We start from the raw sequence: 144179 nt of genomic DNA, 5'->3' as shown, positions 1-144179 counted from the left end.
GAACGAGGCATCCAGCACGTCGCTCTCCCATTTCCTGGGTCTACTGACCCCCCCCCCCTCCACTAGGGCTCTTGTGATTCTCACAAAGGAGGGGGCTGCGGTCATAACACAATCAACACTGGTGCACCTCAGGGTGTGTGCTTAGCCCACTGCTCTGCTCTCTCTATACCCATGACTGTGTGGCTAGCCATAGCTCAAATATCATCTATAAGTTTGCTGTTGATACAACCATTGTTGGTATAATCTCAGATGGAGATAAGAGGGAGTACAGGAGCGAGATATGACAACTAGTGGAATGGTGTCACAGCAACAACTTTGCACTCAACGTCAGTAAGATCCGGGTATTCCCTAACTGGAAACCTTGGATGAATTATGAGGTCCAGTCCCTTTTGAAGGCTAGAGCTGCAGCTTTTAGGTCCGGAGATACCAGTCGCTACATGGAATCCAGGCGTGAACTCCGGAAAGCCATTAAGGGCGCCAAGAGGCAATATCGAGCCAAGTTGGAAGCCCAGGCTAACCAGATGGATGCCAGTAGACTATGGCAGGGTCTAAATGAGATCACTGGGCACAAAGAAAAGACTGGGAATATCAATAACTGTAGCGCTTCTCTTCCTGACGAACTTAACGTATTCTACGCAAGATTCGAACAGAAGAGGAGCGTCCTGCCCCTACTGGATGAACCGGACCTGGTGGCATGGAGATTCATCATCACCGAGGAAGACGTTAGAAGAGCCTTCCTGAAGATAAATCCAAGGAAGGCGACGGGCCCAGATGGCGTCCCGGGACGAGTTCTCCAGGCCTGTGCAAGCGAGCTAGCTGGAGTGTTTGCTGACATCTTCAACTGCTCCCTGCTTCAGTCTAAGATCCCCTCGTGTTTTAAGAAGGCAATGATAATCCCAGTGCCGAAGAAAAGCAAAGTGGCATGCCTGAATGAATATCGACCTGTGGCTCTGACAGCAATTGCTATGAAGTGCTTCGCGTGATTGGTTATGGCACACCTCAACCATAACCTACCAGTCAACCTCGACGCTTTGCAATTCGCCTACCGGAGCAGACGCCATCTCTCTGGCACTACATTCCTCCTTAGAACACCTGGAGAATAAAGACGCATATGTAAGGCTCTTTTCATTGACTACAGCTCTGCTTTTAATACCAACATTCCAAATAAACTGATTCCTAAGCTTCGGAACCTGGGTCTTAGCACTCAGATCTGCAGCTGGATCTTCAACTTCCTCACAGACAGGACCCAGGCTGTAAAAATAGGCGACAAGCTCTCCTCTACAATCACTCTGAGCACCGGTGCCCCACAAGGCTGTGTACTCAGCCCCCTGCTGTACTCACTGTACACCCATGAATGCGTAGCCAAGTTTCCATCAAACTCAATATATAAGTTTGCTGATGACACCACAATTGTTGGCCGTATCTTGGGTAATGATGAGTCTGAGTACAGAGAGGAAATTAAGAACCTGGTGGCATGGTGCGAAGACAATAACCTATCCCTCAACGTCAGCAAGACGAAGGAATTAGTTGTTGACTTCAGAAGGAGTAGCGGACTGCACGACCCCATCTACATTGGTGGTGCGCAGGTGGAACAGGTCAAAAGCTTTAAGTTCCTCGGGGTGAATATCACAAATGACCTGACTTGGTCTAACCAAGCAGAGTCCACTGCCAAGAAGGCCCACCAGCGCCTTTACTTCCTGAGAAAGCTGAAGAAATTTGGCCTGTCCCCTAAAACCCTCACTAATTTTTATAGGTTGTTATGACCCCAGCCCCCTTCTTTGTGAGAATCGCAAGAGAGAGAGAGAAGCCTTACGGTTTGGAATGTGGTCTGGCCTCTCAGCCAGACAAAAGCCATGGACATGGCCATTGTCTTGGGAGACACCTTTGTGGAATAAGGGACTGGACTACGTGAAAACCCTCAGGGCAACGTGGGCTGGGTGATGGGGGAAAGATTGCCTCACCCCCACCCTGATTGACATCTACAACCCTGCCAGTCCAGATAAAAGGTGGGCTGCCGAGGCACCAAGGAGACACACGAAGAAGAAACGATAGCGCTTCCCGTCGGAGCGGGAAGCCATTTTGAAGGAAGCCACGTGCGTTAGATTCCGGATCGGGAGTCTGTGGCTGAAACCAAAGGAAAACCGTTTTAACTAACAACAGGGATTTGCTTCGCAAAGACGACGGGCAAGTGTTCCTTCTTTCTTACCACTCTCTCTTTCCAACACGTGAAATGCCAGCGGTTCCCAAAACGGGAAAGCCTGCAGATTTTGAGTGACTCTTATATTCCATTGGACTCAGTATTATCCCTTAGACAACGATAGAGCTTATTTCTGATTGATTATTACTATACCTGTGCTTTAGATTGAGTTTTGATGACGTATATGATCTGAATGTTTTGTATTAACCATACGTTTGTGCCCCTTTATAAATAAAAAGCATTTGAAAATAGCATCATCAGACTTCAGTGGACCTCTCTATCTTTGCTGGTAAGTCACCCGGTTACTGGGAACGTAACAAGTGGGGGCTCGTCTGGGATTTGAAACCAAAGGGGAGGGTCAGTGAATCGGGCTGTAAGTCCAAACTTAAATCTGGTTACGCAGGTAGCCAGACAGGAAACCAGCAAAGATGGATGTGGATGAATTTATGAGAAACCCGACTGTAGAGGCACTAGGGGCGGCTACCAAATTAGACTTGGTAAATCTGGCAAAGGAGTTAGACCTCACAGAGGTGAGGTCATCAATGAAAAAGCAGGAAGTGCGAAGGGTCATAACTCAGTATTACATTGGGAAGAAGGTGTTTGCAGCTGAGGATTTGGAACATATCCCCGAAAAGAGATTAGCGAGTGGGACAGATCAGTTAGAGTTGGAGAAAGTAAGGTTGGAACATGAATTTAAAGTAAAGCAGCTAGAAGCAGCTGAGAAGGAAAAGGAACGAGCCGAGAAGGAAAAGGAACGAGCCAAGAAGGAAAAGGAACGAGCTGAGAAGGAAAAGGAACGGGCTGAGAAAGAAAAGGAAAAGGAAAGGGAGCAGGCGTTCAAACTAAAGGAATTAGAGGTGAAACAGGGTCATGAGCTCCAGTTAAAGCAGCTGGAAGCAGCTGAGAAAGAGAAACAAAGGAGCCATGAGTTGGAGCTGGACAGGCGAAGGCAAGAGCGAAGAGCTCAAGGGGTAGAGAGAGAGGAGGGGTTTGATGTTAGTCGGGCATTGAGGTTGGTCCCGCCGTTCGAGGAGACGGATGTTGGTAGTTATTTCTTGCTTTTTGAAAAGGTGGCAGTGAATCAGAAGTGGCCCAGAGAGCAGTGGGTGGCGTTGTTACAAAGTGTGTTACGAGGGAAAGCACAGAGGGCATATGCAGCGTTGCCCCCAGAAGGGGAAGGGAATTATGACCAAGTAAAGGAGGCCATTCTCCGAGGTTACGAGTTAGTACCTGAAGCGTATAGACAAAGGTTCCGAAATTTAAGGAAAGGGTGGAATCAAACGTATACCGAGCTAGCCCATGAGAAGGGTGTGCTCTTGGACCGTTGGTGCACCGCGGAAAAGGTGGCCGAGAATTATGGGCATCTCAGGGAGTTATTTTTGATTGAGGAATTTAAAGGTTGTGTTCCGGAAGAGATCCGGATGAATTTGAATGAGAGGACAAATCAGTCCATCTCAGAAATTGCTAGGTTCGCAGATGAATATGCCCTAACCCACAAGACAAAGTTTTCCTCGCCAAAAAGTTAACAGAGAGACCGTGGGAACAGTAGAGAAAGCCCGCCGGCTGAGGTGGAGATCCTGCTGGGAGCTAGTGGTAAAATTGAGGAGGAGAGGCAAGACGGCAGGAGAGGTCCTGGCTTGACCTGTTTTAATTGTGGAAAGGTGGGTCATATTGCATCTAAATGCTTTGCTCCAAGAAAGGAGCCAGAGAGAGGGAAAGCAGCGATCCCTATCGGGTGTGCAGTGGTAATCAGAAAATCGGCGAGAGGGTCCCAGGGGAGTAGAGAGCGCGAGGGGTCGGAGATTTATCTGTCACACGGAACCGTGTCTGTGAGGAAGGGGGACCCGCCAATTCCCGTACGGATTTGGAAAGACACGGGGCGGAGCTATCATTAATTAGCCGTAACGTATTACAATTCGGAACTCCGACGGGCGAGGTAACCCTGAGAGGAATAGGAAAATGGACAGAAAGGGTGTCTTTGCGTAGGGTTATTTTGGATTGTGAGCTGGTGTATGGATCAGTTGAAACGGGGGTGCCATCAGAATTCCCGAGAACTGACGTGGATGTCCTCCTTGGGAACAATTTAGCAGGAGGAAAAGTTTGGTCGGCCATGACTATGACCCGCCGACCGGTGTGTGTTGAGGCTCCGCCCATAGAGTCCCCGAGCTATTCCGCATGCGCGGACACTCGCAGCCTGTCGAGAGCGGCAGCTGAGAACGGGAGCAGTTTAAAATTGGCCAGTTTTGATTTGGCCCAGACGTCTTTACCGACCCCGTGCCACGAGGGTTTCGAGGGTGGTAAAACGAGGAATAGTAACGTAAAAGGGGGTAAGGGAGAGAAGGTAGATACTCCCTTAGCGAAGAAAAAGGTCCTAGAGGTAGGAAATAAAGATGAGAAACAGATAAAGCTGTTAAAAGGTCCAGGGTTGGACATGGATGATCTGTCTGGTTTGGCAGAACTGTTTGAAGAAGTTGAAAATTCTAAAGGTGTTCCCGATAATGAAATGAGGGCAGTCCTAGATGAAAAGGATGCCATTACCTTGAAGAAGTCTGCTGGGTTGGCAGATGGGGTTGTTTCAGCCCGCGGGGTTGAGTTTACTCCGGAGGGGAGTTGCCCAGAGAGTAACTGGGAGGTTCAGGGGAATTTAGAATTTGAAAAGGGTACGGGTATTGAAAGCCTGGAAGAGGCCAATGCCCCGTTTGAGTGTGTCCAAGATGGGGATGCACGTGGTCCTGAACCTAGTAACGGAGCTCAGAAAAAGTCTGAGGTATTTGACTCAGCTGGATGAGACGGTCGTCCTTTTGGAGCAGATAGACTTGGTTCGGGAAAAAAAGGGTTAACCTTGGGAAGTGTGAGTTCCCAGATGGTTGTGCTGAAGGGGGTGTTCAGAGTTAATGTGGAGTTTACGAATGGGGAGATAACTGTTGTTGTGGAGGAGAACGGTAAATCTGTAGTTTCCAAATCGAATGAAAAAAAGTTAAAGTCTAGATTGATGCCTGCACATCGATTACAGGTTGATTTGGAATGTAAGGGTGCCTCACAAGCTATTGTTATTCAAGAAAGCGCTGTGAGGAAGCCGAAATTTAAATGCGGCCGGAGAAAAAGGTTCGAACTGAAACACATCAGCCTGCATGGTCTTGACAAAAGGGTTAACTACCTGTGTAGCATTAAAGAATTGGGTGAAAATTCCCATGATGGACTAGGTTGGGGACACAGAGTTAAGAGAATAACCCTCGTGGAAAGGAAAGGCGGGAGAGTACTGTTACGTTCCCCAGTAACCGGGTGACTTATCAGCAAAGATAGATGGGTCCACCGAAGCCTGATGCTACTATTTTCAAACGTTTTTATTTATAAAGGGGCACAAATGCATGGTTAATACAAAACATTCAGATCATGTACGTCGTCACAACTCAATCTAAAGCACAGGTATAGTAATAATCAAACAGAAATAAGCTCTATCGTTGTCTAGGGGTCCTGCCAAACCAGACAGATCATCCATGTCCAACCCTGGACCCTTTAACAGCTTTATCTGTTTCTCATCTTTATTTCCTACCTCTAGGACCTTTTTCTTTGCTAAGGGCCTTCTCTCCCTTACCCCCTTTTATGTTACTATTCCTCGTTTTACCACCCTCGAAACCCTCGTGGCACGGGGTCGGTAAAGACGTCTGGGCCAAATCAAAACTGGCCAATTTTAAACTGCTCCCGTTCTCAGCTGCCGCTCTCGACAGGCTGCGAGTGTCCGCGCATGCGGGATAGCTCGGGGACTCTATGGGCGGGGCCTCAACACGCACCGGTCGGCGGGTCATAGTCAAGGCCGACCAAACTTTTCCTTCTGCTAAATCGTTCCCAAGGAGGACATCCACGTCAGTTCTCGGGAATTCTGATGGCACCCCCATTTCAACTGATCCATACACCAGCTCACAATCCAAAATGACCCTACGCAAAGACACCCTTTCTGTCCCTTTTCCTATTCCTCTCAGGGTTACCTCGCCCGTTGGAGGTCCGAATTGTAATACGTTACGGCTAATTAATGATAGCTCCGCCCCAGTGTCTCTCCAAATCCGTACGGGAATTGGCAGGTCCCCCTTCCTCACAGACACGGTTCCGTGTGACATATAAATCTCCGACCCCTCGCGCTCTCTGCTCCCCTGGGACCCTCTTGCCGATTTTCTGATTACCACTGCACACCCGATAGGGATCGCTGCTTTCCCTCTCTCTGGCTCCTTTCTCGGAGCAAAGCATTTAGATGCAATATGACCCACCTTTCCACAATTAAAACAGGTCAAGCCAGGACCTCTCCTGCCGTCTTGCCTCTCCTCCTCAATTTTACCACTAGCTCCCAGCGGGATCTCCGCCTCTGCTGGCGGACTTTCTCTACCGTTCCCACGGTCTCTCTGGTAACTTTTTAGCAAGGAAAACTTTGTCTTGTGGGTTAGGGCATATTCATCTGCGAACCTAGCAATTTCTGAGATGGACTGATTCGTCCTCTCATTCAAATACATCCGGATCTCTTCCGGAACACAACCTTTAAATTCCTCAATCAAAAATAACTCCCTGATACACCCATAATTCTCAGCCACCTTTTCCGCAGTGCACCAACGGTCCAAGAGCACACCCTTCTCATGGGCTAGCTTGGTATACGTTTGATTCCATCCTTTTCTTAACTTTCGGAACCTTTGTCTATATGCCTCAGGTACTAACTCGTAACCTCGGAGAATGGCCTCCTTTACTTGGTCATAATTCCCTTCCCCTTCTGGGGGCAACGCAGCATATGCCCGCTGTGCTTTCCCTCGTAACACACTTTGTAACAACGCCACTCACTGCTCTCTGGGCCACTTCTGATTCACTGCCACCTTTTCAAAAAGCAAGAAATAACTATCAACATCCGTCTCCTCGAAGGGGGGGACCAACCTCAATGCCCGACTAACATCAAACCCCTCCTCTCTCTCTTGCCCTTGAGCTCTTCGCTCTTGCTTTCGCCTGTCCAGCTCCAATTCATGGCTCCCTTGTTTCTCTTTCTCTTCTGCTTCTGCTTCTAGCTGCTTTAGCTGGAGCTCATGACCCCGTTTCATCTCTAATTCCTTTAGTTTGAACAACTGCTCCCTTTCCTTTTCCTTTGCAGCTCTTTCCTCAGCCTTTTCCTTTGCAGCTGCTTCTAGCTGCTTTACTTGAAGATCATGTTCCAACCTTACTTTCTCCAACTCTACCTGATCTGTCCCACTCGCTAATCTCTTTTCGGGGATATTTTCCAAATCCTCCGCTGCAAACACCTCCTTTTCAATGTAATACTGATTTATGACCCCTCGCACTTCCTGCTTTTTCATTGATGACCTCACCTCTGCGAGGCCTAACCCCTTTGCCAGATTTACCAAGTCTGATTTGGTAGCCGTCCCTAGCGCCTCTACAGTCGGATTTCTCATAAATTCACCCACATCCATCTTTGCTGGTTTCCTGTCTGGCTACCTGCGTAACCAGATTTAAGTTTGGACTTACAGCCCGATTCACTGACCCTCCCCTTTGGTTTCAAATCCGGGACAAGCAACCCACTTGTTACGTTCCCCAGTAACCGGGTGACTTATCAGCAAAGATAGATGGGTCCACTGAAGCCTGATACTACTATTTTCAAACGTTTTTATTTATAAAGGGGCACAAACGCATGGTTAATACAAAACATTCAGATCATGTACGTCGTCACAACTCAATCTAAAGCACAGGTATAGTAATAATCAATCAGAAATAAGCTCTATCGTTGTCTAGGGGTAATGTAGATATATATTGTTTACTGGATATTTAAAAGTCTTTTTGCGGTCACTGCAGTTCCACCAGCTGCCGTTGTCGTGGTGTCGCATTGGTGCACTTTTGTTAGAAAGAGAGAGAGAGAATGAAACATTTACCCGACAGGTTTTCCAACCTGTAGGAGGTAGTCAGAAGTCTCGTTGGGGAATGGACTCTCATCTGTGGCTTCCCCTGTAGCTAGGCCGTTCTTCCGTGGTGAGGTCGCCAATCCCATGCAAGGAAAAGACGCACACGAACCCCACCACCGGCTGTCGATATCAAAACGCTGTCGCAGGAATTCTCGCGTATCTTCTGGTGCGTCTGAAGGGGTCCTCCCCCCCAGATCCTCCTTTATACTTCCTCACGGGACCGCCGGTGTCAATCTCTCTCAACCAGCCCACTTTGCCCGAGGGCTTTACACGTGGTCTTCATGAGACAATAGTCAAAGAGTCGCTTTATTCTGCTTCCCAGGGGAACGTGGTCTTCAGCACGTCTCCCTCTCTCTCTTGGGTCATTTGACCCCCCCCCCCCTTGACTAGGGTTCTTGCGAATCTCACAAAGGAGGGGGCTGGGGTCATAACAGTACCTCGCCAAATTACTCAAGTTCCCCACGGGGGAACTCCACGGAAAAGAGGAGATGGTTAATAGAAAATGCCACTTTTAAACAGCAACGCCGGTTGTACGGGTTTGCGCCAAAGCCTGTGAATGATAAAGACAACCCCTTTGGAGACCTGCTGGCAAAATAACACGACCGAAACGATTAGTATTTGTATAAACTTTTGTAGATGCACCTAAGCTAAGATCACACCTCCTTAGTTTTGTTGCTGAAGAAAATAAATAAATAGGTGGTTATTGAGCTGAAGTTTAACGCTACAAGACTTTAGTACGGTACGTGATGTTAAGATATTAAAGAAAGGGGCACTGTAATTGTTACCTGTTTAGATACTGACTTGAATGTATAACAGTAGTACTCTGTGAAGAGAAAAGCTTGTGTACTATGTTAGATTCCAAAAATCCTGTACGACTCTGTACCAACTTGTTTTTAACCGCTGGTAAAAAAACTTTTAAGAGGGGAGGTGTTATGACCCCAGCCCCCTCCTTTGTGAGAATCGCAAGAGAGAGAGAGAAGCCTTACGGTTTGGAATGTGGTCTGGCCTCTCAGCCAGACAAAAGCCACGGACATGGCCATTGTCTTGGGAGACACCTTTGTGGAATAAGGGACTGGACTACGTGCAAACCCTCAGGGCAACGTGGGCTGGGTGATGGGGGAAAGATTGCCTCACCCCCACCCTGATTGACATCTACAACCCTGCCAGTCCAGATAAAAGGTGGGCTGCCAAGGCGGGGCCTCAGATGCACCAAGGAGACACTAGGAAGACACGATAGCGCTTCCCGTCGGAGCGGGAAGCCATTTTGAAGGAAGCCACGTGTGTTAGATTCCGGATCGGGAGTCTGTGGCTGAAACCAAAGGAAAACCGTTTTAACTAACAACAGGGATTTGCTTCGCAAAGACGACGGGCAAGTGTTCCTTCTTTCTCACCACTCTCTCTCTCCAACATGTGAAATGCCAGTGGTTCCCAAAACGGGAAAGCCTGCAGACTTTGAGTGACTCTTATATTCCATTGGACTCAGTATTATCCCCTAGACAACGATAGAGCTTATTTCTGATTGATTATTACTATACCTGTGCTTTAGATTGAGTTTTGACGACGTATATGATCTGAATGTTTTGTATTAACCATACGTTTGTGCCCCTTTATAAATAAAAAACGTTTGAAAATAGCACCATCAGACTTCAGCGGACCTCTCTATCTTTGCTGGTAAGTCACCCGGTTACTGGGAACGTAACAAGGTGCACCGTAGAAAGCATTCTTCTAGGGTGCATCACAACCTGGCATAGAAGTTGTCCTGTCCAAGACCGGAAGAATCTGCAGAAGATCATGAGCATAGCCCAGCACATCACACAAACCTATCTTCCATCCTTGGACTCACTTTACACCAGACGCTGTTGGCGCAGTGCTGCCAGGATAATCAAGGACACGACCCACCCAGCCAACACGCTTTTTGTCCCACTTCCCTCCGGGAGAAGGTTCAGGAGCATGAAGATTCGTACAGCCAGATTTGGGAACAGCTTCTTTCCAAATGTGATAAGATTGCTGAATGGATCCCGACCCAGATCTGGTCTGTACCTTCCAAATATCTGGACCTGACTTGCACTACCTTACTTTCCCTTTTCTATTTTCTAATCATGATTTATAATTTAAATTTTTATTATATTTATTTTGATTTGTACTTCAGGGGGCGTGAAGAGCAGAAACAAATATCACTGTGATGATTGTACGCTCTAGTATCAATTGTTTGGTGACAATAAAGTATAAAGTAAGAGGAAAGAGCTGATTGTGTACTTCAGGAAGGGCAAGACAAAGGAACACATACCAATCCTCATAGAGAGATAATAAGTGGAGAGAGTTCAAGTTCCTGGGTGTCAAGATCTCTGGGGACCTAACCTGGTCCCAACATATTGATGCAGTTATAAAGAAGGCAAGGCAGCGACTATACTTTATTAGGAGTTTGAAGAGATTTGGTATGTCAACAAATACACTCAAAAACTTCTATAGATGTACCGTGGAGAGCATTCTGACAGGCTGCATCACTGTCTGGTATGGACAGGCTACTGCACAGGACCGAGAGAAGCTGCAGAAGGTTGTAAATCTAGTCAGCTCCATCCTGGGTATTGGGCTACAAAGTACCCATGACGTCTTCAAGGAGCGGTGTCTCATAAAAGCGGCATCCATTATTAAGGACCTCCAGCATGCAGGGAATGCCCTTTTCTCACTGTTACCATCAGGTAGGAGGTACAGAAGCCTGAAGACACACACTCAGCGATTCAGGAACAGCTTCTTCCCCTCTGCCATCCAATTCCTAAATGGACATTGAACCCGTGAACACTACGTCACTTTTAAAATATATATTATTTCTGATTTTTGCATGATTTTTAATCTATTCAATATATGTATGCTGTAATTGATTTATTTATTATTGTTATTATTATTTTATTATTTTTTCTTCTTCTATATTATGTATTGCATTGAACTGCTGCTAAGTTAACAAATTTCATGACACATGCCTGTGATAATAAACCTGATCCTGATTCTGATTCTGAAAACAATAAGGTTGTTGCCATGGGGAACTTTAACTTCCCTAATACTGTATAAACTTGGACCTTCTTAGTGCAAGTGGTTTAGATGGGACAGAATTTGTCAGGAGGGTTTCTTAAATCAATATGTAGATAGTCATAGAAACATAGAAAACCTACAGCACAATTCAGACCCTTTGGCCCGCAGTGCTGTGCCCAACATGTACTTTCTTTAGAAATTACCTAGGGTTACCCATAGCCCTCTGTTCTTCTAAGCTCCATGTACCTATCCAAAAGTCTCTTAAAAGACCCTATTGTGTCCGCCTCCACCACCTTTGCTGGCAGCCCTTTCCACGCACTCACCACTCTCTGTGTAAAAAACTTACCCCTGACATCTCCTCTGTACCTACTTCCAAGCACCTTAAAACTATGCCCTCTCATGCTAGCCATTTCAGCCCTGGGGAAAAAGCCTCTGACTATCCACATGATCAATGCCTCTTATTATCTTGTACACCTCTATCAGGTCACCTCTCATCCACTGTCACTCCAAGGAGAAAAGGACGAGTTTACTCAACCTATCCTCATAAGGCATGTTCCTGATCCAGGCAACATCCTTGTAAATCTCTTCTGCACCCTTTCTATAGTTTCCACATCCTTCCTGTAGTGAGGTGACTAGAACTGAGCACAGTCCTCCTTAGGGACTGACCAGGGTCTTATCTGGCTGTAACATTACCGCTCTGCTCTTGAACTCAATCCCACGGCTGATGAAGGCCAATACACCATATGCCTTCTTATCCACACAGATAACCTGCACAGCACCTTTGAGTGTCCTATGGACTTGGACCCCAAGATCCCTCTGATCCTCTACACTGCCAGGAGTCTTACCATTAATACTATATTCTGCCATCATATTTGACCTACCAAAATGATCACAACTCTATCTCCTTTACCATAGCATTGGAGTGGGATAGGAACAGACAAGTTAGGAAAATGTTTAATTGGAATAAGAGGAAATATGAAGCTATCAGGCAAAAACTTGGAAGTATAAACTGGGAGCTGATGTTCTCAGGAAAATGGAAAGATATGTTCTCAGGAAAAAGGCAAGAACATACTTATCTGGGTTGAACTCCATCTGCCACTTCTCAGCCAAGTTTTGCATCCTATTGATATCTTGATGTAACCTCTGACAGCCCTCCACACTATCCACAACACCCCCAACCTTTGTGTCATCAGCAAATTTACTAACCCACCCCTCCACTTCCTCATCCAGGTCATTTATAAAAATCATGAAGAGAAGGGTCCCAGAACAGATCCCTGAAGTACACCACTCATCCCCAACTGCCATGCAGAATATGACCCGTCTACAACCATTCTTTGTTTTCTGTGGGTAAGCCGGTTCTGGATCCTCAAAGCAATGTCCCCTTGGATCCCATGCCTCCTTACTTTCTCAATAAGCCTTGTATGAGGTATCTTATCAAATGCTTTGCTGAAATTCATATACACTACATCTACTACTCTACCTTCATCAATGTGTTTAGTCACATCCTCAAAAAATTCAATCAGGCTCGTAAGGCACGACCTGCCTTTGACAAAACCATGCTGACTATTCCTAATCATATTAGGCTTCTCCAAATATTCATAAATCTTGCCTCTCAGGATCTTCTCCATCAACTTAGCAACCACTGAAGTAAGACTCACTGGTCTATAATTTCCTGGGCTATATCTACTCCCTCTCTTGAATAAGGAAGCAACATCTGCAACTCTCCAATCCTCTGGAACCTCTCCCATCCCCAGTGATGAAGCAAAGATCATTGCCAGAGGCTCCGCAATCTCCTCCCTCACCTCCCACAGTAGCATGGGTTATATCTTGCCAGTTTCCTGAGAACATCAGCTCCCAGTTTATACTTCCAAGTTCTTGCCTGATAGCTTCATATTTCCTCTTATTCCAATTAAACACTTTCCTAACTTGTCTGCTCCTATCCCGCTCCAATGCTATGGTAAAGGAGATAGAATTGTGATCACTACCTCCCAAATACTCTCCCACTGAGAGACCTGACACCTAACCAGATTCATTTCCCAATACAAGGTCAATTACAGCATCTCCTTTTGTAGGCTTATCTACATATCATGCCAGGAAACCTTCCTGAACACACCTAACAAACTCCACCCCACCTAAATCTCTTGCTCTGCGGAGATGCCAATCAATATTGGGGAAATTAAAATCTCCTATCATGACAACCCTTTTATTATTGCACCAACAAGAGGAGGGGTGTACTGGATCTGGTGTTGGGTAATGAGCAGGGCAAATTACGAGAGCATCAGGCAGGAACTACAGAGAGTCAATTAGGAATAGTTGTTGTTGGGCAAATCCATAACTGACATGTGGAGGGTGTTTAAAGACCAACTTCACAGATTACAGGACAGGTATATTTCAAGCAGAAGAAAGGGCAAGAATGACAAGGTAAGAAACCCTTGGATGTCAAGGGAGGTCATGAATTTAGTCAAGAAGAAAAGTATGTGAAGCTTAGGAAGCTAGAATCAAACAGAGCCCTTGAGGATTATAAAGAAGCCCAAAAAGAACTAGAAGGGAGTTGTAAAGAGCAAACACGAGGAAATCTGCAGATGAAGGGTCCTGACAAAGGGTCTCGGCCCGAAACGTCAACAGCGCTTCTCCTTATAGATGCTGCCTGGCCTGCTGTGTTCCACCATCATTTTGTGTTTGGAGGGAGTTTGTAAAGCCTGGTGGACCATTAAAAGTCCTTGGAAAGTAGGATTAAAGAAATTCCAAGGCATTCTATATATACCTGTACATCAGGAGAGGGTAGGGCCTCTCAAAGGTAAAGGGAGGAACATTTGGTTGGATGCGAAGGATGTGGAGGATAGGGTGATCAATGCTGAGTGTATGAATATACTAGGGCATTTTGAGGTAAAGCAGGGGATAGCATTAGGTCTCTTGAAGAGCATTAAGATGGATAAATCCCCAGGGCCTGATGGGATATACCCCAGCTTATTGAGAGAGGCAACTGAAGAGGTTGCTGGGGTCTTGACCAATGTCTTTGTGTCCTCTCCAGCCACAGGCAAGTTTCTGGAGGACAGTCAGGTAGCTAATGTTATTCCATTATTCAAAAAGGGAACCAGGGCTAATCCTAGAAACTATAGACCAGTAAGTCTCACATCAATATTAGGGAAGTTACTGGAGAGAATTCTTAGGGATAGGATTTATGAGCATTTAAAAATAGCATGGCTAATTAGAGAGCACAGCATGGCTTTGCAAGAACAGTCATGCCTTACAAACTTGATTGATGAAGATAGTGCTGTGGATGTTGCCTACATTTTAGTAACGTGTTTGACAAGTTCCCTCATCGGAAGCTCATCCAGAAGATTAAGGAGCATTGGATCCATGGTGAATTTGCTGTTTAGATTTGGGACTGGCTTGCCCATAGAAGACAGAAGGTGGTGATTGAGGGGACTTATTCTAGCTGGAGGTCTGTTATTACTGGTGTTCCCCAGGGATCTATGCTGGGACCTCTACTATTTGTGATGCATATAAATGACCTGGGTGAAAATATAGATGGATGGGTTAGTACATTTGCAGATGATATGAAGATTGGTGGTGTTCTGGATAGCACAGATGACTGGTAAAGAAAATACAGCAGGATGTAGATCAGTTGCAGATATGGGCGGAGAAATGGCAGATGGAGTTTAACCCCGACAAGGTATTGCACTTTGCTAAGTCAAATATAAAGAGACATTACACTGTTAAGAGCAAGACCCTTAACAGTATTGATGAGCAGAGGGATCTCAGGGTCCAAGTTCATTGCTCCCTGAAAGTGGCTACACGGGTTGATGGGGTGGTTAAGGCGGCAAATGGAACGCTTGCCATTATTACTTGTGACAGTGAGTTCAAAAGTCAGGATGTTACGTTGCAGCTTTATAAAACTCTGGTTAGGCTGCATCTGGAGCATTGCACACCGTTGTGGTCACACCATTATAGGAAGAATGTAAGGGCCTTGGAGAGGATGCTGAAAAGGTTTACCAAGACCCCACATGGATTAGAGCGCATGTGCTATAACAAAAGGATTGTTTTCTCTGGAGCAGCAGAGGCTGAGGGGAGATCTGATAGAGGTTTACATGGTTATGAGAAACATAGGCCGAGTTAATTAAATGCTCCTAATGGTGTGCATCTGAAATAGCTTCAAACAACCAAGTCCAGCTCCTGGCCTTCAATTGTGGCTTAGCTACTAAGACCGGCAGAACCATTTCTACTAACAGGAAGAACAAAGGCGCCTTAAAACCAGTCACTTCAGGCAGATGGGGTTCATCAGCCATGGCTGGCAGCTCATCTAGAAGAAAAGCTCTCAAACTTCCACTGCCAGGGAGTAGGCCCTGATGAAAAATCTGGAGCTGGAGTCCCTAAGGCGGTCCAATGTTGAGTTCAACGCTGACTGGCAAACCCTGCAATACCACTAGTGCTAAACTGTACCAATCTCTGCCGGTCCTTTGGATTCATCAGCTGCGTGGAGAGGAGAAACCTGCTGTGTGGGTAACAACTTGGTCTCCATATCATATTACCTGGGCTCTCGTACGGGCCTGCGAATCATGTAGACGACTAGGACGCAATATCCATGGACAACCCCGACCAACAGAGGGACTCACAGATAGAGTAGACAGTATCCTTTTCCCAAGATTAAAATGTCTGATACCAGCGGCCATGCATCTGAGGTGAATGGAGGCAATTTTAAAAGACGAGCATAGTTTTTTTTACAGAGAGCGGATGGTGTCTGGAATGCACTACCTGGGATGGTGGCAGAGGCAGATACATTAGGGACTTTTAAGGGGCACTTAGAGATGAATCTGAGGAAAATGGAAGGATATAGACCTGGTGTAGGCATGAGGGATTAGTTTAGTTGGCTATTTGATTACTGATTTGCCTGGTTCAGCACAAGATTGTGGGCTGAAGGGCCTGTTCCTGTACTGTATTATTCTATGTTCTCAGTGTGGGGGATGAAGATAAATGTGAGAATGTAATACAGGAACCAATGTCTCAGAATGTTCACTCAAGCCCCTCGCTGTTTCTGTAGCAAAAGTCAATTTACCAAAATGCTTTCTCTCTCGGAAGAAGCAGTAAAGCTAGTGCCAACACAGCTGTGATTCTTTGTGTGAACAGCCATTTTGTACAGCACTTTAGTCATTTACATTTCATTTTATTTTGGTTTGTAAGCCTGCATTTATGAAACATAAGGAATGAAAGGATTGGTATCAACGATAAATAGAATATATTTATTTAATTTTCTCTTCTGTAAATAACAAGCTGTTTTTGCAGCATTGGTAACTATCTATTTGATCCACCAATTCTTTACACGAACACCAGCAAGTTGAGTGATGTCCAGGCCAAGATAGGCCGAATGGTCTTCTGTGTTGTAATTTCCAGGCTGCTGTCAAAATTACGTCCAGTCATCCTCTCAGCTACCATTCACATACAGGTTATGCCCTTGCTGCCTGGTCAATCATCCTTTCTTATTTCCCCACACTCTAGCTCAAGCTCAAGACATACTGTCTTAACGACCTTAACTGAGATCATCTGCTTCAAACTTAAGTATGGAAATTAAACTACTATTTTTTGGGAGGGTCCAATTAAACAAGTGAGTGACTAGACTTAGTGAATTCAACAAGTTGACTCAGGAATTCCACATCACCTGGGGATTGAGAGTTGTAGGCATCGCACTTAATACAAACTAAAGTATTGAAATGCTGCTTCAGCAACTGAAATATCCAACTGTCAAAAGTTTGTCTTTCACGTTTCCATAATTGGTGACACGCCTTTTGTTAAGGCTTAACACTGCCATTTAAAATCACATATTTTACTCATTTTAAATTTGCAAGGATAGAAACTGAATTTTCAGGACTGAAAAAATATCAGACTTTGCTTGTAGTTTGCTATCTTGTTAAATGTAATTTTCATTCCACGTTTTAATAATATTAGGTATGCCATTTTACATGAAGTTCAGCTGATCAGGCTACTAACAAATTCCAATGAAGTTTCATTGATTTGATATGTCAGCTCAGCATCTCTCCACCCATGCTGACTGCCTTTCCAAATATGTCCAGTATTTTCTGTTTGTGTTATTTCCAAAGTTGTTTAAGGCTGGATTTACTGAGAGTTGTCATTTTTTTTCCTAAAATACTCATGTTTAGTTTTTTAAAATTCTAAATTTATTTTCTCATGCTATGATTGTGAACGTATTGTCATTTAAAATATCAGGAGTGGTCAAAGGCACTGTGAATTAGTGACAGTTTCTGGCTCAGTTGTTTCAATGTTGTTGCTTAGCCAATTAAAACAAATCCGTCTTAATATGAAAAAGAAACAGGGTTTCCTTACAAAATATTCATTTGAGCAGTATATTCACCCAGATTTTGTGTTTATTGATACTCAAAGTGTGGCTACAAGCAGGTAATCACTAATTCATTGCTCCTTTAAGCTGTTTCTAAGGTAACCATGAGGGGGCAGCACAAATACAGGTTGCCGTCACAATTCCACAGCTGAATCATATTAAATAAACAACAAAATTAACAATAAGTGTTTTATTGATATCAGCATATATTTCCTAATCTTCTGTTCCTTGCTTGCAGACAGTGACTAATACTGCAGTCTGGCTCTTTTCCCCGGTTACTTGTGAGCTGAGATATTGAGGCACAGAAAATCAACTGTTCCACTTTACTGGCAAGTAAGCCATCTTCCCCAGTTCTGCTTTCAAAAAGTTCTAAAACCAATTGTGTACGTGGTCATTTGGGATCCCAGATAGAATTTCTTCTGCCACTGGTATCCATTGTCACATTAAAAGGCCCTGCCATTCCAGAAGCTGCACTTTTCCCTCTAATAGGAATATTGGCGAGGACGGAATGCTCCATTGCTGGGAGTGGCAAGGTTCAGAGTTCTCTCATGGGAGTGGGGGAAGCAGTGTGAGCTGTTGAAGAACATTCGTGCAGGAGGTGTTTTCTCCTTGCAGGGAGCTACCTGAAAGGTGTGTAATGCCTTTATTGCGGCACCCTGAAATGTGGCTAAATGCCCTGCCATATGAATGTTGCTTTGACCAAACAATGATAAGTTGAGACATTTTTTATCTCAGTAATGCAGCAATGTGCCAATGTGTGACATATTGCAGCTGAACCAACCTAGAAAAGTCTTGAGGTGAGATTTCTGAGAGTGAAGCTGATGTCTTCTTCTGTGACTTTGAGAGCCGTGTGCTAACACACTTGAGTGAGCTCATGATGGGGAGTGTCAGAGGTCACTGAATGGGGACCATCTCATCCAGACAAGCTTTGATTGGGGGGGGGGGGGGGGGTCCTCCTGTGACACCTGTGTGATGAAGTTTTGTTCCCATTTCTTTATTATTGAACATGAAACCACTTCCCTATTTGTTCATCCAGCTGCTACAATTTCAGGGGAACCTGCTGAAACCATCTGGAGAATGTGGTGGGATCTGATTTCTGGTCAGTGTACCTATGGTTTGTTCTGAGAGAGTTGTGCAAACCTCTGCCTCTGAATACAGGTTCCAGGCACTTGCACTTAAAATCCAGGGCAATCCATTACTTAAGGAGGCACCGGGGCACACTTTTATATCTGACCTTTCAATAACACATTATCCTTAGATGACTTACTCTCTAATAACCACAAGTTCATTTGAGTTACCCAGTTATACTTTCTTTAAAATTAAAGTGTAACATAAATGGGGAATCATAAATCCATAAAAATCCTTTAAGTTTTGGGTAGGGTTAAGTTTTGTTTTCTCTAAATTAGAAGACCATTTTACTATCATGACAAAATTCCTCACTTAAACCACCAAGTCACAGGACAATCTTTGGTCCCTGGTACCTTGCAACAGCAGTTAAGCTGGTGTGAAGCCCCATCTATTTGATTGGGATCAGATCTTAATTAAAGGATTACTCTAGTCAGGCAATTTGCCAATTTTTCATTCATTTGCTGTATATTTATTAATTAATATTTAATGTTAATGTCATAGTTTCTAATATTTGAATCAATTTCAACTGCTTATAAAAGTTTCAGATTGTCAGACATTTGAAAAGAGTGCAACTTCTGTTGTCAAAGGCAATCAGGGTGGGCAGTGGTCACAGAATACAACACTCAGTGGCCTGGTAACCACTTGTGTCCTCTCCATTTGCAGTATAGCCATAGACCCAAGGCCTGTTGGTTGTCATGGTGTCACAAGGCTTGCAAAGAAGGTAGGTGCAGCACAGCCAGGCTCAATACTCCTACTAACAATTATACTTCTGTTCCCAGGTCTCAATACTGCATCCCACTACTCTCACAGCCCGCAATCGTGGTCCCATTTCAGCCATTTACATGCTGTTATCTTTCTAAAGCACCATTACCATCACTTTCAGGTTCCCAGAATGTTCCCCCAGTGTTTTTTTATATGAAGTGGCCCCCTTCCCATTATGCTCAAAACCTTGTCTACTTAAATTGACAGTTACACTATGTACCACTGAAACTTTCAAAAGACTGATAAACCACATAAAATCCTCCCAAAGATAACATTCTATCGATTTCACTCATACCTTCACACCACCCAAATAACACTCGACCACATTCATATAAATTTTAGACTTTAGAAATTTAACTTCCTGTTATATGAAACAGCTTCTAACCCAATTCAACTTCAGCAAGTTCTCCAAAGATTCCTTGGAAGAAAAATAATGGTAGAGATGTACAATAAATACGGAGCTTCTCAGCTGGATTATTTTGTTTTAAATATAATGTTTGAATCCAAATTCCTCTCCTTCTTCTACATTTAATCCTCAGAGTTATAGCTGTCATAGTTCATAAGGAAGTAGCAGTAAGTTTCTTCCCCCACTTCATCCACATTTAGGAATCATGTTGGATCTTTTGATGACAGTTCCACTTCTTTAACCCTCCAGGCCAGGATGAATCTAGAGGCTTCACGGGTCAAGCCGGTAACTAGTGAGAAACATCAATGTTTCTCTTCTCACAGATGCTGCTTGACATGACGAATTTTTTTTCGCATTTTCTGTTCTTATTTCCAATTTCTCACATCGGCAATTTCTTTGATTTTTCCAATAGAATAGAATACTATGACCATCAAAGTACAAACTAGTAAAGTGTGCAGATTGCTCCAATGAAATCTGATAATGTCACATTGACCTTATGTAACTGAACTCTAGTGTACATCGGGGACTTTGTGTCCAAGTACATGAAATTGAATAATTCCTTGAAGAACCTGATGAACCAAGGACAGTTGTTTTAGGACAGAAGGGAGGAACTGCAGGTACTCCTGATCCAGAGCACTTTGAAATGTTTTATTTATAGACTAAAGCATGCACAATCGACTTCTTACAAAAAAAAACCCTTTCATGTTTCAGGATGATTCACAGTATTGCCATTGGAGATCTATGGTCAGATTCAGAAACAGTTAAATGGCAGAGCACACACTTGCAAGTGACAATTCTCTGAGTGAGGAAATTTCCCCCCATGCTCCCCTTAAACTGTTCACCTTTCACCCTTAACCAATGACCTCTAGTTGTAGTCTCACACAATCTCAGTAGAAAAAGCCTACTTGCATTTACCCCATCTAAATCCCTCATAATTCTGTATACCTCTATCAAATCTCACCTTAACCTTCTACATTCCAAGGAACAAAGTCCTAACCTATTCAATCTTTCTTTATAACTCAGGTCCATATACTCAGCACCGTCCTTAAAAAATTTCTCTGTACTCTTACATCTTTCCTGTAGGTAGGTGACCAAAACTGCACACAATACTCCAAATTAGCCCTCACCAACATCTTATACAACTTCCGCATAACATCCCATCTCCTGCACTCAATACATTGATCTATGAAGGCCAATGTACCAAAAACTTCCTCTACGACCCTATCTGCCTGTGATGACACTTTCAACGAACATTAACTGTTTCTTCCCTTTTGTGGACGCTGCCTGACTTGCTGAGTTCCCAGCATCCTGTGCTGTAGAGTGAGTTTACCAAAGATGCTGTCCGAAGCTGGTTCTACCAACAAACCCCAAACACCATCAGTCCCTTTCTAGAATAAAAGTATGGGAGTTCTAGGTTCAAATAATGCAGTAGAAAATGCAATAACGTTATAGTGGCTCATTCCATCAGTTGCTGACTGGTCACATGGGACTCCAAGAGTTAATTGGATGTTGACATTCACAATCACGCCATGATCTCTTTTCGCTGCTGCCATCAGTAAGAAGGTACAGGAGCCTTAGGTCCCACGCTATCAGGTTCAGGAACAGTTATGACCCTTCAACATTCAGGCTCCTGAACCAGCTTGAATAAATTCACTCACCTCAACTCTAAACTGATTTCACAACTCATAGATTCACTGACAGTGACTCTGCAACTCGTGTTCTCAGTATTTTTCATCTATTGGTTATTTGCAGAGTTTGTCTTTTGCACATTGGTTATTTGTATGTAGTTTTTTCCCCATTGTATTTCTCTGTTCTACTGTGGATTCCTGCAAGAAAACGGATCTCAAGGTACTACATGATGACATACATTGGTGCTTCGGTAATAAATTTACTTTGAACTTTGAATGGATGTTGGGTTGAAGGCTCAGCCTTTAACTGCTGCACAAGGTATGAGTTGTTAAATCCTCAGTGCCAACTGAGGAATACATTAAAAAGACAGTACATCAGTGATTAACTGCATTTTGTTGCTATTTACAGCAGTTGTTAAGGAGTGTACATATGCTTCCATTTCCATAGCTATGGTGCCTTTTCCTGACAGTGATAAACCCCACAATACTGCAGATTAATATGACGAACAAGGCACGCAAGCCAAGCCATGTTGACGATCCCATGGCTACTAGAGAAGCAAATGCACCCCTTTAAGAGTTCAATAGCCCTATCAGATTCAGATTCAGATTCAGTTTATTGTTATTTAGAAACCACAAATGCAATGCAGTTAAAAAATGAGACAACATTCCCCCAGAATGATATCACAAAAGCATATGACAAAACAGGCTACACTAGAAAATCCACATAACATTTGGCAATCCCCAATCCAGAGTCCGGAGAGGCTGCTGCGTATTAATATCGCGCTACCGTCTAGCGCGTTCCCTGGAAAGGAGCTCCAAATCCACCAGACAAACAAGACCAAAAACTAAAGCTACAAGACCTGCACAAAACCACATAGTTACAACAGTGCAAACAATAGCATAATTGATAAAAAAAAAACAGACCATGGGCACAGTAAAAATAGTCCAAAGATGTTAAAGGACTATAAGTTCAAAAGAAATCACCACACAGTTTCCACAAGTCCCCAGGGCCCCGACAGACTTGCCATCCCACGCCGGTGGCAGAAGGGAATACCCCTGCTATGGACTTCCACGGCGCCGCCCAACTTGGCCTCGCAGATGCAGCACACAATGGAAGCTCCGTCGAAACCAGCCTCGCAGACGCAGCACACACCGAAAGCGACCTGACCGCAGCGGACTCCGAGTCCGTCAAACCTCCGAGCCAACGACCATCCCCTCTGGCACAGTTTCTCTGAGCACCATCCTCTGCTGAGCGTATTAAGACGGCCCCGCCAATGCAACTCCGAGGACGGGGGGCCTGTTCTTCCCAGCAGAGACCCGGACCTCACAGCAGCAGCAGCAACGAAGAAGGTCTTCCTGGAATTTCCCGATGTTCCTCCGTGCTCCCACATCCGTTTTCAATCGATTATGATTGCGCACAGCACCCCACTTCACAAATAACAGATAATCAGTTCCAGAGTGGCCGCTGCAAGCTGCGTCGTGCCACCATCTTGGATCAGTGAGCATTCTTAGGATGTCCTCATTATAACACACCTCTGCATGTAGTTGCACAGGGGCACAGTAGTTAATGCTGCTCGCTCATAGTTCCAACAACCTGGTTTCAATACTGACCTTCGATGCTGGCTGTGTGGAGTTTGTACTTGCACCTGGTGATCATACAGGTTTCCACTGGGTTTTCTGGTTTCTTCCTGTATTGCAAGGATATGATGGTTGTTAGGTTAATTGGCTATTCTAAATTGCCCCTGGTGAAGGTAGATGGTAGGAGAATCAGGCAAATTCATGGGCTTGTGGAGGTATTCATTACAAGGAAATAAGTAATGAGATGGTTTTCAAAAGCGCGAACTCAACGTGATTTTGAGTCCATGCTGGCTCTCGAGACAATGGGCTGAATGGACCCGAGTTATTTTCTTTAGATCTGTAAAGAGATATAACCTCACACCATTTTTTATCTAGGTTAGTACCCACAAGAATGAGCATACGATTGTAAGCTATAATTCTTTCTTGAAGAGGTTAATGAAAGTGAATGCCTGTAGGGTTGAAAGCAACATGGTACAAGTTGTACAAGTGCAGTTTAACATAATGCTATTACAGTGCCAGTGACCTGGGTTCAGGTCCACGCCACCTGTAAGGAGATTGTATGTTCTCCCAGAAACCTACTGGGTTTCCTCCAGGTGCTCCGGTTTCCTCCCACATTCCGAAGATGCATGGGTTAGTAGGTTAATTGGTCAATGGATGTAATTGGGTGTGTGGGCTCATTGGGCTGGAAGGGCCTGTTACCATGCTGTATTTCTAACTAACCTAACTAATTAACTGGTAAACTGCTTGTTAGTAAGACCATAAGACATAGGAGCAGAATTAGGCCATTCACCCCATCGAGTCCACTCCACCATTTCATCATGGCTGATCCCGGATCCCATTCAACCCCATACACCTGCCCTCTCATCATATCTCTTGATGCCCCGACCAATCAGGAATCTATCAACTTCTGCTTTAAATATACCCACGGACGTACCCTCCATCGCAGTCTGCAGCAGAGCCTTCCACAGAGTCACCATTCTTTGGCTAAAAAATATTCCTCCTTACTTCTGATCTAAAAGGCTGCCCCTCAATTTTGAGGCTATGCCCTTTTGCTCTGGAAATCCCCACCATGGGAAACATCATCTCCACATCCACCTTATCTAGTTCTTTCAACATTCAATAGGCTTCAATGAGATCCCCATACCTTCTTCTAAATTCCAGTGAGTACAGGCCCAAAGCTGCCAGATGCTCCTTATATGTTAACCCCTTCATTCCCGGAATCATCCTCGTGAACCTCCTCCACACACTCTCCAATGACATCACATCCTTTCTGAATAAGGGGCCCCAAAGCCGTTGACAATATTCCAAGTGCAGCCTAACTACTGTTTTATAAAGCCTCAGCATTATCTCCTTCACATCCCTTCTCCACTTTTATACGTGGGTTCCCTCATGCCTAAAACAATTATCTGTAGGGCTGCCTTCTTTTGCACATTGGTTATTTGACTGTCTTTGATTGTGTGTAGCTTTTTGTTGATTCTCTTGTATTTTTCTGCTCTACTGTGAATACCTGCGAGCAAATGAATCTCAAGGTACTATGTGGTGACTTAGACATACTTTGATTATAAATTTATTTTGAACTTTCTTCATTAGGGTGGAGTGAAGCAACATGATCCAGCTCTACTTTCTCCTTGATGAAGGACTTTCTTCATGCAGCTTTTCTCATTAAGGTAATCACAAGATCTGCACTGCCAATTTATTACAAAGGAGTCAATTTCCCTTGGAGGCTGCCCAACTGCTGGTTGTGCAGCTCCTGGTTCACGGTGATATAAAACCATTTCTGAGACTCCTCCCTGCACGTGAAGTTGAGGGGAGGGCACATCCTTGAAAACAGTCAGCAATAAGTGTGTAAAGCCAGGAAAAATTCGGTTTGCTCTTTAATTATGACACAGCTATAACAAATATCCATGTCTTCTGATAGAATAGACACACCGAAGCAGAACTGTACACAGGATATGAGCTGGAATGAGAAGTCTGCAATGAGCTCATGAATCACTCAGTCCACATGCTGTGGCAAGTTTGGCAGGCAGAGAATAGCTAGAATTTCAACCTAGAACTGGTACAGTGGTGTCTGGTGCAGGGCTGATGTCAATGTAGTGGTTACCTCAGCAACAGTACAGACTGAAGACGACTGGGTAAATGAGAGTGTGAAGAGTAATGCTGTAAGATGAGTTATTCAGTGCTGACCCTAAGGTGCCACACTGAACAATGAAAAACCACAGGGAAAAAGATCAATATAAATGTATGGTAAATTCCTATTCTGAGAAACAATGACCATATATATTGACTGTGAGAGTACCTCCTTCTCCACTGACCCACTTTAGGTAATAAATTGGGACTTTCCAGGGACTGGTTATACATTACATCACACAAGGAGATAATTATTCAAGATTCTAATTTGGAGAGTTGCCCCATTTGTTCCTACAACCTCTGAAGCACTGGAAATTTGAATTAGCTGATTTTACTCCTGCCAGCAACAGCAAATAGCTGACTATTAGCAGTATCTTATTCTCTACAGCACTGAATTTGGTTTGTTGCACTGGGATGAAAGTCAGAATAGGGAAATCAAACATGACAGAACGTTACCAGCTGCACCAAAACCACTGGTACAGAACAAACTCGTGAATTGTTCATTATCACACATGCAAAACAGGCAGGTAAAAACTGCATGCTGATGCTGCATTTTATAAATAACCTTGGAAATGTCATTGAGGAGTGAAATCAAACATCTTATATTTACACAAAGCATTGTGAAAATTTGCATATACTTCCAAGGACTCCTTCAAATGAAAATTTCATAACTAACATCAGTAGATGGTAGGAATTAACGAATACCAGAATTCCGGAGAGGGCCGGGGGGACATAACATGTTGAAAATTCACGGCTGCTCACTTCTGATGAGAGGAAAGGAGTTTATGGGTCAGATCTCATTAACATCTCGCTGGAGATTCTGCAGAGAACTGCCGGCTAACTCAGCATGGGCACCAGTATATTCAGTATTTCAGCCGTTACACACTGAAGATGTTTTGGTGATGTACCCACCTCCTCCTGTTTTGCCCCTGGTCTTAACACAGAGTCTAGGGTCCTGCATAACTTATGGCAGGACAGTTAACTTACTCCAGCTATAGCTGACAAGCCCTGTGCACTTCCATTCATATATGGGTCATACACACCTTTATTAAAAGACAAATGAAGGAAAGTAGTTTGTTTTCTAACCTTACTTTAATGTTTGGAATTGATTTACAACAGTTACATATGCTAAGTGTATAGTTATAATTAGGCTGCTTTGCCACACTATTTTATTGTTAAAATTATTAAGGTTTTTTAGAACAGTTCTAAATGTCTTGGAGCTTTATAGAAAAAGTGGTAAAATTATTGTGATACTTGAGCTGCAAGTGCATTGGGAGCCACAAAAGATAAATGAGAGCTTGGGCTCCTTCAGGGACTTGCTGTAAGGCAATGGCTGGTTCCAACCACTGTTTCAGATCAGTCAGGCCAACTAATTTTAATTTGTCAAGAGTTACCACATCAAGCATTACACTTTCAAAATGCTGGAGAACCTCAGCAGAGCAGGTATTTAGGGACATCTTGAGATCATGAATGTTGCTGTATAATTACATTTCAATTTGTTCTCATTTCTTTCAACAGAAGCAGTCTTACAGCAGGACTGTAGTTCTGTCAATAGAGTAGTGAGTATTTCAAAATATTTAATTTTGTACATTGAGTTGATGTAAATAATATATGCATTTCCAACATCATCTTAAATGCGCTGGATCACGTCTCTGAACAAGAGTCTTTCATGATTGTGACATCGGAACAGACATCAAGATGTTAGTGTACAAAGCTGTGGTGATCCCAATGCCCCTGTATGCACCAGAAACCTGGACAACATACCGACGACATCTGAAGGCACTTGAAAAGTTCCATCAACACTGTCTTCGAAACATCTTAAATATCAGCTGGGAAGATAGAAGAACCAACATCAGCGTGCTAAGTGAAGCAAAAACAACATGCATTGAAGGCTACGTCATCAAGAACCAACTAAGATGGAGAAATCATGTTGTTCGGATGAAAGACGAATGTCTGCCGAAACAAATCTTCTACTCCCAGCTTAAAGAAGGCAAACGTAAAAGATGCGGAGAACAGAAGAGATTCAAAGAGGTCTTAAAAGCCAACATGAAGAAATGTAACATAGACATCAACAATTGGGAAATCAATACCAAGGACAGAAAACTCTGGGAAATCATCATCCGAGAAGGAAAAGCAACTTTTGAAACCAACAGATGTGCAGAATTAGAAGAAAAGAGAAGAAAATGGAAAGAGAGGCAGCAACAACCAAAGCCCGATCTGCCATCTGGAACTACCTGTCCTGAATGCGGAAGAACATTCAAAGCCAAGATTGAACTCATAAGCCACTTGAGAGCCCATAAAAAGATCAACGGAACGAAGACCATCATCCTGGACCTTGAGGGTTAGTTACCACAATATGCATTATATCCTTCAATCTAATGTACAATATTGTGCAGCGTGATATTTTGAAAAGCAGAAGTATTTCCATTGCCAAGGTATAATTTTTTGTGCCTTTCTCCCTTTTAAATACATTGACCCATGACAAAAGTTTGTAAATTCAAATATGTTGAGACCTGCCCACAAGAGAAAGATTTCCTCTCCATTTCATAAAGATGAAACTGTTCCAATGCCTTTGTTAATACAAGAAATTTAAGAAACATGGGATGTGTAGTTCATGGCATCTAAACAGGGAGGGAAATAGATTTAATATAATTCAGTTTTTGAAATACTCAATACTCTATTGACAGAACTGCAATATTTTACACTAAATAGCAAAAATAAATAATTTTTAAAGAAACAATTTGCATTTCTTTATTCTTTGTGAAATATTTTGATGTGTTTTCTTCTCCATTTTGAAATTATTTGGTTCTCTTTCAATTAACACATCAACACAAAGTACTTATCTTGCTGCTAGGGATTGACTTCTGGAAAATGCAATTCAGTAGCCCTTGCGACAGGTTTTTTTGTATTTTCCACAGTTATGAAGAAGCATAAGATAGATGTAATAAAATTGAAGTTGCAGAACACAACATGTGGAAACCAAAGAGTATTTGCATCAAACATAATGCTTAAACCATCTTCAACCGATTTTGGGAATATTTGGATTTAAAGACAAGATTAAAAATTGTCAAACTATCCCAATAAGACTTTTTCTATGAAGGAAGACATTTTTCATTACTGTACTTCAGTTCCCTGGGCTGTGTAACTCTACAACTTTGTTCTTTGCAACAAAGTTTTATCTAAAACAACAGACTGCAAATATAACCCAAACCTAGAAGTGAAAATACAAGAAGAGAGGCTTATTTGCACAGAGGTATCAAAATGTCTGCAACAGACATTTGTGTGTTTGCATAACCTGTGTGAGATTATCCAGTGGATTTGAGGGATGGCCCATGTGAGTCACACAGAAGCAGGCCTTAGCTTATCAAAGTCTATTTCAGCAATAGTCAAATGCAGCCCAGTCTTGTCTTGTCCATTGTTAGAACAATGACAGGGCAATTTCATTTTATGTGCAGGTCTCTGTGAACTGTACGGGCTATTAGCGAACTGCAAAACGCACACCCTGATGGCCTGTTTATTGTCGCCAGAGATTTTAACCTGCAAACCTCAAGTCACTGCTCCCCAAATTCCATCAGTATGTGGACTTTGCAACGGGGGGGAGAACATGTTGGACCTTGTTTACACAAACATCCCCGATGCGTACCAGGCAGAGCCCCGCCTCCACCTCGGTTACTCAAACCACATCTCTGTTATGCTAATCCCAGTATACAGACCGCTCGTCAGGTGCTGCAGACCAGTTCTGAAGCAAGTGAAAACCTGGCCAGCAGGAGCCATCTCTGCTCTTCAAGACTGCTTTGATCACACTAACTGGCACGTATTCAGGGAGGCTGCAACTGATGGCAACTCCACCAACTTAGAGGAGTACACAGCATCAGTGACTAGCTACATCCTCAAGTGCATAGATGACGTCATTGTGTCCAAGACCGTCACTACACGCGCTAACCAGAAGCCATGGATGACCGCGGAGGGACCTGTGACTCTGCCTTCAGAGCAGGCAACAAGGCAGCCCTATCAACAGCAAGGGCCAAACTGTCCCGGGCCATCAGAGAGGCAAAGCATGCGCATGTCCAGCAAATCCACAGCCACTTCCAGGACAGCGGTGACACACGGCTCATATGGAAGGGCATTCAGGTCATCACCAACTACAGGACAACATCACTTGACTGTGCGGGTGATGCCTCCCTCCTAGATGCGCTGAACAACTTCTACACCCATTTTGAGGGGGAAAATGACATGGTGGCGAGGAAGTCCACCCCTCCTCCAGTGCTGTGTTTCACTGTGGCCAATGTGAGGAGAACCCTGTTCAGGGTCAACCCACGGAAGGCTGCTGGACCCGACGATATTCCTGGTAGAGTGCTCAGAGGACGTACAGACCAGCTAGCAAATGTTCTCAGTGACATCTTCAGCATCTCCCTGAGCAGTGCCATTGTTCCAACGTGCTTCAAGGCTGCCACCATCGTCCCTGTGCCGAAGAAGTCTTCAGTGCCCTGCCTAAATGACTACCATCCCGTTGTACTCACATTCATCATCATGAAGTGTTTCAAGAGGCTCGTCATGAGGCATATCAAGACCCTGCTGCCCCCTCACTGGACCCCCTGCAGTTTGCGTACCGTCCCAACCATTCAACAGACGACGCCATTGCCATCACCCTCCACCTGGACAAAAAAGACACATACGTTTGAATGCTGTTCATAGACTTCAGTTTAACATTCAACACAATCATCCCTCAGAAATGGATTGGAAAGCTGAGCCTACTGGGCCTGAACACTGGATACTAGACTTCATGACTGGGAGACCTCAGTCAGTCTGGATCAGGAGCAGCATCTCCAACACCATCACACTGAGCACAGGGACCCCCCAGGGCTGTGTGCTCAGTCCACTGCTGTTCACTCTGCTGACCCACAACTGTGCTGCAACACACAGCTCGAACCAAATCATCAAGTTTGCCGATGACACAACCGTGGTGGGTCTCATCAGCAAGAACGACGAGTCAGCATGCAGAGAGGAGGTGCAGTGGCTAACGGACTGGTGCAGAGCCAACAGCCTGTCTCTGAATGTGAACAAAACAAAAGAGATGGTTGTTGACTTCAAGAGGGCGTGGAGTGACCACTCTCCGCTGAACATTGACAGCTCCTCGGTAGAGATCGTCAAGAGCACCAAATTTCTTGGGGTTCACCTGGCGGAGAATCTCACCTGGTCCCTCAACACCAGCTCCATAGCAAAGAAAGCCCAGCAGCATCTCTACTTTCTGCGAAGGCTGAGGAAAGTCCATCTCCTACCCCCATCCTCATCACATTCTACAGGGGTTGTATTAAGAGCATCCTGAGCAGCTGCATCACTGCCTGGTTCGCAAATTGTACCATCCCGGATCGCAAGACCCTGCAGCGGATAGTGAAGTCAGCTGAGAAGATCATCGGGGTCTCTCTTCCCTCCATTACAGACACTTACACTACACACTGCATCCGCAAAGCAAACAGCATTATGAAGGACCCCATGCACCCCTCATACAAACTCTTCTCCCTCCTGCCGTCTGGGAAAAGGCACTGAAGCACTCAGGCTCTCACAACCAGACTATGTAACAGTTTCTTCCCCCAAGCTATCAGAATCCTCAATACCCAGAGTCTGGACTGACACCAACTTACTGCCCTCTACTGTGCCTATTGTCTTGTTTATTATTTATTGTAATGCCTGCATTGTTTGTGCACTTTATGCAGTCCTGCGTAGGTCTGTAGTCTAGTGTAGTTTTTTTTCTGTGTTGTTTTTACGTAGTGCAGAGTAGTTTTTGTACTGTTTCATGTAGTGCCATGGTCCCGAAAAACATTGTCTCGTTTTTACTGTGTACTGTACCAGCAGTTATGGTTGAAATGACAATAAAAAGTGACTTGCCGACTGATAAGCTTTATGTAAATAACACTATTTTTTCCTTTCTGTCATTCCCCTTTTTGCCAATGTCCTCATATTTCCCGCATTTTTGTTTATTTCCCATCATCAGAAAATACCTCAATTATGTATACAGCATTCCCACAAATACTAGCACGACTGTACGTCAAACTTTCTGCCCCAACATGTTGTGTTCGATATTGAGGGGTAGTGCAGAGGGAAACTCAGACACCAGCCTTGCAGGATATTCAACTGAACTTTATTAATAACACTGCTTGTACGATATGTGCACTCTTCCCATGTGGGAATGGCTAACTGAGTGTCATAGGAATAACCCTATTAACTACCACAGCATCTCCCCTTCTTGACCATAAAATTATCCATAGAATTGCATTGAAATTAGTCACTGAAATTAAGCATTTCAGTTCACCGTACCCATAGCACGTAACGTATGCTCCTTACATAAACATTTAAAAATTGCCAATATTATATCTATCTTTCTCTTTGTTTTTAATGCTCTCTCTCTGTTTTCCTCCTTTTTTTATGAACAATCTCATTTGTGAAATGTTTTCAACATTAGAAGTTTTTTAAAAACACTAAATCAGGAGGTCAGGGTAGATTACCTGAATACTCTGGCAAAGTGAGAGGATTATTCTGCCTCTTCAGTCACTTGCCCTAAGCTATTAGGATACTGACTATATCTCCATGGTGGGTCAGATAAATGATCCAATCTGGTACAGGTTCCTGGATGCGTTGGAGCAGATGGGGATTCTTGAACAGTTGAGTGGTTCTGGTCATAAGGATCAGGCCACTCTATTTCTTTCTCTACCTTACATGGATTTTGAAGGCACTAGAATGGGCACCTGTTCTCCCTGATTTTACCTTGTGATGTTCTGATCACAATTGATCGTGGTGCATGCTGCTGGTGGACAATTGTTCCTTTGGTGAATTGGTCTGAAACCCAAACAGCTTCACCACTCCTGAGCGGTGCGATAACAAAGATTTTGCTCCGTGCCTGAGATCATGCATGCTCTTCATTTTCTCATGCTGTGTTGTCTCAAATTTTCTCATTTTAAAGTGAGATTGAAGAAGGGAAGGAAGAACGGGCAGGCCTGTCCTCAGTCTCTGGCCCACTGACAGCTCTGATGGACTGTAGCCATTCGCAAGAGGTGTGGAATGATAAGTTAGCAGCGCTTTGTACAGGTCTTTTCCCTTCAGTAGGAGACTCTTAACAGTTCACATTGCTCCTTCCACTTCTCCATTTGCTGTGGGTACTGTGACCGCTTGTCTAGTGTTTGACCTCATAGTCCCTAGCAAAGGCTTTGAATTCTGAATTGTGGACCATTGTCTGACACAAGTGTCAGGTATTCCGTGCTGAGTGAATACAGCTCTCAGATGTTGTATAACTGCTGTTAAGGATGTAGAGGACAGCCTGGACACCTACATTCTGTGAGTAGTAATCCACAGTGAGGAGATATTTGTATCTTTTCAGCTCGAAGATGTCTGTGTCTGAAATTTGCATCTGGGAATGCTGTGGGACAGAGAGGTTGGGCATAATTTTTGTGCAGTTTGTTGCATGCCTCACAGTGCTTTACATCATCTCCCAGCTGCATGCTCAGACCAGGGCAGCACACTGATTGCCTTGCTTTTAGGCAACATTTTTCGATGCCTTGATGTCATTGGTGGATTTGACTAATGATTTTGGCATGCATGGAAACAGGGACAATGGGTCTGGAGCCCTTCAGCAGCATCAAGAGTGGTGAGTGTGTCTCTTTCAAGCCGATATGGTCTGAGTTCATGAGCTCCTTTTGGAACAGTTGGCCATCCATGCTCACAGCATGATGCATGATCTTGCTGTCGATTTGGTCCTTTTTAACTCAGCACATTTACTCCATGATGCAGGAAAGCTTTCATAATCCTGAGTTAAGCAGATGTTGGTCTCTTCCATGAGGGTGGAATCAACTTCCATCCACTGACTTTTGCATGGCATCCTCGACAGCGTGTCTAGTGGTGTGAAAGATTTGCCGGGGACAGGTTTGTTTTGCAACAGTATGACATAAGCCTCATTCTGGATCTTTGCAGACGTGGAGTTTCGAGCTGAGGAAGCTGCCAAGTGGTTTGTGGTCTGTTTCAATTAGGAATTTAGTGCTTATAAAGTAGCAGTTGAAGCATTCACAAGCCCACACGAGAGCCAACATCTCCTTTTTGAATTGGGTGTAATGCAGTTCAGTGGGAGCCAGTGCTGGTGATGCATATGCCACCAGTTTGCATACACCACTGCAGTGTTGCATGAGCACTCCCCCTAGGCCAAAGGAAGAGGTCTCCTTGGTTGATTTGTTCAGATCAATGAATGCTACTGTTGGCGAAGAGGTAAGTTCTGCTTTAAATAATGAGAATGACTTCTATGGTATATCCAGGTCCAAACATTTCTCTGAGACAGGACGTCTTGTAGTGTCTTGTTTTCTCTGTCAAATCTGGAATGAACTTTCCCAGTTGGTTTGTCACGCCAAGGAAACTGAGGATCTCTACTTTTGTAGGTTGTTCCCAGTTCTGAACACCTGGCACTTTGTCTGAATGTGGTTGCACTCCCTCTGAGGACAGTTGGTGGTTTGAGAAATTCAACTCCAACTTTGCAAATTTATATTTCTTTTTGTTCAAGGTGATTCCAGCCTGTTTCAGTTTCTCCCAGACAGCTTCCACTCTTTTGTCATGTTCCTCACTTTAGCATCTGAAGATGAATATATTGTCCATGTGGCAGACTACTCCTTCCAGTCCCTCCAAATTTGGCTCATCCTCATCCAAAAGAGTTCAGCGGCTGATGAGATGCCAAAAGGGAGTATCTTGAAGGTATAGTGTCCATATGGTGTGATAAAAGTTGTGAGCTTCTGGGGTTCAGGAGCTAAACAGATCTGCCAGAAGTTTGCATCTTGTTTGGTGAAGAACTTTGCTCCACCCAGCATATCCAACATGTGCTCAGCTGAGGGCAGAATAAACTTCTCCCACCTCACTGCATTATTCAGTTTTGTTAGATCAACACGGATCCTCACTGTGCCATCTGGGTTGGGATCAGGAACAACACCCACACACCAGTCAGTAGGTCAATTCACTCTAGTCAAGTGCCTCCAAACTCTCAATTTCAGCTTTGATTCTGTTCATCAATGGTAATGCCTCACTGTGGTCAGAGAGTAGGGTGTCACTCCTGGCCTCAATTGGATAAGGTACTCTTCATCGGTACTCTGAGGCCTGTGGACAACACTGAGTACTTCTCCTGCCACTGATCGTTGTTTAATGAATCCAGCCTTGCATTGAAGTTCAACTTCTCAATGGCATGTCATCCCAGTGGCGTTTCTCATTTTTATGGATGGAAGTAGTAAATATTCCTTTCACACTGAGCTTATGTTTCCCTGACCCCAGAGCACTTTCTTCATTGGGTTTAGCATATCGCCTGTTTTCTTCATCAGTTTTGTGAATAGACATTCAGGGATGGCTGTGACATCTGCCCCAGTGACCATTCTGAGTGTCATGGCCACATTTTGCAAATGAACTGTAGTGCACCAGCCTTGACTATTTGAATCTAGAGCCCCACAGAAACTGTCTCTTCATCAGAATCATGGTCTTCTTTGACTTCCTGAAGAACTGTTTTTGAGTGACACTGGCTTTTATAAAAAACAACTTTATTGCATCAGAGGCACTTCACTTCTTTTGCTGGACAAAACACTTTGACATGAAATACGGACTTGACGCTTCTCCTGCAGTTGGACATTTTACCGGCTCTTTGTTCTGCTTGTCTGTCGTGTTTGAACTGAGCTCTACTGTCTCCTCTTTCTGACTACACTTTGTTTGTACCCTTCTTTTTGCACAGTATCTAGCTTTACCTCAGCATCGTTTTCATGCCCGAGTTCTGCTTGTTGCTGGCGAACATTCTCACTCTGCCTGACCATATGTAATAATAGCTTTCTCTAGAGTGAGGCCCGCCTACATCTGAAGTCTCTCTGACAATTTGGTGTCTAGTAGCCTGACAACAATCCTGTCTCTAATGAGCTCGTCTCTCAGACTTCCATATGCACAGTCATCTGACAGGAAATACAATGCTATGATGAAGTCACTTACACTTTCATCTGGCTCCTGTTTCCTGGAGTTGAACTTTGCCCTCTCATATTTCACTTCCTGTGAAATGTTCTTTAAATTTGTCCTGCACTGTTTTGTACTCATTTTTCTAAGCATCTGTCAGGCCTAATCCACCCATGATGTCATCTGCGTTGTCCCCCATGCAGCATATCAGTGAGCTTACTCGATGCTCTTCTGAAGCCTGAGTGAGATTGTTTGCAACCCTAAACTCTCAAAACATCTGTGCCACCTCTTAAAGTTTCCTGGTTTAGAGAAATCAAATGTCTCAGGTGGCTTTATTAGGTACGTAGATATCAGTATTGCAGGCATTTGCTCCATTTCCATGTTTGCTTGTTTATTTATTATGTTATTTATTTGGACTACAAATGCCTTCTTTTCTCTCTTTGAGAGTTTGACTGACTTCTCTGCTGTGTCTGTGTCTCTGTGCTCTTTCCCCAGGCTAGTGGCACACAGATTATTATAATGTATCCACTTTTAGGAGCAGCCTGAGGCACTGCCTACCAACCCTGGCCAGTGCTCAGCTCAGCTTCATGGTGCATAGAATTAACAAAGTAAGTCTCTGGATACTTTTTCACAGATAAGTGCAAACAAAAATAGTCTTACTGTAAATTCTTTCTGATTGAGGATCTCCTTTGGTCTGTAGCATCAACGCATTGACGGTCAACCACTTCAGTCACCATGTTGTGTTTGATATAGAGGGAAAGTGCAGAGACACCCAGACACCAGCCTTGCAGGATATTCAACTGAACTTTATTGATAACTCTGCTCGTACATTATGTGAACTCCTCCCATGTGGGGATGGCTAACCGAGTGACAGGAATAATCCTATTAACTACCACAGCACAACAGGAAATCACATCCAACCAACCCACAACCAGCACACAATTTCATGTTCAAATGCTCCATAACTGAATGATATCTTCCCTTCCTTGTTCCCTGGTGCTATTACCTCGACCAATGCTCCATCCCTGATGCTGCTTCATTTCATAATATTTACCCCCATTGCCAAGGCTGCTGAATGCTATGATCCCAGCATTTCCAATCCCTGCTATGAACACTCCCCAACCCAATTCTAGGCTCAGTCCTCCCTAAATGACCTGTTTCTGAATTTCCTCACACAAGGCCTAACGTGCATCATGGGTTGTACTCTCTGTGTGTAATAGAACTTGGCTGCTAAGCAAATAGAAGAAAACTTCAGTGAGCCTCACATGAAGCACTACCTTCCTCCATCTTCCCCATCATGAAGGGACTTTCAGACCTTCAACTTCATAGCTTCCCTGCCATTGATATTTCATTCATCTTAGTTTTTGCATTAATGGCTAAGTTAATATTATGACTAAGGCACTTTTTAAGTCTGTAATGGTTTTTAAAAACTTATTTTACACATATACTGGTTCATTTTTTTTAACTCAGCCACTAATATTTCTCAATTAAATGACAGTCTGTAGTGAAGTGCATTATGAAACAAATACTACTTCAAAGTACTTCCATGATGAAATGTTGGCCTATTTTACAACTATGCAAACTAGAAACATGCGCACAGAACGGATGCCTTACAGTCATTTTTGATTGCATTTCTGGACCAGTGAAGAGGAGTCAGCCTTTAGACTTAACTAATTTGATTCCTCTGTTTAACAAAATAACTTGTGAAAGCCGCCCGGCACATGCAGTCTCCAAGCAAGGGAGTCACCACAAACAGAGCCCGGAACATCTGTAGGTAGAAAGACCAGCTTCTCACAGGATTCGCATGGCTCTGGAATGCAGGCAATGAGAGGGAAAAGAGTGCTCTCCATGGGACTGCTTTTGATTACGGGTTCGAGTTTGATTACTGGTTGTTATCCCTATTCAAATCAGGCTGACTCAGTCGTTCTGGTTTGCGTAAGCGTGGCTGTTACCGAAAATGGATGGCAAAGATGGAAGCAGCCATCATTGTGGCTATTTTGATAAGTGGTTTTTAAATGCCATAACATCAAATTTTGAAACTTAGCACTACATCATTCTGACAATCCTTATGCACTTGTTAATCATCACACTCATCAGAACACTTGGCTGTGGGAGAGGTGAATATTTGTAAAACAGTACGGGTTGATACTGGTGCACCTACTTTTGTGATGTATAAACAAACCTATAAAAATCACTGTAATTTGATTCCAACTCTGAGGAAATGCTATTGGATATTTCCTTACTAGAAACTTTTTGTTGCAAATGACCTCCAAATCCAGATGACATTCTAACGTGACTATGATACTTCTCTGTGTTTTGATACATCAGCTCTTCACATTGCAAGGATCGCTCAAACACTGTAAATAATCAAACCAGCAGACAATGAATAAGGTTACAGAATAACAAAATGGCTATAGCAAATGAGTGTTACTGCCAAAATCAAGGTTACCTCATGAAAGCGAAGCTGCAGCATCCTCTCACTAAATTGCACATATCGCAAGATTGCTTTCAACAACTTGATGCTTAATGTCACCAAAACCAAGGAGATGATCATCGATTTCATGCAATCTCAGCCTGAGCACACACCCCTCAGCATCAGCAGCTCCACAGTGGAGAGAGTGGAAAACATCAAGTTCCTTGGGGTGCAGATCTCAGACAATCTCACCTGGTCCAGGAACACCACTGGGATTGTGAAACGGGCCCAGCAGAGATTGCACTTTCTGAGGTAGCTTAAACAAGCATCACTCCCCACTAACATCTTAACTACATTCTACAGAGGCGTGGTTGAGAGTGTGCTGACCTTTTGCATCACAACCTGGTACTCCAGCTGCAGTGCTGCCGACAAAAAAGCCTTGCAGAGGGTGGTTAGGGGAGCAGAGAAGGTTATTGGGGTCTCCCTACCTTCTGTCCAAGACCTCTTTCAGAGTCGATGCCTCCAGAAGACACAGTACATCATTAAAGACCCCTCACACCCTCTCCATGAACTGTTTGTTCTTCTGCCATCAGGCAAATGTTACAGGAGCATCAAAACTAAAACCACAAGGCTACTAAACAGCTTCCTCCCACAGGCAGTCAGACTGCTAAATAGCTGCTCTACCTGACTCTGCTTTGGACACTTTTAACTTGCACTGGACACTTATAACTTGATTTTAACTGACATGTGGCTGTTGTGTTTATTATTTAGTGTTGCATTTGTTATGTTATGATTGCACTGTTCCTGGGAAACGCTGTCTCATTCTGCCCTGCAGAACTGATGTACGGTTAGAATGACAATAAAGTTTTTGAACTTTGAATCTTGAATCTTGAATTATCAAATGCATCTATCTCCAATCTTGTGTTGAAGCAGGCACATTGTCACTTATAGAATGCATTATGGATGTTGTTTAGAAAGGCCGTTGGGTAATTGTGAAAATTAAACAATTATAAAAGAAGATACTATTCTTGGAATAGAGCATTTGATTGAAAATAAAATCCACAAATGTGCAACATGTCAAGCAACCATAATGTAAAATCTGCAAGAATCAGAACAAGTTGTAGAATTACCCAGAGCCACGGAATATTACTGGTGTTAATTTGTGCAGCCTGACACTCTGGTGATATTGTAGTTGTAATTGTTACTGTCTATAATGTTTCACTGCAGTAGATATTCTCAGTGAAATCCATCACCACAAAGCTTTATGGCTTTGTTCTGTTAGATGTCCACAAAGCAGTGGGTCACTAAGTCAGAGATATGTACAACATGAAAATTGGCCCTTTGGCTCCCTGAGGCGATAATGACTATCAAGAACCTGTCTCTTCTTATTCTCCCCATACTGCCATCAACTCATTTCAGATTCTGTCATTCACTGCCGCAGTGCCCAATTAACTTACCCAACCGCATGACTTTGGGATGTCTGTGAAAACCTAAAATGCCTAAATGACATCAGCCGTCGGATAGTGTTCAAAATTCACCATCTGAAACCACCCTGGGCTGAAAAATGTCTGTCCTTGTTCACTAATAGAACAACTAGAGCTTTGTTTTGAGTAGTCAGAAACAAAGCTACTTAAAGGGCTGATCTCCGTAAACTTGCATTTGTGGCCAGACTGCTGCACAATACTCTCCCTGCTCACACTGAGCACTGACTGACCATGCAGCAAAATCACGTTCAAATATATTGTCATGGACATACACATCCAGGGTATAAATGCCACAAAAATCAGCTTCTTGCTGCAGCACAGTACATTACAATATACATGACAAATGTAAACCGGAAATCAGCACAAATTATACAAAACTTGCATGACAAAACAAACATAAGAACATTAGAGCAAGTTGAATGAAATGTAATCTGAAGTAGAATTACGGTTTCTTGTCAGTTCAAGAACCTAATGGCCATGGGGAAGAAGCTGTTATTGAAACCTGAGGAATGGGCCTTCAGGCTCCCGTACTTCCAACCTGAAGGCAACAATGGGAAGAGTGCACGGTCAGGATACGAGGTTGACCCCCAATGATAGGTCCTATCTTCCTGAGACATCGCCTCTTGAAGATGTTCTCAGTGTGTGGAAGAGCTACACCTGTAATGATATTGGCTAGTTCCACACTTTCTGTAGTCTATTGCACTCCTGTAATTTGAAGTTTCCATACCATTCTGCTATGCTTTCCACTGTATGTCTGAAGAAGTTTGAAGAAGTCTTCAATGACATGTCAAATCTCCTTAAACCTCTAAGAACGTTGAGATGCTGGTGCGCCTTCTTCATGGTTGCAATTATATTCTGGTCACAGGACAAGTCCTCCGAGATGTCGACACACAGGAGCTTGAAGCTGCTCATCCTTTCAATGAGGACTAATGCATGTTCCTGACTTCCTCTTCCTAAGTTCACAAACGGTTTCTTGGTTTTGATGATACTGAGTGTAAAGTTGTTATTGCAACACTACTTAACACTCACTGGATGCTGTTTTGTCTAACACACCATTCTCTATAAACTCTAGAGACAGTTGTGCATGAAAATCGCAGGAGATCAGCAGCTTCTGAGATACTCAAACCACCCTGTCTGACACCAACAATCATTCCATGGTCAAAGTCTCTTAGATCACATTTCTTCCCCCATTCTGATATTTGACCAACAGAACTGCAGGGCTATGTCTGCATTCTTTTATGCACTGAGCTACTGCCATGTGATTGGCTGATTAGATATTTACATTAACGAGTAAGTGAACCTAATAAAGTGGCCACTGTGTTGATATCTGTAACATGTCCTAACAACAGGAACTCTGCTGACAACATAATTGTTCCCTATTGCCAGACTCCAGCCTGGGTAACTCTGTAGCCTCACAGCACCCCAGACTGCTAAGACTCACTGTTCTCCCTGAATGACAGGGTGAAAGACTGTGGAGAAGCACCACACAAGGAACTGACTTCATGCTCTTGTGGCAGGTGACAGCAGAGTAAAAGCACATCACGTACAGACAATCATCTTGTGCTTTGTGCTGCTCCTCAAGCCTTCCAGCACGTCAGGCTGACTGACCATGGTGAAGTAAGCATGAGGAATGAGGGATGTAAAACATGAGAAGGATCTACAGTCCATTAAAGGGTTTCACATGCCAGCAGTGCAAACGGAATAACAACAGAATATCTGATTACAGATGAAACTTGCTGAAAGACTGAATCAAAATCTCATCTTGCGTGGTTCTTGTGCTTCTCCGTGTGGGCTGCACCCTGATACTGTTCCAGTGCCTGCCACCAGTCTCCTGGGACAGTCCTCTTGTGATACCCAGGGATGGTCAGCTCCATATCAGAGATTTGTACCAATGCATTTGACTGCAGTTCAGTGGAGTAGACTTGGATATTGCGTGAGAGCTAGCAGTTGCAAGAATTTTTGGAGGCCAAAAATCTCAACAACCACACTCCATTAATAGCGACTGACCTATGTAAGCATCAAGTATTGCCTAGATCACACAGCTGTCTTCAGAACCTCTAGAACCCTGCCAAGGCCAGCAATAGATCTTCAAAGGTGACTCTTCTGCTCTATGATGAAAACAACAAAGACCTTCACTGCCATCTCTGGGAATCCAGCTGATGCTGCTTCAGGGTAAACTGTTCCACAGTGACCTAGTGGACTTGGACCTGCATTCACAGATGCCTATACAATCCCCATTTCCTTATCTCCCTTTCCATTCATGATTTCATAATTCAGCTACAGGGACACCACTTAAAGCCTAGAAATTGTTCCATGCCTTTTCTGGCATCAAAACAGTTTGGATCACTGTAATGTCATTTAATAAATTCCCAATTGACTCATAGCTTCAATTGTGAGATGCACAGAATGGCATTGCTTAGTTTCCCTGCATAATGCTGTGCCAAAACTTATTAATTAACTTAACTTATTATTAATTTAGTGTGGCAGTCACTATTAGCTGTCAGTATTTAATCCCCACCATCATTGCAGTCTGCTCTTCCAGAGATATACCCCAATGCATGCAACACCTTCCACTGCACTGAAGTGTTGTTACCGAATGAATGACAGTGCAGATGTTGTAGGGGGTTCAGTTGTTCTCCACACCAGGGTAATTAGCAGAATATCAAGCTCCTCAGTATTAATTCGGTTCACAACTGACTCAGTTATTGTGAGATATCCAGCAAATCTCTGCAGATGTACCATGGGGAGCATTCTGACTGGTTGCATCACCATCTGGCACGGAGGGGCCCCCCCGTACAGAATCGGAAAAAGGCAGCAGAGGGCTGTAAACTCACCCAGCTCCATCATGCTTCCCAACCATTGAGAACATTATTAATAGGCGATGCCTTAAGAAGACAGCATCCATCATTAAGTCTCTGTCTAACCAGGACATGCCCTCTTCTCAGCGAGGCAATACATTCAGCATTTTAGGAGCAGTTTCTTCCCCTCTGTCAGCAGATTGCTGTATGAACCATGAACCCTACCTCACTTTTTGCACTGTTTATTCATTTTTTTAAAATTTCTTTTTGTAACTTATTATAATTTTATGGATTGCACTGTACTGCCACCACAACATAACAAATTCCATGGCACATGTCAGTGATAACAAACCTCGACATTTCCTACTTTGATAATAAATCTACTTTGATTCTGATTCTGACTGGCTTAGATTCGATCGTATACTGTTCTCTTTCATCAGTTACAGTCATAAATAGATCTAATAATATTAAAGAGAAAGAACAACTCACAGTTACTCTTCCATTGCTGAGGTATCTCAATCCTTGCAACCCGCAGAATGCTGGAGGAACTCAGCAGGCCAGGCAGCATCTATGCAAAAGAGTGAACAGTCAACGTTTCAGGCCGAAACCCTTCAGCAGGACTAGCATTTCGGCCAGAATTTTGTGTGTGTTGCTCAGATTTCCAGCATCTGCACATTTTCTCTTGTACCTCAATCTTTTTCTCCTTATTATCACTTCTAAGCTTAAAAGCATATGGATCTTATTGTCTCCAAAGATTCCCATTAATAAAAGAGATTCAGCCTGGCCGTTCATCTTTCACCTCACTATTGTGCTTTCCACACTTTTGACTTTAGTAAAACCATTACAAACATCCTCGATACCATTGTTGTGCCACTTCTAGAGAACAAAAGTCTGAAAGGAGCCATTTAGCCATTTACTAAAATAAATTACCTTACTCCAAATGCCAATCATTTCCCAATAGCCTTAATACATGTAATTTTCATTGTGATTCCTTTAATTATCCTGTTACAACATCTCCTTTGACAGTGCAAAGGGCACAATTCCTAAATGGCCCCCTGCTTCAGTCTTTCATCCTGACCCACAGTTTCGCATGGCATCTTCTCGTGCAACCTGTAGCGTTCATATCTTTTACTCCACTTTTTAGACACAACAGCCCATTTCAAATAAGTAAGCAATTCACTTGTACTTCCTTGTAGTCAGCTTTAATGCATCTGCTGCTCACAGGAAGTTCATCTCGACTTTGGAGAAACTAAACTCCATTCAATCTGCAAGGTGGATAGAATTACCACCATAATTGTAGTTTTCCATCTAACTCCCACCCTGACTTCACTGTCTGTGATCCCAATGAAGCTAGTTCAGTCTTCAGAAAGAATATTTCATCTTACGGCTGGGCAGGTTACGGCACTCTAGACCCAAAGCTGAATGCGACTATTTCAGGAAAGCAGTCTTCTTTGTATGTACCACAGCTAGCCAGTACTAACAAAAGGCCATCAATCTGGAGTATTAACTCAGTTTTTCTGCCTTCACAGGTGTTGCTTGACCTGGTATATATTTTCATTATTCTCTTTTATGTTAAGTTTCCAACAACTTCAGTGTTTTAATGTTACACAGTTCTGGCACTTTTTTGTGCATCTGTGCCCCCTTCCCCATCCCCCCCACACACCCTTCCTCTGTCCTTATTCATCCCATTCCATTCACAAATCCAGGCAGATCGGTTGTGATTACTAAATCTATACCACCCCTTCTTACTCCATCACCCCATTCAATCTCCACCCATGGACATTCCCTTTGTTCAGTTCACATCCTCACTCTTCTCTGCAATTTAAAACATGATTGATTTACACACAAACACGTGAATTAGGATTAGAAATAAGAAATTTAAGGAATTTCCCCTTCATTTAGTAAGATCACGGCAAACATTACTTCAAGCATAATTCTGCATTCCTGTAACCAAGGTAATATTTCATCTCACTGCTTACCAAGAACCTGTCCACTGCTGCCTTAATAATGTTCAAATATTCTGTTTCCAGCCATCTTTAAGAAAGAGTTCCAAAGACTTCTGATAAACTGAGAGATAAAAAATATTAACCCTTCCCTGTTTTAAATTACAGTAATTCTTAGTTCTAGATTTCTCACAAGAGGACCAAATAAACATCTTCTAAATTCTATGAAAACTAGTCTAGTGAGTCCGGCCTTTCCCCTTTTCCATAACTCCTTTCAACTTCACCCATAGGAACAAAACAAATGAGGTAATATTTTTCCTAGAATAGGTAGAAATATTGGATACAGATGAGTTGAGAAGATGAAAGGTGTTGGCCTTCAATGGCACCTGCTGTGCATGCAATGCTGAAAATTAACATATGGGCATAAAAGGCACAGGCATGCTGGCCTTTATTTCAACAGGACAAATTGGTCCAATTATATATGGCTCTGGTAAGACCACATCTTCTCCCTAACTGCTGAACGAATTGTGATAGAGGGTCTGTAATGAATGATTTTGGGATGGCAAATTTGTCTTATAATGAGACCTTAAGCAGACTGGGCATACTCTTCCTAGCATTTAGAATAAGAACATAAAGAGTTCAGAGCAGTAGTAGGCCAATTGGCCATCTGAGCCTGCTTCACCTCATTCATTACAAAAATGACTTATTTTCTACAGTAAAGAATTCCAAGGATTCACCCTCCTCTGCATTTTTACTAGATTATTTGTTCTCAAATATTTCATTGGTTTCATTGAAATATATAAAATTCTCAGGTAGCCTAATATGTTAGATGTGAGGATGATGTTTCTCCTGGCTATGGTATTTAGAACCAGAGGTCACGTTCTCATAATAAAATTCAGCCATTCAGGACGGATTTCAGGAAGAATTTTCCAGCGATTGGATAGCGAATCTTTGGAGGCTGCAGGATCAGAGTAATAACATTTGTTCTTACTTCTCATGTACTTGTTACAGTTTGTAGAAGAGATAAGGCATTGGCTCTTTGGGGAAGGAAGTGGCAGAATTATAATCTAGATTGCCACGAAATACTGATGGAATCAGTTTTACATACTTGTATATGATTTTACCTTCAAGTGAAGTCATTTATATAAAATGACAGTAGCTGCCTACAAGGCAACTTGCTTGAATCAAACACCACAAACACCACGAATCAAAAATCTGATACATGAGGAAAGGCTAGAGAAGAGTGCCCTTTTCAACTTTAAAAGGAGTTAACAGGGGAAAACCCTGACTTTTTGGAGCCAGTTTAAAAAACGGTAAATGAAAACAAAACTAACATGTAGCAATGGAAATAGACAAGTTCAAACTGGCAAAAGTCAGACCTAATATTAATTCCAGGAAATTGTCATTCAAACAATATGAGCAATGTTTGTATGGAGACTGAGGTAAAGAGGTTGAGTAGCAGCAAATACTTGGAGTTAGAGAGTGATTTTTTTTTCCAGTTAAGAACTACTTAATAGTAATCCTTGTACATATAACCTTAAGGACAATTTCAAAGAAGTCAGCCAAACGGATAAGCATAAATTTCAATAACATAATGTTTTGAAGGCATCCGCAATTCACTCAGTGAAATGCTCTTCCATACAAATTTATAGTGACACTTGGGCCGTGTTTTGCACACTTTATAGGGTCTTTATAACTGGTCCTCCCTTCTATTTTGCTACAGATTAGCATTTTATTTATAGGAGGGCAATACATACAGAATCAATTAACTGGCTGTGTGCAACTTAAAAAGATGTACATGTGCAAATTCAACAATTAGTTAATTCTTAGTCAGTAGCACCATAAACCCAACTCTAGTTCCAAAACATAATATTTTTCAAATTAACAGAATAGAATAGCAGTAATGGAGTAGAAATAACACCTCCTATTAGGGAACATATTTTGACAGGAGATGCATTTCTGAGCAAATATACAATTATGTACAAGTTTTTACAAACCCAAAAAAATGTTATTTTTTCTGTATGGCAATTTAGGGCCAGTAGCAGTGAATTTTCCCACAAAGGACTCACAGACAGCAATGAAATAGAGTCATAGAAAACTACAGCACAGAAACAGGCCCTTTGGCCCATCTAGTCTGCCTAGTCCCATCAACCCCTGCTGCCAGACTATAGCCATCCATACCTCTCCCTCATCTATGTACCTATCCAAGCTTCTCTTAAATGTTGAAATTGAAATCTCATACACCACTTGCACTGGCAGCTTTTTCACACACCCTCACCACCACCCTGTTAATAAATTTCCCCTAATTCCCCTTAAACCTTCCACCTTTCACTCTTAACCCATGACCTCTAATTGTACTCTCACCCAAACTCAAAGGAAAAAGCCTGCTTGTATCTACATGCCCTACACCCTCATAATTTTGTATACCTCGATCGCCTCTCAATCTTATATGTTCTAGGAAATAAAGTTCTAACCAATTCAATCTTTCCTTGTAACTCAGGTCCTCTAGTCCCAGGAAAATCTTTGTAAATTTTCTCTGTACTCTTACAATCTTATTAACATCTTTCTTGTAGGTAGGAGACCAAAACTGTGCACAATACTCCAAACCAACTGGAGGGGGTGTTTAAAGACAATTTCAGTCTCTCGTTGTTACAATTGGAAGTTACGAATCAGAATTAAAATCAGGTTTATTATCACCAGCATATATCGTGAAATTCATTATCTTTATAGCAGCAGCACAATACATGATAAATATAGAGAAAAGAATCTGATTTGCAGTAAGTATAATGTGTCTATTAAATAGTTAAAATAAGTAGTACAAAAAAATTTTTTTTTAAATAGTGAGGTTCATGGGATCAATGTCCATTTAGAAATTGGGTGGCAGAGGGGAAGAAGCTGTTCCTGAATTATTAACTGTGTGCCTTCAGGCTTCTGTACTTCTCTCCTGATGGTAACAATGAGAAGAGGGCATGTCCTGGGTGATGGGGGTCCTGAATGATGGACACTGCCTTCCTAAGGCACCACTCCTTGAAGATGTCTTGGATACCATGGAGGCTAATACCCATGATGGAGATGACTAATTTTATAAGTTTCTGCAACTTACTTCAACCTTGTGCAGTACACCACCTCCCCCATACCAGACTGTGATGCAGGCAGTCAGAATGCTCTCAACAGTACATTTGTAGAAGTTTTTGAGTGTTTCATTTGACAAACCAAATCTTCTCAAACTATGAATGAAATACAGCTGCTGTCCTGCCTTCTTTATAGCTGCATCAATATGCTGGGACCAGGTTAGGTCCTCATAGACATTGACTTCCAGGAATTTGAAATTGCTCACTCTCTCCACTTCTGATCCCTCTATGAGGATTGGTTTGTGTTCCCTTGTCTTACCCTCCCTGAAGTCCACAATCAGCTCTTTGGTCTTGTTGACGTTGAGTGCAAGGTTGTTGCTACAATACTAGTCTCAGTTCCCATCTGCTTCAAAGGGGCAACAACTATACCTGTGCGTAAGAAGAGCAGAGTGAGCTGCCTTAATGACCACCATCCAGGAGCAAATTTCTACAGATGTACTGTGGAGAGCATTTGGTATGGGGGTTGTGGGGGAGGGGAACCACTGTACAAGATCTAAGTAAACTGCAGAGAGTTGTAAAATTAGTCAGCTACAACATGGGCATTAGCTTCCATAGAATCCACAACATCTTCAAGGAATGATGTCTCAAAAATGTGGCATCCATCATCAAGGGCCCCCATCACCCAGGACATGCCCTCTTCTTGTTGTTACCATCAGGAAGGAGGTACAGAAGCCTAAAGGCACACACTCAATGATTCAGGAACAGCTTCCTTCCCTCTGCCTCCAATTTCTGAATGGACATTGAACCCATGAACACTACCTCACTACTTTATTTTGCACAACTTATTTAACTATTTACTATACAGTAAATTCATATTGTAATTCAGTTTTTATTTCTCCATTATGTATTGCATTGTACTACTGCTGCAAAGTTAACAAATTTCAGGACATATAGCAGTGATATTAAATCTGATTCCGAACTTAGGCCTCACTAACATCATCTGCAAATTCAATGTAACATCCCACTCCTATACTTAATACTTAAATCTATGAAGGCCTTCTTTACAACCCTATCTACCAATGACATCACCTTCAATGAATAATAGACCTGTATCTGATAATGTAATGAAGGTACTGTCTTATTACTGTTTTATTCCCTTTTAAGGCTAAAGGATTTTTGGTGCATTATTTTCCCTTTTAAGGCTAAAAGGTTGTAAGCTGTTCTGCTGAAATGGCAATTTTAATTTCTCACGTACGTGAAATATGGCAGACTGTATTGTTCCCTTTTTGTTTAAGATTGTTCCTGCTTTATAACTTGCTTTATAATTAACCTGTGGTGGAAACTGTCGGAGCAGGCTTTGCACCTAGATCCCCATACGAGGATGGACAAATCTGCTGTACTGATTGCCTAAGGGAAAGAAAGTAACTCAAGAGCTGCTGTAACTGTTACAAGTTCTGCAAAATATCTGTATAAAAGGGATGGTATCTGTATGTAAGGTAGAGATCCTAGACAGACAAACATACTTTATTGATCCTGAAGGAAATTGGGTAAGTCCATGTTCATGCAGACAGGAGAGAGGTCCAGTCGCCAAGAGGGGATCCTTGCCCACTGTAGATCTCGGATCTCTCGCCGGCTGAAGTCACAATAAAGAAGAAATGGTTTGAAATTATACGGTGTCTGACTTGACTTAATTCCCCATATCCCAGTTTCCTTTGTTCTACCACACTCCTCAGTACCCTACCACTCATTGAATGAGACCTACCATGATTGGTCTTTCCAAAGTACAACAATTCACACTTGCCTGCATTCAGTTCCATCTCGCAAACACGAGGAAATCTGCAGATGCTGGAAATTCAAACAACACACACAAAATGCCGGTGGAATGCAGCAGGCCAGGCAACATCTATAGGAAGAAGCACTGTTGACGTTTCGGGCCGAGACCCTTTGTCAGGACTGAGTTCCATCTGTTGATTTTCAGCCCATTTGTCCACCTGGTCCAGATCCCACTGTAAGCTGTGATAGTCTTCCTCGCTGGCCACTACACCCCTAATCTTGGTGGCATCCGCGAATTTGCTGATCCCTTTAATCACATTATCATCCAGATTGTTGATACAGGTGACAAACAACAACAGACCCAGCACTGATCCCTGCTGTACTCCACTAGAAACAGACCTCTAGTCAGAAAGGTAATCATATACTACCACTCTTTGGCTTCTCCCACAAAAACAATATCTAATCTAATTTACTACTCATCTTGAATGTCAAGCGGCTGAACATTCTTGACCATGTGGAACCTTGTCAAATGCCTTTCTCAAGTCCATGCAGATAACTTTCACTACCTTAGCTTCATCAACTTTCCTGGTAACCTTTAAGGATGGTTAGACATGATGCCATGCTGACTATCCCTAATCATCCCTGTCTATCCAAATATTCACATATCCGGTCCCTAGGAATACCTTCCAATAACTTTTCCACTGCTGATGTCAGGCTCATCGACCTATAATTTCCTGGTTTATTCTTAGAGCTTTTCTTAAACAGTGGAACAGAATTAGCTATCCCCCCTCCAATCATCTGGTACCTCACCTGTCACTAAGGATGATTTAAATATCTCTGCTAGAGCCCCTGTAGTATCTATACTTACCTCCCACAGGGACATATGAAACAGCTCGTCAGGCCCGGGGAATTTGTCCACCCTGATTTGCTCTGAGCTCATTTGTCTTTCCTACAATACTTCTTGCATTGAAATATACACGGCTCAGAACATTATAGTCCCAACATGCTCGACCTTTCGATTCCTGACTTTTTCTGAGGTCTTAATAACATCTGTCTCCACAACCACAATCTTGTTCGGGCACTCTGGTTCCCATCCCCTGCAACTCTAGTTTAAATATATGACAACACCGAATTTTGGTGTAATGCACAAAGGAATCAGAGGGATTCAGTGGGTCGGTGAAGGAAAACAAATAGTTGGTATTTCAGATTGAGACCCTTCATCAGGTCTGTAAAGAAAGAGGGGAGAGGCAGTATTAAAAGGTGAGGAGAAAGGGTGGAGGAGGAGCTTGTGGGTAATAGGTTGATCCAGGTGAGTGGAGAAGAGGGACAGGAGGAATGCCGTGAGGAGATGGGAGACAATAAGCAGAAGTGACAAAGGATTGAAGAAGATGGAATCTGATAGGACAATGGAAAAAGGAGAAAGAGGTGGGGATTATGCCAGTGACAGCATAGATTCTATACTATATAACATGAAGAGGACTTCCTCTCTGCCCTTGTATATTTCCCCTCTGTCAAAGGATGGATCTCTTACTCTTTACAAGGACAAGCGTTGTTAACAATGCAACGCTCTCTTAGTACAGTATAGCACTTCAGAGACCATCAGGAACTGATTTTGTCCATCTCTGTAACCCGAATTCACAACCTACCCATTGTGGTTGATAACACTGAAACCTGAGAAATCCAAATTAGATCTAAAAATTGAAAGACGATCGGTCAAACAAGTTCATCAACAGTAAAACGCGATACATATTGGCACATCCAGCCCAAGATCTTAAGGCACAAACTAACGGAGATGGGAGTAGACTCTCACATGGTGGATTGGATAGTGGACTACTTGACAGATAGACCTCAGTATGTGCGGTTGGGAGACTGTAGGTCTGACACGGTGGTCAACAGCACAGGAGCGCCACAGGGAACCGTACTCTCTCCGGTCCTGTTCACCCTGTACACATCAGACTTCCAATATAACTCGGAGTCCTGCCATGTGCAGAAGTTCGCTGATGACACGGCCATAGTGGGGTGTGTCAGGAATGGACAGGAGGAGGAGTATAGGAAACTGATACAGGACTTTGTGATATGGTGCAACTCAAACTACCTGCGTCTCAATATCACCAAGACCAAGGAGATGGTGGTGGACTTTAGGAGATCTAGGCCTCATATGGAGCCAGTGATCATTAATGGAGAATGTGTGGAGCAGGTTAAGACCTACAAGTATCTGGGAGTACAGTTAGATGAGAAGCTAGACTGGACTGCCAACACAGATGCCTTGTGCAGGAAGGCACAGAGTCGACTGTACTTCCTTAGAAGGTTGGCGTCATTCAATGTCTGCAGTGAGATGCTGAAGATGTTCTATAGGTCAGTTGTTGAGAGCGCCCTCTTCTTTGTGGTGGCGTGTTGGGGAGGAAGCATTAAGAAGAAGGACGCCTCACGTCTTAATAAGCTGGTAAGGAGGGCGGGCTCTGTCGTGGGCAAAGTACTGGAGAGTTTAACATCGGTAGCTGAGCGAAGGGCGCTGAGTAGGCTACGGTCAATTATGGAAAACCCTGAACATCCTCTACATAGCACCATCCAGAGACAGAGAAGCAGTTTCAGTGACAGGTTACTGTCGATGCAATGCTCCTCAGACAGGATGAAGAGGTCAATACTCCCCAATGCCATTAGGCTTTACAATTCAACTGCCAGGACTTAAGAACTTTTTTTAAAGCTATCATTAATGCTTTTTTGAGTTAGTGATTTAGATGCATATCATATTATTACTGAGTTAAGTATTGTATGTAATGAGTTTTTGCTACAACAAGTGTATGGGACATTGGAAAAAAATGTTGAATTTCCCCATGGGGATGAATAAAGTATCTATCTATCTATCTATCTAATTAGATCCTTCGGTTGCAGGAATGAAACACCCTCATAAGTAAGAGCGAGCCCTGTGCAATTCCGTAACAGGAGACCTTAATGTGACTGTAAGTCTAACTGCTCTCAAACTATGAGCTTATTTTGAAAACCAGCACTAGCCTTCACACTCTAGATAGAGAGGCTCGAGCTCCCGCCAGGCGGGAAAGGGGTCGCTGGATTCCCTTTTTCCGGCCGGAGGTCCGCGACCGCTGGCCGCGCCTCTCCCCTCATTGCGCCAATTACCTGCCTGATACACTACTTCCTTGGTGCTGTGTCGCCTGTTGTCTGCGGCCCGCCTTCCAGGGTTCAGAGAGCAGAAACTTGGGAGCGCAGTACCTGACAATTGGTTTTATTTCCTCAAGTGTCACACTAGATTATCAAAGAAAGTTCACGAAGTTGTTTATATATTTTTTAGTTTAATATAAGTTTAAGGGTTGCGGTTTGGAGTTCCTAATGTTACAGAAAGTGGCACCTGGAGCGAGAGCGTGACGTGTCGGGAAGGCTGGGAGCTGCGAGCGAGGGGAGAGGCTGCCGGCAACGAGTGGATCCCACAAGGACACGGATCCTGGAAGGACATGCGGCGGTCGGCGTGGTTGCTTCTGCTACTGCAGGCGCTGAATTGGGGTGAGTTGTGTGGCTCGGCTGTTACAAAGGCGAGTGTGCGGCGAAACATCTGGAGTGTAGCGGCAGGATGGTGTGGTAGCGGCTGTGGGGGGGCATCTGGAGTGTAGCGGCAGGATGGTGTGGTAGCGGCTGTGGGGGGGCATCTGGAGTGTAGAGGCAGGATGGTGTGGTAGCGGCTGTGGGGGGGAGCATCTGGAGTGTAGCGGCAGGATGGTGTGGTAGCGGCTGTGGGGGGCATTTGGAGTGTAGTGGCTGTGGGGGGGCATCTGGAGTGTAGCGGCAGAATGGTGTGGTAGCGGCTGTGGGGGGGCATCTGGAGTGTAGCGGCAGGATGGTGTGGTAGCGGCTGTGGGGGGGCATCTGGAGTGTAGCGGCAGGATGGTGTGGTAGCGGCTGTGGGGGGGGCATCTGGAGTGTAGAGGCAGGATGGTGTGGTAGCGGCTGTGGGGGGGCATCTGGAGTGTAGCGGCAGGATGGTGTGGTAGCGGCTGTGGGGGGGCATCTGGAGTGTAGCGGCAGGATGGTGTGGTAGCGGCTGTGGGGGGGGCATCTGGAGTGTAGCGGCAGGATGGTGTGGTAGCGGCTGTGGGGAGGGGGGGGGGGGTTGCCGGTGATAAGCTGGCTGTGGTAGTGGTGAGGGAGGGAGAGCCGGGTGCGGGTCTGGGGAAGATGAGGGTTGGTGCCCGGGTCTACTCGAGGTTCGGCAGCCCCCGCCGCCGCTTTGTACCGGTGGCGCTTGTTTCTGAGATCGCCCTTTCTGAACGACTGTATTTCCAACTCCTTATCGACGCTGCCCAGAACATTACGAGGAGGGGTTGCCCTGTTTCATTGCTGCCACCCTTCGCGTGGATTGTGAAGGTGGGGGGGGGGGGGGGTTAGACGGGGAATTTAGTTTTATTTGATGGTTAATTCAGGATCTTGAAATCTGAAAAACTGCAGAGTCTTGGCGATTGTTCTTTCGGGATTCTGATCGTTTAGGAGTGATTTAAGAGTTTGCAGGCTGTCTTTATTTGATTTGAGTTGCTGCTGTAATTTCAGTCTTCAGACACCGTAGAATCGGGATGGTCTGTACCCATTGTTTATGCCAGCGATATTTTAACGTTGTGTGTGAATGTGTCACTGATTTCAAACATGTGACTGTGCACTCCGACAAGAAGTTCTCACCCTCCGTTCTGTTTTTTGAAAAAATCATTTCCACATCAACCTTCAGCGAATAAAAGGAAGCTAGGCACCGCTTGAATATAGTAATTACATGCGGTACAACCCCGCAGTCCAATATGCTCTCTGATTCAGAATTACACAGTTCTTTCACCTTGTATCCTGTAGGATCCTTAACGAGTTTCAGAAATGAACATGTACATCTTAAGGAGACAAGGGAGTAAAGTGACTGCGGTGCACAATGGATTTCTCTTTGCAATGCTCCATGTTTAGTAGTGTGGTGCCTTGTTCTCTGCCTGCTTTTGTAAAATTGAAGGCTGTGTGCAACTTGCATTTCAGCAAGGTCTTCAAGCCAAGGACTGTTTTCATAAATAGGTTCTACAATAACATATACCGATAATCTAACTTCTGTGTAGTAACCCATGTTCTTGACATAAATGATTGTCACTTAAAATCAGGATCTGTTTCTGTTCAAAACATGCCATAGAGATAAAGAGATTTCCTTATACAGGATAATGCCATCGTTGCCGTTGAATCCTGTACACAGTGAAAATGCAGCTTGAATGATTCACCCTGGAAGGGAGCTTCTCAGATCATTCGTTTTCACTCTTGCAGTCCCAAATCTGAATAAGCATGTAGTCTGTCTGAGCTCTAACCTCAAATGTTGCTGATAGTATTTGCTACAGAATGCATTTAAGCTCCTCCAAATGGAAAAACTTACACCAAATGTTTTTGTACACCTCACTGTTGCTATGGTGATGCCCTAAAAAGTTTTACAAGGAAGTTGGCAGCTGTTTCTTGTGAGGAGTATGTGTGGGGTCATGGTATTGTGTTTCCAATTGCATTTGTATGGGTTTTTGCATGTTTTCACTCCTCTTATTGAAATACGGTATTACTGTGCTAATCACACCCTTTTACATTACCCACACAATTATTGTTAATTTGTAACCTTATACATTTACAAATCATCCATTTTTACCAGACAGAATCTAATGGTTCCTCATTGTGATCAACCAACAATTATCTGAATCCGAACACAATTAGATGGAAAAACTGAAAGGTTACAGAAGCAGACTATAGGAGACTTTTAAAAGGTTGAATGAAAAGGTTTATGCAGGGAATTTCAGTGTCTAAACCCTAGGTAGCTGAATATAAAGTTATAGTTATGAGAAAGGAGTTGAAGATGCACAGGATCTCACAAAAATATGTTTCTAGTTGTGCAGGGCTGAGGAGGGACACAGAAGGGCATACAATGTGAGCATGCATGAGAAAAAGTTTAAATTTGAGGCAATTGAGATATGCAGAACCACCATAGTTCAAAGGTAAAGGTGAATGGGACTTGGAAATGGCTCACGTGTCAGGTGAAGCTATAAACAGTTGAAAATGCAATGTTGTCCAGAAGACATTGCAGTAGTCATAGAGTTATAAAGCACATCAGCCAATGTGTCTTCCTTATCTAGATCCGTTTGCCCATGTTCCTCAATCTTTCCTGTCCATGAACCTATCCAAATGTCTTTTACACATTGTAATTCTACCCAACTCTATCACATCTTCAGGCAGTTCACTCCATGTACACTGTACTATCTGTGGAAAAACTTGCCTCTCAGTTGCCCTTTAAATGTGAACTACTAAACCTAGTTTTAGACTCCTCTGCCCTGGGGAGAATGACTGTGAGCAGTCTCTCATAATTTTGTAAACCTCAATAAGCTCCACCCTTGGCCTCATCTGATTCAGTGAGAACAGTCCCAATCTCATACTCTGCTTGGAGACCGCCAATCCCAGAAACAGACTTTTGAATCTTCTCCGCACTCTCTCAAACTTAATCACAGACTTGCTATTGTACAACAACCATCCAACTCTCGTAGTCAGTATCCTAATGCATGTTCCAACACTTTAGGAACAACTTCCCCTCTGCCATCAGATTACTGAATGGTCGATGAACACCACTCATTATTTTGGTCTATTTATTAACCTTTTATATCTGACTAAATCAAATTGTAATGTATGGTTTTTTATGCATTGCACTATTCTGCTGCTGCAGGAACAACAAATTTCATGGCATATGTGAGTAATAATAAACCTGATTCACATCCAGTGAAGATAAGCATGCCCTGGTCCTTCTCCACCTCCTAGGTTATCTGTGTCATCATTTTCAGGGAACTATGTACTTCTAAGTCTCTGTATTCTACAACTCTCCTCCTGATCCTGCTGTTAACTGAGTACACCAAGCCCTGCTTTTAACTTTACAAAATTCATCACTTCACACTTGACATCTCCATAACTACATGGGTGGAGGTTTGGCAGAATGCTGCATTAGGCCTATTTGGAAGAGGCAGTAGAGGCAAACCTCAACACCGGGACACTGATCTTCCATGCAATCTGTTCCTCCTTGGAATTTTGGGGGTGTGTGGATCAGGTTATTGAAAACACCAAGTTTGTTGCTTGGGTCCCAGATTATGTCTGCAATGTTTCCTAAAGGTTGTAACTAGACTAGAGCTGGACAAGTACTTTTGCAACAGGAAAGTGATATACCTGGTGTGTGGGTGCAAATATTGATGTAGAACTTTACATTTTTTGGAAAGTATATCCACAAAAATAGAATTCATGAAAGCCTTGTCCTAGGATAATATCCAATGACATCACAAAGAATGATAATGGTAATTTTCTCACCAGTGAGCAGACACTTCATGTCTTTAAGGGATTTTTACTTTGGCAAGATTTGAGGGACAAATAATGCAAATGTCGCCAGCATAAATGTGGACATTGTTACAGTCCTATGTTTATTATATATAAATCTCAGCTCCCTAGAGATAACTTAACAGACCTTTGCCTTCTGTTTTGAATTTGGAGTCATGTGTTTCAGTTTCATTTAAATGTTCACTGCTACCATTGTGTCAGAACCAAGTAATGAACAAAATCTGCTAGAGTCTTGACATGTAGATAAGAAAAATCAAGCAGTTGTTATGATTAGGGTATAAGACATTTGAGACTGCCTCAGTTGTGCTGCAGAGTCTGTATGCTGTTGAGATACATTTTCCAGTTGGCAACCAGGCAGAGTTCCTAAATGGTTTACCCTTGTACCAATTTCAAATTGTACAAAAGCTTTTTATTTCAACTGAAAGAAAGAGGATAATCAAACATTTGCTCATTTTAGTTTAGAAAAAAAAATGTGCTTGGTCACTCCTAAATCATGTTCACTTTGCTCCTTGCTTTTGCACAAGGAAGTGTTCGACTTTTGGGTGACTTCTTTCCTCGGCAGTCTAGATAGGTTGACAAAAGCAGTGGAATGTGATTTATACTTGTGCTGCATTAATGCTTGCTTGTTTTGCTGTGTTTTCACTGTGAAAGCAATTGGACAACTTGTAAATTTATGAGCAAATTAAATAAGTACCTTTTAGAACTTGAATTGTACTCTGTATTGAATATTTGCAAGCTAAAGTAAAAATCCTGTTATAGTCAGAATCAGGTTTAATATCACTGGCATGTGTTGTGAGATTTGTTGCATTTGCCATAGTTGTACAATACATTATATAATAGAGTGGGGATGAATTACAGTAAATATATATGTAAATTCAATAAGTAGTGCATAAATTTTAAAAAAGTAGTGAGGTAGTGCTCATGGGTTCAATGTCCATTCAGAAACCTGATGATGGAGGGAAGGAGCTGTTCCTGAAACATTGAGTGCGTCTCTGCAGGCTTCTATACCTCCTTCCTGATGGTAGCAATGAGAACAAGGCATGACCTGGGTTATGAGGGTCCTTAATGATGGATACTGCCTTTTTGAGGTATTGCTCCTTGAAGGAGTCCCTGTTTGTGCTCAAAGCTGTATACAGAATCATTAACCCAAAATACTGAAACCAGAGATTCTGTACTCATTTTAAAAGAATGTGGTAGTGAATGTGCAGAATGAAATGATGCATGCCTCTAGATTTCCTTTTGCCCTGCTTATAATGGAGTCAGTGAATGAGGAATATTAAAGCTGCTGCCTCCTTTGAGGTTTATGTTCACAGGGATGGTTTTGGGGTCAGAAAGGAGAGTGAGTGTCAGTGTTATGGAATCAGAAGTCAGGCCAGAGTCTAGATCTCCAATCCATGCTCTGCATTTGAAGGCCAGCAATGTGGGCAAGTAACAAAAGAAGTCAGGGTCTCCTCTTTGTGCTCAAAAGCCTGAAATGTGGACGTGTGACAAAGGACATCCATAGATGTCAGGCTGACGAGCACTGTGGAAAAGGAATGGTGGCACACCAGGTCTGCAAGTTTCCCCTCCTCCTCCAGAGGCACGAGGGCCAGTGACTCCCTTGACACCGAGCCGACAAGTCTGGAGCTCGGTCCATCATTGGTGACTCTGGAGTTTGGGGATCTATCATTGGGTACTGGGGTCAATACTGAAGATCTAAGGCTAAAGGTCAATTTCAAGTCCTGAAGTTGAAGCCTGATGGCCAAACCCCTGGGTGTACTAGTCGTAATCCACTGGGAAAGTCAGAGTCGGGTTGTTTGTGAGTTCACTGGTGGCCCAGAGGCCCAACCTGGTGTTGTAGCACTGTCTGTATGTGAGGGAGAGGGAGGGAGAAAAGACTCTTGTTTTGCTGCTGTTGTTTTTGTCTGGTGCTGTGTTCTTCTGAGTATTGTGGGTGTGCTGTGTTGGCTTTGGCAATGGAATTTTAGTGACACTTATGGGCTGCCCCCAGCCTCTCCTTAGCTTGTGTTGGTTGTAAAGCAAACTACACACGTCACTGTATGTTTCAATGTCCGTGTGATAAATCTGTCTGACTCTGAGCTGGAAAGCCTCCCAGTTGCAGAAGGCAGCTGGTTTCTTTCCACACTTTATTTGTCCTATTTAATATATTGTGTTTCCATGGCACAGTTCCTAGAGAATCTCCATTCATGGATACAAATGCCAGATCTCATACCCCTTGGCTTTGTCCATAGCCTTTCTGTCTTCTGTCTCCAACAGCAGGATCAAAATTGGGTTCTTGATTAGAGTTGAACACAAGTGCTCCTGTCAGGTGATACCTGAGGTTCTAACTTTTAATTGCCTGTAAAAATTTGACATTATATTCACTTTGATTAAATAAACCAGAAAATGTAAATACTGCGTCAGGCAGCATTTGTAGGGATTTATCATTTCATATTGATGTCCTTTCAACAGAGCTGGTATAGGAAGAGAAAAGCTCAGTCCATTCCAAGTCCAGCAATAAAGTGGGAAATCAGCTTGTTAGTATCAAATGGCCCCCATTGCCTCTAACTTCCAAGATGCAGTGTGCAGGTGTGGAAGTCATAGTTGACTTGGAAAGACATCGATGGTAGCTCTCTATGGAAGGAAAACCATCTATCCATTACTTTCAACAGAAAATCTGCAGTGCTGGAAGGTCAAAGCCACACGCTCAAAATGCTGGAGTAAATCTGCAGGGCAGGCAATATCTGTAGAAAAGAATATAGTCGACGTTTCAGGCCAAGACCTTTCATCAGGACTGAACAATTACTCTTATCTGAGCAACACAAACAAAACGCTGGAGGAACTCAGCAGGCCGGGCAGCATCGGGACGAAACGTCGACTGTACTTTTTTCCAAAGATGCTGCCTGGTTTGCTGAATTCCTCCAGCATTTTGTGCCTATTACTCAGATTCCCTTACTTTTACCTGAGTTGATTCTGAGAAGAACTGCTTAATTATTGTTGGATGTACCGAGGCACGGTGAAAAGCTTACTGAGTACATAAAAACTTATCAGTGCGTTGAGGTGGCACAAGGTAAAACAGCAACAGAAAGCAGAGAAAAGTGTAACGAAGGTAGACTAAGTGTACGGTCACAACGATGTAGATTATGAGGTCAAGAGTCTAGAAAGAACAATTTGCTCCATTTTTTCTTTGTTGTCAGGAGTTAGTCTGATGACAGATGTACTCTTCGTGCATATGCTGACTCCACTTTTGCTGTGGTGGTTTTGAAGTACTACCTGTACTGGTTTTGCATCATTTTTGAATTTCCTTCCCTCTCATTATCCTTGCTTTATGCACCTCTACCACATTCTGCCTAGGCAGAAAATATTCCACCTGTTGGTGGGCAGATCCTGTGTTGAAACCGTAATTTGTACCAAGTTCAGTTCACCCATCATTTGCATTGGCTCCTGGTCCGGAAGGACCTACATTTTTTTTTTTTTAATTATTTAGGGCAAAGAAGTTAAGAAATTTCTTCAATTTTTAAAAAAAATAACTTACTATGGAGGTAGAGTCATTGAATGTATTCAAGAAAAAGATAAATAGAATTTTGTATATTAAAGGATATTAAAGAAGACGGAAGCCATGGAAAGGGTGCAGAGGAGATTTACAAGGATGTTGCCTGGATTAGGGAGCACGCCTTATGAAAACAGGTTGAGTGAACTCGGCCTTTTCTCCTTGGAGCGATGGAGGATGAGAGGTGACCTGATAGAGGTGTATAAGATGATGAGAGGCATTGATCATGTGGATAGTCAGAGGCTTTTTCCCAGGGCTGAAATGGTTGCCACAGGAGGACGCAGGTTTAAGGTGCTGGGGAGTAGGTACAGAGGAGATGTCAGGGGTAAGTTTTTTACTCAGAGAGTGGTGAGTGCGTGGAATGGGCTGCCGGCAACGGTGGTGGAGGCGGATACGATAGGGTCTTTTAAGAGACTTTTGGATAGGTGTATGGAGGTTAGAAAAATAAAGGGCTATGGATAAGCCTAGTAATTTCTAAGGTAGGGACGTGTTCAGCACAACTTTGTGGGCTGAAGGGCCTGTATTGTGCTGTAGGTTTTCTATGTTTCTATGTAAATATATCTAAATATTCACAATGTTTTAATGTTAATATTACATGCTCAAGATGCAAGGTATTTGGGTTATTGCAGGAATTGTCACTGAGGTAAAAGATCACCCGTGTTCACTGGCAGGCTTTAGAGGCACGACAGGCTGAATAGTCTACTCCTCTTTCTGAGAGAGAAAAAGGACTAGTGTTTTGCAATTTCATAAGTTTGTGAATACAAATGATTGGGAATCAGATGTGATCTGATTTCAAAGGCTGTTCCTTTCCTGACCAGGTAATTCTAATTTAATATTTAAAGATACTGTTCAGAACAACTCCGAAGCGTACAGCGACAGACGTGATAAATTACAACTCAGCGTCGAGATGCTGATCAAGCAGAGAACTGCGCAGTTCATTAAGGTGTAGCTTATTAAATGTGAGTGATTGGGATGTATGACTATTCAGCAACCATGTACACAAATCACAGAATGGTAATGTGTAGGTGCAGCAAACAGTTAAAGAAAGCAAATACTAAGTTGGCATTTGTTTGAATAAAGATGAAAAGGAGTGTTACTGTAATTTTATATAAGACTTTGGTGAGGACACCATTGAAATATGCCATAGCAATTTGATTTCATCACCAACGAACACACTGCTGTGGAGGGAGTGTAGCAAAGTTCTTGGGGCGGTTAGTCTGTATTTTCAGGAGAGATTGATAGACTACTTCTAAACATCTATCATGCTCAACGTGAACACTCATTGTAAATCCAGAGTATAGAGGAAAAAGAAATTAGCACATGAAAATGTACAAAAATCCTGCAGGACTCAACAGTGTAGATGAGGGAAGATGTTTCCCTCAGCTGTCTATAAACTGGGGTCACACTCAAAATAAAGAATAGGTCATTTAGGACTGAAGTGAAGGGAAATTTCTTCACTAGGGGAATGGTGAATCTTAAATTCTCCACTCCAGAGTACGGCAAAGTCTGTCACAGATATCATTCAAAACTAAAGTGAAAACCTTGTTGGTTATTTAAGGGATTCGAGAGATAAGGATATATGCAGGAAAACTTTTTTTTGTCGGAGATCACCCATGATCTTGGTTACTTCATGAATTTCACTGCTGGTGCAGGTTTGGGAGTCTGAATCGCCTGCTCCTGCTGTCTCTATTGTAAACATTGGATAAAGGCACTTGGTAAAATCTTCATTTTGTGAAGTGTAGTCATCCAATTCATTTTTTCCATTGGAGCTGAGTTGGTGTTAATTGTAGGATTGTCCTCAACACAAGTCCTTAATGTAACATCCTTTCTTTCAGTTCGACACATTGGCCCTCTTCCCATACCTGTCCCTTGTGCTAATTCTGCAACTGGGCTTCATAATAACATGGAGGCCTTGATTCCACAGCTGTTCATAAGCAGAGTGAGCTGAGAGTGGCAACCAGGACTGAACACCACTCACACTGCGACATTTTAAAATGTCTCTAATTAGAGTTGAAATTGATTAAAATAATAAAAATGTTAAATAGATCTATGTAATCACTCCTAACTAGACAAACTATACTATACAGTGATATTTTTTTTAAAAACATACAAAATTACTTGCTTTATCTTCAGGCTGTTAATTTTATTCAAATAAAGGATGTCTTATAAAATGCAGCAGTAATGTCTGGCATAAAGCTGAGTAGTATGGTAGCAGGTACAACCACTGGGATCTGAAAATTTTTAAAAGTCTTGGTGAAGCAGGATGCCCTTTGTGACCTCCAGCATGTTTTGTATTTCTGTGTTGCAGGTCTGGAACGTGTTGAGATTTGTTCTGCAGCTTGTGGGCTGCCTGACAGCCAACAGTAATTTTTGGTCCAGTGGTTATATTGCTCCACAGTGTTTGCCTATTGTAGCACAAAATACCTGCTTTTCAATCAACTAAAATGTACATTAGGCAGTGTAAAACTTCGTTGCTTCGCTATTAAAATATGTATTGTTGCATTGGTTGTGTCTGAGTTAGTCACTTCTTTTGTGGTAGGCTAAAATTATTTTTACAGAGTCATTCCTATCCAATATGTCTAAAGGAGACAGAGACTCAATATTTCTATTATTTTCCACAAGGTTACCTTGAAATGTTTATACTCGCACATAATTAATCTAGGATGATGCCTCATTGCAATAGTGTGCTTTGTTAGTAGGGATGTAGTGAAAATCCTATTTTAAAAAATACACTATTGCAATGTCCAGAGGAGGAGGGTGTTCCAGCAATATTGTGAATGATATATTTCTCTCTAAACTTCCAGGACTAAAAGAATTGATTATAATTACTTTGTTCCATTTCCATTGTCAGCAGAGCTACAACTAAATTTCAAAGTACTTTAATTGGATTTGAAGTGTTTTGTGAAATCTTGACTCTGTGATTAGGTGCAATGAAAGACAATTATCTTGCTGGACTGTAATGGGCACTGACTGATGCCTCACAAAAATATTCCCGACGCCTTTGTTTTTGCTTTGTGTTTTATTTGGCTTTGATCAGAAAATTTAACTTGGAAGAATGGAGTAAAATCTTATTGCGCAATGCCTTCAGTTGTGTTTATTAAAGCTTAACCTCTTTTGAAATTCCGAACACCCTTGTGCATAAATGAAGAACGATGGGAAGGCTAATATGATGCAATTTGATGTTCTCCCATTATTTCTGCCAACCCTGCCACCTTCACTGATCTATGCTTGCCTTTCGTAGACTTTCCATACACCTTGATATCCCTGTTTCTGTGCTGGTGTTTCACATTGTGCTGGCTTCTCCTCTATATAATACAGTCCCACTGAATATTCTGCCCACTAGGGTGGTGTCATTGACAGCAAAATTATATTACCATGTATATCAGTAATAAAGTCTCAAGGGTGAAGCAAACTTGGATTCCATTCAACCTTGAAGTTCCCATGGCTGTCATTGCCACAGAAGATATCTGGCAGTGATGGGTGGGAAAATGGTGAAGGGAATGAAGGAATGTGACAGTCAGCCATTTGAAATTGATGTGCCTTTAGATGTACTCTGACTGATCTATGCCTTCACTAAGTTTTAATCATAATTCCTTTAGATATTGTTACCCAATCTAAAAACATTGTTCTGGTAGCTGATCTTTCAGAGGTTAAGCTTTGGTAAGTACATTTGGATGGATTTATTTTACTTGTTTGGGTTAAGAGCACCCAGCAGGCCCTTCTGCCTCAACAAGCTGCACCACCCGTGACCCACCTATTTAACCCTAGACTGATCACAGGACAGTCTACAACGACCGGCTAACCTGTGCATCTTTGGAACGTGGGAAGACACTGGAGCATCCAGAGGAGAATCACACATTCACGGGAATGATGTACAAACTCCTGACAGGAGGAGCCAGAATTGAACTCTGAACTCGGGCACCCTGAGCTGTAGTAGTGTAGTGCTAACTAACTCCTTTCTACAGTAAAACGCCCAGTAATCCAGTTTGTTTGGGATTTTGGTGATGAAATAGAGGTTTTTTTTCCCCCAGGCTACTGTTGCAGTGGTATTGTACAAGTTGAATGTTTACAATGAGACACAATCTCCTCATGTGGATCCAAAGTGCTCCATTCCACTATCTAGATGAGCACAATCATCGCTTCCGTATCCCAAGTGGTGTACCTCTCCAAATCTCCACCAGTAAAATGATATATTACGTCAGTGGCTCAAGAAGGCAGCTCGTCACCGCCTTCTCAACTAGGGATGGGCAATAAGTGTTGGCTTAGCTGGCCACGCCCAGATCCCGTAAATGAATAAATTTTTAAAAATTGTTTCATTTCTATTGACAATGTAATATGCTTTTAACCTTCCTTCCTGAAATCCATACTGGTGCTTTTTTGATCAGATGATCTTGGGCATAAAATTTCCTCATAACTGATGATAAACTTGCGTGTTATTTTGTTTCTACTTCACTTTATTAAATAAAGAAGTAACATTTGTATTTTTCAAAACCAAAGACACAGTTCCTAAATCAGCTACCTAAATCGTGCTCCTCCTGTTAAGTCACTTATAGGTTCCTGTAAACTGCTCTCCTCTTCCTTAATGGAACAGCTTCAGTACATTTTCAGATTAAAGTCTACCAATTCCTTGTGTATTCTGCTCTCTCCTGTGTCATCAAGGGCAGACCTTTAACATTATTATCCTTTGAACATAGGATTTCCTTTTGCATTTTGCATTTCCTTTTGATATTATTTTCAAGTATATGGTGACAAGGGGTGAACTGATCCTGATTCAGTTCAGACCCCCAGAGCTGTCTGTGTATGCACATTCTCCCTGTCACTTTGTGGGTTTCCACTGGGTCCAATGATTTCTTCTCTCATTTTAACAATATGCAGCTCTGAAGATTATTTTGCATCTTTCGATGCAGATCATTAAACAAAGGAGCTGCTTGTGGATTACAGGAGAAAAACTGGTTAACCCCCTTTGACATCAATGGATCTGGGTTTGAGATGGTGAACAGCTTTATGCTCCTCGGCATCCACATCACTGAGGAGCTCACGTGGTCTGTGCACACCAGCTCTTTTACCACAGATGGTTGAGGAAGTTTGGTACGAGTCCCCAAATCTTAAGGATTTTCTACAGGGACATGGTTGAGAGCATCCTGACTGACTGCATCACTGCCTGGTATGGGAACTGTACTTCCCTCAATCATAGGACTCAGCAGAGAGTGGTGCAGGCAGCCCAGCGTATCTGTAGATGTGAACTTCCCACTGTTCAGGAGATTTACAGAGACAGGTATGTAAAAAGGGCCCGAAGGATCATTGGGGACCCAAGGTCCCCAGACCACAAAATGTTCCAGCTGCTACCATTGGGAAAATGGTACTGCAGCATAAAAGCCAGGACCAACAGGCTCCGGGACAGCTTCTTCCACCAGGCCGTCAGACTGATTAATTCACGCTGATAAAATTGTATCTCTATGCTATACTGACTGTCCGGTTGTACATACTATTTATTACAAATTACTATAAATTGCACATTTAGACAGAGACGTAACATAAAGATATTTATTCCTTGTGTATGTGAAGGAAGTAAGTAATAAAGTAAATTCAATTCAATAATAGAATCTTTAGAATTGTGCAGAATGTGTATTAGAGGAAAATAAATGGAGAATGGGATGGATGATATTGTTCTGAGTTTCAGAATTTAGATTAGTTCAAACTTATTGGTCACATGTACATCGACCCATACCATGAAATACATTGTTTGCATTAACAACCAACACAGTTTAAGGGCCACACTTCCACTGCCAACATAGCACCTCAATGTTCAGCTGAGACAAAGCCCCTTGCATAGAGGCTCACTGGCTCTCGTCATCAGGACTCTGAGACTACTGTCCTTGACCTCAGGCTTCACAGGGTGGCCTGCTAACCTGACGTCCGTGCTCAGGGTTCGCTAGTGTTGCCCTGAAACTGTCGACCGATGTCGTGGCTCCAGACTTGCCCACGTGGTCCTTGACGACATGCGCGATGGGCCAAATAACCTATGCCTGTGTTGTAAGGAAAGAAAATCTGTGTCTCATTTCCTTCGTACTTGCATTACTCCAGCAACCACTACCCTGAACGTTATGGTTAGACTAGATTGTGACTCAAGATTTCTTTGCGGCACTTTTATAAGGCTCGTGTCTAGTTTGATCATTCCCCATAACCCACAGCTTCTGGCTGTTCATCTTCTTCTGGAGCCTCTTTACTTGGTTTATGATGTCCTCAATCCCAGCGAATGATTGTTCAAGAATTTGGAATTTCAGAATAAACATTTACTTCTGAAGCAGTAGTCTCCTATAAATGCAATTCATTTGTGCTGTAATCAGCCAGCGGTGCTGAATATATTTATCCTGGAGACTGGCAGAGTCCTGATGAAGGGTGTCGGCCAGAAACGTCAACTGTTTATTAGATGCTGCCTGACCTGCTGAGTTCCTCCAGCATTTTGTATGTGTTCTCTGGATTTCCAGTATCTGCAGAAACTTGTGTTTATACTAGTGATGCTGTATTATGGCTGCTCATTTCATGGAAAGTTGCCCTTGCAGAATTCACAAATGTGGGTTAAAGTTGGCTTTCATGTAATATGTGTCTGTGTGTTGGGGGAGTGCATAAAAAGTAGATAGAAAGAAAATACTACTACTTCAACTTGCCTGTCTTGAGGTCTGCTCAAATGACACAGCGTTACGCTATGGAAAATCATGATACAGATTGTTTTCTAGGAATGTAATCACCACGAGCATAACTCTCTCCAGGTGTTTTATAGAAAAGCTAGATTAGTCATGGAAAAAGAAAATCCGAGATTTCATGGAATCAAAACTGGAAGTTTCATGAAGTGTATTAAATATTGATGATTTGTTTCACTAGAGCCAAAAGACGTTGGACAGATTCATTTGTGGTTTTGGAACTTGGAAAGATGTTCAGAAAGTACATGATTGTTTCTAGCAGTTGGTAGACTAGCAATAAGAAACATATGTTTAAGATTATCACCAGAACATGGATGGGCATAAAGGCATTATTAAAATTTGGAATGTTTTACCACATGTGGCTATTGTAACAAATGTGTAAATCTTTTAAAAAGAAATCAGTTGCATATTTAAAAGGAAGAAGATATTTTATTTATCATTGAGGAATATTTAAAACAATGCAGGAAAATTGAGCTGGAGGGATGAATTGGCCTATGATTGCATTTCATAGTTCAAATCAAAGCAACAATTTAAATACAGCAGAATTGTTTTCCCTTTAAAATTTCTGCTGCATTTGTGAATAAAGCCAGCATTGTACCCACAGCATTGCTTGTAATTTCGTGAGCATTTAATTCCTTTACCCAATTCCTTGTTTTACCAAATAAATTTTTTTAAATAGTTTAGGAATTTAAGTGGGTCATGGACTTCTTGAAATTGGGTGCCATTATTTGATATTGTAAGCAGATTTCTATCGAGTGTCCTGCATTTCCAAATAATCACTGGATAGGATCACAATAATTGCTGGGACTCACCAACATAATGTGACACAATTCCAGCAGGTGACAAAGGAAAGTGTGGATGTTGCAATGGTTATGCTCCAGAATAATATAAATCTATGTCAGCTGGTAAATTAAAATTCCTGATTGAAGTGGCAAGAAACTAGTTCTTTGGATCTACTTAACTACTATTGCTTGACATTTTCACAACTCATGTTTATAAATGGGTGTAATAAATTCTATTGTGCAAAACACAGACTTGCATTTTGAAAGTGGAATGAATGTTTTTCCTTCAGTAGTTCAGTGGTACAATGAGCAAGAAGGCATATTTGTATCCAGTTTTAGTAAGATTTAAGTGAGTTAACCTCCTGAAGCAGAATGTCACAGAGTCATGTTGCACTCCAGAAATCTGAACCATGTTTGACACTAATACTCGGGCAAAACTCTGCACTGTTGCAAAAGCTCTCGGTCCCTCTCAGCTCTCAAGTACAAATAATAAAGATCCCAAGGCTTCTTTTGCAGATGAAATATTTACCCTTGAATGAATATCTCAGAGTGCTGTTTGTTGAAGGTTCCAATGTACAAATCAACTGCTTTCAAGTTTTTAAAGTTGACATGTTTTCATTTGTCCTAACAGACTCTGTACAGGGTCCCATTTCTTGCACTACAGGTAATTTTTCCAGATAACTGGCCTGTGCTGCTTTTGTGCTTAGGGCAGGTTTGACATAACTGCAGCAAACCTCACATTGCATACTAAAATTTCATCGATTGGTACCTTGGTTTGGCCAAATATCTCAGATAATGCAAGACTGAATTGAAGTCTTCATCAGTGGGTCTACTCCCACATTGTGATACTTCTATTCTTGCTTCATTGTAGTAGAATTTGTGCGGTAGCGATTGAGCTTTACAATAAAGTTCTATGAGCCAATAATTTAAAAACTGAAACTAACAACACTAATGTGCAACATCACATTCACACCAAGTCTGATCTATTTGTGCGGAGGCAGCCTGATTTGGGGATTTTTAAAGAGGCAGCAGTATCATTTTGGAAAAGAATCAAGTGATATGGGAAACTGACATGGAAGAGGAGGTGGCGCTTGGGAAAGATCAGCCAGGATCATATTCTATGGCAGGGAAGGCTTGAGGGATCCAGTGACCTACTCTTGGTTTTCTCATATTTCTTCTATTTTTTTGTTGACTAAGAGTCAGTTGCTTAAATCTTGATGCAGAAATGTTAACTGGGGAGTTCCCAAATTCCATTCATACTCTGTGGAGTTCTCAGTTTCCACCTCATAATTGAATTATTGGACATCAGTTTTACACTTTACAACTCACCAGAACTCCAATCATTTCAGTAACTATTAGTACTGCAGTAACAACTTGGGGAGTTTATTCTAGAATAATGCAATCAAATGGGGAGTAGGGTCTTTGAAATTAATTATAGTGTACAGAATTAAAATCAGGCACCAATCAATCCCCTACTAGGAAATATTAATTTCATCATTTAAAGCAATCAACTTGCCTTTCAGTCCTGAGATCCTATCCCTGTTGTAAAAGGGTAAAGTTTTCAAGGTGGGTTTAATATTTTGTGCAGAGGAATGGATTTTAATGTATGGGGAAACAAACTACAAAATACTGAGAGCTAGTAGTTCTCTGTAGCCCGGCTAGTTCCATTGCTAATCTGGAGAGGCACATCCAGGTTTTTGGAAATTCCCTTGATGATTTTTTTTTTAAATGCTAGCACTCTCTCCTGGATGCAGAATACCATTTAGATGCATTATTTATTTTTTTTATTGATTTGAGCTTCATTAAAACCCTGTTCACGCCGTTTATTGGTAGCATTGTAGTAAAATCAATCAAATTTTCAGTGCTTTGATCAACAGTAGTTAAATGGCGATAAATCCCTAACCACTGAAATGGAGAATCTTTATCAACTGGATATGAGCACATTAAACAGGTGTAGATGAAGTCCCCTATTTCATGTGCACACGTACAGATATGCTTCTTTCAGTGTTACTACATGCCCTTATTTCTCGTGCGCGCTGTTGTAGAGCTACCTGAACGAAAACCTCCATTGCTTGTAGCTTTTTTTGAGAGGTGTAGGACGTAAGAATTTTCCAAACGTACAACCCCAACTCTTCTCCTGCAATACTACAGACTTCTGTCAACCACAAACCCATATGTTTTATTACCTCCAACTTCTGAGTGAAGTGAGTTTGTACCCAAAGATTTCTTTGAATCAGTTTAGTGTATGGTGGGGGAGTTAACCAATTATAGAATAAATCCTTTCAGTTCACACTGATAACATATGAAGTAACATCAAGGTTTCAAACTGATTTGCGATCAAGGGAAATAATGAGCAATATATTCAGAACGTAATATCCAATTTAAAAATGTATGGCTGTGTTGTATATGAGCTGAAACACAGGTGGGTGAAAAATGCGCAAAGCCAATCACCAGGGCAGATATTTGTTCGAGAAACTAAAGAGTAGATCTAAGTTCCTGTTTATCACCATTTGCGGAGGATTTGGGTAAATAGTGCTTGTGTTCTAAAGAATGACTAAACAGACACGATATGAATTATGTTTCATGTTGTGTGACATAATGGAATTGTTTTTCACCAGTAAGTTAGAGCAACATCCTTACAGTGACAGCAGTGAAATAGTGGTTAAGTTACCTGTCGGACAATCAAGTGATCTGAAGCTAGCAGTCCAGAGAACCATGTTCAATCCCACAGTGGCAGCTGTGGAATTTAAATTCATTTAATGATCTTGCATTCAAGGAAAACCTAAGCATGAATAATGATATTATTAAAAACCCATCTGGATCTCTTTGTAGGAAATCATTACCCATTCTGACCTTCGTGACTCCTGAATCTGAAACGTTGTCTGAAGAGGCTTAAAAAGTCACTTAGTTTAAGGGCAGTTGGGATCTGCATTAAATGCTGATCATCCCAAATGCTTAAAACAAAAGGTAAAATTTTTAAAGAAATGCATTTCATACCATATTGAAAAGCATCCTTCGCAATCTGATTTGATAAGCCCCTTGGCTCTGGTGGTGCACCATTGGATCATAGCAAATGACGTGTAATATTTGTCAAAAGCTAATCCTTGAATGAGTATGGACAGGGCAGAATGATGCAGATCTTCAGTGCTGGGAACAGTACAGTTTTTAGTTAATGAGTAACTTTATTTTGAGCAGTCAGTACAGGTCACAATTGTCATTAGGTGGGACACTGAAATTGAAAGTAGTGGTTTAGCGGTTTACATTTTGTCCTCAGTACTCAGTATAAAGGAACTGAAAGTAAAGGCAAAGATTAATGGTAGATAAGATTGGAAGCATTTCAGATGTCAGTAAAAGATAACTTAAATGAAAGTGAAAATATATCCTAAAGGTGAGCTAGCATGAAATACAAAATCTACAAATACAAGGTTTTAAGTGTACTGAATAAGATAAAGATGGGAAATAGCAAGGACTTAGAAGAAATGATTTGTATTTCACAGTAGTAGACAATGAAGTATAGCAGGTGAAGGAGAGAAGGAAGAATTTATAACTCTATTGCTAGGTGAGAAAGGGCCACAGACTGGCGGAAGTAAAAAATGGTAAGTTTTAAAGACTTTGTCCTATCATCTAAACTCTCAAAGTAAGTAGCTCTGTGAATGTATGGTTGTAATTTTTCAAAAGCTCCTTAGATTTTGAAAAAGTCAGTGGATTGGAAAGTTGCAAGGTAACTTTCCTGTTTAAGAAAGGAGGAGAGCATTAAGAAACTTTAAGCTTGTGAGCCTCATCACTGTCATTTGGAAAGTGCTGTGATGGAATTATTAAGGACGTAGTCATTTTGAAGGCAGGTCATTTGGGGGAAAACATGAAGCACTGTTCACTCTGCTGGATTGTATTTCATTAACTAGAGTTTCTGAAGGATATAGCAAACAGAATGGTGCCATTGGATTGGTGCTTTTGAATTTCTAAAAGAGATTGATAATATACCACATTTTAAATTAGTTCAGAGCAAGAGTAGCTTGCGGAAGGAAACATTAGTATGGATAGAAGATTAGCCAACATGGGATTTGCAGGTTGTAAAGCTGCATCTAGTCGGGTTTACTGAGGTCTCAAGATATTGGAGCAGAATTAGGTCATTTGGTTCATCGTGTCTGCGCTGCCATTTCATCATGGCTGCTCCAATTTTTCTCTCAGCCCCAATCTCCCACCATCTCCCCATATCCCTTCAGGCCCTGACCAGTCAAGAATCTATCAACCTCTGCCTTAATTATGCATAAAGACTTGGCCTCCACAGCTGCCTGTGGCAAAGAATTCCACAGATTCACCACTCTCTGGCTAAAGAAATTCCTCCTCATCTTCGTTTTAAAAGGAAGTCCCTCTATTCTAAGACTGTGTCCTCCAGTCTTAGACTCTCCCACCATAGGAAACATTCTCTCCACATCCACTCTATCAAGACCTTTCACCATTTAATAGTTTTCAATGTGGTCACCCTATTCTTGTGAGTTCTAGAGAATACAGGCCCAGAGCCATCGTGTTGTTCATACGACAAGCTATTCAATCCTGGAGTCATTTTTGTGAACCTCCTTTGAACCCTCTCCAGTTTCAGCACATCCTTTCTAAGATAAGGGGCCCAAAACAGCTCACAGTACCGCAGGTGAGGCCTCACCAGTGCTTTTATATTGCAGGATATAATGTTGAGTTTTTATAAAGCACTGGTTTATTTTAAATCTATGTTAATGATTTGGGATGACATTATCTCGTTGTCAAATTTGTTGCTGATACAGACGGGAAAGCCAAGTTTTGAAGAAAACACAATCTGCAAAAGGGTGTAAAAGGGATTAAGCATTGTGCAAAGAAAGTGGCAGATGGAGTGAATGATGAAGTTATAAACTGGTAGGAAGAAAAGTGGAGTTTAATGAAGCAAACCTGTGAAAAGCTGCTACATAGAAGGATCGTGTACAGGAAATGGGGAATAATCCTGCAGGTGCAGGTATAGAATTGGGGTTGAAATGTTGTCCTTGACTGTGTGGTTTATGGAGCTGAAGGAATGCATAGAATTTTTTTATCCCTTTTATTTAATTTATTTAGCTTGCATTGGAACTTGTAAATAGGATCACAAGATCGTTTGCTAAGATGAAGTGGTTGACTTATGAGCAATGAATACAGATTGGACCTATAACCTATACTCTTTTGGCGCTTAGAAGTAAAAGGAGTTTTTAAATTGTAACATATTCTGAGGTGGTTTGAGAATTTAAATACTATGAGCATTCATCTCCTCATCTCATATTTTCAGAAGTTATTGTAGTTTCCCATTTAAGATGGTAAGGAAAAATATTTCTGGTTGGAATTCTCTACTCTGGAATCTGGAAAAGCTGAATCATTAACATTTTCAAGGCTGCCCCCAGGTAACAAATGGGATTCCATTTTTGCAGAGGTCCATCAGTCGGTTTTTTGTCCATAAGTGACTGAAAGCTAATTGCACCTCCATAGCACTGTAATGAATGGCATCAGAAGCATGTAGCAGTGACAAAAAAAAACAATTACTAAAAGCAGAGAGGCAAAAAGCTAGTTATGTGTGCACATTGAACTTTGAATTTAATTGGAGCTCATTCATATGTATGGACTGTCTATAAACCGTGTGTTCTTAACCCGGAATGGCCCGTATTGTGTGGAGGAGTAGGCATGGGGCAATATGGCCCAATCCTGCTCCTTTATCTTACATTCCTGTAAATACTGAACAGCTCCAGGTAAAATAATAGGAATATGAGGAATAATTGTAGACCGCGTGCAATATCCATGAATATGATTGGGTTGGGGGGGGGGGGCGGCGAAGAGAGGAAAGCAGTGGTGAGACTGAAAGCAAGCCAGAGCTTGCCACTAAATGTATTCAACCAGTTTATGACAAAACCAACAGAGGTGCTGAACTGCATAATGAAGATATTTCTATTTTTAGGAAGGAATGATAACAATTTATATTGCTTTGTTTGGATTGTACTTCAGCCGTTGCAAGCAATTCTGATTGCTGGGAAGTAAATAAAGTTTTCATTGGCTGAAGAAGTTACAAAAGAACCACTTGATTGATTTCCAATGTCAGAGTCTGATGTAAAGAGGTATAATCTGATGTTTTCACCTTAAAAGTATATTTACAAATCAATCTTGGAATTAATTTTTAATGCATCAGTGAAAGTTAAGCGAATATTACTAAATTAAACAACAACTTAAACTACATTGGTATCCAACAGTTTGGGCACCGCGGTCAAAATTTCTGTTACTGTGAATAGTTAAGTGAGTAGAAGATGAACTGATCTCCAAAAGTCATAAAGTTAAAGATGAAACATTCTTTTCAACATTTTAAGCAAGATTAGTGTATGATTTTGGTTTTCTACAATTGTAGAGTGGGGAAAAAAAGGAAAGGAGCACAATGCAAAAGTTTGGGCACCCCAAAAGATTTGAGCTCTCAGATAACTTTAACCAAGGTCTCAGGCCTTAATTAGCTTGTTAGGGCTATGGCTTGTTTACAGTTATCGTTAGGAAAGGCAAGGTGACGAAAATTTCAAAGCTTTATAAATACCCTGACTCCTCAAACCTTGTCCCAACAATCAGCAGCCATGGGCTCCTCTAAGCAGCTGCCTAGCACTCTGAAAATTAAAATAAATGATGCCAACAAAGCAGGAGAAGGCTATAAGAAGATAGCAAAGCGTTTTCAGGTAGCCATTTCCTCAGTTCATAATGTAATTAAGAAATGGCAGTTAACAGGAATGGTGGAGGGCAAGTTGAGGTCTGGAAGACCAAAAAACTGTAAAAGACCTTCAGGAAGATTTAGCAGACTCTGGAGTGGTGGTGCACTGTTCTATTGTGCAGCGACACCTGCACAAATATGACCTTCATGGAAGAGTCATCAGAAGAAACCTTTCCTGCGTCCTCACCACAAAATTCAGCATCAGAAGTTTGCAAAGGAACATCTAAACAAGCCTGATGCATTTTGGAAACAAAGTCCTGTGGACTGATGAAGTTAAAATAGAACTTTTTGGCCACAATGAGCAAAGGTATGTTTGGAGAAAAAGGGGTGCAGAATTTCATGAAGAGAACACCTCTCCAACTGTTAAGCACGGGGATGGATCGATCATGCTTTAGGCTTGTGTTGTAGCCAGTGGCTGGGGGAACATTTCACTGGTAGAGGGAAGAATGAATTCAATTAAATACCAGCAAATTCTGGAAGCAAACATCACACCATCTGTAAAAAAGCTGAGGATGAAAAGAGGATGGCTTCCACAACAGGATAATGATCCTAAACACACCTCAAAATCCTCAATGAACTACCTCAAGAGTTGCAAGCTGAAGGTTTTGCCATGGCCCTCACAGTCCCCCAACCTGAACATCATCAAAAATCTGTGGATAAGCCTCAAAAGAGCAGTGCATGCAAGACGGCCCAAGAACCTCACAGAACTAGAAGCCCTTTGCAAGGAAGAATGGGTGAAAATCCCCCAAACAAGAATTGAAAGACTCTTAGCTGGCTACACAAAGCATTTACAAGCTGTGATACTTGCCAAAGGGGGTATTACTAAGTACTGACCATGCAGGGTGCCCAAACTTCTGCTTTGGGCCCTTTTCCTTTTTTGTTATTTTGAAACTGTAAAAGATGGAAATAAAAAAGTAATCTTGCTTAAAATATTAAAGAAATGTGTCATCTTTAACTTTATGCCTTTTGGAAATCAGGTCATCCTTTACTCGCTTAGCTACTCACAGTAACAGAAATTTTGACTGGGGTGGGGGCCCAAACTTCTGCATGCCACTGTACATAGCTCCTTCAAAGTATTTAAAGTGGAAGTAAATGAATTTTTGAAAATGTACAGAATTGAAGCCAGTGGGTATCTGGCATAAAGGAAGAATTTAAGCCTGGGATGGTGTTAAATGTCAGGGCAGGCTTGGTGAGCCAGGAGGTGTGGTAACTTCTACTTTACAAAAAGACCACTCAACAACTTGATGGCCAAAAGAGCATCTTTATCTGGGACAGCAAATGATATTTACAATACAAAGGCTTCCAGGTACCTCGTGCGGCATGGGTGGAGGAACTAAATACAATGCGTACTGGGAGTAAAAGGAGCGGAAGTAAAAGACCCCGCCAACCCCGGATCCCGCCTCTTGCTGCCAACAGCTTCCCGAGTAGTATTAACTTACTTTTAATAACACTCACATTACAACAGGAGGCTTAATCATGCTCCTGTTTCCTCGTGTTCTTGTCTTCACAAGACTAGAGCAAGAGGGTTTAAACTGTAAAATGGTTCTTTTTATGATGGAGCCATAACAAAATCTTCAACTGATAAATATTTCAGTGGATTAAATGTGTAGAAACGCAGCTATCATTAAAATAACAATTTGAATCATTGAAGGTATAACGAAAGATGTTTAAGAATAGATTATGTAAAATGCCATCCTTTCCCGTCATTTGGAAGCAACTTGGTATCCAGTAGAATATTTCCTCCAGCTTTGAAGATTGATGAATTGAAGTAGCAACATTGAATGTTCTCGATTGTACCATCAGGCAGATCATGAAAAGAGATTTAATTCCACACTGAATATATATTAAGAAAGCAGCATCTTGAAGGTAAATGTGGAACGGAGACAGGGAATAATTAAGTAAATGTAAATGTCATTAATAGCTTTTTGTGCAGCCAGCTAGTGAGTATAGAAAGTAATTTCAGTGTGGGTTTGTTTGGGGAAAGATGATATCAATATCATAGCTATTCTGAACTAGTAATTGTCACCTAATACTTTTGCCCCAGGAGCTGGCTCACACCAGCTCGCATGGCCTAATCCTTCAGAAAATAGAAAGTTAGATGGAAATATGATCAACAGGTTTCACCTGTTGATGCAGATGTTTAGCATTTTGTGTTTTCATGCTGTGGCATGTAACCCTGAATAATGTTGTTTCATCTCAGTTGTGGTCTGTGGGATAAATGACAATCGGAATAGCTTGTAGTCAACAGTGAAACAACAGAAAGTTTCCCATGCAGGTTTAATGATAGCTCTCTCTTTCTGAAGCCAGCTGCCGATTGGCCTCGGTCTGCATGGAATGTTCATGTCTGAAAGCAGCTACGAAGGCATCAAGCTGGATTCTCACAAGGCATCGAGCGGAGCCCTCGCACACAGTGCTGCAGTAAACAGAGCCCTCGCACACAGTGCTGCAGTAAACGGAGCCCTCGCAAGGATACAAGAAATATAGACGGGCCATGGAGGGGAGGCTAGTTTCTGTGATTTGCTGAGCTGTGTCCACAACTCTGCAGTTTCTTGTAGTGTTGGGCAGACTTGTTGATGTACCAAGCCTTGTTACATCTGCATAGCATACTTTCTGTGGTGCCTCTACAAAAAACATTGGTGAGGGTCAAATGGGGCATGCCAGAATTTCTTCAGCTTCCTGTGGACGTAGAGGTTTGATGAGCTTTCGTGGCCGTGCTGTCTACACGCTTAGACCAGAACAGGCCATTAATGATGTTCAGTCCTACGAACTTCAAATTTTCAACCATCTCAACCTCAGCATGGTTGATGTAAACAAGAGTATGTGCACCACTAACTTTTCTGAAGTCAGTGACCAGTACTACTTTTGGACCAGAAGGTTTGCTAAGCAGTGCTTTTTTCATTTATGTATTCAATACTTCATGTCACACACGTGCAACGCCTGTAGAATATTTTGCAGCAAGATCGTGCAGAGATTGTTTCTGTTCGGGTGCCTTCCATGAGAAGATTGTGGTGGAGTGCTAAATCACTAAGAGATTTAGGATTTTCACATCAAACTGCATGGAAGGAAGCCCTGAAATTCTGAGTTTTAAATCATAGCTGTGAACAGTGCATGTTTTGATAATATCCAAAGTAAGAAAAAGTTATGATTATAGAAATATTTTTACAATAGTTCTCTACTAAATTTTGTTTTAATTCCCAATAGCATCTTAACTTGTGCAGAGATTGCTTTACCTACTAGAGGTAAGGAATGCTACTGTGTGAAATTGGCACTGAAGTTATGTTTTCTTATGTGAATAAAGACAGAGAGGTCATTGTCCTCCATGTATCTATTAGCTGGTTATCAGCATGGTTTGATTTTTTTTTAAATGGCTCATTCAGAAACAAAGTTGTTAGCATAAACTCCAAGGGTAGTAAGTGTAAGGGATTTAAAACTCAAATGGGATCAATGCATAGGTTTGAGTTTATAAATGGACAAATGTGTGGCAAAAGCAAAGTGGTTTCAATAGAGGAATTTTAACTACTATATAGATGAATTAAAGTAGACGTAAACAAGTTTAAAATGGGAGGATGGTTTTACTGGAATAAGTGCCCTAGAAACAACAAAGGAGGAAACCAGTTCAGATTTCCATATGAATGTGTTCAGTTCAGTGTGGACGTGCTTATCAAATAGTGATAATGATTTAAGTTCAGTGATGATGTGAGGGCCAAAATAGGTAAATTTTCTGCCAAATTTCTGTTTGGAAGTTGTATTGAAGTGTTACGTGGCTGCTCAACTTCCATTTTAAAGTTGGTCAGAGAACCAGGATAAATTTGAAAGTTTTTTGACGTGACAGAACATTTTGAAGTAATGCAGTAGTTAACTCAGCTCCAGTGACGTGAATTCTCATCTCCTGTGCTGTCCACGTGGAGCTTGTGTGTACTCTCTGTGGTTTTCTCCCCACTGCCCTGAATTTGGTGGACAGCTTAATGGCTACTGTAAATTACTTAAGATAGTTGGTGGAGAGGGCAAAGGGAACCAGGATGTTGATGGGCTTGAGAGAATAGATTACAGAAAAATTTGGGGAGATGGACTGATGAAAATGCCCCGAATCCTAGCATGACATTCAAAGGATTCAAAGTGCATCTATTATCTAAGTATATGTGTAGTCTACAGCTCTTCCCACAGACAGTCATGAAACAAAGAACCATGGAATATGTTCAAAGAAAAAAATCATCAAACTTCCCCCTCCACCCACGTGCAAATGGCAAAAAAATGAGCGAAAACACAGGATATAAAACCCAAAATCAAAAGGCATATTTCAGTTCAGTTCAATTCGGCTCAGTGTTCGTTATCTGCAGGCCACCTCGATTCAAAATCACCCAAGCTAGCAACAAAAAAAAGGAGCGACCAGAAACTAGAACACATTATAAACATGAATTAGAGTCCGCAGACCACAAACCGTGTCGATTAAGCCTTGTTCCAGCACCATCATCTAACAGCATCAAGGAGATTGAGAGAGATCATTCAAACACAGTGATCATATAAATGAAATGAGAAATGTAACTAAGTGGACAGGAAAATGTTTATCAGATGTCTTCTGGAAGCCTGTGTTAATTTCAGATTGCCCTTCAGAAGGTTGTTAACTGAAGCTGAAGCTTGTGAAATTGAGTGCAGTTTATTGATCTAGCTGGGGAACGGACTGAGCAGGGAAAGAGAATAATAGCTGTGTACTTAAAAGTGGCAGAAGTGACAAGGGGTGTCCATCAGGGTTGCATGCTGTAACTCCAGCTATTCACTATTTTTATAACTGAGTTTGATTACTGGCTCTGTATCCACGCTTGCAAATGATGGAGAGGCAAGTGACATTGTCAGCCACATAGATGGAGACACTGAAGTAGAGATTAAAAGACTGAGTGAATGAGCAACACCAGCAAATGGATTTCAACCAAGACAAATAGGAGGTCATCCATTTTTTTTAAGACATTAAAGGAACAAGGTGGAGCCTTTTTTAAAATGCTGAGCGGTTAGAAGGATTAGAATGGAGAGGAGGCATACCTAGAATAACTACCGGTATGTTGAACGTTTAAATTTGGGCCATTTCAGTACAAAGGGTAAAAATCCAAAGGAATAAGGTCGTACAAAATCCTGGTTAGTTTGTGATCAGCGCAGAGCGAGCATAGCTGAGCAGCATCTGTTTTGATAAAATGTGTTGGCTTTGCATGGAGGAAATGTTAGATCCACCAGAATGGTAACTGGATTCCAAGGCTTATATGACGAGATTACAGAAAATGGGGTTGTCTGGAATTTAAATAGTTAAATGGTTCTTAATCTAGACCTTGGAGAAATTAAAGAGAATTGTGGGTTTACAGTGAGAATCTAAGAATAGAGGGCAAAATCTTTATAAAATGAAGCTAGGTGTTTTTCTCAATTCTTACAAATGAAGGGATTTCTACCTGGGGGGAGGGGGGAAGAGGCAACTAATACTATGTAGGTTAACATAGAGCAATAGAACATGGGATCAAGCCCTTTGACCTACCAAGTCTACGCTGACCATCTGCACCACTCCTACGTTAATCCCATTTTCTTATTCTCTTTACATTCTCAACAACTCCCTCACACATTAAGGGCAATTTACAGTGGCTAGTTAGGCTACTAATCCTCGTGTCTTTGAGATGTAGGAGAATATTCATGCCAGCAAAGGCAAATTCTAACAGGAAAAAAACTCTATAGGTGCTACAGTAACATAGCGATTAGTCTAACACTGTTACAGCTTGGGACTTTCCAGAGTTCAGAATTCAATTCTGGCAGCACCTGTGAGCTCTCCGTGGAAGGCGTGGGTTTTCCCTGTGTGTTCTGGTTTCTTCTCACAGGAGAAAAGATGTACCGACCTAGTTAATTGGTCATAGTAAGTTGTCCTCTGACTAGGTTAGGGTTTGTTGGAGGTTAATGGGGCCATGTGGCTGGAAGGGCCTACTCCGCACTGTATCACTAAATTGTTGTTCCTTTTCGCACCTTGTGATGTATTGGGTGACATTTTTGACATTTCTGAAGCATTTGACTTTTTTTTTACAAGGCTGAGTTGCAAGCTCACAGACAGAATGTGTGCAAGGAACCAGCCGGATTCGAACTCATGCCAAGTTCGCCTCGAAGTCCAGACCTGATGCCACAATACCACCGGCCGGCCATGTATCGCTAAATAGAAAGAAATAAATATTATCTGTATAACTGTGACAGCAATTCTGAACGTAATTTGTACAGGTTTTTTATACCCAAAGGATACAGAGAAAAGGCTGTGATATGAACTGATTCACAGATCAGCCATGAATCTACTTTTTCCAATCTATCTGAAAGTTAATATTCCTCTAATGAAGTTACCCTGTTTTGTTAACTGCTTGTCTGATTTCTACATTGTGTGTTCTTTCCATAACTGTTAATAGGAAACCGACACTTAATTCCCACGTGAATGTTAAATGCATTCATTTACTTTATTTTACCAATGAAATTCGCAATGCATTTCCCATGTTCATCTAAACTTTGTGCTGCTTGAGCAGGTTTAAATGAATGCAGTTCCCCCCCCCCCCAAATAAAAATGGTCTTTCCATATTGCTACTAATTATCACAGAAAATGTTATATATGTCCTTTTGAATAAGAATCTTTTCTAGTTAAATAGCAATAGAAATAACCTTAATGGTGCCACTGAAATGTGATCACAAATATCACTGTAGGTATCAAAACTACTTAAGTGCTGATGAAGTGCATGTTCCAAGGCAGTGAGGTGAAATTTTAACCTTGTCCATCTGGATAAATTGGGAAGTTATTTTAAAAAAGAAATAGATAATAGGAAAGCTTCAATTACAGTGTAGGTGACCCGGATTCAATTGATGCCATTGCATGTAAGGAGTTTGTATGTTTTCTTCATGAAGGTGGGTGTTTCCTCCATGTGCTCTGGTTTCCTCCCACCGTCCAAGATGTACTGGTTGATAGGTCATTGAAAATTGCCCTGTGATTAGGTTCGGATGAAATTGGGGAATTGCTTGGCTACAAGGTTTGAAGGGTATTCCGCGCTGTATCAATCAATCAATAAATAAACCTTGTCCATCAGTGCAGGCTGGCAGATTTTCCAGACTATTGGATGTTATTTTTTATTACCCACCCTTCCGTTTGCTTCTTTAAGAAGCTACACAATGTAATAAATCTTTCAAAGAGCCATCTACATTTGAGGAGTGCAGCTGCCAGGATCTGGAGCATGGGATTCGGATCCCCGGAGGGTGGGAAGAGGAGTAATCTCCATCTGCAGTTCAGATGCCAAGCCTTTGGGATTTTCCACTGGTGGATCATTGAATGTTTACTGTATGTGCATTTTGATTCCATTCGTTTCTAATCCTAGTCAGTGTGGGTGGTTTTCTGACTGGCAGGGCGATGTAACACAATTTCTGCTATAGTGTCAATGGGCTCCAAGTAAGTGAGGATGATGTTTTCCTGTCAAGAAAAGCCATTTAGCGGTCTTTCTAAACAGAGAGAGATCCTTCTGGAAAGTAATTTTTGCAACCGAGCTTTTGAATTTCACTCCAACGTGATTGGAGTGGGGTGGATCTGCTAACAAATTCCTAGTTGTTATGATCCAGAAGTTTTGTCTGGCTCATGGCTTAAATGAGACCATGACAGGATTGAGGGGATCCGATTTTCACTTTTGTTCTTGGTTGAAATGTCATGTAACTGCAATATGTCTAATGGGTTTTTGCATCCAACTTGGGGGGGGGGGGGTGTCACAGTAGCACAGTTGTATTGATGCAAATGATGCATTACACTGAGTTTTGATGTACGTGAAACAAATAAAGCAATTCTTTATCTCGGGTTGTTATAAACATTAATCATATTGAAAGTAAAATCAAATGGTCACCTTGCAGTTGTGGTTTTTTCAGTGTGATTGTATTTTCCTTATTGAGTATGGTTGTAACTTTGCTTCCCTGTTAAGCTAATGAGAGAGGTTGGACTGTAATAATTCAGGCTGGATTTCTGATTTCTCCCAGTCACAAAAGTTGAGTCCTCCTCTGGGGCACATTTCACCAACCCTGTCCCAAAGTGAGAATTAGTGTACACATGTTGGACAAACTCACCAGGTAAGGCAGCATTTAAATGAACAGTTGATGTTTCAGGCTGAGACCCTTCATCAGGTCTTGGTTGGGAATTTTGACTGCTCCTTTCATTTTATAGATGTTACCTAACCTGCTGAATTCCTCTAGTATTTCGTGTGTGTGTTTCTCTGGATTTCCAGCATCTACAGAATCTCTTGTATTTAAGAAAGCCATGTATATTTCTTGTGGCCGGTTAGTCTCTGTATCAGGAAATCTACTCCACTGTCGAACCAAATTTCAGTGATGGGGTCTCCCCCAGAGCGACAAATTGTCCCGAGCCAATATCTCATTTCGAACTGTCACAGGAAAATGGATTTTTGGCTAATTTTCAAGTGTTCTAGGTTGAAATTCTTTGCAAATAGCTAATGAACATGTAATAACAGTCATTTAAATGATCACTTTCAAATGAAAACCATTAATTAAAGTTAAGTTTTTTTTTATCCTCTAAAATGAATACCAACCAAAACCTAAGCATCAACTGAGGCGCACCAGAGTAAAAGCAACAAAAATCTTCTCGTCATGCCAGCCAGCAACAGGTTCCTACCCTCCACTAATCCTCCTACTCACATCTCAACTCCACAGAAAAATATAAACAGCCTTGTTTTAATAATTCTAGTATTTTGGTACACTTCAGAACTCTGTTACTTTCAGAGGTTGTTGCATCTACATTGCTATTCTTAAAAGAAAGTAAAGCTATTTTTCCCTTTTCAACCATTTTGGATCCTCCTCAGCAGCATGGCCAGCATGCTTATGCTATGAGTAAAGTATTAATTTTATTAATTTATCTGTTTGGAGCCACGGAAACATGAACAAATTCGCCCCCACCACCCAGGACATGCCTTCTTCTCATTGCTACCATGAGGAAGAAGGTACAGAAGCTGAAGGCACACACTCAGCAATTCAGGAACAGCTTCTTCCCCTCTGCCATTGGATTCCTAAATGGACATTGAACTCATGAACACTACCTCACTATTGTTTTTTATTTGTTTTTTTTTTGCACTACCTATTTTTAACTTAATTATTTAACAGACATGGATGTCCTTGCAGTAATTCAGTACATTTTCTCTATATTTATTTATCATGTTATTCGCTGCCGTCGCGCAGCCACTCCAGGAATGAATATCTGTAATCTGTAAGTAGGGGTCATGCACAATCTTGATTTGATGGGGACGGACGTGAGAAGCACGGAGGAATATCTGGTGAAACTTCTGACATGCTGGTTTTGCTGCCGCTGCTACTGTGAAATCGAGAAATCTCCGGAGAGGAAGGCCCCAAATACTCGGTTTTGCCTGTTGCTTGGCGGCTGGGGCCGAGGTCGAAGCGCTTGGTAGAGATGGTGCTTGGTATCGGAGGGCTGGTCGGAGGCTCGAAGTTTTTCGGACAGACTCCGAGTTGGCTGTGGTCGGATGCTTCCAGAGGCTGCATCGGGAAGCTTTGCGGCGCTGGAAGTTCATGGCAGGAAGAGTTTTTCTTCCTTCTACCATCTACGTGAGATGATGGGCTATCGAGGACTTTGAGACTTTCTTTTACCGTGTCCATGGTCTGCCCGTATCAAATTACAGCATTGCTTTGCACTGTTGTAACTATATGTTATAATTATGTGGTTTTTGTAAGTTAGTCTTGGTCTGTCTTGTGTTTTTGTGATATCATACTGGAGGAACATTGTATCATTTCTTAATGCATGCATTACTAAATGACAATAAACGAGGACTGAGTGTCCTCACAATCTAATCTAATCATCGTACCACTGTTGTAAAGTTAATGAATTTCATGATACATGCCAGTGATATCAAACCTGAGCTCAGCCAATGAGCAATGATGGATAATGTTGAATACCTCAAAGCAGCACAATATAGCAGCCACAAAAATAACAGAATTCTCTGAATGCTGAACTAGAAAATATCCTCCTTCCCCCAACAGACTGTTGCTCTGCTTGTTCCAGTGCAGTCATTCAAGCTGCCTATACCGAAACCTTAAACCAAACTGATCATGATGTTTCAGTATTGCAGTAAATAGTGCTTGGGTGGGTTAAATTTGCTACATAAATCTGCATACAACTTCTTTAAACTCAGCTTCCTCAGCCCACGCTGATTATTTTGGTGTGGACTTTGATGAGAACCATTCTCCAATGGAGATCTGAGACTCTTGCACGAGTGTACGCGAACGCTGGAACCCTGGCCTTTGCAGGTGGGATTGGTTTTGTCAACGGCTACTCCCCATGACCTGGAGTCCAATTGTGGAGCAGTAACTTCCTGCAATTCTCCAGCATCTGGGTTGGGGAATTTGCTTTCTGAATCTGAGCCAGTTCAGGACTGGCACAAGAACAATGATACCATTTACTACAATAGAGCAGGAATAAAGAAAATACTTTAAACAATATCTTTGTTAACTGAGTTCACTTGTTTTCAATTTTTTTTCACAATTTTTTTATTTTACTTAGTTCAGTTTTCCACAGCTTTTTACTGCCAGCCAACTTAATGCAGAGTCACGGCTTAGATGGCTGTCGGTTTTTTCAGCATTTGAGTGGGGTCAGTCCTTGCCCGTTCACGTATACTATTTATGTGTGGAAGGGCAAGCACTGCATTTGACCTTCATGGACAGGTAGAAGCCAACTTTATTGAGGTAGTCATTGCTGGCACAACAGTTGAAAGCAAATGTGCACTGAGGTACTGCCAGAAAATTCTAGTCATGTGAGTTCTTCACTCCTTGATGCGGTTTTCTCAACAGTGCCCATGTGGGGCAGAGATGAAGGTTGTGCTGTGACGACCTGTCCAAGGCTGCTTCCTGCCAGACAGTATCCTATTTATTGTCTGGCTCTGCTTGGAGGTAACTGTCTCGAAAATCCTATGTGTGCGTAATACTGCCTACAGTTAGTTCTGGATCCTTCAAGAGCACTGTTAAGAGCGTTAATCTTTTCATTTGCATTAATCCTGAATACATCCAAATAAGTCCTTGAGCTATTTTATAAATTCAAATCCCTACAACCATTTGCACGATCATGTATCGACAGGGTGTGCAACAAAGTTAACTGGAAAAAACTTCAGACTACATGGTGTAGGAGGGCAAGTGTTTTTGTTCCTTTCTTTAGCTTTTAGGCCAGTGTACACTTCAATAACAAAGGTAGAATTTAATATGTATTAAAATTCTTGTGATATTACATCACTGAACTGAATAGTATTTGGTGAAATTAAAATGTGTGCAGTTCACCCCAATACCATTGACCCTTCAATGTTGGAGAATACAGGAACATTTAGTAATTTTCTGTGATTCATCTTCAAATTTCAAGTCTGAGAGCTGCCCAAATATCCACTGCAAAACCTTTTCTAAGAAATTTTATAGACATCACTTTCTTGCCATGACACACAGAAACTTTAGTGAAGGGGAATTGATGATCAATAATTTGCCATGAATATTCAGACTCAGATTCACTTATCACCTGTACATTGAAACATACTGTGAAATGTACATTTGCATTAACAACCAACACAGCCAGCCATGTGATGGGGGCACCCCACAGGTGTCGACACATGTTCTTGTGTCAACATTGCATGCCCACATTGTTTGGCAGAGCAATAAGTCCTGTTGGCATCTGACTTGTTAATGACTGTATTTCGGGGAGAAATTTTTAAAGTTATTGCAGGGGTAAGTCTGTCTTTTATTGATATGTTTGCACTTTACCCTATTGTGAAGCACTTTGAACTATATTGTATGAAAAGTGCTCCATAAATAAGTTATGTTTAATTTTAGCATGTGATGTTTGAGTTGGTGTCCAGCATGATGAAATCGCTGCCCAAGTGCTTCACAAAAATCAACTTTGTGAGGCATTTGCAGTCACATGATAATGCTGAATGTTACACTGTAGAAATAGACCGTTCAGAAAATGCCTCTAGTGTGCTTGCAAGTGGTGGAATCTGTGGGGATTTGGGGGAAATGAGTATAGTATGATTAGAATAAATATGTTGTTGATGGTCAGTGCCAAATTTGTGGGCTATGAGGCTTCTTTCTGTTCTGCAAGTTTCTTAAAAGAAAACCTCTCCAAATTGGTGTTGGCAAATCTTACTCAGTTTTCCTGCCTGGTTTAATTAATATTTTTTCTAAGCAACAGTTTGTTGTTTCGGTTATATATAGGTGAAGGACCCCAACAACCTGAAGTTACTTGTTTATATAAATAATTTGCTATGGTGATAAGGAATATCCTTGCAGTGTTAATGCTCTGCAACTTTTCATGTTTTGCAACTGTTAGATTCGGCTTCAGAACCAGTGTGAAGGAGTATTAAAATTCATAAGGCTGGACTGACCAAATATTATAGTGCCATAGGACTTGTCTCGACATATCTTCAGTATCATTGGTGTGAGCTTTCACTCTACTTCTTGAAGCAGATATAAAATTGACATAGTAATCTTTGGCAATGGTAAATCTGGAAATTTGAAATAAAGATAGAAAATAAAGACTCATTAGGTCTGGCAGCATCTATGGAAAGACATAATAACAGCCTTTACAACTGTGAGGTCCTTCTAAAGTTCTGTCTGTCGATCTTGCCAGCACTATGTTCTAATGATATATGCATTTAAATTTGTGAACTCATTCATGCACAAAGTGTCAGTTATGATACAAAGAAATCCATAAAGTGAAACATAATCCGAGGTAATCCTAGATTCTAAATCACTCCATTTTACCTAGCCAAATGATTGAAAATGCATGATTGAGTTGCAAGTCTTTTAGTCCTGTTAACTTCCACCTCTTTTAATAGATCTTGCCATAGAAGAGACTACGTTAATAGAACCAGGGTTCTGTCCTTCATGGGAAGGATACGACTTGTATTTTGTCAGCTTATTGATAAGCAATGCAGGCTTTGAAAATCTAGTTTATATTTATGGAATTCTTAACAGCATTTATATTTCATGGAAGGCATTGTAATTCCCAAGCTGTCGTAGTTTTGGAGACAGCACAGCCAGATATCTCTAACTCAAATTTAAAGTTCAGAACAGGAAAGTAATTAAATTGGTTTATTAGGACAGACCACATGCAGTGGGTGTAATGGAAATTTCACATCCATTCCTGCAAAGAATGAGTAAGTTCACATCTTGTCTTCTGTCACAGACTGTTGAGTTTCTATTTGCCTTGGCATTACTACATTAGAGCTAACTGGATTTGTTTATCAGAATTTTTCCAGATGGCAGGTCTTATCACTCTTTTGTAGCTATATTTCACCTTTTTCCCTCTAGTAGACTTGAGAACAAATCTACCCCACGTACTAACTGCACAAACATATCCAAAAAGATGCAAAATTAGACCCGTGTAAATTGCATCTTTTGTAATAACGGAGACTTGACTTTGTTCACTGGTAAGTGTTCTTGAATCCTACCCACTAAGGCAGTTAGGGAGTGCAGGGGGAGGGGTGTGTTTGACTCATAATTGGAATGGATGACAAATGCCTTCCCTGCCAGAAACTTAACATGACCTATGAAGTGTAAATTAAATTTATAAACTTCATTCATTTGACAACAGCAATTAATAGTATTTGCACTGAAGTTTGTACAAAGTTCCAGTTAATATTGATGTATCACTTATCCCTCTTGTACATAAACTTTAAAAAAGAGAAATACTCTCACGGATATGGAAGTATTATTATATAACTAGACAAATATTAACACAGAAAATGGAACTACTTTAAGCATATAACACCTTATGCATTGGCTTCTCAACCTTCTGCTGTGCTCTAAGACTAGTGTTCATTTTTTTCTTTTGTACAATGCACCTTGCATAATTTGGTAGCCTGGCACACTCACTCATCGTGTGCAATAAAATTTGGCACTCAGTACTGATCAAAGTTTATCAATTACACCTTCATGGCTACTTTGTTCCTGGTTGGAAGTTAAGAAAGCTCAGTGTACTTTCACCTGTGCTGCTTATGCAACAGATTGTTTTTTCATCTCTGTGACCTTGCCCTTGTGTTCCTTATTGATTTGATAATGTAATTCAACTGGAAAGTTCAAAACTGAAGATGAGGTTCTGTTGGATCATTTGAAGATTTAAAGTTCTCTTTTTTTTTGAAGAGAACTTTGGATATAGGAGTTCAAGAAATGAGATTCCAAACTTAGGCTCTGAAGGTATAATGACCTCAAAACCACAAGTCTTGAGGTGGGTGTACAACCTCAACTGAGAGCTTAATTTTAGTGCTCTGAACAAATATATAGATTCCTAATTTTAGTTTGCATTTCGGGGTACTTTTTCTGTTACAAGTGATTAGATTCTCCTCAATGGTGTTAGCACTCTTTTCCAGGGCTATGTTAGACTTGCATAAATTGCATTATAAAATCAGAAGAGCGACTTTGAAAAATGTGAGGTCGGCACAGAACAGGCCAGTGTCGCAGTTAAGAAAGAGGCCGTGATAGAGGTTTGAAAAGTATTAGGATAGTTAAGTCCTGGGGGCCAGACAGGATATCTTCTAGGTAACTGCAAGTTTTGTTGTGGGGCTAGGTATGATTGAGACAGAGAACTGGCTCTGCCTCAGTCACACCTAGCCCCACAATAACAAAGTTTTCCCCATTTCAGCAGTATGCAACAATATCATATGTATGACCCACGAGATGCTGGGAGAACTCAGCGGGCCAGGCAGCATCTGTGGGGGGGAGGGGGTACAGTCATCGTTTTGGGCTCAGACTCTTTGCCCTTCGGCAGAACTGAGGCATCAACTGTGCTGTTTTCCGTGGACGCTGCCTGGCCTGCTGAGTTCCTCCAGCACTTTGTGTGTGTTGCTTGGATCTCCAGCATCTGCAGATTTGCTCTCGTTTGTCATACATATTGCTGTCTGAAGCCCAGAAGCCATGTCACGTAGCTCCCCAGAATTATTCATTTTTACCACGGCAGCACGGAATTACACCACAATACCCAGTCCCAATATGTCCGTATCCTGGTCGGTCTGCCTCAACAGCTTCGTTCGCCATGAATTAGAAAGTCGCCTCACTACAGGAAGGATGTGGATGCTTTACAGAGAGTGCAGAGGAGATTTACAAGGATGTTGCCTGGATTGGAGAGCGTGCCTTTAGAAAATAGGTTGAGTGAGCTTGGCCTTTTCTCCCTGGAGCGACGAAGGATGAGAGGTGACCTGATAGAGGTGTATAAGATGATGAGAGGCATTGATCATGCGGATAACCAGAGGCTTTTTCCCAGAGCTGAAATAGCTAACGTGAGGGGGCATGGCTTTAAGAGCTTGGAAGTAGGTACAGGAGGGATGTCAGGGGTAATTTTTTCACAGAAAGTGGTGGGTGCATGGAATGTACTGCTGGCAATGGTGCTAGAGGTGAATACAGTAGGGTCTTTAAGAGATATGGAGCTCAGAAAAACTGAGGGCTATTTGATAGGGAAATTCTAGACTGTTTCTAGAGTAGGTTACATGGTCAGCACAATATTGTGGGCTGAAGGGCCTGTAATGTGCTGTAGATTTCTATGTTCTATAACCTCAGAATCGGATTTAATATCACTGGCATATGTCATGAAATCAGTTGTTATGTGGCAGCAGTGCATTTCAATACATAATAAAAAATGTTGCAGTAAATAAAGTTAAATAATGCAAAAAGAGAAAGAAAACAGTGGGGTAGTGTTCGTGGATTCAACGTCCATTCAGAAATCTGCTGGCAGAGGGGAAGAAGCTATTCCTGAATTGTTGAGTATCTGCCTTCAGGCTCTTGTACATCCTCCCTGATGGTAGCAATAAGAAGAGGGCTGGGTAATGGGGGGGGGGGGGGGGGTGTCCTTAATGATGGATAGTGACTTTTGGAGATTTCGCTCCTTGAAGATGCCCTGGATATTGAGGCGGTTAGTGGCCATAATACAACTAACTGAGTTCGCAACCTTCTGCAGCTTATTTCAATACTGTGCGGTGCCCCTTCCCCCATACCAGAAGATGATGCAGCAAGTTAGAATGCTCTCCATGGTAGATCTGCAGACACTTGCGAGTGTCTTCAGTGACAGACCAAATCTCCTCAAACTCCTAATGAAGTATAGCCATTGTTGTGCCTTCTTTGTAACTGCATTGATATGCTGGGCCCAGGGTAGATCCTCAGATATCGAAACCCAGGAACTTAGTTGCTCACCCATTCCACATCTGATCCTTCGATGAGGACTGGTGTGTGTGCCCTCGTCTTGCCCTTTTTGAAGTCCACAGTCAATTCTTCAGTCCTAACGACATTGAGTGCACAGTTGTAGCTGGGACACCACTCAACTAGCTGATCAGCCTTGCTCCTGTATGTACACCACCTCATCACCATCTGAAATTTTACCAACAATGGAAGTGTTATTGGCAAATTTATAGACCTTTAACCTAGTTATGGCTGTAGCGAGAGTAGAACATTGGGCTAAGCACATATTTTGAGGTGCACCAGTGTTGATTATTTCCTGGGCAGAGAAGTGGATGATGGAGTTCAAACTAGAAAAGTATGAAGTTGTGCACTTTGGAAGTTTGAGCTCGAAGGCAGAGTGCCAGGCTAATGGCTCGATTCTTAGCTGTGTGGAGGAAAAGAGGGATCTTGGAGTCGATGTCCACTGATCCCTCAAAGTTGCCATGCAAGTTTAGTCAGGGGATTGAGTTAGAGTCAGAGGTCCTGTTGCAGCTTTATAAAACTCTAGTTAGACTGCAGCTGGAGTATTGTGTTCAGTGTGGTCATCTCATTTTAGAGAGCAAATGGAAGCTTTAGAGAGAAAGGGCAGAGGAGAGTTACCAGGTTAATGCCTGGATTAGAATGCATGTCTCGTGAGGAAAGATTGAGAGAGCTAGGGCTTTTTTTCTTTGCAGCGAAGGAATGTGAGAGGTGACTTCACAGAGGTATATAAGAATGTAAGATGCATACATTGGACAGCCAGTGCCTTTTACCCAATGCAGCAGTGACCAATACCAGAGGACATCTGTTTAAGGTGAATGGAGGAAAGCTTAGGGAAGATGGTAAAGGTAGACTTTTAAACACAGTGATTGATGTCTGGATTGTGTCACTGGGTGGTGGAAGATGCTGGTACATTTCAAGGACTGAGGCACATGGATATAATGTTAGATTGATCTAACAATATGGGCCAAAGGGTCAATACTACGCTATTAATACTGTTATATGTTCTAAAATTATCAAATGTTGAAATTTTATGGATGGCTATCGCCTTGTAAAATTTATTTCCAATGAACTGTGTGTGAATTGATGATGTGTGAATTTATTCAAGAATCCTAACAGGCACAGTATTTTTATCTCATCTCTTCAGAAGCTCTTGTTTCTTATTTTCTTCAAAGATATCAGTGAGACAAATGGCTCCATATCCCTGACCTTTAACATACCATGAGCAAGTATAGGAGCAGATGATATGGGACAATATTTAATTGGAGGAGGACTAATTATGTTGGTACTAAGCAGGAACTTGGAAGCGTAATTTTGAAGCAGATAAACTCTTCTCGGGCTTCCAGTCAGGTACAGTTATCGATTATAACTGATGTTTTGATGACAAATTGCCGTCTTCATGAAGATTGATGCCTGTTTATAATTGATAATTGATACCTGTACCTGGCTGGAAGCCCAAGAGTTTATTCATCATATACGCTGGGAAAGCACTAGATCCTTTTTAAAGCAGATGTTTTTTCTGAACCTTTAGAGAGGGTGCACAGGATATATACCAGAGTGCTACCTGGATTAGAAAATGTATCTTGAGCAAGCTAGGGCTTTTCTGTTTGCAGTGAAGGAGGATGAGGTGAAGGGTGTATAAGATTATGGGAGGTGTTAATAAGAGTACACAACCAGCATCTTTTTGCCAAGACCAGGACACATCTGTTTAACGTGAGTGGAGGAAAAGTTCAGGATGGATGTCAGAAGTAGGCTCTTTACACACAGAGTGGTGAGTGACTGGAAGGCCCATGGATGTCAGAAAAATGAAGGGTTATAGGATGTGTAGGAAGGAAGGGTTGGAATGATTATGTAATAGTTTTAATAGGTCAGCACAACATTGTGGGCCGAATGGACTTTGCTATGATATACTGTTCTGTATTGCAGCAGATTCAGGTTCAAACAAATAGAAAGTGAAATGTGGAAAATCTGTAAGTTCTGTTAAATGGCTGTTCATTATTTCTCCAGTCCACTTCAGTGGTTATATTTGCATGATGAATAGAAACTACATGTTGACGGTGTTGAATCTTGTCAACTTCCACCCATGTACCTGTTTAATCATTTGAGGAATCTCACTTACTGACAAAGTTGTGTCAAACATTGAAAATTAAAAAGCGTCATTGATTTAGCATGCAACTTGCATTGTTTGTAGTCTTTTAATCTGACTGTTTATGGTGATGCATAGCTGCTTACCTTGTTCTGAGACCCAAGAGTCCTAATTTCCTCACTGTGATATTATTGACATGCACTTTCATGAACATGCAGTGATGGTTTTAAATAACCATATGGGCAAACCTATTGTGCAATCACAGGAAATCATGGTCCATTATGGTGTTCTTCGCGTTGTCCCTATCTTGTTCAAATGACCATTGTGCATTGGCTCGGGGTAACAAGAAGAATGAAGTACACAAGTGTACAGTCCATGAGTGCTTAGATGATATCTTGAACAATGGGGTCCTTATTATACAGCCAGCTGCATCAGGGTTTTAGTTGACTGTGTTAGTTAGGGAACCAATTTAATGATGAGCTCACTGATACACTTGTAACCAGAATGGTCTTGAAAGAAACACGAGTCGAGATGTAAAATGTGGATCCTGACTGGAAGCTGTATCTTGTGAAATATGCTAGAGATAATGTGTAGTGCTAATAAATGCCCTTTTCTAACAAACTGTTCACGTGCTTCTGGTAATTTGCTAGGTAAGCAGCAGTTTACCTAAAGCGGCTAGATTTCAGTCAGTGCAACACACCCAAAATGCTGGAGGAATTCAGCAGGCCAGGCAGCATTTTGTGTGTGTGGCTCGGATTTCCAGCACCTGCAGATTTTCTCTTGTTTGAGATTTCAGTCAGTCGTAGCCATTCATGTTGTTTCTCATTTCTAGATATGTACAGAATTTATGTTGGCATGGATTTGGTGAAATACTCTACATCTCACCTGAAGAACATTCCTTTTACTGTTTGTTTTTTTTCTTGCAGACCTGACCTTGGGACGCATTGTACGAGTCCCAAGAGGTCCCCTGTACCGTGTGGTGAACACCACAGTCAGCATTCCCTGCAACGTCAGTGATTATCAAGGACCGAGTGAACAAAATTTTGATTGGATTGTGATTCGTAACAATGAGCGATCAAATATCATCAGCACATTGGAACCAGACTATTCAGGTCCTAAATACAAGAAGAAGGTTCAGGAAAATGAGATTTGGGTGAAGAGGCTTAGTGACAGCTCTGTTGAGCTACACTTAAAAAGTGCTCAATTTGAAGATGATGGGGAATATCAATGCCAAACACCTAGTACAGATGAAAATAGTAGTGGAAATTATGAAGCCTCTGTGATTTTGAGAGGTAAGTATTATAAATTATGCACTAAACTCTGTTACATTTTGAGTGTGTCTTTACAAATAACCAATCCATTTTCAATAATTCCATTCAATGATTTAAAACAAAATAGAGCTTTCACTCCCCCTTCCCCTAACAGTGACAGGTGATACTAACACCACTATCCAGCAGGTATTCACCCACTTTAAATTAAACCAAACAAAAACAGCCACAGACTTACTCTGGTAACGTTCCCCAACTCTTTCTGCACTGCATTGACAATTGCGTTGGTGCTGCTTCCCAAACCCTTGCTGAGTTTTTCAATTACATCAACTTTGCCTACAACTTCCACGCTGGCCTCAGATTTACTCGGTGCATCACTGACACCTCTCTCCCCTTCCTCGAACTCTGTGTCTGGAGACAGACTGTCTACTGATATCTTTTATTATCCTACAGACTCTCATCTCTGTCTTGATCACATCTGTTCCCATAAAAATGCCATTTCCTTTTCTCAATTCCACTGACACCACCACGTCTGTTGTCAGAATGAACAGCTTTCTATTCCAGAACATCAGAGATGTCCTCCTCCTCAAAGAACAGGGTTTCCCTTCCTCTGCTATCAATGCTGCCCTCACCTGCATCTTCTCCATTTCCTAGAGGTCACCTTCGACCCATGTTCCCGCAGCCATAATGGGAATAGAGTTCTCCTTGTCCTTGCCTACCACCCAACAAGCCTCCACATCCAGCACATCATTCTTCATAGCTTCTGCCATCGTCAACAGGATTATACCACTAAATATATCTTTCCTTCCCCCAATTCCCCTCTTTCCATATGGATCATTTTCTTTGTGACTCCCTTGTCCACTCATCCCTCCCCACTGATCTCCCTCCTGGCACTCGCCCTGTAAGTGGAGCAAGTGCTGTACTGCCCCAAACCACATCCTCGCCACCATGCAGAGCCCAAACAGGCCTTCCAGGTGAGGCAACTCTTCACCTGTGAGTCTGTTAGGCTCATCGTATCTGGTGTTCACAGTGTGGTCTCCTCTCCATCAGTGAGACCCGACGTAGATTAAGGGATGTCGGTCCATGGTCTCTTCTGCTGCCACGATGAGGCCACCCTCAGGCTGGCGGAGAACACTTCATGTTCCATCTGTGCAGCCTCCAGCCTGATGGCCTGAGAATCACGTTGTCTAATTTACAGTAATTTCTCCACCTCCCCCTTCTCTCTTTTTGCATTCCACTTTTTTGCTCCCCTCTTACTCCTTCTCACCTGCCCATTGCCTTCCTCTGCTGCCCCTTTCTCCCATTGTACACTGTTCTCTTCTATCAGATTGCCTCTTTTTCAGCCTTTTATCTCTTCTACCTATCACTTCCCAGGTACCTCCCTGCCCCCCCAAACAAAACCTGGCTTTACCTATCACTTCCCAGGTACCTCCCTCCCCCCCCCCCAAACAAATCCTGGCTTTACCTATCACTTCCCAGGTACCTCCCTTCCCCCCCCCAAACAAAACCTGGCTTTACCTATCACTTCCCAGGTACCTCCCTTCCCCCCCCCAAACAAAACCTGGCTTTACCTATCACTTCCCAGGTACCTCCCTTCCCCCCCCCCCAAACAAATCCTGGCTTTACCTATCACTTCCCAGGTACCTCCCTTCCCCACCCCCAAACAAAACCTGGCTTTACCTATCACTTCCCAGGTACCTCCCTTCCCCCCCCAAACAAAACCTGGCTTTACCTATCACTTCCCAGGTACCTCCCTTCCCCCCCCCAAACAAAACCTGGCTTTACCTATCACTTCCCAGGTACCTCCCTTCCCCCCCCCCAAACAAAACCTGGCTTTACCTATCACTTCCCAGGTACCTCCCTGCCCCCCCCCACAAACAAAACCTGGCTTTATCACTTCCCAGGTACCTCCCTTCCCCCCCCCAAACAAAACCTGGCTTTACCTATCACTTCCCAGGTACCTCCCTTTCCCCCCCAAACAAAACCTGGCTTTACCTATCACTTCCCAGGTACCTCCCTGCCCCCCCCAAACAAAACCTGGCTTTACCTATCACTTCCCAGGTACCTCCCTGCCCCCCCCCACAAACAAAACCTGGCTTTACCTATCACTTCCCAGGTACCTCCCTCCCCCCCCAAACAAAACCTGGCTTTACCTATCACTTCCCAGGTACCACCCTCCCCCCCCAAACAAAACCTGGCTTTACCTATCACTTCCCAGGTACCTCCCTCCCCCCCAAACAAAACCTGGCTTTACCTATCACTTCCCAGGTACCTCCCTCCCCCCCCAAACAAAACCTGGCTTTACCTATCACTTCCCAGGTACCTCCCTCCCCCCCCAAACAAAACCTGGCTTTACCTATCACTTCCCAGGTACCTCCCTCCCCCCCCAAACAAAACCTGGCTTTACCTATCACTTCCCAGGTACCTCCCTCCCCCCCCAAACAAAACCTGGCTTTACCTATCACTTCCCAGGTACCTCCCTCCCCCCCCAAACAAAACCTGGCTTTACCTATCACTTCCCAGGTACCTCCCTGCCCCCCCCCCAAACAAAACCTGGCTTTACCTATCACTTCCCAGGTACCTCCCTGCCCCCCCCAAACAAAACCTGGCTTTACCTATCACTTCCCAGGTACCTCCCTCCCCCCCCCCCCCAAACAAAACCTGGCTTTACCTATCACTTCCCAGGTACCTCCCTCCCCCCCCCCAAACAAAACCTGGCTTTACCTATCACTTCCCAGGTACCTCCCTGCCCCCCCCAAACAAAACCTGGCTTTACCTATCACTTCCCAGGTACCTCCCTGCCCCCCCCCCACAAACAAAACCTGGCTTTATCACTTCCCAGGTACCTCCCTTCCCCCCCCAAACAAAACCTGGCTTTACCTATCACTTCCCAGGTACCTCCCTTTCCCCCCCAAACAAAACCTGGCTTTACCTATCACTTCCCAGGTACCTCCCTTTCCCCCCCAAACAAAACCTGGCTTTACCTATCACTTCCCAGGTACCTCCCTTCCCCCCCCAAACAAAACCTGGCTTTACCTATCACTTCCCAGGTACCTCCCTGCCCCCCCCAAACAAAACCTGGCTTTACCTATCACTTCCCAGGTACCTCCCTGCCCCCCCCAAACAAAACCTGGCTTTACCTATCACTTCCCTGGTACCTCCCTCCCCCCCCCCAAACAAAACCTGGCTTTACCTATCACTTCCCAGGTACCTCCCTGCCCCCCCCCACAAACAAAACCTGGCTTTATCACTTCCCAGGTACCTCCCTTCCCCCCCCCAAACAAAACCTGGCTTTACCTATCACTTCCCAGGTACCTCCCTTTCCCCCCCAAACAAAACCTGGCTTTATCACTTCCCAGGTACCTCCCTTCCCCCCCCCAAACAAAACCTGGCTTTACCTATCACTTCCCAGGTACCTCCCTCCCCCCCCAAACAAAACCTGGCTTTACCTATCACTTCCCAGGTACCTCCCTTTCCCCCCCAAACAAAACCTGGCTTTACCTATCACTTCCCAGGTACCTCCCTTCCCCCCCCCAAACAAAACCTGGCTTTACCTATCACTTCCCAGGTACCTCCCTGCCCCCCCCCCACAAACAAAACCTGGCTTTACCTATCACTTCCCAGGTACCTCCCTTTCCCCCCCAAACAAAACCTGGCTTTACCTATCACTTCCCAGGTACCTCCCTGCCCCCCCCCAAACAAAACCTGGCTTTACCTATCACTTCCCAGGTACCTCCCTCCCCCCCCAAACAAAACCTGGCTTTACCTATCACTTCCCAGGTACCACCCTCCCCCCCCCAAACAAAACCTGGCTTTACCTATCACTTCCCAGGTACCTCCCTGCCCCCCCAAACAAAACCTGGCTTTACCTATACTTCCCAGGTACCTCCCTCCCCCCCCAAACAAAACCTGGCTTTACCTATCACTTCCCAGGTACCTCCCTCCCCCCCCAAACAAAACCTGGCTTTACCTATCACTTCCCAGGTACCTCCCTCCCCCCCCAAACAAAACCTGGCTTTACCTATCACTTCCCAGGTACCTCCCTCCCCCCCCAAACAAAACCTGGCTTTACCTATCACTTCCCAGGTACCTCCCTTCCCCCCCCCAAACAAAACCTGGCTTTACCTATCACTTCCCAGGTACCTCCCTCCCCCCCCAAACAAAACCTGGCTTTACCTATCACTTCCCAGGTACCTCCCTCCCCCCCCAAACAAAACCTGGCTTTACCTATCACTTCCCAGGTACCTCCCTCCCCCCCCAAACAAAACCTGGCTTTACCTATCACTTCCCAGGTACCTCCCTTCCCCCCCCAAACAAAACCTGGCTTTACCTATCACTTCCCAGGTACCTCCCTCCCCCCCCAAACAAAACCTGGCTTTACCTATCACTTCCCAGGTACCTCCCTCCCCCCCCAAACAAAACCTGGCTTTACCTATCACTTCCCAGGTACCTCCCTTCCCCCCCCAAACAAAACCTGGCTTTACCTATCACTTCCCAGGTACCTCCCTTTCCCCCCCAAACAAAACCTGGCTTTATCACTTCCCAGGTACCTCCCTGCCCCCCCCCACAAACAAAACCTGGCTTTACCTATCACTTCCCTGGTACCTCCCTCCCCCCCCAAACAAAACCTGGCTTTACCTATCACTTCCCAGGTACCTCCCTCCCCCCCCAAACAAAACCTGGCTTTACCTATCACTTCCCAGGTACCTCCCTCCCTTTCCCCCCCAAACAAAACCTGGCTTTACCTATCACTTCCCAGGTACCTCCCTGCCCCCCCCCCCAAACAAAACCTGGCTTTACCTATCACTTCCCAGGTACCTCCCTCCCTTTCCCCCCCAAACAAAACCTGGCTTTACCTATCACTTCCCAGGTACCTCCCTGCCCCCCCCCAAACAAAACCTGGCTTTACCTATCACTTCCCAGGTACCTCCCTCCCCCCCCCCAAACAAAACCTGGCTTTACCTATCACTTCCCAGGTACCTCCCTGCCCCCCCCCAAACAAAACCTGGCTTTACCTATCACTTCCCAGGTACCTCCCTCCCCCCCCCCCAAACAAAACCTGGCTTTACCTATCACTTCCCAGGTACCTCCCTCCCCCCCCAAACAAAACCTGGCTTTACCTATCACTTCCCTGGTACCTCCCTCCCCCCCCCCAAACAAAACCTGGCTTTACCTATCACTTCCCAGGTACCTCCCTCCCCCCCCCCAAACAAAACCTGGCTTTACCTATCACTTCCCAGGTACCTCCCTTCCCCCCCCCAAACAAAACCTGGCTTTACCTATCACTTCCCAGGTACCTCCCTCCCCCCCCCCAAACAAAACCTGGCTTTACCTATCACTTCCCAGGTACCTCCCTGCCCCCCCCCAAACAAAACCTGGCTTTACCTATCACTTCCCAGGTACCTCCCTCCCCCCCCCCAAACAAAACCTGGCTTTACCTATCACTTCCCAGGTACCTCCCTCCCCCCCCAAACAAAACCTGGCTTTACCTATCACTTCCCAGGTACCTCCCTTCCCCCCCCAAACAAAACCTGGCTTTACCTATCACTTCCCAGGTACCTCCCTTCCCCCCCCCAAACAAAACCTGGCTTTACCTATCACTTCCCAGGTACCTCCCTTCCCCCCCCAAACAAAACCTGGCTTTACCTATCACTTCCCAGGTACCTCCCTTCCCCCCCCCCAAACAAAACCTGGCTTTACCTATCACTTCCCCGGTACCTCCCTCCCCCCCCAAACAAAACCTGGCTTTACCTATCACTTCCCAGGTACCTCCCTCCCCCCCCAAACAAAACCTGGCTTTACCTATCACTTCCCAGGTACCTCCCTGCCCCCCCCAAACAAAACCTGGCTTTACCTATCACTTCCCAGGTACCTCCCTCCCCCCCCCCAAACAAATCCTGGCTTTACCTATCACTTCCCAGGTACCTCCCTTCCCCCCCCAAACAAAACCTGGCTTTACCTATCACTTCCCAGGTACCTCCCTTCCCCCCCCCCCCAAACAAAACCTGGCTTTACCTATCACTTCCCAGGTACCTCCCTCCCCCCCCAAACAAAACCTGGCTTTACCTATCACTTCCCAGGTACCTCCCTGCCCCCCCCACAAACAAAACCTGGCTTTACCTATCACTTCCCAGGTACCTCCCTTCCCCCCCCCCAAACAAAACCTGGCTTTACCTATCACTTCCCAGGTACCTCCCTTCCCCCCCCAAACAAAACCTGGCTTTACCTATCACTTCCCAGGTACCTCCCTGCCCCCCCAAACAAAACCTGGCTTTACCTATCACTTCCCCGGTACCTCCCTCCCCCCCCCCCCAAACAAAACCTGGCTTTACCTATCACTTCCCAGGTACCTCCCTCCCCCCCCAAACAAAACCTGGCTTTACCTATCACTTCCCAGGTACCTCCCTCCCCCCCCAAACAAAACCTGGCTTTACCTATCACTTCCCAGGTACCTCCCTGCCCCCCCAAACAAAACCTGGCTTTACCTATCACTTCCCCGGTACCTCCCTCCCCCCCCCCCAAACAAAACCTGGCTTTACCTATCACTTCCCAGGTACCTCCCTTCCCCCCCCCAAACAAAACCTGGCTTTACCTATCACTTCCCAGGTACCTCCCTTCCCCCCCCCAAACAAAACCTGGCTTTACCTATCACTTCCCAGGTACCTCCCTGCCCCCCCCAAACAAAACCTGGCTTTACCTATCACTTCCCCGGTACCTCCCTCCCCCCCCCCCCCCAAACAAAACCTGGCTTTACCTATCACTTCCCAGGTACCTCCCTGCCCCCCCAAACAAAACCTGGCTTTACCTATACTTCCCAGGTACCTCCCTTTCCCCCCCCCCCAAACAAATCCTGGCTTTACCTATCACTTCCCAGGTACCTCCCTTTCCCCCCCCCCCAAACAAATCCTGGCTTTACCTATCACTTCCCAGGTACCTCCCTCCCCCCCCCCCAAACAAAACCTGGCTTTACCTATCACTTCCCAGGTACCTCCCTCCCCCCCCAAACAAAACCTGGCTTTACCTATCACTTCCCAGGTACCTCCCTTCCCCCCCCAAACAAAACCTGGCTTTACCTATCACTTCCCAGGTACCTCCCTTCCCCCCCCCAAACAAAACCTGGCTTTACCTATCACTTCCCAGGTACCTCCCTCCCCCCCCCCCCCCAAACAAAACCTGGCTTTACCTATCACTTCCCAGGTACCTCCCTGCCCCCCCAAACAAAACCTGGCTTTACCTATACTTCCCAGGTACCTCCCTTTCCCCCCCCCCCCAAACAAATCCTGGCTTTACCTATCACTTCCCAGGTACCTCCCTTTCCCCCCCCCCCAAACAAATCCTGGCTTTACCTATCACTTCCCAGCTTGTACTCCTTCCCCCTTCCTTTCCAGTCCAGGTGAAGGGTCTCAGCCTGAAATATTGACTGTTCATTCCTCTCTGTAAATGCTACCTGACTTGCTAAGCTCCTTCAGCATTTTGTGTGTGTTGTTCTGAATAGCCAGCATGTTTCTGAATAATTCATCATTGATTCTTGAAGGCTGCAAAATTGCCTAGACAGGCAGAAGGTGAGATGCCGTTCCCAAGCTTGCATTGAGCCATGTTGTAACAGCGTGGGAGACCACAGACCGTTCCAAGTGAGACAGGGAGTTAAAGTGCCAGGCGACAGAAACAGATAAACATTTGGTTTACAAAGCAGTTGCTTTATCTGTGTTTGTTTCCTGTGATGTATGGGAAAGCATGCCATAAGCACCAAGTATATCATGATGGATTTGAAGTGAAGTGAATTGCTGCTTCACCTGGAAGGGCTACTTGGATCTAGGAAAGAGGAAAAGCAGAAGGTTGCATGGGAAGGTGTCTAAAGAATAGAGGTCATTGGAGACCAAAGAGTAGATGGGAGAGTCACAAAGGAGAATGGCTTCTTCAAAATACAGGAAGGGAAGAGGTGGGTGGGAATGCAGGAATGTTAGTATGAAGAATAATCCATTGAATGTGAAAGTGGGTGGGATGGGAGTTAATGAATTTCTCTTCATTATTGTTTACTTCATACCTAAGATGTAACTACAGAAAACTTGCACAGGCAGAAGCAGTGCAACATTTGAAATGCTCGTGCTTTCAAGCCTACCTGAGTACCAACTCTCTCTTCTGCTTCCAGGACACTCATCCTGTTGGTGCACTGCTTCCTGCACTCATGCAAAACATGAAAGTTTTATTGTAGGCACGAAGGGAGGCCTAGGGAAAAAGAAAGAGGGAGGGGGAGCACCAGAGGAAGATGGAGAGCAGGCAAGGAATGATAGTGAGAGGGACAGAGAGAGAAAAAAGAGAAAAAGGGGGGAATAATAAATAAGGGATGGGGCAAGAAGGGGAGGAGGGGCATTAATGGAAGCTAGAGAAATCAATGTTCATGCCATCAGGTTGGAGGCTACCCAGATGGAATATAAGATGTTGTCCGGAGGAGGCCATGGATTGACATATCAGAATGGAAATGGGATGTGGAATTAAAATGTGTGGCTACTGGGAGATCCTGCTTTCTCTGGCGGACAGAGCATAGGTGTTCAGCGAAACGGTCTTCCAGTCTGCGTCAGGTCTCACCAATATATAGAAGTCCACACCGGGAGCACCGGACACAGTACATCACACCAGCCGACTCAAATCTCTTACTATCTCTTCTTTCAGTTAGTTCTGACGAAGGGTCTTGGCTTGAAACGTCAACTGTACTTCTTCCTATAGATGCTGCCTGGCCTGCTGCATTCCACCAGCACTTTGTGTGTGATGCAAGTTTAATTAGTCCTTCTGCCAATTTGCACTCTTCTCTCACCTTCACCTGGCTCAGGGACACACCTGTGACAAACGCTCTGCAAACCCACATAATCCTACAGTTCTTTAGGCCCTACTTCCTTCCACTTCCTCCATATTTGTACTGACGACTATATTTATGTAACCGTTGTCAGAGATCTTTGTCCTCCTCTCGCTCCCGCAGTTCAATTTTTAGACCAAAGGCTCTTCAGGCTTTGCCTTCTTTCTCATCAGCCTCGTGCTTTACAATTTTTGCCATTTCCAATATGATTTCATGTTTTGAAGAGACTATTTCCCCATGTGATTTACTGATCTGTTCTTCATTTTACACCAACCACTTCCCTTATTGAAGCTATTTCCCATGCAATATCGTGAGATACAACATCTGTCCTCTCATTTCTTCCCTTCACTTCCCCCAGAACTGGAACTATCCTTACAGATGAAGAAATAATTTGCTTGCATGTCTTCTGTTCTAATATACTGGATACAGTGTTGACAATGTTGTTTCCTCTGCATCAGAGAAAGCAAACATGGATTGCATAGATGCTTTGTGGAGCACCAGTGTTCAGGACCACCCTGGGCTTTGTCATGCAAGCTACTATAATTCTTTCTATTCCCCTCTGTCTGTGTCCTCCTGCACACTTGTAAATAAGCTCAACGTAAGCATGAGAAACAGCAACTTATCTTCAGCCTGAGTATGATTGTATCCTTCCAGACCTTCTTGAATTCTCCAACTTCAGTTAACTTAGTTTTTTGTACCTGTATATGATAAAATTAGCCAGCTCAACTTTGTTATTAATTCAGTATCTCTCTCTCTTAAGCTATCGGACCAGCTGGACATGTCCGACAGCTGTGCATTGCACAATTTTTATTTTCCTCCTTTGTGGTCTCACCTCCAACTGCCCTCATTTCTGTTTTAATATGCCTTTGTTCAGATGTAATCCCTCCAGTTCCCCATGCTGACCTATTGGCTGGGTGATATTGTTTCCCACCTTGGCCACACTTTACAGAGAGATGTACTTGAAACTTTAGTTTATTTTCTCTTTTTATTTATTTGTTTATTTAGAGAAGAGCACAGATCCGGCCCTTCTGGCCCAATGAGCTGCACCTCCCAGAAACCCACCTATTTTAACTTTTGTTTAACCACTGGACAGTTAACACTGATCAATCGGTGGTACTTTGGACTGTGCAAGGAAACCGGAGCATTCACACGCCTGTCACAGGGAGTGCCTATAACCTCCTTCCAGAGGAAGCCAGAATTGAACTCTGAACTCCAATGCGTCATGCTAACCACTTGACTACAGTGGCTCTCCATGGATGCTACCTGACGTGCTCAGTTTTCCCAACAATTTTGCTTTCGACTTCTTTCATCCTTCCGCTTTGTTTGCCTTTTTAGATTTAGTTAGAATTGAGATAACTGTTACTCAAAGGCAGATCACAAAATCTTCATTGGTTTATCATTCATTGGTATACATCATTGGCTTTACCCCTCTAATCTTCCATGAAGGTGACATCGTAACATGGTGATCCGCGCAGCGCTTTAGAGCAAGATAAGTATGAAGTGGTTCATTTTAGTAGGTCAAATTTGAAGGCAGTATATAATATTAATGATAAAACTTTTGGCTGTGTGGAGGATCAGAAAGATCTTGGGTTCCATAGGACACTCAAAGCTGCTGCGCAGGTTGACAGTGTTGTTAAGAAGGTGTAAGGTGTGATGGCCTTCATCAACCATGGGATTGAATTCAAAAGTCATAAGGTAATGTTACAGCTATATAAGATCTTAGTCAGACCCCACTTGGATTACTGTGTTCAGTTTTGGTCACTTCACTACAGGAAGGATGTGGATACTATAGAGAGAGTGCAGAGGAGATTCACAAGGTTGTTAACAGCATTGGAAAACATGCCTTATGAGAATGGGTTGAATGAAATTGGTCTTTTCTTCTTGAAGGGACAGAGGATGAGAGGTGACCTGATAGAGGTGTATAAGATGATGAGAGGAATTAGGGTTCCTAATGTGGACAGCCAGAGGCTTTTTTCCAAGGCTGAAATGACTAACACGAGGGAGCATAGTTTTGTTGTGCTTGGAAGTAGGTACAAAGGGGATGTCAGAGATAAGTTTTTCCACACTGCCAGCGATGGTGATAGAGGCAGATACAATAGGTCCTCTAAGAGACTCTTAGATGGGTACATGGAAAAATAGAGGGTTATGCAGTAGGGAAATTCTATGCAGTTTCTAGAGTAGGTTACATGGTAGGCACAATATTGTGAGCTGAAGGTCCTGTAATGTGCTGTAGATTTCTATGTTCTTAGATCGGGGTTCAATTCCTTTCACTGTCTGTAAGGAGTTTGTACCTTCTCCCTGTGACTGAGTGAAATGGCGCAATTCAAAGTGTGTTTCAATGTACATGTGACAAATAAAACTAATCTTTGTCTTTAATTAGACAATAGACGAGTGAATCTAGTTAAATCAGGGAAAGTCAGCAGATTGTTTATAGCTTTCATTCTGTAAAGAAAGGCTTCTTTTGTGTCTTCCCTGTGTGGGCATGTTTGTCTTTGTTTCTCTTGGACAAACTAGGTGGACTTTGTTGCTGTATAAATTGACTTCATTGTGTACCTGACATGGAGAATGGGTTGTTTATTTGAGTTCCCTACTCATTCGCCATGGAATATTCAGTCAGCACCTGAGGTTCAGCCCTCTGGGCTCTTCAGTTGAATTGCTTTGTTGGCTTTTAATTCAGATGTGGCTGATTCCTCTCCTTGTACTATTTGTGCACTGCTTTGTACACCCACCCTGTAGAATGCCACCTGATCTATGTTTTTGTTCTCTGAACTGAGTGGCGTCTCTGAAATCGAGTAAGGTTGCTTTCAATGTTGTTATGGAGCTGCGTCAAAACTGTGCAATGTGAAATGCAACAGGGTTACAGCTTATCGACCCTGGAATAGTTTGGTCCCATGTCCTCTGTCTCCCAAGCCAAAACTAGCTCAGTAGGTGAGACAACTTAGAGAGAGCGAGAGAGAGAAACAAACAAGCTGAGGCTGGCTAATTTGATTATCTGCAGATAAGGAAAACTTGGATTAACTGAAGTTGGAGAATTCCTGCGACAGCTCTCCATATAGACGTGATCAGTGCAGGGGAGGGCTTTACCTGTGATGGACTAGACTGTATCCATTATTTTTTGTAGGCTTTTCTGTTCAAGGTCATTGGCATTTCTATATCAGGCTGTGATGCAACCAGTCAATATACTCTTCACCACACATTTATAGAAGGTGGTGAAAGTTTTAGATGACATGCTGAATCTTAGCAAACTCCTAAGGAAGTAGAGGCAATGCTGTGCTTTCTTTGTAATTGCACTTACATGCTGGGCCCAGCAAATGATAGCACAGAGGAATTTAAAGTTGCTGACCCTCTCCAGCTCTGATCTGCTAATGAGGACTGGCTCGTGGACCTGTAGGTTTCCTCCTCCTCTCGTCAATAATCAGCTCCTTGGTCTTGCTGACAATGAGTGAAAGGTTGTTGTTTTGACACCACTCGGCCAGATTTTCAATCTCCCTCCTATATGCTGATTCATCACCACCTTTGATTCAGCCTATGACAGTGGGTGTTGTCAGCAAACTTAAATATGGCATCAGAGCTGTACTGAGCCTCACAGTCACAAGTATAAAGTGAGACTTTTGTATCAAGGTGATCTGTTACTGAAGATTGAGGTGTCTTCATAAGGCAAATTGGGTTTTATTTTGGTCGGTAGATTGATAATCAGATGCGAAAATTTGTGTTCTTTTTTAAAGGGAGAATGGCATTGCATTTGGTTGATAGGCCATGGAATGCATTTCCAGAAACAGTGGACTGCTTTTGAAATGTAAAACATAACAGCAAAATAAAAGTTATTTTATTTTAGTTCACTGGAATCTGCACCAGCTATGGGGCCACTGAGGAACTGCTGCATACTTGTTCTTGCAGAAACATGGCTTCATTACAGCATCCCACGCACCATCGATTTTTAGGCATGCTTCTCAGGCACTTGTGCTGTTATTTTTGGGACTGCACTGCGTGTGACTGTCTGCACTGTGTTTTTCACTTCTGCCCTGAAGGAACACTTTCATTTAGCTGTATACATGTGCATGCATGATTGAAAACAATTGAACTTGAACTATTTAGAGGTATTCCCACTGCTTGATTACCCATCCTGTTGTAATATTTTCTCCTTACGATGTTTATCTGTTCCTATAGAGTTATGGAGCCGGCTGGTGGTGTAGTGGTATTAGCACTGGACTTTGGGGCAAATGGTCCCAGGTTCGAATCTGGCCGATCCCTTGCCTGCTTTCCATCCCTGCTGGTTTGAGTGTCAAGCTAGCAACACAGCCTCATAATAAAAAAAAGACAAATGCTAAGCAAATGTCAAAAACTGCTGCCCAATGTGCTGCAAGGTGTGAAAAGAAACAACAACAATAGTTTTATGGAGCTTAGCCACATAGTGGGCTGAAAGCCCTGGTTCAATGTTCATGATTTCACTTGCCTGCATTAATTCTATATTCCACTGTGCCCTGATCATTTAAATACCTGTCTAGATGCCTCTTAAAGGTTATCATTCCTGCTTTCACCACCTCATCTGGCAGTTCATTCCAGATACCAATTACACTTTATATGAAACATTTACCCAGCCAAATTTCTTTAAACTTCCTTCCTCTCATCGCCCTATAGTTTTAGACACCCCCAACCATAGGAAGCAAAATCTGGCTACCCACACTATCGACGCCTCTCATAATTTTATATATCTTTGTCTTGTCATTTGCCATCTTTCCAAACAGATCTGGCAAACTAACCTCTCTTTACAAGAAGCTTTTTGAATATATATTCAAAAATGGTATTTTTCCTCATCTTATCTCTGCTTCCTTTTGCTGCTCACCTTGTAGAGTCATAGAACACTACATCATAGAAATAAGCCCTAGGACCAATTTGTCTGTGCTGATATGGTTTTCTACCTAGCGCCCAACTAGCTACACCCAGACCCTAGTCCTCCATACCCCTCTCATCCATGTACCTGTCCAACCTTCTGTTAAGTGTTACAATTGAACCCTCATCTTTCACTTATGCTTGCAGCTCATTCTATACTCATACCACCCTCTGAGTGAAGAAGAACCCCCTTTGATTTCCTATAATATTTCCCCTTTGACCTATGACCTCTAGTCCTAGACTTGCCCAACTTGAGGTAAAATACCAGCATGCAATCACCCTTTCTATACCCCCTCATGATTTTGTATACCCCTTTAAGAACTCATTTGTTCTCATGCTCCAGGGAATAAAATCCTAACATATTCAACCTTGCCCTATAATTCTGGTCCCCAAGTGCCAGCAACATCCTTATAACTTTTTTTGCATTCTTTTAAGGTTATTGAAATATTTCCTGTAGGTAGATGAGCAGAACTACACATAATACTCCAATGTCTTGTACAAATCAGCATAACATCCCAACTCTTGTATTCACTGCCCTGATTTATGAAGGCCGATGTGCTAAAAGCTCTCTTTATGACACTACGTGCGATGGCACTTTCAAGGAATTATGAATATGTGCTCACAGGTCCTTCTATTTAATGACAGACCTAGAGACTTGCCGTTCACTTTGCAACCTTACCCTGGTTTGTCCTTTTAAAGTGCAATGCCTCACACTTGTTTGCATTAAGTTCCTTCTGTCGCTTTTCAGCCCATTTTCCCATCTGGTAGAGATCAAGCTGCAAGCTTTGATCTGCTTCCTCACTATCTGCTACGCCTCCGTTCTTGATGTCATCTGCAAATGTGTTGATCTAGTTTGCCACATAGTCATCAAAATCATTAATATAGCTGCTAAATAATAATGGACGCAGCATTGACCCCTGTAGCACACCAAGTCACAGCTTTAATCATACAGCCAAAATAGTTACAACTATTCATTTAACAATTTCATACATAACGTTTGATGAGAGACTTACAATTTTACAGCTGGCTGTCAGGTATGTGAACCAATGGCTGTTGGTAAGACGTCAGAACATGTTCTGATTTTTACATAAATATAATGCCGGTTTAAACGTTCTAGTGTTTTTTTTCTCTGTCAGTAATCATGGTGTATTTCTTTATCAGTGATTCCCGATAAACTTACTGTATCACCTACAAAGTCCAGAAGTCTGCCGAACAGGAGCTACACCGAAGGGAAGGCACTGGAACTTCAGTGTGTTGCGACAACATCATCGCCTGTTTCTACCCATCTTTCTGTCAAATGGCAGCTGACAAAAAATGGAGGTGTGATAGAAGACATTCTGTCTTTCACTCACGATCAGTTCCTGCCTGGCGGTTCGTACGCAGCCAGGTATCAGCAGGGTGATATCAGAATGGGCCTGGAAAAGAATGGCATTTTTAAGCTCTTTATTGGCCACCTGCAGCTTGAGGACAGCGGCTTATACTCTTGTGTGGCAGCAGAGTGGGTCAAGGAAGATGGCTCCACATGGAAAAAAATTCTGGAGAAAAGTACAAACATTGCAACGATTGGAGTTCAGTCATTAGGTACATCATATTCATAATAATTCTCTTATTTAGAATGGGTTTGATCTTAATGCAAATATCACTGAATATCTATCTTCTATTTTGCTTAATTGACCAGCATTTTGGATGCAGTTGATACCAAAGGCTTTGAAAGCAGGATGCAATTTAAATAATTAATTTTAGCAACTGCTCAAAACTTGGAAGGTTTCTTTAGGAGGTGAATATGTTCTTGCAATTATATCTCTGAATCAAAAGACAGATCCAAAAATGGATTAAACATGGAAAGATTAAGTCAGAGAGCAAGAAGACACTTTTCATGGAATTGTGTCTCGATTGATACGGCAATCAGGGGATTCCTCTGGATTGCTCTCAGGTAATTCATTGCTAATATCAACATTGGAAAAGGTTCAAAAGCTGGGAGAAGGGGATGGGTATTTAGTTTATAAGACATTTGCTCAAATGCAAATCTAGTTCAGTGCAAACAAGCTCCGGTTTCTTTTATCAGTTACTGCTGAGGTGCCTCATGGGTGAACTCATTTATCTGCTACAAAGTTTTCGAAACAATAGGACTGTTGATTTTTGGAATATTGGGGGGAAATCTTACTAAAGAATATAATTTCTGTATTACAGCCCAGCCTCTCAATGTCTCTGCAAGTGGGAGGATGCTCACTTTGAACAAAGGTGATGAGATTGATCTGGTCTGCACAGTAACAGGTGCCGAAGACTTCGGTGTTGAGGTCAGCTGGTATGTCAGCACATCTCCAGCCGCTGACATTCAAAGCGGGAAACTTCTGGTGCACATGAATCTTGCAGCAATAGTTAATGATTCAAACTTCATCACCTTGAACAAAATTAGTAGTAATGACTACAGACTGAGAGTGCAACAAGTTGATGAATCAGATAGTGGATATTACTACTGTGCAGCCTCTGTTTGGACCCCATATATCAAAGCAGCAGAGAAAACCTCTAATCCTCTCCGTATCACTGTGGCACTTCTAGGTAATTGCATTCTTCATTATTTTTCATGCATGAGTAATTGGATGTAATTAGCCACATCACATGAAGTTGGAGAACCTTGTGTTCATTGCAGGTGACTCCTTGACATACTTTGCATTTTACAGAACTCAAATGATAGAATTTAATGAAGTTAATAATATAAAGATAAACTAATGGTTGTCGTTAATATGAACGGTTTGGAAGTATGTTTTCCTATTTACACCTTGTGATTTAACAAAGCCAATACAGTGGAAAGGGCATTCCAACATTTGTCTGAAAGGAATGTATCTTTTGACACAATCTTCCCTGGTGAGAGCCTATTACAATCGTGTGGCTGAATTTTTATGATATTCAAATCCCGACTAGTAACCCTTGCTTTCCCTGTTTTACACCGAGGACTGGATCTGAACAGTTTATTTACTAAGCAAAGGGGAAGAACTCCTTTGTGTACCCCAAGTAAACCTATTCTTTTCCCTGCACTCTTGACTAATGCCATACTCAAACATGTCACACATGCGTATGGGCTGGAAGTTGAAAGGAGAAGAGTCTTACCAAGGTCACAGCCTCATTGTGCCAGAATTATTAAGGTCTGAAGTGTCTAAAGTTGGGAGTTGTTTTTGTTACACGTACAAACTGCTAGAGGAACTCATCAAGTCAGGCAGCATCTAGTCAACATTTTGGGCGGAGACCTTTCATCAGGTCTTGGCCCAAAATGCTGGCTCTTTATTCCTTTCCAAAGATGCCGCCTGACCTGCTGAGTTCCTCCAGCAGTTTGTATGTATTACTCAGGATTTCCTGCATCTGCAAAAACCTTTATGAATTATTTTATTCATAAATGGATTGCTGCCTTATTAAACATGACAGCTAGATTATATGTTAGTGCAAATTTAATCACAGATTTATTATTAATATATGAATTAGAATTGTTTTTTCAGCTTGAGCCATACTTTGTTTTTTGTAACTAGCTAGAAGTGCTTCAGGCAACTTGCAATAGTACTGTACTATGGATTTTTGAAAATTTTGTGACTTTATCTCTTGACTAATTTAAGTTTCTTGTGCAAGCATCATAGAACTGGCATATTTTCATGATTGAAAATGAGGAATAAAAATATTATTCCAGCTGAAATGTTGTTGCTCAAAATTTATGACCAGTTTATGAATTTAAATACAGCTGAAACTATAATAAAAATTATCTAAAGGATCACTTGTAAATAGGTTTTGATACATTAATTAGCATTTAAGTGTTAAAAGTAACTTTTGCTCTAATCATATTCACAGATCCTACATATACTGTTCACCTAAGCTCAAAGCTGCCCAGCTCCTCGGGAGAACCAGCAGAGTTTGAATGCCAGTTGCTAGATTTGCAAAACACAGATGATGCAAGACTAGATGTGACTTGGTATTTCAAGCCAAATGGGTTGGATGATGTTGCCAGAGTGAGTGTCCCAATAGCAACCATGGATCAAGATTTGACACTGAAAGTGAGCAATCAGTATGAACAGCGGGCTGAAAAAGGAGAGGTTACTTTCATGAAGCCCGGGCCGCATTCTTTCAAGTTTCAGGTGCAGCATGCATCTCTGTCTGACCGAGGGGAATATTTTTGCAATGTTTCTGCCAGGATTAAACAACGAGGAGATAAGTGGGTGAAGAAACAGGAATTATCTTCCTTTGGTGTTGATATGTTCTGGAAAATCGAAGGTAAACTATTCCTAAAAGTTCTGTGGGAAGTTTGTTCTTCAGATCAGGTGCTATGCTGTTCTTTTCTCTGGAACTATACACCATACATATAACTCTTGTTACTTTCTTCAGACATAATACTATTTATAAATGATTTTGTGCCCTGTTAAGATTATTAAAGTGGATCAACATAGTTTAGTTTTTCCCTTATTCCGCCTTTTTTAATGCTGCCAGTTTTTCAAAGATGAGCCTGGCCTCTGCACCTTCTCAATGAGCATCTGACTGAGTTGGGGAGAGCTAGGAAGGATGACGTGCAGAGGACGCTGTACTGACTCTCTCTGGTAGAATTATTAATGATTGAGATAATTATGTATGATGTCTTTGGCATTCAAGAGTCATTGCTTGGGGATCATGAAAAATGTGCCTCAGCCAGCATTTAATATTTATACTCCTTCTACTCCTCAGACCCACAGCTAAGCATAACAGCAACAGAGGGAAAATCAGTCGCTACAAAGGGTAGCACTTTTGAAATGACGTGTAGCATTTCTGCAGACCATCTTGAAGTTCCTCATTATTCGGTGGTTATATCAATGAATGAACCAGCCTTTACTGAAGCAAGGAACAGTAAAAAGCTGATCTCATTGAGTCGGGACTCAGTGGTAAAGCTGGAGCAAATGAATATTCAGCACCAAGCAGAAGATCTAGTTTTGGAAAAAGTCAGTGACAAGGAGTTCCGTTTCCGGCTGTACAAGACTCAATTTTCTGATGAAGGATCTTACTACTGCATGGTACAAGCATGGGTTCCTGATGCAAATGGAGGGTGGTCTGAAGCAGTTTCTAATTATTCAAATGCCGTTGCTGTCGCTTTTAAAACAGCAGGTAAGTCCTGGATTTTACCTTGCACTGAAGGTCGTAGCAGGCTGGACCAGAGTTAATCATCTGAGTGTGGTTCTGCATAAGATTGAGTTTGGGAAAGTACATAGAAGTTTAAAATTTTGTAAGCTTTTGTGATTGTATGGAATCTTGCTCTTTTGGCAGCTGGCATAAACTTGAAGTGGATCAAATAGTCAGAACTCAGCCTAAATGATGTTTATTACAATGGTATGAAGGTAGAGTGGTCTGGACTGACTGAATAAATAAGCTAAATGATAGGATACATTTCTGCTGAACTTGCACTGCCCTAATATGAAAATGGGATCCCAGGAGGAAATGGAGAGATCTGTGGTTAACTCCAGCAATTAATCAAATACCAAATAAAAGACTGCAGGGATTCCCAACCTGGGGTCCACAGACCCCCTGCTTAATGGAATTGATCCATGGCATAAAAAAAGGTTTGGAGGAGAATGAAAGGGCTAGTGGTAGACTGAAGAATTGGTAATTTAACAGAAGCAGCAGTAAGAGATTAGAAAGATATAAAGAGAGAGAAAAATGCTAAAAAGAAATTGAGAGAAAACTGGCAAACATGAAAACAAACAAAGCTCTGTGGAAGGAAGAGGATCATGAGGAAATGGCACATACGTAAGAACAATATTTTGCATCAAGTATCACTGGAGGTGATTATGAATGTTCCAAAGATGAGTTATTCCCTGATGAGTGGTAGAATGTAGTAGGAGGGGAAAGTGGGCTGAGAGGCCTGTCTCTATGATATACAGGTTTCCCCCGCTATCCGAAAGTAGAGCATTCTTATGAGACTGTTTGTAAGCCGAAATTTTGTAAAGCGAAGAAGCGATTATGGGAAGAATTCTTGTGCATTCCCAGACCCAAAAAATAACCTACCAAATCATACCAAATAGCACATAAAACCTAATATAACACTAACATATAGTAAAAGCAGGAATGATATGTTAAATACACAGCCTATGTAAAGTAGAAATAATGTATGTACAGTGTAGTTTCACTTACCAGAAGATTGAGCCAAAACCGATTTGTAGAAAAAAATCGGCACGTACACGCTTGCGCACACACCTGCCCGCGCAAGGCTTCACAGTCACGATAGTCTCTCTCAGGGTAAACACAAGTTTAAAGTGGGCATCTTTTTTCGTAAAAGCGAAAATCCTCTCTCGGTTAGCGAGAACAGGTACTAATGTAGGTCTTTGGTAACAGCGAGCTGTCGTAAAGCGAACGTTCGGAAACCAGGGGAACACCTGTATGACTACAACGCAACAACACAAGAAGCAATATGATCAGCAGTTCATTTATTTCCTGGAACTCACTCTGCCCAAGTTGTTACTATGAACTTTGTACAGCTCAGAGCCAGCACTGATCCCTCTGGCACCCCACAAATTATAACTTCCCAAACCAAAAACGACCAGGATGACTTTTACGCTTTCTCTCCATTAACCAGTCCACAGTCCACAAGTGTGTATAACCCTCAATGCAAACATTCTCGCATCCATTTGCTCCTCATCTCTTCTTCCAGTTACAACCACATATAAACAAAATAGACTAACACATTAGTTGCATACAATTTCCTTTTCATAAATCCTTATTAGTTCTGCCCCATTCTGTTGATAGACCAGCAGGTCATGATTTCTCTGCCTTCTTTAGAGTTTAAATAATAGTTTTATTTCCCCACACACATTTCAAGTTGCTGACTTGATGTGATATTTTTAACTCGTGATTGGAAGTAAAAGATCCACGGCTTCAAAGAAGAGAACGGGGTTTCTTCCAGTATTTTGGCTTACAGATAGTTTCATGATATGTATTGTTTGTGCAGAGTAAGGCACCGCCACCTAAGACCACAAGCTTTGTAGTCAGGAAGATTGCACGCTCCATTTCAAGGCTTTTCCAACTTGGCCACAACTAGATTTTCCTGCTCATGGTTTCCATGCTTTCCAACAATTCTCTGTGAAGGAAAGGTGCTGCTGAAGGAACTGTGAAATCAGTCAACATCAACACAACTGTGCACCAGCAAGGCCAAATAATCCCAGGAAAGATTGCTAAGAAAATGGTTTGTCTTTTAATATCCAGTGCTCAGTGCTGCCCAATCACAGAAATTCAGAGTTCTTTTAGATATTCTGTTATAGACCTTAAGTTGTGTAAAGTACAATTTGTTCATCTTCCTTCTGCTAAATGCAATTCCAAAGTTTAAAAATGTGCTTGCATTTAATGATGAGCGTTTATAAATTAAACCATTGCTTGTCTATTAATGTCTCATTTTAATCTATAGCACCTCAGTTTAACGTGACATTGGAGTCGGAGAGACCTCGTGTGTACCAAGGAGAGACTTTGGAAATGAATTGCACTATTGACCTGCCGGAGATACCAGACACCTCAGGTAATTTTAGAAAACTTATCCTAGATCTATTATGGTGTGTAGTGCCAGAATAACTTCTCTGGGTTGATTGACATTCAGCAGATTTGTGTCTTCAGCGAGCTACTGTGATTTCTCATAACAGCTGCTGTCATTTAGGAATTTGCTCTGATTCCATTCATACAGTCCCACTACTTGTATTTTACACAAAATGTATGTACTTCAGGGAATGTTGCATTTATCAGATGTGCAGGGTGCATAATGTCAATGGACTTGAAGAAAAAATGCTCTTCATTTGAAATGCTCCCCATACTTTGTGTCAAAATCAGACCTAGAGTTTCATCAGAGTTATGAACTGCTCACCAAACCACCCTTAGCTTGATCCCCCCCCCCCCAGTGACAGCCTCGTCAGCTCAGACCTTTTAACCAGCCTTCTGTGAATTGCACAGATGCCTGCACAACCAGTGACCTCTGACCCGAAGCCTGTCAGTGTTGTCACAGCTCGCATATTTGGGAATGTCTTGAATGTGTGTGAATATTTACAAACACTGAATACTGCAATTATTATTTTTTAAATTATTTCATTTTTAAGAAAAATAATTGACTGAAACATCTAAGAGCCCATTCCAAAAAAACTTTAATTTGACTTTCAAATTAACTGACTTGAAATGTAAGCTACCTGAAAGTGATCTGCTTGATATTCCTCTCCATTGAAAGAAACGGAGTATCTGAACTGATTCATCTGTCAGATTTGCCAGCTGAATAACAGCATGGCTGATGCCCTCTACCACTGAATCCAATTATGCCAATGTAGACTGTATCTGGAATGGAGGCAGCTGTGTGGAAGTTTGGCAGAAGTTTTGGATGAGTGGGTTTTGGGTCTCTTTGTTAAATCCCTTGCTTCCAACCAATTCTTTTGATGCTCTTCCCCCATCCCTCTCTCCTCTTCCTCTGTAAGAGAGGTTGAAGTATCTATTGGTCTTATTCATCACTCCCCAGGATACTGTATGCTTAGAACTCGTATCTGAACTGGTGTTATACCTGAAGTTCTTCCAAGACAAAAATACACTGAATAAGGTGGTATCAAATTAATACCTGTGGGTTCAGCACAGACATTGCAGGCTGAAGGGCCTTTTCCTGTGCTGTACTGTTCTATGTTCTTTGGCTTTCTTCAGTTAGTCTGAGGGTTGTCATGATTGAGTGCATTCAGTTACTCCTGCGATAATTAATCTACTGGAATTTTGTTATGATGGCTATTGTCTATAATAGGTTAAAGCTCTACCCATTTTCATTGATAAACCTTTTGAGCTTTCATGATATATTTGATGCTGTGTCCATAACCAATGTATTACTAATGTAAGATATATAAAATTATTCTGGTGTGTGAATTTCAGATTAGCAGCTGTGGATAATCTGTGACAGGCAGAGGTTCAGTGGTATTTTGAGTTTCTACTCCACTGCTTTCAAAATAATGGTGATGTTGATGGTGCATGGTTAGTACAGATATCGAGAATTTGCTACCAAGGTGCACTACAAGATGCCATAATTAACCTTGCAAAAATCAGCCTCTTGTTCTTTAGCTCCATGAAATCCATTGGTTCTGGTCCTGCATGATACTTGCAAACTTAACTTGCTACCAGAAATTGGGACTGGTCTGAAGTAACACAAGAAATGTCTCTGATATATTTTATGTTGGCACATGTTAATACTGGTCTGGATGTCAAACTTATTTTTAAGAAATGAGACATCATTGATTATTGCTAATGAATATTTCTGGCACTGAAACCTAATTAATGCAACTGTAGGATATATCCCTTATAGTATTTAATTACTGGATATTTTTTTAAAACTTGAAGTAAACTTTTCTCCCTTTGTGTCCTGCTTTTAATCTAATTTTCTCCTCCAAATCAGATACAAAAAAGGAATCAACATAAAATTCAACAAATTTCCCCCGCTACCTCTGTTAATTTCTTAAGTCCTCAGCTTACTCAGTTTATTTGGTTAATAAGATAGCCGGGTGGTTGTTTGCATTTTGGTCATGGTGCTCTTCTCCTCTCACCAACACTATCAACAGTACATACCGCAAAATATTGTGAAATTTGAGCATCGGAAAAATCTTATTTTTAAAATGAATCATCAAATCTGCCTTATCAATATTTTTATAAGCCAGGGCATTTGATGTGCTGAGAGGTATTGGTTGAAGGCATTTTGTATGCATCTGGGTTTATTTTTAAGGAACAATCAAGATGTCATTGACTCCTCCCTTCCCATTGTGAAAGATGAACAGTGCTTTCTTTGGAAGGCAATTTGGACAGAAGTCTATACTGATTACTAATTTTCTAATTCCATTGCTGATTTATTGTCCATAAGTAATATTCTAACTCCCTTTTGGGTAAATGTGAATATTCCTATACAAGTGTCCTTGTCTAAGTTAGTAAATAAGTTGAGTGACATTACTCAAATCCAGAAGTTAATATGTTAACTGTGTTAATACTGTGAATCCTATAAATGGGATTGAATCGAATTTAGATGCATGTTATAGACCGTTTATTAATCCAAATGATTTATTGACTTTCCTCAGATGTTTTATTTGAGGTGGAATGGTTCTTCCAACGGCATTCTTTTAATGTCAGCCAGAGTCCTTTGGTAATTGTGGATCAGAAATCGGTGGTGACACACCTGAAGGACTTTGGTACCAGCAGCGTGAGCGTTGAGCGAACGGGCACGCAGCAATTCCGTCTGCGCTTACACTGCTCAGATAACGATTTTTCTGGAGATTATTCCTGCAAAGTGGCACCCTGGATAAAATCTGAGACTGGAACATGGCAGAAAATATCACCACGACAATCTGGTATACTTTCAGTACGCGTTGATATTTCAGGTTAGTTTCAATTTGCTTGCAAAGGAGAAGCCAGAGAACAAATCTTAGGGATTCTAATGATCCTTGTGTTTTTAGTGTGTGCAAAGAGTGTGAATGTTATTTGGTGGGGAAAAAATATACCTTCCCATCTTCCCTCCAATGTTGGTAGGAAATGGGATGCGTATTTTCATATAATTGTCAATGTTTAAAGTGATAAGGGTACAGGAAGAATAAATTCTCTTAAATTATGCATCCTGGAAAATGTATTATAGTTTAATTTTTATTTTAATTTGGAGCAATCTATATTTTGCCTTTTTATCTGGCTTGGGTTACAGAGAATGATCACAGAATCAAATGAAACCTGGCAGAAATTAACCAATATTATGTCGACCAAGGTTCATGGTGGGTTCTACCAGGCTTGGGCATTGATAATAAACCTGGTATTGAGTGAATGAGGAAAAGCTGTCGGGTCACTTCATGGTTAGCATCTTGTTAGGACAGATACCTTGAACTAATAACGTAGCTTTTTTTAGTTATCTTGAAAAGCAAAGATACTTTGACGACATAATTACCTCTTCAATAAAAAGGAATCCCAGTTAATGCTGAAGATATTTACAAGAGCATTTTAGCATTGTGCATTTCTGTCCTGCGACCTGACTCTAGGTAGCATATAACGTGTGATTCTCTCAAGGCGAAAATTTCATGAGCTTATGTCCATCAAAATTGCATGAGAGTAGTAGAAGCTTAAAAATTCTGAGAAATATTAAAATGCTGAAATTTAATTATAAGATATTTACAAAGTTAATATTAAGAACCAAGGGAGTGAGTGTTTAATTGGGCAACTCGGTGAATAAAAGAAACTTGAAAGTACATGTTAGAAATAATAAGGTGCTGGAATAGAAATAAGTGGTTTAATACAGGAAGGATAATATAGCACAGAATGATGTAGTAACTTATTGTTTCCACTTTTTGTTTTCTTTTAGTGCTAGATTCCTTTAAGATGCCTTTGTTGTATGGGATTGGCAGTGCCTTATTGATTGGCCTTCTCGCCTGTGCCATCGGCTATTGCGCTTTTCCAAGCGAACCTAGAGGAAGAAATGTCCCGATAGATGAGCGACGTGGGTTACTCCAGAAATGCCTGAGCTGAGATCTCTTGCACTGTTTAGTGACCACTGGAGAGAAACTACTGAAACTACCTGTATGCTGACATTTGAGGACGACAAAGAAAATGTCAAATCTTTAAGAGTTTGGCCTCATGCAATGATTTGTAATTATTTTTAAGAAAGCCATGTTCAGTCTTGAGTAAAAATATTTTGGGAATGGCAGTGTGATTTCTGCAGATTTATTATTTTTCACTGCAATAAGTCATGCTACGGAGATACTGCCAGTTTCTTCCACCTTTGCCATTCTGTCAAGTAGGGCTGGACCAAGCTGCACTCCCCTGGTGCCTGCTGGTCAGTCACCGTGTTGTGCTTTCAAATTACCACTGGTGGGTCAAGCAATAAACTCCATTCTCTTGAGTGCTAATACGAATAAGTATTTGCTCTGCCAAGGCAAGTTCAAAATCATTGTGTGATGATTATAGAGGTAATTTTATGCAAAAAGGCAGAGGCTAGGGGAATAAACAAGATGTTCAGCATGTTCTCAAAATCTTTCTCGTTGGACAAAAGTGTACCGAATAGGGGGGAGCTTTTCTGCCAGAGGGAAATATATTGTCAGCTATTTTTAGGCAGGGCATGAAGTTCCATTTTAAATGATGAATTCCAATAAATGGGGAAACATTTTATTGCTGTCTTTGAATGTGTATTACAAATTAAAATTTATACAAAGAGAACAATGGAAATAATATAAAAAACTCCAATACAATCCACTTATGACATGCCTGGCTTTTTGTTAGAATATATTGCATTTCGAGTCTAAACAATTAACTACTTTATTAATCACACTTTTTCTGGAAAATGATCACTGCAGTCAATAGCCTGTAACTTCGCTTTCGGAGATGAGCTTTTGAACTGCATGGACGACCTGGCATTTTTACGGTGTGAACGGAAGTTTGAAAGGTGCAGGATGGTTGTGGCGTGCAGGGGCTGAATCGAGCCAGCAGAGCCTGGGCCCAAGAACACAGAACAAGCCAATTTATGGCCATTGCAGGAGCTGATTGGAAGCCAGGGAGAGCTGACTGGATCCAGGGAGAGGAAGAGTCAATGCGGCGGAGCCTGTTCCCAAGTGAGGAACCAGTGAATGTTTGACTGGTTTAAGCATTGGGCCAGATTGGAAAGATTGGGTGCAGGCCAAATCGAGGCAGCGGGGCCCAGGCTCAAGAGCGAGGAACAAGCCAAGGTTTGGCCGACCTAAGTGCCGGGCCAGATTGTAAAGGTCAGGGGGTCAGGGCTGGTGACCAAGGGCAGACTGGGGTTCAGTTCAATGCTCGGCAGTTCATCTCTATGCTGAACTGAGGATGGGGCCTGCAGCTAACCATCTCCTGGATCATCTGTGACTGAGCTCACTTTTGTGAACTTCAGTTCTGAAAGTTATTTGCCTACTTTTTGTTGTTTGCACGATTCGTTCTTTTTTTTTTTGCACATTGGGTGTAGGACGTTCTTTGTTTTAATGTGTCCCATTGGGGTTCTTTGTTTTGTAGCTGCTTGTAAGGAGATGAATCTCAAGGTTGTATGCAATTTACATACTTTGATAATAAATGTGCTTTGAAATTTGAAGCAATCACACAGTAAATTATTAGATAATTTCTACTTGGCTTTATTTGAAGAGTCTAGACCTGAAACATCAACTCTTTATTTCCCTTTATAGTTGCTGCATGATCTGATGTATTCGTCTGGTAATTTGTCTTTCACATTGCTACAGTGCTTTGGCCAAATGCTGTAGTCAATTCATACAATTTTGCACTGTTGCAACATAGTCTGCCCTTGCAGTACTGACATTTCTGAACTCTTTAAAAGTTCAGGTGTAAAGACTAGTTCTTGAGCAATTGGGTATTATTTGCCAGAAAGGCAGAATTCCTTCCAGTCCTCAGTTTGTATTGCAAATGAAAGACTACCATTATCCACGGCTACGTTCTTTCTAAGATGCACAGTTCTCCACAGTCATCGTGATTATACAGGAGGTGTGAAACAAATGAGCCCCTTTCCCCTACTTTGTGCACCGAGGACACTTGGAGAATGAGAGCAATGTCTCGTCATCAGCACCAAGCACCCACCCCCCACAAATAGGCCTAAAATACCTGGTGCAATAGTTAAAAGATCAAATTTGGTGCAGAGATTTAACATTGTGTTGAACTTTACAGCATCAGTGTGAATTTTCATGACCTTCTCGGCAGGAAGACAGCCAGCTGTCCGTTCACTGTCCCATCGTATTGGTGGAAAGAAGTTCAGCCAGTCATACTGCCTTCTCCTAATAATGATCTAAAGGGCCACCCATAGAAGGGACTGTACATACTTTCCTTTTTTTTTGGCAGAAAGTGTGGAAATTACGGGGTGAAATTGCTCAGCAGCTAGAACTTCTGTTTCCCAGTGGTGCCATAACCTTGTTAACATCAGTGAGTGGCAGGCTATATTTTGCCGACAGGAATCTTGCACTGCACTATTAAATGCCTCATGCTGTTGAAATGGCAATGCAACTTTAAATGTATTAACACACTGAGCCCGCAGTGGGTGAGAGCCCAGATTTGAATGTTTAGTCATAAAGCAGTACAATAGCTACAACTGCTGCTGAGTTCCCACCTGCAGAAGTTAATACTTGAGATGTAACCATCTCCAGAGAAGTTAAACCAGCAGTCCTGTGCAACAGATCTGAAGAGGCAGAGCATATCTCTGCAAAGTATGTATGTGTGTGAGAGCTACTTTGATTTGTACAGGTGAGTGAACAGTCCATTTGGTTGGAATATTCATGAGTCTGTAAAATATTACTGATACGTTACATTTAGCGGTGTTTTTGCCCTGTTAGTATAAAGAACTGAGATCAAGGCTTGGACCTACTCCAGCTGTTCCAGGGAGCAAATCTACGGACTCCGGTCTGGTTCAGAAGGCTGTTGGTTGCTCCTGTTGCTTGCGCGCGCGCGCGTGCGTGTGTGTGTGTGTGTGAGATTTCCCTCTTCATCAGCTCAGTAATTTTGGTTCTTTCTGTTGGGTTTTTCATGTTTCTTTGGGTGTAAACAAACAAATCGCAAGGTGTATAATTTATACATTGATAATAAATGTATTTTGAACTTGAAATTTTGCTTAGAATTGTATTCTCATGCCTTTTAAACATTAGCAGTTACAACTTAATTCAATTAGAACCACTGATGGTTACAATTGTTCACTTATTTAAATCTTTTTTCACTTAAGAGAATTGTAACTCTTTTTCTGCAGACTTGTATGTGTTTGCCAGCCTTATGATGTTTGCCTTTTTTTTGTATCTTCAAACATTTCCTTTACAGATTGTCAAATTGTGCAATTCTATATTTTCAAATAATCCAACCAGACTTGCTGATCATGAAGCTACCAGCATTATGCCCTGATGTTGTTTTTCTTAGAATATTGTCAGTGTTGATTTTCATTGTGGAGCAGATGTTTAAATTATTAATGTATGCATTCCTCCCCATACTACTTTTACACCTAGTCTGTTTGGACATTTGTCAGTGGTTGCTAAGATGTGGTCCACTCTGGTTTTCTTTTGTCCTTCGTGAGAGTATTTTAAATTAGACTTGATCTGTGACACAGCTTGCTTAAGATAGACCCGTTGGTGGTACAATTCAACTGGTGTGCCTGAGGGTAATTTATGTAGGGTATGGTAATGGGAGGAAATATTAATCAAGCTTGAACAAAATCTGTTCTTTCATTTCAGAAACTGTTAATGGAATTTCACCCTGTGGGCTTTAGCTTTGCACTAGTAATACTTGATCATTTTTTAAAAATAAAAATGGAACACACTTTTAAAGAATGTGAGTGCCATGTCCACAATCCCAGGTTCATCTGGGGGAAAAGGAAAAATCAAATATCTGTTATATTTTGATTTTTTTTCACTCTAGCCCTTCCCATTTTTCCTGTAATTTACTGTGTGATTTCATGAGTTTGGCTCTGCAGGACACCAAATGAAAAACTGTAGGGCACTCATTCTCTATCACAGAGATTCCCAACCTGGGATCTGTGGATGCCTCGGTTAATGATGAGGCTCCAAGGTATAAAGAAGTTGGGAATGCCTGCTCTATCATATGTAAATATATTCCAAAGTATCCAAGACGTTCCTTTCAAAATGCTAATCTACTGAAATTGATTTTGGTCTTTAAATATGTTTATTTAATTTGCTAAGTGAGGTTTTGCCAGCAGATTTGTATAATTCATAGTATAAAAACTTTTTTTAAATTATCTACAATGCTCATGAACAATTCAATTTTATTAAATTTGTTTGAAATTCCTTCTGTATCTTTTTACTTTACTTGCCACTGTAATTTGCATAGTTGTGCCAAGCTATTTATTACATAAAGTTGCTCATTTGTGTTCATGATTATTTGTTGTCCTATCTCATGTGGCAAACTACAGTAAAAGGTTTTTTGTCTATTCACGCTAGTCATCCATTAACTTGATTTCTGTCTTGCACCCTTCTGTTTCTTTAGTTCTTTCCTGCTCCATCCCTACCACTAAGCTCGTATCTATGGCAAAATTGGGGCAAAAGGGTTCAGTGTGGTTATGTTCTACTTTTCAAGGTTTCCTGGTTTATAATGCCTTACAGGTCCTGAGCCTGCTGCACTTGGATTCCTGAAGCAGCTTTCCAGCACACCTGAAATTAAATAGAAATGTTTCATCTCTTGTTCTGTCCTGCCTGTGTATCAAAGATCTGGCATGGCAATGTGTTACAATTCCTGGGAACACCAGCAGATCATTAGGAAAATGGAGACCAGAAGCCAACTCTCTAAACCTTGGTGTCTCCGAACTATGCTCACTCTCTGTGGATGTTACTCATTTCCTGTCTATGAATCGAGCTAATCCGATTTCAATTCTTCTGTGCCCAACTCTGCATTTCATTGTGTGCATCTATTTTTCATTTTGCCTGACCCTACTTTTTTCTTGTCATTGTCTCCCTGATATAATTTTGCAATTTTCATTTGCTTCTGTTGCTTTCACAATCTTCATTAGCTCTGTTCTTTATTTAAGTTTGTTTCATAACCTTGCGATACAGAACTTGCTTTTAAGTTTCCACTTTAATCCTGATTTGCTCTTGGAAGAATCAAACCAGTACAGTAGCATGGGGCAGATTAGAGCTGTCCTGTACTCCAGCACCTCTTGCTTAATTGCTTTGCTCATTTTGCAGGACTGAGATTTTGAAGTGGAGCCTCCTTTATATAAAAAACGAGAAGAAATTGATCATTTGGCCCTTAAAATTTGCTCTACTGTAGTAATTGCTCCACTCTTCCTTGTAAGGCATTGGTCAAACCGCACCTTATCTAAGAAAAGATGTGTTGGCATTGGAGAGGATTCCAGAGGAGGTTCATGAGAATGATCCTAGGATTGAGAGGGTTAATATATGAAGCATGTTTGATGGCTTTGGGCTTCTGCTTGCATGAGTTTAGAAGAATGAGTGGGATCTGATTGAAGCCTATCAATATTGAAAGGCAGAGATGGAGTGAATGGGGAGAGAATGTTCCCAGTAGTGGGGGAGTCTGGGACCAAAGGGCACAGCCTTAGAATATAACAATGTCCCTTTAGACAGAAATGAGGAACTTTTTAGGCAGTGGGTGGTGAATCTGTGTAATTCATTGCCACTGAGGGTTGTGGAGGGCAAGTCCTTGGGTATATTTAAAGCGGAGGTTGATAGTTTCTTCAAAGGTTACTGGGAGAAAACAGGAGAATGGGATTAAGAGAGATAATAAATCAGCCATGATGGAACAGCAGACCAGACAAGATGGGCTGAATGGCTAATTCTGCTCCGGTGTCGTATGGTCTTTCCAGCCTGTACTTCTGACTCTTCACTTATTTGGTGTCTTGAATTCCACTGATTTTTGGCCAGGTTTTACTCGGTGTCTGAGCCAACACAGTCCCTTGGGATTGAGAATTCCTATGATACCTTGCTTTGTGCGTCTGCAGTGTCAAATTAGGAGCATTGCCCTATTTTGCAAAAATATAGTACCAGTTCAACAGTGACTACTGCTTACAGCCAAGCTGCAGGTTTTGGGTGCAAATAGTGCAAGATGTCTTGGTTATTGCTTTTACCTCATCTGGCAGAATGTTTTGGAGAGACTGAGTATTGCTGATTAACGGATTCAGACGTCGCTGTGGTGTAGAAGAGTCCTCACTCTATCTGCAGCAGAACATGTGATCTTCCAGATATGTTGGAAAAAGCCAGCGGGGGAGGGGCAGGCATTTTGAAGCCAAGGTGGGAGTCAAAATTCTGAGATTCAGAATGTAAAGCAACAAGGAACTGAAAGGCTTTGGAAACCAGATTAGTGAGTCCATCACCATGACAATATTGTTGTTGCCCCCACCTCCACACCTTTACAAAAACTACATCACCCCTCTTGCACTGTACAAGGCATCACAATGTTATGGGGATAATTACTACCTCATGTTCCACCACACCCCTCTTTCATCTTGAGTACATACCACGAAGAGTCTTGTGTGCAAGCAATCCTAACTGGGCAGGTTTGCTCATAATAACAATAACAGCTGATTTGGTGGAGATGAGGCCTAGCTCCATCAAAAGAAGGGAAAAGCCTGTTTGTACTAAAGAATATTACTGTAATCTCTGGTAGAACCAAATCTAGCCACAAAGTAAGTCCTTTTCCCAAACTTATGGGGCCTTCATCCAACTTGTATAACATCTGGAATCGGAGGATCATTTGAATAGTAATCCAAAATAAAAATGCTGAGAATGGTAGAAACCAGAAATAAAAATGATTAGCATATCAGCACAAGAGTTCACGTTATCAGCTAAATTTTGCGCTCATGATAACATGACTGCTTCTGTCACTTCCATTGCTCTGTGCAGTTCACAGACTGTCGGAGCTATATTATTTATAACTGCCTTTTGGAATCTAGTTAAGGTTGCTTACACTGAGGTGAAAAAGACTTTTATAAAGTACGAGGCGTGATTGATAAGTTCGTGGCCTAAGGTAGAAGGCGTCAATTTTAGAAAACCTAGCACATTTATTTTTCAACATAGTCCCCTCCTACAGTTACACATTTAGTCCAGCGGTCATGGAGCATACGGATCTTGGACCTCCAGAAAGTGTCCACAGATGGGTGATTGATAAGTTCGTGGCCTAAGGTAGATGGAGATGAGTTACACAGCTCTCGTTACATGCACATGCAGGTCAACTCTTTGAGTGATTAGGCAGACGGTTTGAAGTTAATAACTCATTTCCTTCTACCTTGGGCCACAAACTCAACAATCACCCCTGCTGCGGACACTTTCTGGAGGTCCAAGATCCGTATGCTCCAAGACCACTGGACTAAGTATGTAAATCTAGGAGGGGACTATGATGAAAAATAAATGTGCTAGGTTTTCTAAAATTGACTCCTACCTTAGGCCACGAATTTATCAATCACCCTTTATAACCATATAATAATTACACCATGGAAGCAGGCCATCTCGGCCCTTCTGGTCCATGTCGATCACTTACTCTCACCTAGTCCCACTGACCTGAACTCAGCTCTTAACCCTCCATTCCTTTCCTGTCCATATACCTATCCAATTTTACTTTAAATAATAATATCAAACCTGCCTCTACCACTTCTACTGAAAGCTCGTTCCGCACAGCTACCACTCTCTGAGTAAAGAAGTTACCCCTAAACTTTTGCCCCATAACTCAACTCATGCCCTCTTGTTTGAATCTCCCCTACTCTCAATGGAAAAAGCCTATCAATGTCAACTCTATCTATCCCCCTCATAATTTTAAATACCTCTATCAAGTCCCCCCTCAACCTTCTACGCTCCAAATAATAAAGACTTAACTTGTTCAATCTTTCCCTGTAACTTTAGGTGCTGAAACCCAGGTAACATTCTAGTAAATCTCTTCTGTACTCTCTCTATTTTGTTCTCATCTTTCCTATAATTGGGTGACCAGAACTGTACACAATACTCCAAATTTGGCCTCACCAATCCCTTGTACAATTTTAACATTACATCCCAACTCCTATACTCAATGCTCTGATTTATAAAGGCCAGCATACCAGAAGCTTTCTTCACCACCCTATCCACATGAGATTCCACCTTCAGGGAACTATGCACCATTATTCCTAGATCACTCTGTTCTACTGCATTCCTCAATGCCTTACCATTTACCATGTATGTCCTATTTGGATTATTCCTACCAAAATGTAGAACCTCACACTTATCAGCATTAAACTCCATGTGCCATCGTTCAGCCCACTCTTCTAACTGGCCTAAATCTCTCTGCAAGCTTTGAAAACCTACTTCATTATCCACAATGCCACCTACCTTAGTATCATCTGCATACTTACTAATCCAATTTACCACCCCATCATCCAGATCATTAATGTATATGACAAACAACATTGGACACAGTACAGATCCCTGAGGCACACCACTAGTCACCGGCCTCCAACCTGACAAACAGTTATCCACCACTACTCTCTGGCATCTCCCATCCAGCCACTGATGAATCCATTTTACTACCTCAATATTAATACCTAACGATTGAACCTTCCTAACTAACCTCCCATGTGGAACCTTGTCAAAGGCCTTACTGAAGTCCATATAGTCAACATCCACTGCTTTACCCTCGTCAACTTTCCTAGTAACCTCTTCAAAAAAATTCAATAAGATTTGTCAAACGTGACCTTTCACGCACAAATCCATGTTGACTGTTCCTAATCAGACCCTGTCTATCCAAATAATTATATATACCATCTCTAAGAATACTTTCCATTAATTTACCCACCACTTACATCAAACTGACAGGCCTATAATTGCTAGGTTTACTCTTAGAACCCTTTTTAAACAATGGAACCACATGAACAATACGCCAATCCTCCAGCACCATCCCTGTTTCTAATGACATTTGAAATATTTCTGTCAGCGCCCCTGCTATTTCTACACTAACTTCTCTCAAGGTCCTAGGGAAAATCCTGTCAGGACCTGAAGACTTATCCACTTTTATATTCTTTAAAAGTGCCAGGACTTCCTCTTCTGTAATCATCATAGTTTCCATAACTTCCCTACTTGTTTCCCTTACCTTCCACAATTCAATATCCTTCTCCTTAGTGAATACCGAAGAAAATAAATTGTTCAAAATCTCCCTCTTCTCTTTTGGCTTCATACATAGCTGTCCACTCTGATTCTCTAAGGGACCAATTTTATCCGTCACTATCCTTTTGCTATTAATAGAACTGTAGAAACCCTTTGGATTTATTTTCACCTTACTTGCCAAAGCAACCTCATATCTTCTTTTAGCTTTTCTAATTTCTTTCTTAAGATTCTTCGTACATTCTTTATATTCCTCGAGCACCTCATTTACTCCATGCTGCCTATATTTATTGTAGATAACTCTTTCCAAACCAAGTTTCCAATATCCCTTGAAAACCATGGCTCTCTCAAACTTTTAACCTTTCCTTTCAACCTAATAGGAGCATGAAGATTCTGTACCCTCAAAATTTCACCTTTAAATGACCTCCATTTCTCTATTACATCTTTCCCATAAAACAAATTGTCCCAATCCACTCCTTCTAAATCCTTTTGCATCGCCTTGAAGTTAACCTTTCTCCAATCAAAAATCTCAACCCTGGGTCCAGTTCTATCCTTCTCCATAATTATATTGAAACTAATGGTATTGTGATCACTGGACCCGAAGTGCTCCCCAACACATACCTCTGTCACCTGACCTATCTCATTCCCTAACAGGAGATCCAACACTGCCCCTTCTCTAGTTGGTACCTCTATGTATTGCTACAAAAAAGCTATCCTGCACACATTTTACAAACTCCAAACCATCCAGCCCTTTTACAGTATGGGCTTCCCAGTCTATGTGTGGAAAATTAAAATCACCCACAATCACAACCCTGTGCTTACTACAAATATCTGCTATCTCCTTACAAATTTGCTCCTCCAATTCTCGCTCCCCATTAGGTGGTCTATAATACACCCCTATAAGTATTACTACACCTTTCTCATTCCTCAATTCCATCCAAATAGCCTCCCGAGACGAGCCCTCTAATCTATCCTGCCAGAGCACCGCTGTAAGATTTTCTCTTGACAAGCAATGCAACACATCCCCCTCTTGTCCCTCTGATTCTATCACACCTGAAGCAATGAAATCCAGGAATATTTAGTTACTAATCACACCTCTCCTGCAACCATGTTTCACTAATAGCTACAACATCATATTTGCAGGTATCAATCCATGCCCTAAGTTCATCCACCTTTCTTACAATGCTCGTAGCATTAAAATAAATGCATTTAAGAAATTTTCCACCTCTTACTCTCTATTTATCTCTAATGGTGCAAACAACTTTACTATATTTTTCTTCCTTCTCCCATACATCTGTTCCTACACTCTGGTTCCCCTCCCCCCTCATATCTAGTTTAAATCCACTGGAGCCTCTCTAGCAAACTTACCTGCAAGAATATTTGTCCCCCTCCAGTTCAGATATAAACCGTCCCACTGGAACAGGTCTCATCTCCCCTGGAAAACTGCCCAATTATCTACAAATCTGAAGCCTCCCTCCTGCACCATGTCTTCAGCCACTTGTTGATCTGAGCTATCTTACTATTTCTAAACCCGCCTGCACGTGACAATGGTGGTAATCCTGATATTGCTATCCTGGAGGTCCTGTCCTTTAATTTGGCGCCTAACTCCCTAAACTCACCTTTCAGGACCTCCTCATTCTTCCTACCCTTGTAGTTTCACTGTCAAAACCTTCATGTGCTTGGTTACGTGGTCTAAGTTTTAAATGATGTTCTTTGTCAAAGTTACTACTTAAACTTTCTAGATTAAAAAAAATCTATGCATATATGATATTCTATGAAGATTTTAAGTGTCTATGATTTTGCAGCTTCAAAAGGTGTAATGTAGTGTTGGATCACACAATAAATGGTAATAGCAGAAGCACCGGTTAGCTGATGAGGGCTGAGAGGTACAGTATCTTCTATTTCCGTAGTCCCTGAATAATGTTCAACTTTTTTAATTGTCTGTTTCCCTATTCATGAGAATTTTACTATATGCTAAGCCCTTAATAGCTGTATGCTATGAGCTAACTGACGGGTCATTTTTGGAAAAGACAAAGATCTCATCACAGAGAAAGTTAAATATTTTTGAAGAGCTCTTGCACTCACTAGCTGTTGGTCAGATGTTGCCAGTTCTTTTTAAATCTGCAAATTTGCAGGGTGAACAGATTACAGTGAATGGGATGGAAGAAAGCCCACTGTCTATCTGTGCTGGCAGAGTAAAATTCCGGGACTAATGTGACACATTATCTACAGTTAACTGCAAACAATAGAACAGTATCAACCTTAAAGCATACAACTGTGAAAAGGTGGGTGCAAAGTCAGGGAATGGATAGGAAAAAAAATGACAGTCTAAAAAGGAATAAAATTTAGAACTATGATAAAACCATGTTAAAAACTTCCGTAGGTATAAAATGTTAACATAAATGAGCATTGGCCCAATTTAAAAAAAACACAAGTCTGGGAAATGAGGTCAAATGAAATGGGCATTTTGTGTCAGTGTTAATAAAGGTGAAGCTAACGTCAGGAATGGCTAATTGGAATAAAGAAGGAGGAACTTTGAAAATTTGCAATTACAAGTGAAGTGGTTCTGTGCGAATTGTTGAGACTGACTTCAGCCTGGCACAATTTTGGTAAAGGATATGGCTTAAATGACAGTATCATTGCTAATTCGACACAAAGGTAACTTGTGAAAAGGATATAGCTAGTACAAATGGATATATATAAACTGAAAGATCTGGCAAATGTATTATGTGGAAAAATATGTATTGTGTATTTTTGCAGGAGGAAAAAAATTAAACTCTGTATAAATGAGGGGTTGCAGAGTTCTGAGAGTCTGATCTGGATGTCCCAATTCATAATTCATGGAAGGTTGGTTTGCGGGTACAGCAAGTGGTTACTCATTTAAGGTTCAGAGGCAAAGTTTTCCCTGAGTATTATAAGCTTTTGGAACTCTTCTTCACAGAATGATGGACAACAAGCAAAGGAGTGAAGGGTTATCTGGGTGTAGGCAGAATGCTGTCGAGGCAATGTTTAGATCATTGATATTTGGTCAGAAGACCTAAGTGGCAAATCCTGGCTACTTCTATGAATGTTCAAATGCACTGCAACAGAAGTTTTCAATTGCAACAAATATATAAGCTATTGATAAAATTTCCATGGTTTACAACTATTCCCTATCTAGATCAGAGATGTTGAATACAGTTGATGAAACGGTGTCTTTTATATGAAACACTGAGTTATTGCCCTAGGCTGCCAATACTGTAGAAACTACTCTTTTTATGTTGAGGGCTGGAATGCACAGCATTAGATCAATGAACACAACAATTGGACACTCCTGAAATTAACTATTTAATCTGCTGTTGATCCATGGACCAACCTGGTTAACAGGGATCAAAAAATAATAATCTTCGTCTCCAAAAGTCTGCCACGTCCTCCTGTTGTAGTATGTATGTTTTCCATTATGACTCTCAGTAATTGCTGGAACACAATTTGTACAAGTTGTCCCAATTATAGCCTGGTATATTGAAACAATGCCACAAGGGCTGGTAAGTGTGCCGGTACAGTGGAAGAAATGGAAGTTCCGATCAAAATTGTCCCTCATTGTGGATGGATCTGTTGTCTTCAAGTTGTTCTGTTTCAATGTGAGTTTTGTACCGTCTGATTGAGACCCAAGCCCAAATGTTGGCAACATGTACCTGCTACAAATAGAATCCATTTGACAATTTAACATGATCAGAATTACTGTATGTGTACTTAATACTAATGTCAACAAAAAAGTTAGCTTAAAGACTGATAATTTTTTTTAAAGATACGTTGCCTTTAATCTTATCTCTTGATTGAAAACATTTTTAGAACTGGCCTTGCGAATTATGCTAAATACTGTATGGAAAATATATTTTCCCTAGTGACAAACAGAGAAATTGAACAATGTATTCCCTAATCAATGTAATATTTATCACCATAACATTTACATTTTCCCCTTAGCTGATATGGGTAGTTTAATAGCTGGGTGTGTTAAGTAAAATGAAAATTGATAGAATGAACACCACTTCAGTAGAACAGGGACATTGTGCAATTTTATAAAAGACATTTGTAGCATGTTAGAATGTATATAATTGAACCTGTGATTATCTCATAGCAGCTATTGGGGCTTTCAGCTTTTACTCGTCTGAAGATATACATAATATTGGCAATACAAAAACTTCTTGGTCAAGACTATATGCAATCTTTTTTTTTGTATGATGTGATCCAACATAAAATCCCTGATCATAATGTTTCAAATGCCCAGAGACATTCAGTTGAAGTCATGTAAAAATCCATTTTAATGCTTCTGAAATTATTGTGGCCATTCGACCACATAGTTTATTAATGATAATCTGAGCTGCTGCTTTGTGCCAAGATTGCAAGTTTCACAAAATTAAATTCCAAAAAATATCCATCTAATGTGATATTGTACTCTTGAATTAACAGTGAGGTTGTCTTTTGCTGAACTTTTGCCTCAACAGTGTAATTGTCAAGACTTCTATTACAAACGTTTGTACTTATCTGTTAAAGGGGGCTGTTTTGGAACTTGTCTATTAACTCACTTATATGACTGAAGCAGATTTTCCTGATTTCCAGCAATCTCACTTAATGTCCTTGGCAAAGTTGTTCTTGCTTTTAGTGCTGAGACTGATTACCTGGTGAAAGATTATTGCAGAATATGCCGTACGCAATCTGCTTATAACAATTTGTCAGTTCTCATAAGTATGAACTCATCAGTGTATTCTGATGTTTAATCTGTTTTTGTATTGAACAATTAATGAAAACAGCTCACCTACAGGACGACTGGGGTGGTTTTTTATAGGCTTTCTGCTTGACACTAGCCTGCAAGCCAGCTGCTAGCTTCTGGGTTATTCCTCTGCGGTAGTTTCAGTTTCCCTTGTGATCGTGTTCAGCAAAGACTTTTTAATATAAAGTATCAGCATGTATCCCTGCATGGAATTCCCCAGGAAAGGTTTACCTTAAAATTCATGAATGATCTAAAATTAATTTAATCATTTGACAGTTTTCATTCTCTTTGTTAGTTGCTTAAAACCATTCCACCAAGATGAAAGCAGCAAAGTGAATCATCTGTCATTATGGAAGTTCAATAGAATTTGGAATGGATTTTCCATTGACAGATCATCTTAAAGCTTGTAGCAGGAGGTCAGCTAAGAGTTAGCAGCAGCCCCTTCCTGGTTTTCTTTGGGAAAGTAAGGGGGGGGGGGATGAAAGTCAAAAATATGATTTGGATCAAACTTTGGTACAATTAGAAATTATAGGGAATCTCCACCTCAAAATTAAAAAGGAAATTGTGTTCAATTTTCCTGTTGGCCTGCCCTGTGGACAATTTCATTCATTGTTGGGAATTTTTTAAATATTTATTTATTTATTAAATTTTAGAAAATTACAAAGAATAAATATGATGATAAAATAGTGAGAAAAATAATATTAACCCTCCCCCCTCCCCTTAAACCTCCCCCCCCTTAACCCTTATCTAAAGAAAGAAAAAAAAGAGAGAAAGATTGCCTGGATATCGGAGGATCCCCACATGCTCCATGCAGTTCAAAATAATTTTAATATTTATTTTTACTTTCCCCAATTACTTTATAATTTTATCTTCAAAGGACCTATGTATTTACTCCTATCTTTTGTAGGTATGGGAGCCAAATTTTCAAAAATATATCATATTCATTTCTTAGATTGTATGTAATTTTTTCAAGTGGAATACAACTATGTATTTCATTATTCCAACGATCCATAGTTAAATATAAATCAGATTTCCAAGTAACTGCGATAACTTTTTTGGCTACTGCCAGTGCAATTTTTATAAATTTTTTCTGATACTTACTCAATTTAAGTTTCGGTATTGTCCCTTCAATGTCTCCTAATAAAAATAATACTGGACTATGTGGGAGTTGTACTCCAATAATTTGTTCCAATAAAAGTCTTAGATTTATCCAAAATGGTTGAATTTTAAAACAAGACCAAGTAGAATGTAAAAAAAGTACCAATTTCTTGATTACATCGAAAACATTGGTCAGACATATTTGAATTTAATCTATTTATTTTCTGTGGTGTTATATATAATTGATGTAAAAAATTATATTGTATTAATCTAAGTCGAACATTTATTGTATTTCTCATACTATCAGAACATAATCTTGACCAGTTTTTTCCATCAATTTTAACATTCAAATCAAATTCCCATTTTTGTCTTGATTTATGAATTCCTGATTTAATTGTCTGTTTTTGAATCAAATTATACATACAAGATGTAAATTTTTTAATTTTTCCTTTTCGAATTAATATTTCTATTTCACTAGATTTTGGCATCAAAAGTGAAATTTTACCCCTTACCAAAGGAAATTATAATCAATGTCGATTAGTAACTCAATTTCGATGGTCAATAAACGGGATAAAATATTTAGGTATTAGAGTTGATAATGATGTAAAAAATTATATAAACAAAATTATTTGCCATTATTAAAAAAAATAAAAGAGGATCTTGATAAATGGATGATGTTACCAATAACATTAATAGGTAGAGTTAATGCTGTAAAAATGAATATATTTCCTAGATTGCAATATTTATTTCAAACTTTACCAATACAATTACCTCAGAAGTTTTTTCAAGAACTGAATAAATATGTAAGGAAATTTCTTTGGAAAGGAAAGATGTCAAGAATATCATTGGAAAAATTGACATGTAAATTTGACTTAGGAGGGTTACAACTTCCAAATTTTAAGAATTATTATAAAGCAAATCAACTTAGATTTATTGCGTCTTTTTTTGATGAAGAAAAACTGGCATGGATTAGAATAGAATTAGATAAGATAGGAGAAAATATACCAGAAGATTTTATATATAAATGGGAATCTAAATGGATACGGGAAAAAAAAGTATCTCCTATATTAAGACACTTGATTGACTTATGGAATAAGGTAAATATGGATGATGAGATAAAGAAATCTTTATTAGCAAAAAGAACTTTAATTCAAAATAGGCTTATTCCTTTTACAATGGATAATAAACTTTTACATAATTGGTTCCAAAAGGGGATTAAATATATAGGTGATTGTTTTGAAGGAGGTATATTGATGTCGTTTGATCAATTAAAAAATAAATATAAAATATCAAATAACACTCTTTTCTGTTATTTTCAATTAAAGGCTTATTTACGAGAAAAGCTGGGTCAAACAATGTTGATGCCAAAATCTATTGTTGGGAAATATGATGACAAATTGGTGTTATAAAATTTAAGAAGGGAAATAGGGTAATCCACACATTATAGGAAGTGTGCTATTGGTGAAGATTCTTGGCCATAGGATTTGCTTGTATTTGGAAGAACATGGGCTACTTAGGGGCAGTCAGTATGGCTTTGGGCAGAGCTGGTCATGTCTTACAAAGTAATACATACAAAATACTGGAGGAGCTCAGCATGCCATGCAGCATCTATGGAAAGGAATAAACAGTTAACATCTTGGGCTGGGGTCCATCATCAGGACTGGAAAAGAAGGGGAAGAAGCCAAAATAATTGAATCTAACAAAAAAAAAATGCCAAAAGAAGCCAAAAGAAATTCAGCATGACATCTAAAACTTTGACAAACTTCTATAGGTGTCTGGCAGAGAGTATATTGACTAGTTGCATCATAGCCTGGTATGGAGACACCAATGCTCTTGAACAGAAAATCCTACAAAATTAGTGGATCTGGTCCAGTCCGTTATAGGTAAAGTCCTCCCCACCATTGACCACATCTATCACAAAGTGTTGTCACAGGAAAGCAACATCCATCGTCGGGGATCTTCACCACATGGTCACGTTATCTTCTTGCTGCTGCCATCAGGAAGAAGGTACAGCATCCTCCGGATTCAGACTAACTGGTTCAGGAACAGTTATTACCCTTTAACCATCAGGCTCCTGAACTAAAAAAGATGACTTCACCCAACTTCACTTGCCCATCATTGAAGTATTCCTACAAACTGTGGACTCATTTTCAAGAACTCTTCATCTCCTGATCTTAATATTGATTGTGTATTTATTTACTATTAATATTTCTTTCTTTTGGCATTTGTGCAGTTTGCTGTTTTTTGCACACTGAACACCCAAGTTAGTACGGTCGTTCAATGATTCTATTATAGTTATTATTCTATGGATTTACTGAGTATGCCCACAAGAAATGAATCTCGGGGTTGCATATGGTAACATAGATGTACTTTGATAATAAACTTATTTTTGAACTTTGAATAAGAAGGTGTGGAGGGGAGAAGGAGTGCAAGCTAATAGGTAATTGGTGGAGGGGCAAGTGTGAAGTGAGATGCTAGGAGGTGATGAGTGACAAGGTAAAAGGCTGGAGCAGAAAGAATCTGATAGAAATTCCCCATGGGGAAAAAGGGAAACTGAAGGGGCACCAGGTGGAGGTGATAGGTGAGAAGATGAGTTAAGAGTGGAGCAAGAGTGAGGAATGGAAGAAAAGGGGAGAGGGAAAAATAGTTGGATGTTATAGAAATTGACCATTAGGTTGGAGGCTACCTAGACAGAATATGAGATGTTGGTCCTCCAACCTGAGAGTGGCCTCATTGTGGCAATAGTGAAAGCCATGATCTGAAATGTTGGAATAGGATGGGAATTGGAATATAAAAAGGTTGGTCACTGGAATATCCTGCTTCTTGCAAACGGAGCAACCAATGTTGAGGAGGTTGCATTATGAGTGCCAGATACAGAGGACAATCCTAACAGATTTACACGTGAAATGTTGCCTCATCTGGAAGGACTGTTAGAGGCCTTGAATGGAGGTGAGGAAGAAGGATAATTATTCGTGAATCAAAAAGTACAAAAACATTACATATTGAAAGTCTGAAATAACTTCCAATATTACTATCATTCTTTCTTTGTGGTTTCTCGTTCTGTGGATGCCGCTAAAGAGAAATAAATTCAGGTTGTATACTATATACATTTTCTAATATTAAATTGAACCATTTGAACTATTTGAAATTCAAAATTATGGAAATAACATGTCAGGCTATATCTGTGTTAAGAGAAACAGTTACAGTTTTCACTTGATGACCCTTTCTTGAATGATGTTAAATCTGTGTTGCTGCCTGCCCTGGTGTTTCCAACATTTCTTATTTTCTTTTAATAACTTTTTTAATCAATTTACAGTCCTGCATGGAATGTAGTTGTGCTGAACGTAGTCTGTGGAATGAAATGGAGTATATACCTTGGGAGAGTGTCAAGGAAGACCAGATGTGTAGATGTACAATAATTAGATAGTTGTATACACCATAGATATCTTTAAAAATAGCCAGAGGAAGACTAATTTTGATATGTTTAAAATAGAACTAGATTGGAGTCAAGAGTTAGACAAAACTTAATAATAAGACACTTCAAAAGTAGAACAGTAGATAAGGTGCTGCTGTGAAGTAAAAATTAATTGCAAAGTGGAAGGAAGTAAAAGACCATAAGACATAGCTGAATTAGGTCATTCGGCCCATCGAGTCTACTCCACCATTTCATAATGGATGACACAAATCAGAGCTTAGAAAATCTAAGCCCAGGAAATTATAGACCAGTGAGTCTTACTTCAGTTGTTGGTAAGTTGATGGAGAAGATCCTGAGAGGCAGGATTTATGAACAATCGGGGAGGCATAATATAATTAGGAATAGTCAGCATGGCTTTGTCAAAGGCAGGTCATGCCTTAAGAGTCTGATTGAATTTTTTGAGGATGTGACTAAATACATTGATGAAGGTGGAGCAGTAGATGTGCTGTATATGGATTTCAGCAAGGCATTTGACAAGATACCCAATGCAAGGCTTATTGAGAAAGTAAGGAGACAAGGGATCCAAGGGGACATTGCTTTGTGGATCCAGAACTGGCTTGCCCACAGAAGGCAAAGAGTGGTTGTAGACGAGTCATATTCTGCATGGAGGTCGGTGACCAGTGGTGTGCCTCAGGGATCTGTTCTGGGACCCCTTCTCTTCGTGATTTTTATAAATGACCTGGATGAGGAAGTGGAGGGATGGGTTAGTAAATTTACTGATGACACAAAGGTTGGCGGTGTTGTGGATAGCGTGGAGGGCTGTCAGATAGGCTGTTACAGCAGAAGATCAATAGGATGCAAAACTGGGCTGAGAAGTGGCAGATGGAGTTCAACCCAGATAAGTGAAGTGGTTCATTTTGGTAGGTCAAATATGATGGCAGAATATAGTATTAATGGTAAGACTCTTGGCAGAGTAGAGAATCAGAGGGATCTTTGGGTCCATGTCTTTATGACACTCAAAGCTGCTACGCAAGTTGACTCTGTGGTTAAGAAAGCGTATGGTGCATTGACCTTCATCAACTGTGGAATTGAGTTTAAGAGCCGAGGGGTAATGTTACAGCTATATAGGATCCTGATCAGACCCCACTTGGAGTACTGTACTCAGTTCTGGTCGCCTCACTATAGGAAGGATATTGAAACTATAGAAAGGGTGCATGCAGAGGAGATTTACAAGGATGTTGCCTGGATTGGGAAGCATGCCTTATGAGAATAGTTTGAGTGAACTTGGCCTTTTCTCCTTGGAGCGACGGAGGATGAGGGGTGAACTGATAGAGGTGTATAAGATAATGAGAACCATTGATCATGTGGATAGTCAGAGGCTTTTTCCCAGGGCTGAAATAGCTAATACGAGAGGGCACAGTTTTAAGGTGCTTAAGGAAATAGGTACAGAGGAGATGTCAGGGGTAAGTTTTTTAAGCAGGGAGTTGTGTGTGGAATGGGCTGCCGGCGATGGTGGTGGAGGCGGATACGATGGGGTCTTTTAAAGAGACTCCTGGATAGGTACATAGAGCTTAGAAAAATAGAGGGCTATGGGTAAGCCTAGGTAATTTCTAAAATAAGTACATGTTGGGCACAGCATTGTGGGCCAAAGGGCCTGTATTGAGCTGTCGGTTTTCTATGTTTCTAATATTGCTATTTTGGCATGCCTTTTGTATCTCCCATTGTAATTTGTAGCCCCATCCAGTTCCCATCAGGCTCTTTTTACCCTTGCTGTTTCTTAACTCCGTCCACAAGGATTCTGTATCTTCTGATCTTAGGTCACTTCTTTCTAAGGAGCTGATTTCATTTTTAACCAACAGAGCAACGGCTTCCCCTCTGCCTACCTGCCTGTCCATTTGATACAATGTATATTCTTGGATGTCAGGCTCCCAAATATAATCTTTTTTTCAGCCACAACTCAGTGATGTCCACATCAGAGCTGCCCAACTCTAACTGCGCTAAAAAGATCTACTTTATTCTGTATGCTGAGTGCATTCAAATATAACACCTTCAGTTCTGTGTCCATCACCCTTTTCAATTTTTGTCCCTTTTACACTGCAACTCATCCCACTACTTCAATTGTGCCCTAACATCTGCCTGTCCTTCCTGACAGTCTCACTACACACTGCCTCTGCTTGTAAGCCAACATTCTAGTTTGCATCTCCCTGCTAAATTAGTGTAAACCCTCTCAAACAGCTTAGCAAACCTGCCCACAAAGATATTGGAACCCTATAGGTTCAGGTGTAACCTGTCCCTTTTGTACAGGTCATACCTTCCCAAGAAGACACCTCAGTGATGCAAAAGTCTGGAAAATTCCCCCTGCTCTAGTTTCTCAGCCACGCATTCCATCTGCTAAATCATCCTATTCATACCTTCACTGACATGTGGCACAGGCAACAATCCAGAAATTGCTAGCCTGGAGGTCCTGCTTTTCATCTTTATCCCTAGCTCCCTAAATTCTCTCTTCATGACCTCCTCGCTTTTTCTGTCTATGTCATTGGTGTCAATGTGTACCAAAACTTCTGGCTGCTCACCCTCCCTCTTTTGAATGTTGTGGACCAGATATGAGATGTTCCTGACCCTGGCAACTGAGAGGCAGCATACCTTTCCTGTGTCCATCTTGCTTCCTCAGAATCTTGTGTCTCCTAACACTACTCCAGGCCTCTTCTTCCTTCCTTCCCTTCTGAGCCTCAGTGCCAGAGACCCAGTTGCTATGACCCTTCTCACCCCCACCCACCTCTCCCCAAAAGGTTTACCCCTCAACAGTATCCAAAATGGTATACTTACTATTGAGGGATTTGGCCACGGCGGTATGCTATAATGGCTGCCCATTTTTCTGCCTCCTACAACTTGGGGTGACTACTCTCCGGGTAGCTCCTATCAATCATCTCCTCAGTTTCCTATGTGACCCTAAGGACATCAAGCTGCAGTTCCAGATCCCTAGCTTAACTGATAAGTTCAACATGTAGTAAAAACCAAGATAAATATACTATGCCCAGAGCAGATCTGAGGGGAATAAGAGGCAAAGAGAGGAATAACTGTAAATTAGCATCTAAAAAGATACAAAAATGTAAAACTTTAAAAGATACCGGTAAAAGAAAGATTAGGGCCAAATAGGAGATCTTACAGAGGAGTACTGTGGAAGAAGAACTAAACTTATGTTGTGTCTAGCATCTCTAGCTAGAATATATCTAATTTGACTGTCAAGGAGAGGCCATTTTTTGTATATTGAAGTAAACATTCAACATAAAAGCAAAAACTTTCAGTCAAAGGCAATGGTTCTCGAACCAGAAAAGCTGCACAATCTGAAGCGAATATGTACTACATTATTGATTAAGCAAGAAAAAGCTTCATCTTGAACCACAACCTTCCACCCTCCTTAAATGTGTTACTGCCTCAAAGTAGGGGAACAGTAATCATTACACAGAACATAGCACATTGCAGCACAATATAGTCCTTTGGCCCAAGATTTTGTGCCAACTCTTTAACTTTCTCCAAGATCAATCTAACCTAGAGGCTCCTGATCTGGGGTCCACAGGCCCCTCAGTTAATGGTAAGGGTCCATGGCATAAAGTAGGTTGGGTACCTCTGATCTCATCCTTCCCTCCCACATAGCCATCCATTTTTCTTTAATTCATATGCCTATCTTAGGAATTCTGAATGCATCTGCCTCTATAACCACTCCTGGCAGCACATTCCATACACCTCCCACTCTCAGTAACATCACCAGTTTTTTTTTAAATATGCCTCTGCCATTCCTCCTATACTTTCCTTCAAACACCTTCAAATTATGCCCCTTGAAACTCTCTGCTTGTTCTCTTGGAAGCCTCTATCAAGTCACTTCTCATCCTCCTCCTCTCCAAAGAGAAAATCTCCAGCTCGCTCAGCCTATCCTCATGTATCGTGCTTTCTGATTCAGGCATTAGCCTGGTAAATCTCCTCGGCACCCTTCCTAAAGCTTCTACATTCTTCCTATAATGAGGTGACCAGAGATGAACAAAATACTCTGTGTGGTCCAAACAAAGAACTACAGAGCTGTAACATTACTTCATGGTTCTTGAACTCAATCTCCTGACCAGACCAATAAAGGCCAACGCATCATCTGCCTTCTTTACTACCCTAACAACTTGAACTGTAACTTTAAGGTAACTATGGATGTGTACCCCAAGATTCCTCTATAACTTCACACTGTTAAGAATCCTGCCATTAACCCTCTATTCTGCCTTCAAGAGCGACCTTCCAAAATGAATCACTTCACACTTTTCCAGATTGAAATCCATCTGTCACTTCACAGCCTAGCTCTGCGTCCTATCAATATTCTGTTATAATTTATGGCAATCTTTTTCACTATGCACAACACCACCAATGTTTGTGCCAGTTGCAGATTTGCTCTCTCACACTTCCACTTCCTCATCCAAGTCATTTATAAAAATTACAAAGAGCAGGGGTCCCAGAACAAATCCCTCAGAACACCACCGGTCACCGACCTCCAGGCAAAATACACTCTATTTACGACAACCCTGTACCAATTCTCAATCCAAGTTTCCCTGGATCCCATGTCTGATTGAGGCAACCATCGGAACCCAGGTTAAATGCCTTACTAAATGTCAATGCCTTGCAGCCCTGCTTAAGAGAGAAAAATATTGGAAGAATGATGGAACTTGATATCTACATCCTGAGCAATAATAAACAAAAAAAATTGATGTTTGGGAAGATATAAGCTGACGAGCAAAATCAGGCACTTAATTATGGTAGGTAAATTGTGTTGAATAAATAGTTTTTGATGCAATGACATAAGGATTCATGAAGGTTTTGCAGTTAATGTTGCATATCTGAATTTTCAAAATATATTTAACGAAGTGCTGCAAAAGTGAGATTGGAGAAATTAAAACCCAGTTCATGAAATAGATGCTTTGTGGAATGCTGCTGGCCAGGCAGCATTTGTCAGTTGGCCATTTTCTTCCACAGATACAGTCTGACTCACTGAGTTCTTCCAGCAGCTCTTTATTTTTTGCTCCGGATTCCAGCAACTGCATCGCATGTGTCTCCAAATCCCATCCTGTTAGTGGGGAGTGAGTGACAATGTTGATACAAAATTGGCCAATGGGCAAGAATCAGACAGTTAGCATGTGTACAGTAGTGGTCTGAAGTAAGTATAAGGTCCATTGTCAATTTATTTGATTATATTAATTACCTAGATATGAAGTTATCCAATGTGTACACAGGATTTGCAGCTGCTAATCATTCAGAAATATATTAATTTCTGAGGTAGTAAATTACAAACTGAAGGGGGGTGGGCTAGCATATGGTAAATGAAATTTAACTTGAGTGCAAAGTGATGCAGTTTGGTGCAAGGAGAGAAAAGTACAAACTTAAAAGTGCAGGAGCAAAAAATACCAGGGGGCATAGGTAAAGAAATCTATGAAGGTGGAAAGACAAGTTGTTAAGAGTGTGTGTGTGTGTGTGTGTTTAACCTATGGCACAGGTTACAGCAAGGTGCAAAGTATTCCAAATCATTTTAAATTAAATATCTGCTGGATTACCACTAATTCTGAGTAGAGAGGGCATAGAGGAGCCTGCAGACCCATATTAGACCCAATTTCTTCCCCACTGTCGTAGATTTCTGAACAGTCCATGAACACATAAACACTACCTCCTTTTTTCTGCATTGTTTTGGTAATTTTTAGATTTTTGTCTTTGCACTGTACTGCTGCTGCAAAACTACCCATTTCACATCATGATCAGTGATGATAAACTAGATTTCGATTTTCCATACTAGTACAGAAGATGAATAACATTATGTTCATGGAAAGACTGGAGATTCAGAATGGTGAAGTTTAAGAGAAGAGTTGATCAAGGTGTACAAATGTTATTTTAATACAATTAATAAGATAAAACTTAGTCAAAGGAAATGGTGCTGATCTGAAATCCGTTGCCTGAATGAGTAGGAAAAGCGGACTGTAAAGAAATGTTTCAAAAGCTTAACATTATAAAGAAAAAGAAAAGTCATATAATTCTAGAGAAAGTGTAAAGGATTAAAATTACCAGTGTGACAGCCATAATTGATCTCTCTGCACGAAATATTTCCATGATTTTATGAAAATAAATATTGATAAATAACAATGTCACTACATCCATAGCATTACAATGTAATGTACCCGTACAGAGGTGTATATGATTCTGTAAAGTGATCAAATCCCCATGACAACGAAGCACCAATCCACATCTTTCTTGCCTCAGGCCTGTCTGTGTTGCGACCTCTGTTTGTCACCATCTGTTCTTCCTCTCCCCAGTGGTGGTGGGGATAAAAACCAGGGGCAGGTGAGTTTCTAGTACATTGCATTTTAATTGCCAGGCTTCACCATCTGAGTATTCTCCACATTTTCGGCTCCCCAGCTATGCAAATGCTTCTTCCAAACTTGACCTTTTAAGCTTCTCCACACATGAGAAGCACTCGGGAGTGCACATCGCACACAACCTCTCATGGTCCCAGAGCACATCCTACACAATTGAGAAAGCTCACCAACACATCTACTTTTTGAGGAGACTGAAGAGAACCGGACTATGCACTTCGATACTCACAACACTGTGCAGATGCACAATACAGAGCATCCTGACATGTCGCTTCACTGTATTCATGGCAGGACCACCAGCCTCAAACACAGTTACTTTCCCCAAGCAGTAAAGCTGATCAACACCCCCATCCACTAACCCACCCCTCCACCACGACTTTATCATTTCCTGTCAGTCACCTTATGCACAGTCACTTTATGCATATGTAAGCAATCTGCATGCATGAACAATCATATGTAATTATACTTATTGTGTTTTTTTATTATTGAGTTCTTTCTCTCATTGTGCTGCATCAGATCCAGAGTAACAATTATTTTGCTGTCCTTTGTATTTGCATGTGTACTGTAAATGGCATGAGAGCATCTTGGAACTGGAATGAGGAATATCCCAGGAAATAAGGCTTAAAATAATTTTACAGCCATGTTACAGACTTACTTACATAACCTCATTGTGTTCTGGAAGTAACGCTAAGTGTATCTATTGCCGATGTAAATGTGGATATAAAAACTTGATAAAATTACCAATGATATACCAGTTTTGTGTGTTTGCGCAGAATGGCAATGTTTTAAACTGCGCTCAATCTCAGAAAAACATCCACTTGTAAACTTCAAATATATACGGCAATCCCAAAGAAGAAGCCTTGTCTTAAATACATAGTTAGAACTAACATCTTACAATTCATGAAGACTGCTTCTAACCCATGTGCCGGAGTAAGTGATTTAACTCAGGAGTTGAATGTCAGCAAAGAATGAGTGACTTGACTTCATTTT

At 41.8% G+C, this 144179-nt stretch overlaps 1 protein-coding gene across 1 annotated transcript; it reads left to right on the top strand.

The window, feature by feature from the left end:
- The first annotated feature begins 51731 nt into the window (after positions 1-51731).
- On the top strand, positions 51732-120055 carry LOC140727737 (prostaglandin F2 receptor negative regulator-like). The gene is made up of 9 exons (XM_073045441.1): positions 51732-52078; positions 92906-93271; positions 108150-108569; positions 109179-109547; positions 110823-111242; positions 111687-112100; positions 114391-114498; positions 117056-117355; positions 118318-120055. The coding sequence occupies exons 1-9, from the start codon at positions 52030-52032 to the stop codon at positions 118479-118481; spliced, it is 2610 nt and encodes an 869-aa protein (XP_072901542.1). The 5' UTR covers positions 51732-52029; the 3' UTR covers positions 118482-120055.
- The last annotated feature ends 24124 nt before the right edge of the window (positions 120056-144179 follow it).

The sequence above is a fragment of the Hemitrygon akajei genome, chromosome 5, assembly GCF_048418815.1.
Source record: "Hemitrygon akajei chromosome 5, sHemAka1.3, whole genome shotgun sequence".
Lineage (NCBI taxonomy): Eukaryota > Metazoa > Chordata > Chondrichthyes > Myliobatiformes > Dasyatidae > Hemitrygon > Hemitrygon akajei.
Note: the sequence above shows the minus strand (reverse complement) of the source record. Positions and strands in the feature narration are given on the sequence as shown.

What these genes read in the sequence shown, in the direction of transcription:
- LOC140727737 (XM_073045441.1), top strand. Translation starts at nt 52,030, where the DNA reads ATGCGGCGGTCGGCGTGGTTGCTTCTGCTACTGCAGGCGCTGAATTGG. An exon ending in AGCCTCTGTGATTTTGAGAG is followed by an intron (nt 93,272 to 108,149) that starts GTAAGTATTATA and finishes TTTCTTTATCAG; the next exon opens with TGATTCCCGATAAACTTACT. An exon ending in TATGTTCTGGAAAATCGAAG is followed by an intron (nt 111,243 to 111,686) that starts GTAAACTATTCC and finishes TCTACTCCTCAG; the next exon opens with ACCCACAGCTAAGCATAACA.